The sequence below is a fragment of the Chiloscyllium punctatum genome, chromosome 34 (assembly GCF_047496795.1).
Source record: "Chiloscyllium punctatum isolate Juve2018m chromosome 34, sChiPun1.3, whole genome shotgun sequence".
Classification (NCBI taxonomy): Eukaryota; Metazoa; Chordata; class Chondrichthyes; order Orectolobiformes; family Hemiscylliidae; genus Chiloscyllium; species Chiloscyllium punctatum.
Window position 1 is genome coordinate 2,731,527 of NC_092772.1, and position 143,749 is coordinate 2,875,275.

The window sequence follows — 143,749 nt, forward strand, 5'->3', positions numbered from 1 at the left end:
TACTTGCAAATAGAAATTATTTGCAACACTGTGAAAGTGGGGGGCTAGCCAAGTAGCTATTTTAAAAAGGTGGCACAGTTGTGATGGGTTGAATAGGGGCCTCTGATTTCAAAAGCAAAATGTGATCCAAGTGGTTTCCTCCTACAATCCAAAGAAGTGCAGGTTCGGTGAATTGATCATGCTAATTTGCTCATAGTGTCCAGCGATGCACAGCTTCCGTGCATTAATCAGGGGTAAATGTTGAGGAATAGGTTTGATTGGAATACGCTTCGGAGGGTTGGTGCGGATTTGTTGGGCTGAAGGGCCTGTTTCCACAACATAGGGATTCAATGCTCTGAGTAATTTTGGGGATCTAACAGAATCCTGGTATGCAGAGGGTTCTCTGTTAGTTAAAATAGTATTGTACACTCAGCTTATGTTACCTTCTGAAGCAATTTGAGGTTGACTGCTCTCTATAATTTCTCAGAACAGATGCTCTGGAACCAATCAGGGATATTCTGATAATGTGATTGATTAATGAGCTCAAAATAAGCGACCCTTTTGGTAAGATTCAATGCAGCGTGATAGAATTTAGTTTTAGGGTGAGGAATTTGCTTCTTCAACTAGTATCCAAATTTAAAGGCAGTCACAAGGGTATAAAGTAGCAGTTAGCTAAACTGGAATGGGACTACAGTTAGAATGTTAAAGCAGAAGAATATATTCAGTTATTTTATAATTCTCAACAATATCTATAGACTTGTAAAAGAAATGCAGGATGAACAGTGGTGCATAGGTGAGGGAATTATGAGGTACATCAAATTGAAAGAAAAGATGCACAAAACTGCAAAGATGATGGTAGACCAGAAGGTTTAAAAATTTCAAACTATCGAAGGATGAACAAAACAATTTGTCCCTTGTCAGAGAGACTGTTATAACATCTTTGCTCCCATTAATACCTTGCTTATTTCCCATCTTTAGGATGGTAGCAGTATCTTCTGGATGAGTAAGATAATTGGGCAAATTAACCCACGAGTTACTCAGCCTAAAACAAGGAAGGGTTTAAAGGGATATGGGCCAAATGAGACTAGATTAATTTAGAATATCTGGTCAGCAAGGATAAATTGGACCAAAGGGCCTGTCTCCAATTTGTACATCTGAGTCTAACTGGCTATCTGTTTTTTGAGAATCATCATTTTCTTTTATTGTTGGTTGATGCTCCATACCCTTGCTTGGTGAAACCCTTTTTCTCTCCCATGTTGTTGCACATGCTATAATAAAGGTTGTTTAGCTCGGTTGGCTGGATTGCTGGTTTGCAATGCTGTGATGCCAACAGCGCAGGCTCAATTCCTGCATCGGCTGAGGCTCCATCTTTTCAAACTTGTCCCTCACCTGAGGTGCGGTGACCCTCAGGTTAAACCACCACTTTTTCTGTCATGACAGAGCAGCCCTACTGCCTTCCAGGGCTATGGTGACTTTACTTTTACTCAGTTACAAGTGATTAGAAATTTTATACTCTTTATTGTTTGGTGTATTTCCTTTTGGTGACTTTTGTTATGAAACCCAGCGACAGGAAAGGAAAATGTCTGATCATGAAAAGTGTGGATAAAGTAGACTTGCAGGGAGGAGAAAATAAGGACCGCACATGCTGGAGATCAGAGTCAAGAATGGAGTGCTGGAAAACACAGCAGGTCAGGCAGCATCTGAAGAGCAGGAGAATTGACGTTTCGGGTATAAGCCCTTCATCAGGAATGATGTTTGTGGGTCGGGGCTGAGAGATAAATGGGAAGGGGTGAAGTCTGGGGGAAGGTAGCTGGGAAAGCAATAGGTTGATGAAAGTAAGGGAGAAGGTGATCAGTCAGAGTGGGGAGTGAGGGACGGGTCCTGAGGGCGGTGTCGAGTTCCTACAGCAGGAAGTGCAAAACCCGTGTCCACACCACTCCCCGCACCTCCGTCCAAGGCCCCAATAGATCCTTCCACATCCATCAGAAATTTACCTGCACCTCTATCAATGTCATCTATTGCATCCGTTGCATCCGATGTGGTCTCCTCAACATCAGATAGACGGGACGCCTTCTTGCGAATCATTTCAGAGAAGGTCTCTGGGACACCCGCACCCAACCCCACTGCCCCGTGGCTGAACACTTCAACACTCCCATCTAATCCATCAAAGACATGCACGTCCTGCACCTCATCCACCTCCAAACCGAGGTCTGGAAGAGGAACGCCTCATATTCTGCCTTGGGACCCTGAAACCACACGGGATAAATGTGGATTTCCACAGCTTCCTCATTTCACCTTACCCCACATTATCCCAGTCCCAAGCCTCCAACTTGGCACTGCCCTCCAGACCGGTCCATAACTCCCCCTCTGACTTATCACCTTCTCCCCAACTTTCCTCCACCTATCGCTTTCCCAGCTACTGTACTCCAACCCCAGCCCCTCCCATTTATCGCTCAGCCCCTCGACCCACAAGCCTCATTGCTGATGAAGGGCTTAGGCACAAAACATCGAATCTCCTGCTCCTCAGATGCTGCCTGACCTGCTGTGCTTTTCCAGTATTATACTCATGGCACTTGCCTTCACAGCTAAATGCTACGAGTTAACTGTCAGTTTCATAGATAATTGTGGAATTGATTTTGTTAATTGAGAAATTTGGGCTACTCCACCAATGATAACAGCCCTTAAGGTGAACAGTTCTTACAGGAAAAATAGCACTTAAAGGTCACGATGCAAAATGGGACAAATGTTTGAGCCAATTTAAGAACTTGAGACCGGGCATCAATGAGGCACCGTGGGCCATCATCAGCAGCAGAATTGTACTCCTCAATTGGTAATCTCATGGTTTGTCATATCACACATTCAACCATTAGCATCAAACCAGGAGACCAGCCCGGGTTCAATGGAGAGTGCAGGAGGGCATCCCTGAAGCAGCATCAGGTGGACCTAAAAGTGAAGTGCCAACCTGGTGAAGCTATCAAACGGGACTACTTGTGGACCAAACAACATAAACAGCAAGTGATAGGCAGAGCTAAGCGATCCCACAACCAGTGAATGAGATCTACATTCTGTAGTCCTGTCACATCCAGTCGTAAATGATGGTGGAAAATCTTTTATTTAAAAAAACGCTTGCTGCAGGAGAACACTCTCATGTATCCCTATCATCAGTAATGGAAGAGCCCAACACATTAGTGCAAAAATTCAGGCTGAACCAATTGCAGAAATCTTCAGTCAGGCGTGGATGATCCATTTTGGCATTCTCCAGCGGTCCCCAACATTGTAAATACAAGTCTTTAATTAATTTGATTCATTCCACACGATACCAAGGAACGGTTAGAAGCACTGGATACTGCAAAGATTATGGGCCTGACAATATTCTTGCACCAACCCGACAATACAGAAAATTGCTCAGATATGTCGTGTACACAAAGCAGAACCGATCCAACCTGGCTATTTCCTGCCCTATTAAAGTGATGGAAATGGTCATCAACAATTCTAACAAGCAGCATCTGCTCAGCAATAACCTGCTCAGTGATGCAGAGTTTGGGCTCTGCCAGGGCCACTCAGCTCTTGAGGTCATTACAGCCTTGGTTCAAACGCAGACAAAAGAGCTGAATTCCAGAGGGGAGGTGAGGTAACATGTCTTGTCTTCAGAGCCGCATTTGTGGCACCAAGGAGGCTGAGCAAAATTGGAATCATTGGTTATTGGGGGCAAATTCTCCTCTGGCGTCATACCTGGGAAGCAGGAAGCTGGGTGTGGTTGTAGTAGGTCAGTCATTTCAGCTCCAGGACATCTCTGCAGAAGTTCCTAAAGGGTACTGTCCTGGTTCCACTAATCTTCAGCCATTTCATCAATGACCTTCCCTCCATTATAAAGTCAGAAAGTGTACTCACTGCTGAACATCCCCAATGTTCAGCACTATTTGGAACTCTTCAGATACTGAAGCAAACTATGTTTAAATGCAGCAAGGGCTGACTAATACACAGGTTTGTGGCAAGAAATATTTGTACAACCCCAGTTAAAGACCATCTGCAATAAGAGACAATCTAACAACCATCCCTTGACATAAATGTCCATCACTGAATTTCCCTCTATTAAAACCCTGAGGGTTACCATTGACCAGAAACTCAACAGGACATACCACACCAACACAGAGTGGCTACAAGAGCAGGTCAGAGACTAGGAATACTGTGGCGAGCAACTCACCTCCAAACTCTGTTCACCATCTCCAAGACACACGCGAAAATGGCGATGGTACGCTCACCCCTTGGCTGGAATGGTGGGGTTCCAACAACACAAGAAGCTTGACACCATCCAGAGCATGCTAGCTGTTTGATTGGCATGACATCCACATGCACTCACTCCCTCCACCGCTAAAGCTCAGTAACAGCAGTATGTACGATCTAAAGATGCATTGCAGAGATTCACCAAAAATTCTTAGGCAGCAACTTATAAACCTACAACCACTTAGATCTCAAAGGACAAGGCCAGCAGATCCATAGCAGTTTTGCTCATCTGGTAATCCCATAACAGGAATTAGTTGCATTTAAGACAGTATATAATTAACTAATAATTGGCAAAATTCAGTGTTACTAATTCAAATAAAGTACCTTTAGATAACGAGTGGACCATTGTGATATTTCTGCAGCGTTGCCCCCTTGCTGAAATAACATGCATATGTCTGGAACCTGCCTTATCTAACCCTAAAACATCTGTTTTCAACTTGTATCTGGCACAATAAATGTTAACAGATGGTTTATGTGCAATGATACTATAAAATCTAGACTAGAAATCCTAAATATCAATTTCCAAAATATTCAGTGATGGATTTTGAATTGATTGTTTCACACCCCACTGCGAAAGAGTGTAATGGAGGGTTGAGACCACACCTATAATTCCTCACCTGAGAACTGGGAATTTATGATAGTCAAGTGATATTTGAAGATCTGTACTTAACATGGAAAGATAAAAATCCGAAGCCCTAAATCAAATTGGTTAACTTAAACTGAAAACACTCGAGGTGTATTACTATAAAACTTTCTCTTAAATTAGAGATTAATTTATGACATGAAGGGGCGGGGAAATCCATTGTGTCAAGTGGATCAGAAGGTTTCAGTTATGATTTTCCCCAGGACTTTACAGAATGTGGGGTGAGTCCCTACTTGAGGTCACAACATGATGTTTTGGTGTCATGAGCTCCAAGGTAGCAATGGTCAAACCCTTCACCACTCAGTCTGAGTTTTAACAATTTACAAGCCTTAAAATGGTGTCACAGTGGGAACAGGTTTGAAAAACTCTGACCTACTACATCTTTTAAATAATTGACATTGAGTTGTGTTGGAGTTTATATCAAATTCTTCATTGTTTTTAATCCTTTTAGACTTGAAAGTACTGTGGTATCCTTTAATTGCATGACCTCCCACTCGTTTCAGGCCCTGTTTTAGTTTTGTAAAATGAGAGTCATGTTTATGCAAACCTTACTATGTGAACTGAATGTCACAGTTCAAACATTGAAAGAGTGAAAGATGGCAATTCTCTGGTTGCTCAGTGAGCTGCAGTCTTACATCTGCCTTGTCAAGTCTCTGCAGCCAGATCAGCAAAGATCAGAATCTCTGGGACATTTCAGGAAAGTTCAGTAATACAGATGAAAGACTAAATGTTTCCCTCTTTGTCAAACATGCTGGTTGGTTGGAGATGAAGTACTCTGTCCTTATTCACCTGACTGATTAGTGTGTTTGTGAGGTTGGGTGTGAAATTGGATTGTAAATCACAGTGGTGTGAATTTGGAATATTGATGTAATTCACCCTCTTCCATTTTCTTTGCCTCATTCCAAAAGATTTGTCAACAGACAAACAGAATTTAACTTTGCTTGTGAGTGTATCATCGAGGAACGGTTCTTTATTCTGTATCCCAATGGTGCTGACATGCTCACCCTTTTTCAGAGGGTGGTTGGACCATTCGGAAGGTTGTGCTTGAGATTCTCCTCCTATCCAAGTCAGAAAGAGAAATGGAGCTGGTGTTGGCGTTACTGAGCTCTGTTGCTATTTGAAGTTAACGAATCTTAGCAGAAGGAGTTGTGTTGAGCCAGAAGGTGTCGGGAGGTTGGATATAAATTGTTGTGTGGAATACTTGGAATTTTTGTTTAACATGTGTCAGTTTAATAGTCCTTTCAGGTTTTAGATTTTTATTTAGAATTGAAATTACAGATATCAAATATAATTCAGGGCTTAGTGCTGCATTTAGTGGCATGTTGGACAAGCTCAAAAGCATTTTGGATGATTTTAGCAATGGCAGGAAATCTGTGTTGATTTCTAATTTGAATTTCATCTTGATTCAGAGCTATTTAATTTCCCCTTTTTTTATCTTTTCTTTTAAAACTGCATTCAAAATGAAGTTTATTACGTTAATGCTTTTCTGAAGCTCTTTGTAGATTCCCACAGAAAAGACAATTCCATCTCCCTCTTTTTTGCTTTGGGAGTAGTATTTTTGCAAGTTGACTGTTGGCATTTCTATATGTAACTGGGTTGTTAATCTACCATTTTCTTCCTCTTCAGAGAAAAAGACATGGCATTGATGGAAGGATAACTTAACTGGGATTGTAACTGGATGAGTGACACAAATACTCTGGCTGCACTCTGGACATTCTGCAATGAATAACTGTCCAAAGCCTGAGAGGCACTTTTTGGGAGTGTGATGGAACAGTCTCTATGTGCTTGGATGAATACTGCTCCAACAGCAAGGAAAAAGCTTAACATTGTCCTGAGCAAAGCAGCCCACTTGGTTGACACCCCACCCATTGACTTCTTTCTCAATGGCACACATTTGCAGCAGTGTGTACAATACATACGATGCACTACAACAACTAACCAAGGCTGTTTTGACAGCACCTTTTAAAGCCATGATCTGTGCCATCTGAAGACAATAGTAGCTACTGCTTCCTTACTAATGCTACCACCACCCAGTTCCCCTCCAAGCTCCGTAACGTTTTGAATTGGAATAACATCATCAAACATGTACCACATCCTGACTGCACTGTGGGTGTACCTTCAAGAGGGCAGCATACCACCACTTAAGGGCAATTGGGAATGAGCATCAAATGCTGGTTTCATTGGCAACCCTCTTATTCCATGAAACCATCTTCAATAAAAACAAGTCATGTAAATATATCCTGTGGTTACAGTGCAGCTGTGCATACAATCTGCAGACACTGTGCTATGAACCTCACCTGTTTTAATAGTATTCTTGTTAGAACGCTACATTTAACTGAAAATTTATTCATTAAATCAATCATGAGAGGGGAAACAGCTTTGTCATTTTGAAGCAATGTCATGGTATTTCATGATAATCCAGTTTAATTGAAGACCTCTTTGTCTTATACAGTGTGATGTGAAAGTTTCGATATAATGGCCTTGATTATATGGTAGGCTGTACTACATTTCTGAATAAAATTCACCCAGAATTACTGGAATTATTGAAAAATAATGCAGAATTTTAAGTATGAATTATGTTTGTTGTGTGAATGCTGTAATATTGGAAAACTAATAGAAACTAGCACCCTCTCCCAGGGTGAATTAAATACCAGTGGAACTTTGTAATGATTGTGTTTATATCAATCTTTAAAGAGGCTGTTTAAAAAAAAATGAGGATTTTCTTTTGTGATCCAGATAAGAAATTGACATGCTTTAGAAATATTTGACTTTTTTTCCTGTTTGAAACATAAATAGCAAGTGTTGTAGTAAGCCTGCTCTGTCAATCAATATGATCATGGCTGATCATCCAAATGCAGAATTTGTTCCCATTTTCACCTCATACCATTTGATCTCTTTAGCCCTAAGAACTATATCTAACCATTAAAAATCTTCAATGTTTTGTCCTGAAATACATTCTGTGGCAGACTATTTTGTTAGTTCCCCACTATCTGGATGAAGAAATGTCTCCTTCTCTCCCTTCTGAATACCCTAATCTTATATCCTTTAGACGATACCCACTGGTTCAGGCCTACCCCACCATGAAGGCCAACAGACCATTTGCCTTCACTGCCTGCTGCACCTACATGCTCACTCTCAGGGACTGGTGGACAAAGACACCTTTAGTTACACCTCCCCTTTTCCCATTATATTCAGATAATTTCCCTTTCTGTTTTTGCAACAAAAAAAATCACTCAACTTATCTAAATCACACTGAAACATCTCTGTATCATCCTCACAGTCCATCCTCCTCTCAGTTCACCCTTCCACCCAGCTTTGTGTCGTCCACGAATAGAAATAGTAATCGATCCCCCATCTAAATCATCCGTATATATTGTAAGTAACTGGGTTTGACCATTGATCTCTGTAGTGCCTCACTGGTTACTGGCTGACACTCAGAAAATTACCTGTTTGTTCCAGCTCTTTGTTTCCTGTCTGTCAACTAGCTCCCTGTCCATTGAAATACACTAACCCCAATCTCAAACTTGTTCTTTGGTCGGATCACCTGGTAGTTGCCTGTAGTGTTCCTGGTTGTGCAGTTGTCGGTACACTTCCTTGCAGTAATCTGTTCTATTCTGAATGACAATGGCTCCTCCTTTATCTGCTGGTTTGATGAACAATGCTGTGATTGGTTTTGAGAGCCTGGATGGCATTGCTTTGTGAACGGGTGATGTTTTGCTCGACATGGCAGGTACTCATGTGACTCAGCCAACGTTGTCTATCTTATACGTTGCAGGAAAGGATGCCCGGAGTCATGGTACATTGGGGAAACTGAGCAAAGGCTATGACAACGGATGAATGGGCACCACACAACAATCAACAGACAAGAGTGTTCCCTCCCAGTTGGGGAACACTTCAGTGGTCCAGGACATTCGACCTCGGACCTTCGGGTGACCATCCTCCAAGGCAGACTTCGGGACAGGCAGCAGCGAAAAATGGCTGAGCAGAGGCTGAAAGCTAAGTTCGGTACCCATAGGGAGGGCCTCAATTGGGACCTTGGGTTCATGTCACATTGTAGGTGACCACCATTGCACTATACACACACACAGATACACCTACACACACACACACTCTCACAAAGCACTCCTATTGACACATGCACACGGACACACATATACACAGACACGCACACACACTCCCACACTCACACATGCCCCCCCTCACAGACTTAAGACACTCTACACACACACACAAAACCCACAACCCAGACAGACACACACAGAGAGACAGACAAAGGCCCACATGAACACGTATTTTGTGGGATGAATTTGTCCTTGCAGGGTTACATTGTACTTTACTCAAAAACTGCAAGAATTCATGTAAACTCTGTTATCTCACTTTTTAGATTAGAATCAATCTAAACATCATGGCATAGACAGGGAACACAGGGGTGTAACACCTTCAACATATTGTCTACCTCTCACCATTGTTAACAGCTAACCTGAGAATGGAACTTTTTAAAAATGGTTTTGTGATTTACACAAGCAAGAAGTGAAACTATCGTGATATTCTAACAGATGAAAGGCTTAACAGACAATCAAATTTTCAATGTATAATTTCAGTTACATCACATTGTAAATTTTTACGATAAATTCTGTGTGTTTGGATTGAGCCCTCCACTACCACCTGATGAAGGAGTGACGCTCCGAAAGCTCGTGTGCTTCCAATTAAACTTGTTAGACTATAACCTGGTGTTGTGGGATTTGTAACTTTGTACACCCCAATCCAACACTGACATCTCCAAATCATTCCAAATTCTACTTTCCTTCTGCTTTGCCTGTATGTTATATTTAGCGAGAACAAGGTCATTGTCCAGAAAGATTAATACTGCCTGAGCTTTACAGTGCTTCCAGATATCGCGGAGCTGCAGTATTTTGTTTTGCACTCAGCCATTTATTGTTCTCACTTGTTTCTTTGTGAAAGTTCACAAAATTAACTTGGATGGATGAATTTAGGATTCCCTTTACCAATGTTGGGAGAAAGAAATGTCAGTGTTTCAAGTGCTGATAAAGTAAAATAAACTGATAATCAGTAGAAAGGGTTTAGAGGGATTTGGAACAAATGCTGGCAAATGGGACTAGATTAATTTAGGATATCTAGTCAGCATGGGCAAGTTGGACTGAAGGGTTTGATTGAGTGTTGTACAACTGTGACTTCATTCTCTCAATTATTCAAGCAGTTGAATACTTCGAGGAGGAAAAGGAGAATTTATGGAGAGAATACACCTGAAATGATGATTGAGGTATATCAAACTCACATTACTTCATTACCTTTTACTCTGGGTTCTTCAATGACCAAACCTGTTTTGTTATCTGAATAACTATGTATCATGTGATTTGTTTTGCACAAAATATTTCGTTAGGATCTAGTGAACTGTTAAGAAGTGTTCATTTTTAAAATTTAGGCAGCTTGATTGTTAAGCAAGAAAAGGTTGGCGTTTTAATCCCACTGATTCATTGTTCTATAAAAGATAACAAGCTTTTTATCTGTTCTGGGCACTGAATAAATGGAAGTCAATTCTGAAGGAAAAAATCCTCATCGGTAACGTTCCCACATATGTGGAGTAATTGCTTCTGGTCACTCTTCAGGCTCTAGAGGTGAGGAAATAATTGAGTTGGCCAAAGTTAGCAACATCATTTGGATGGACTGTACTCGTTGGGGAAACTTGCAGGATCTGTAGAAGAAACATGTGTTTCGGAGCATATGCAATAAACCTGAACATTGTTAGTTTTTCACAGAGCTTGGGACCTGATCGGAGCAGCAATGAAGCTAGTTTTTTTTTAAAATTTCCGAGCTTGCCAAATTATTGTTGGTAAATGTAGGTGACATTATCAAAGCACCTTTCATAGTCCCCAGCTAGACATTTGGTCCCAGTTTTGTCGGTCCATTCATTCCAATGGATAAGAGGTATTTTAAATGTGATCACTCCATTTAACTATTTGAATTAATCACTGAAGTATTCAAGTCCTCTTGGATTCTTAATTTCAAATTACTCAATGTGATTTTTTGTCCCCCCCTGAATTTGCCAAGCACTGGGCAGTTCTGGAATGTTCCAAATATTTACAATAGATGCATTCACACTGTTGAAGGCAATCTGGTCAATTTGAATACCATTCAGGTAGTTAACAACAATACATAAATAACTTTATGAATTGCTTACTGTACACCAACGCAAGCCAAGTATTAGTGAAACCACAGATTGTTTCCCAAGGACTCCCAAATCTAAACAGTGCATTCCAGGTATGCTCACTATCACTATCTGGGAGCAGTCTCCCAAAGTGCTCCCAGAATTTAGAAAGCACATACAGTGCCCTCTAAAGCTAAATCTGCTGTCACAGGCTTCACTCCTATTGCATACAATGACATTTATTGTCCAGTTCTTTAATGTGACAATTGATTTTACAAACAATTTATAAAATATTTTAAATCCTGAAGAAATGTGATGTCAAGTCTTCCTAAAAGTGAATGGAAAGTGTTTTGTTTGTTTGACCTTTGGCTCTATGTATCAGACCGAACTGAACCTTTAACAAGATGTGGGATGTTTCCCACACACTTTGTTTAAAAAAACAAAGATTATGCTCTGAGATTTAAGTGTTCAATCAGGTTTGATCAAAAAGCCTTCCCAAAATTGAGAGTTTGATTTCAGCCCCTTTAAAGAGACATGCTCTTGGCCTTCAATTTTGTGACATGTGATCATACTTTGATGAAGGTGGCTGTGTGAAACACTGCAGGATGTTGTGCTGAAGTGCCTCATTGGGTGGATGAGCTTTATTACTGGTGTAACTTGGCTAATTTTGAGATGGAATGTCACAGAGTTAAATCTTGTTTTTAAACTGAGGCGTGCTTGTGTAATGCAAGTGTGGAAACTATGCTCATGTTTGCAATGAACCTTTCACTTTTGGAGATTAGTATTTTTCCGATCTATTTTGTAAATAAAGTTCACTATAGAAAGCACAGAGCTGGAGAACCGCAGGTCCAGCAGCACCTCTGAGGGGAAAAACGTTGTAAGTTCCAAGTCCAGTGATCTTTTGTCCATTCAGACAAAGAGTCAGTGAACTTCAAATGTAACATTTTTTCTCTTCACAGATACCCTCAGAGCTGCTGAGTTTCTCCAGCACTTTGTTTCTGAGGTTCAGATCTCCAGCACCTGCAGTTTATTGTTTTGTAATCGATCCTATGATTTGACTTGGGGAGCAAGAGGCAGCAACTGTAATCAATTCGGATAAAACTCCCCAACCATGGAAAAAAAACACATATCTTTATACTTTGCAAAACATTACTGCAAATAAGAAATGCAATTAAGCTAAATGCAAAAAGGCATACCACCTGCCGTGTCTCAAACTTGCTACTCATCTTTGAGGACTAATCGGTCAGAATTGTGTTTGCTCGCTTCCTTAGAGATCACAGTCCACACATGTCCCAGTTCCAATTCCTGGGCCGGGCCCGGGTACCACATTGCAGTGGGGTGGGGAGATTTGTGTCAGCCTGAAGTTTTTGTTAAGAGCAACATTGCAGGTTGAAGTTGACGATTTTGACTATTATGGTATCATCAAACTTGGAGAAAATCCTTCCGAATGTATTGATCAACTGTACTGAGCTTGTTTACATGCAGTCCTGTTAGTAGTGCTGTAATATTCTAAGTTAAGAATCACACAACACCAGGTTATAGTCCAATAGGTTTAATTGGAAGCACACTAGCTTTCCGAGGGCCGCTCCTTCATCAGGTGATTGTGCAGTGCACAATTCAAAGGCACGGAATTTATAGCAAAAATTTACAGTGTGATGTAACTGAAATTCTCCATTGAAAAATACCTTGATTGTCTGTTGAGGCTTTCATCTGTTCGAATACCATGATAGTTTCACTTCTTTCATGTGTCAATCACCAAACCTGTTTTTAAAAGTTGCATTCCTGACACTGGCCCATCAAATCACTCATTGTATTAATCACTGCACAGTCTCAACAAAGGAATGAAACTGGATGGAGCACATTACATCTACTAATGCACTGGAAAATACAACAACACAGCCCTCTTGAACCTGCAACTTCCGCCTCACTGTGGGTCAACAACAGCAACAGAACTGTACTCCAGCCCAATCTGAAATCTCATAGCCTGGAATATCCCCCACTCAACCATTAACATCAAGCTGGGGATCAACCCTGGCTCAATGGAGAATGCAGGAGGGCATGCCAGGAGCAATTCCAGGCATACCTAAAAATGAGGTGCCAACCTGGTGAAGCTAACCAATGTGCCTGCCACACAGCGCAAGCAACACCAAATAGAACTATGTGATCCAACAATCAATAGATCAGATCTGAGCTCTGCCACACCTCGTCATGAACGGTGATGGACAATTAAACAACTCACTGGAGGCAGCATCACAATATCCCCACCCTTACTGATGGAGGAGCCTCACACATTCATGCAACAGATAAGACAACAGCATTTACAGCAATCTTCAGCCAGCAGTGCCAAGTGGATGAGCCTTCTCCATTGGTCCCTGACATCACAGATGTGAATCGAATTGGTTGAAAACTCATTTCAAATCAGATCAAGTCGTGTAAAGGCTATGGGCCCTGCCAACATTGTGGCAATAAGACTGATGGCTGTGCTCCAGAACTTGCTACACACCAAGATAATTACTGCTCCAGCACTGGCACCTTCCGACATTGTGGAACATTTCCCAGTGTTGTTCAACACAAAAACACAGGAAACATCCAACCCAGCCAATTCCCCTCCATCAGTCCACACTCGCTCCGCAGTGAAGTGTTGGAAGGTGTCATCAATAGTACTGTCAAGCACATACTCAGCTATAACCTGCTCAGTGACACCCAGACTGGGTTCTGCCAGGGCCAATCAGCTCCTGAGCTTGTTACAGACTTGATTCACAAACTGACAAACAGCTGAATCCTAGAGGTGAGGGTGACAGCCCAGTCCCACTCCAAGACCACTATTTCGCCTTCAGTGATATCACCGGACCTCACCACAGTCTCAGCTCATTTGCTGAAACTCTCATTCATTCCTTTTGTTAACTCTAGATTTCATTATCTAAACCCACTCCTGGCCAGGATCCAACAATCATCCTCCCTATAATCTCCAGAATATTGAAAACTCTACCGCCCAAGTGCTCACTTGTACCAGAACTTGCTGATCCATCAAAAGGCTCCCATTTATAAGCAACAGCAATTTACTTTCACACCCTTGGTTTAATTCCTGGCTGTAATCATTCCTATCTTCCTGCACCAGACACCCTTTCATATCTCAATAACTCATTTTAGTTTAGATTCCCAATGATGGGTTTATTTTTGAGTTCAGCTGTGTGACTGTTTCTATAGATTCCAAGGCAACATGGTCTGCAATTCCCACCCTCTAAGATCTGCTTTCTTCCTTTAAGGCATTCCTGAAAAAATGCTTATTTGGCAATGGTTTTGGTCACTGGACATAATATTCTCCATCTGTGGCCTTATGTCAAAAGTTCACAATATTTTTGTGAAATTAAAAACATGTACAGATATCTTCTACTCTTCACTATCGCTGAGTGAATAATCTGTAATGTCTCTTACCCAACCACATTGTGGGAGCACCTTCATCATACCAACTGCAGCAATACAAGGAAGTCAAACATCACCCTCTCCACAGGCAACAGGGCTTTGCCAATGATCACTGGTATCTGTGGAAGGAGATGATGTTTCAGGAAGTGCAATATGAATTATAGGGATTGAAAATGGTTCGGAATTTGACTGTCAGAAATGGAAGGAAAATCCATTCACTTATTGGAAAAAAGAATTCTTGATTGTCAAAAATATTGAGGAAAAAATAACCTGATAATGGAGCTGCATATGGTCAGGAGTTGGGCAGCAGTGGACAATGCATTTATGAAAAGGTCTGTGAACGTAATAGTAAAATACTAAACATGGCAAAGATAAACTCACGTGAGACTGAAGAAGCTAGATAACGAACAAGTGGATATCAAGGAGCCCAGAGGTGAATCAGAGCAGTGTTCACTTTTATGATCCCACAGTCAGAGATGTCTAACACAGAAACAGACTCTTCGGTCCATCCCATCTATGCCAACCAGATATTCTAATCTAATCTATTCCCATTTGCCAACACTTGGCAAACGTCCCTCTGAACCCTTCCTATTCAAATGCTTTTTAAGTGTAACAATTTTAGTTATCCTTTAGGCTCCTTTTGAATTTTCCCCTCTCACCCTAAGCCTATATCCTCTAGTTCTGGGCTCCACCACCCCAGGGTAAACACCTAGTCTATTTAGAAGAAAGTGAGGACTGCAGATGCTGGAGATCAGAGCTGAAAAATGTCTTGCTGGAAAAGCGCAGCAGGTCAGGCAGCATCCAAGGAGCAGGAGAATCGATATTTTGGGCATAAGCCCTTCTTCAGGAAACATCGATTCTCCTGCTCCTTGAAGGCTGCCTGATCTGCTACACTTCTCCAACAACACATTTTTCAGCCCTCATCCTAATCCAACACCAGCACCTGCAAGTCAAGAGTGAGGGAGGAGTGCAAAATATAAGAACCAAAGAACTAGGAACAGGAGAAGGCCATCCTGCCCTTTGAGCTTGCAATTCCATTCAATAAGATCATGGCTGATCATTTTGTGGATGCAGAACCATTTACCCATGTTCTCACCGTATCCCTTAATTAATTATTTCTTTTTAATAAAATCTACCTTAGCTTTAAAAACGTTTACTGAACTAGCATCAACTACTTCTCTGGGCAATGAATTCAATCGGGGTCAAGACGTTCCTTCTCAATTCAGTCCTAAATTTGCTGTCTCTAATCTTGACTGGATGTCCTCTTATCCTGGCTTCACCTGCCAGTGGATGCGGTCTCCTCTACATTGGGGAGACTGGACGTCTCCGAGCAGAGTGCTTTAGGGAACAACTCCGGGACACCCGCACCAATCAACCACACCACCCTGTGGCCCAACATTTCAACTTTTTCTCCCACTCTGCCGAGGACATGGAGGCCCTGGGCCTCCTTCACCGCCGCTCCCTCACCACCTGAAGCCTGGAGGAAGAACGCCTCTTCTTCCGCCTCGGAACACTTCAACCCCAGGGCATCAATGTGGACTTCAACAGTTTCCTCATTTCCCCTTCCTCCACCTCACCCCAGTTCCAAACTTCCAGCTCAGCACTGTCCCCATGACTTGTCCTACCTGCCTATCTTCTTTTCCACCTATCCACTCCACCCTTCCCCCCGACCTATCACCTTCATCCCCTCCCCACACACCTATTGTACTCTATGCTACTTTCTCCCCACCCCCATCGTCCTCTCACTTAGCTATCCATGCTTCAGGCAGTCTGCCTGTATTGCTGATGAAGGGCTTTTGCCTGAAACGTCGATTTTACTGCTCCTCGGATGCTGCCTGAACTGCTGTGCTCTTCCAGCACCACTAATCCAGAATCTGGTTTCCAGCATCTGCAGTCATTGTTTTTACCTCGTGGAAACATCCTCTTTACTTCTATTTTATCCATTCCACTCATTATTTTATAGGTTTCCGTTCTTCTGAATTCCAATGGATATAATCCCAATCGACTCAGTCTCTGTTAAGCCAACCCCCTCAACTCTGGAATCAACCTAGTTAACCTCCTCTGCACCCCCTCTCGTGCCAGTACATCCTTGAGCAAGTAAGATGGCAGAAACTGCATGCAGTAATCCAGGTGTGGCCTCACCAGCACCCAAATACTACTCAAACAAACCCTTTGCTTTTAAACACAATCCCTTCAGCAATGAAGGACAAAATTCCATTTGCTTTCTGAATTGATTGTTGTACCTGGTGACCAACCCTCATGTAGAATGCTCCTCAGGTACCTCTGCATAGCAAATGATGCAACTTTTTAAAATTCAAGTCATAATCTCTTCTTTAATGTTACTTCAACCAAACAGTATGACTTTACATTTATGCACATTATATTCCAAATGCCAGCCCATTGCCCACTCACCCAATGTATCTCTGTTCCTCTGCAAAGTTTCACAGTCCTCCACACACTTTGTTCTGTTATTCATCTTAGTGTCAGATGCAAACTTTGACACCCTACATGTGGTCCCCAACTCCAAATCATCTGTATCAATTGGATATAATTGCAGTCCCAACACTGATCCCTGAGACACACTACTAGTCACTGATTGTCAGCCAGAATAGTACTCATTTATCCCCACAGTTTGCTTCCTGTTAGTCAACCAATTTTCTATCCATGCTAATACCTTACATCTAACGCCATGCGCCCTTCTCTTATGTAACAGCCTCTTGCATAGCACCTTGTTGAAGGACTTTTGGAAATCCGGGTACACCGCATCCACTGGGTCCCCGTTGTCCACCGCATCCACTGGGTCCCCGTTGTCCACCTTGCTCGAAATGGCTTCATAGAATTCCAACCGATTTGTGAAGCATGACCTGCCCTTCATGAACCCATGCTGTGTCTGTACAATGGGACAATTTCTGTCGAGATTCCCTGCTATTTCTTCCTTGATAATAGACCCAAGCATCTTTCCCACTACAGAGAATAAGGTAACTGTTGGGTAATTCCCCATCTTTTTTCCACCTCCTTTTTAAAACAGTGGCGTCACTTTTGCTGCTTTACAATCTGCTGGGACTGCCACAGTTTCCAGTGAATTTTGGAAAATTACTGCCAGTGCATTTGCTATTTCTCCTGGCATCTCTTTTCGTACCCTGGGATGCATTCCATCAGGGTCAGAAGACTTTTCTGTCATTAACTCAATTACCTCCAACAGTCCAACACTAGCTGTTCCGTAATAATGATAGTTTCCAAATCCTCATCTACCTTTGTCTCTTTACTAAGTTTTGGCAAGAGATTAGTATTCTCCACTGTGATATCTCATAACTTAATGCTCCTTCTCATTTTCCAAAGGACCAACACTTACTTTAGCCACTCTTTTCTTGTTCAATATAAAATTTTGCTCTCTGTCTTTATAGTCTGTGCTCATTTATTTTTCTCATGTTCTATCTTACATTTCTTTGTAGCTCTTCTGTTGCTTTCTGTTGACCTTTAATAGTTTTCCCAGTTCTTGTTTCATACTGTTTTTGGCCACTTTGCATGCCTTCTCTTTCAATTTGATCGTTTTTCTTAGATACCCATCGCAGAGTATGCCTTTTCTTACAGTCCTTCCTTTTCACTGGAATATACCTTTGCTGAAAACTTCGTAAAGTGCCTTTGAAAATCTTCCACTGCTCATCAACTGTTCCATAAAATCTTTGTTTCCGATCTACTTTATCCAGGTTCTCCCTCATTCTATTGTAGTTCCCTGTGTTGAAGCAAAGGACCCATATATTAGATTTTATTTTCACACTCTCCATATGTATTCTAAATTCAACCATACAGTGATCACTTCTTCCAAGAGGATCCCTAACCCTGAAGTCATTAATTATTCCTGTCTCATTGCACAATCTGATCTTGGATAGATTGCTCCATTGTCAGTTCCATGTCGTACTGTTCAAGAAAACTATCATGGATACATTTAATAAACTCAAGGCTACCCAGACTGAGCTGGTTTGACCAATCTACATGTAGATTAAAATCACCCATGATAATCGCCGTACAATTTTTACTGGCATCAGTTATTTATTTGTTTATTGCCCATCCCAATGTGATGTTATTATTTGCTGGCCTGCACACTAACCTGTCAGTGACTTTCTTGTTAGAATTTTGAATGCATCATTCCTGTTTCTCCTAATGTACAGCAATATAAACAACTACTTGCATTGTATGGAACTTTCACAATGGCAAATCTTCTAAGGTGCTTCATGAATGATCAAAACATTGATTAAGGAGAATGATTTTAAAATACATCTTAAAAGGAGGATAGAGAAGGTTAGGGAGGCTACTCCACAGACTTCGGCCCGTGACAGCTCCAATTGTGGAGTGATGCAGGTGGGTTGGAAAGGGAACGTGCAAAGGGGAAATGGAGGAGCGCAGGCAGTGGATAAGGTCTTAAGGACAGAGAAGGTTCCAGACTGAGTCTGACTGTCATCGAGAGTATGGATGCCTCATGGAGTTTGAAGCACTGCAATGGGTCCATGCATATCATGTAAGTCGAGGAGAGTATAATGGTGGCTGAGAGAACTTTTGATGAGGACTCGTCTCCTGAGGTAGTGTGAGGTTAGAAACAGTGGAGGAGAGGTCACACTGCTTGGAGTTTTATTTTAAAGGCCTCCGCAGAATGCCAAGGAGGTGCAAGAGAGGATTAGCAAAATTATTCTGGATAAGAGTGAAAGTAACAGAGTGGTCATTATGGGGGACTTTAGCTTCCCCAAAATTGACTGGAAATGCTATAACTCTAATACATTGGATGAATCGGTTTTTATCCAATGTGTACAGGAGGGTTTCCTGACACAGTATGTTGAAGGGCCGACAAGAGGGGATGCCACATTGGATCTGGTTCTTGGTAATAAACCAGACTAGGTGTTTGATTTAGTTGGCGGTGACCACTTTGGAGAGAGTGATCAACATTCAGTTATGTTTAGTTTAGCGATGAAAAGGGATAGATACATGCCACAGGTCAAGAGTTATTGATGGGTTGGGGGCAATTAGAATGCGATTCAGCAAGAATTAGGATGCATAGAATGGGGTAGCAAAAGGCAGGGGGTGCAGAATATTGAAATGTGGAGCTGGTTTAAGGAACAGACATTGCGTGTCCTTGACAGATATGTTCCTGTCAGGCAGGAAGGAAGTGATATGGAAAGGGAATCGTGGTTTACTACAGAAATTGGATCTCTTGTTGAGAAGAAGAAGGCTTCTGTGTTGATGAGGCAAGATGGTACATATGAGGCGATGGAGTGTTACAGATCAGCTAGAAAGGATTTAATGAGAGAGTTAAGAAGAGCAAAGAGAGCACACAAGCAGTCTTTAGTGAATAGAATAAAGGAGAACCCTAAAGCTTTCTATAGATATGTGAGGATCAAAAGCATAGAGTAGGAATAGAGCCAGTCAAAGTCAGAAGTGGGAAGTTGAGTGTGGACCCTGTGGAGATCAGAGAGGTGCTAAACAAACATTTCTCATCGGTTTTCACTCAGGAAAAGGAGAATATTATAGAGGAGAAGAATGTGGTACGAGATATTAGACTAGAAATGATCGAGGTTAGTTACGAACAGGTGTTATCAATTCAAGGAGTGAAAGTAGACAAGTCCCCTGGGCTGGATGGGATTTATCCGAGGATTCTCTGGGAAGCTAGGGAGGAGATAGCAAAGTCTTTGGCTTTGATATTTGAGTCATCATTGTCTACAGGTTTGGTACCAGAGGACTGGAGGATTGCAAATGTTGTGCCCTTGATCAAGAAGGGCAGGGGAGATGACCCAGGTAATTATAAACCAGTGTACCTTACTTCTGTTGTTGGAAAGGTTTTGGAAAGGATTATAAGAGATAAGATTTATAATCATCTAGCGAACACCAATTTGATTTAGATAGTCAACATTGTTTCGTCAAGGGCAGGACATGTCTTACAAACCTCTGAGTTTTTTGAGAAGGCAGACAAGCATATAGATAAGGGTAGGGCAGTTGACGTGGTATACATGGACTTCAATAAAGCCTTTAATAAGTTTCCACATGGTAGGCTATTGGAGAAAATGCAGAGACATGGAATTGAGGGTGATTTAGCAGTTTGGATTAGAAACTGGCTTTTTGAAAGAAGACAGCGAATGGTGGTTGATGGAAAATATTCAACCTGGAGTCTGGTTACTAGTGGTGTGCCACAAGGACCTGTTTTGGGACCACGGCTGTTTGTCATTTTTATAAATTACTTAGACATAGGCATAGGTGGATTGATCAGTAAATTTGCAGACGACACTAAAGTCGGTGGAGTAGTGGACAGTGTGGAAGAATTTTACAGGTACTCATGCAGACTTGGATAAACTGCAGAATTGGGCTGAGAGGTGGCAAATGGACATCAATGCAGCTAAATGTGAGGTGATGCACTTTAGGAAGAATAACAGGATGGCAGAGTGCTGGGTCAATGGAAAGATTCTTGGTGGTGTGGGTGTGAAGAGGGATGTTGGAGTCCATGTCCATAGGTTCCTGAAAGTTGTCACTCAGGTGGATATTACTGTTAAGGCAGCATGCAGTGTATTAGGTTTCATTCGTTGAGAGATTGAGTTCCGGAGCCGCAATTTCATGCTGCAACTATACAAAATGTTGGTGCGACCATACTTGGAATATTGTGTGCAGTTCTGGTGCCCATAATTCGGGAAGGATGGGGAAGCATTGGAAAAGGTGCAGAAGAGATTTACCAGGATGTTGCCTGGTCTGGAGGGAAGGTCTTTTGAGGAAATGTTCAGAGACTTGAACCTGTTCTCAGGGGCAAGGCGGCGGCTAAGAGGGGATTTGCCAGAGACTTACAAGATGATCAGAGGATTAGATAGGTTCGACAGTGAAAGTCTTTTTCCGAGGATGATGACATCAGCGTGTTCGAGGGGGTATAACTACAAATTGAGGTGTGATGGATTTAAGACAGATGTCAGAGGCAGATTCTTCACTCAGTGGTTAGGGCGTGGAATGTGCTACCTGGTAATGTAGTTAACTCAGCCACATTAGAGAGGTTTAAACATTCCTTTAGATAAGCACATGGGTGATTTTGGGATAGTGTAGGGTGATGAGCTGAGAATAGTTCACAGGTCGGCGCAACATCAAGGGCCAAAGGGCCTGTTCTGCACTGTATTGTTCTGTGACGAAAGTGCTACAAGAGATTTCTACTATCTTAAACAGTGATGAATGTTGTATTGTGGGCTTACAAAACGTCACTGATCTCTACCAAACATGTACGAGGCAAAGCCAGGACAATAATAAGATGCTGCGACAGGAGGGGAACTGGTACCTCCATAAAAATCCCTACTCCTTCTCATCTATTTCACCTCCAAAACCGAGCGCGTTCCAGAAAAGCACCTCTGTCTCCCACCACGACACTTTTCCCCACAACCGTGGTATCTGGCTGTGCACTAGGAGTGCAACAGTCTGTACTAGGACCCACTGGGGTCCTGAAACACTTGGTAAAGGTGAAAATCTTCTGGGCTATGACAGCCCCACCACATTGCATGCATTTTCTATGTTTTTAACTCTGTTCCGGACTTCCCTTATTTTTCGGAATGAACCTGTTCAAAGTTTTTATTGCACACACCTGCACAAGCTATGAATTGAACTCAAGCCTCTCGATCCAAGATTTGGGATATTTTCACCGCATCACAAGAAATCGACTCGAACTTCCCTTGTCCCTCAGCCTGCTGAGTCACGCCTGAATCAACTCTGCAATTGGGAGGAATGGGCGGAAGTGGAGGACCGAGCAGCGGCCGGTCTGCCAACCAGAGTGAGTGAGGAGCGGGGCCAAAGCATTCTCCAGGAGTGAACGCTTCAGGATTGGTCAGAGAGCAAACTGTTTTGCAGGATTGATCGTTCCCACCACATAGTGGAGTATTAAACCTCTCTCACAAATCAATGTGAGATTTTAAGAAATAGTTGAGATGTAAATCTGATAACATACATATTTCCAAAGGATTTGCACAACTCGAGTAAGAAACTTCTTTTCAAACTCCCAGAACGATTACTAATTTACATACCTAGCCGGTATGGTCGAGTTGGACCAAACAATCTGTTCACATGCTAGAAATCTCTATGACTATACTCGACAAAGCAATTGTTAATGACTAATATTTTACCCATCAGTCTGTGCAGGTATGAATATTCTCTACAAACTCACCGATAATCTCAGACGCACGCGCAGTTTTGTTTCAATGCAGAGCATGCGCAGTGTCACATTGATCAGGACACAGAGAGAGCGCGACATGGAGCTGTTTTCTGCGGCAGCGGCTTCGATCGGCTCCAGAGAGCGGCGCTCTGAGCCGGTGTGTGGGAGCCTCGCCGGGAGAAAGGAGCGGAGAGAATTCACAAGTCCAGGATACAGGTTAAAAAAAACTCGGAAAAGACCTCCAGGCCCGGATAAGGAGGCGGCGGTCTCTGATCAGGGAAGGGGCCCAGGGTCACGGCCGCCATTTGTTTGAGGGAAGAGGGTGCGCGGGCCTCTGTGCCGCCATCTTGAGACGGTCAAGGTGCAGGGGGGCGGGGCTCTCGGGGTCTGTCGAACAATCAGAGGAAAGGGAAGCCCCATTGTTATTGATTAATTCCACGAACACAGCTTCACTGGGCGATCCTGCAGGAATATCCTCTCTCCGTCCTGCTGGGATGTTTCACCCCATCAGAACCAGCAGCTCTCCTCCTCTCTCAGCTCCCCTTCTGTCCTTCTTGCAGCATCTGTCCCCTGGAACATTGAGCTGCCTGTCCTGTCCCTCCCTCAGCTGTTGTTTCTGTAATACCTGTGATATCCCAGTCCCATCTTAGATTACTTCACTAAAGACAGGAATTCACCCGATGGATTTTTCTTAACATCAGCAATTGTTTAATACTCACTTACAGGTTTTTAGTTACATCGTTTTTGAAGCATTTACTTCACATTCTATCATTTGCAATGTTGGGATTTGAACCTGTGTCCAGAGAACACTTGCTGAGTTTCTGGATAAATTGTCACACAGTAATGACACTAGGCTATCACTTTGCCTGCTCACAGTTTGTATATCCCAGTGCAACACGAATCAAAACCCTTTCTTCCTGCACAAACAAATAAATTGTTTGACCCGGCACTCTGGTGATGTGACTCAGTACCTCTCCATGTGGTACCCCTCACTGTGTGGGTCTAATTGCTGCCTCTGTCAGCGTCTCTCACTTTTGAAGCTACTCCAGATCATGAGCCAACAGAATTCTCCACTCCAGAGAGATGAGGCAGCATAGGTCAGGAATGGAGACTGGGATTTTCCAGATCTCTGTGGGCTCAGTGCCATTCTACATGTGTAACCCTCACAGCATCAGCCTAATTTCCCATTCTGCCTATTTCTGTGTCTTCTACAGGTAATCAGGGAGATCCTGACTCAATAGACTTGCCAACTGCTGGTTGGGACAATGGTTGGTTAGCCAGAAAGACAAAGTCAGGGAGGTCGGGAGTCTTCAATAAATCCTGCTGCCAGGTAAGATCATTCCAGTGCACAGAGCAGACAGTAATAAGGGGGATCCAAACATCAGCTAACAAGACATGACAGAGAAAGTGCTGGAGGGGGAGCACAGTACAGATACACCCCAGGCTCAATCACCACGTCTGTTGCAAGTTTTGTTGTAATGAGACAGCATCGGGAGTTCCCAGTTATTAGTCCAGGCCTGTGCTTTCTTAGAGAGCATCAGAACAACTGAGGGGAAAGCAGGCCTCCCGCGAGAGGGTGGTAATGCTGCCTGGGATCTTTCTGTTCCCTATTCCTTCTCCAACACTATCTATGGCTTGTATTGAGGACCAGTGTCTTCAATCATTCTAACTCCTATAACAGTTCCTATCTCTGTCATCTCCTCCCCTTTCACCAATTATTTCACATATTTGAAACCTCCAGTCCAGATGACCATCCGTATCGCTGTAACGTGCTTCAGTCTCTACAACATGCCTTGTCTCAATAGTCTCCTCCTCCAATAACTGGAGACATCGGCTCTGTTTCTGTGCTGCATGACTCTTCGGCCGAGGTTTCCGAAATGGAATGAGTCGGGTTTGCCTGTGTTTAGCTCATATCCCTTCAAACCTTCTCCTCTCCATGTACCTGCCCGAGTGTCTTTTCCATCGTGTAATTGTACTTGTTTTTACCATTTCCTCTGGCAGTCCATTCCGTCTGTGGATAATGTTGCCCCTCAGCTCCCTCTTTAAATCCTTGCTCTCTCACCTCACGTTTATGCCTCTAGCTTTGGACTCACCTACCCTTGGCAATTCACCTTACTTAGACCCTACATGGTTTCATAAACCTTTATAAGAAATATTGACAACAATGTTACCAATATCTCCAACTCATGTACTCAATGCTCTGACCAATGAAGACAAGTGTGCCAATTGCTGCTTTCAACACCCTGTCGCCCTGTGATGCCAATCCAAGGAACAATGTAACTGCACCCCTTGGTCTCTCTCTTTTCTACAACACTGCCCAGGGCCCAACCATTAACTATGTTAGTCCTCTCTGGTTTGTCTGAACTGAATCCAACACCTGAATTAAACTCCATCTTTCATGCCTTGGCCCACTGGCCCAGTTGATTACCATCCCCTTCGATAACTATATTCCCTGCCCACTCTTCCACTAATCTTGGTATCCACAAACATAATAACAGGGACTCCTATATTTTCACTCAGATTGTTTATGTAAATGGTGCACAACAGTGGTCCCAGCACCAGTCCTTACAGCACACTGCTGGTCAGAGACCCCAGTCTGAACAACAACCCTCTCCCACCACCCTCTGTCTCCCACTGTCATCCCATTTTGTATCCAGTTGGGTAGCTCTCCCTGATCCCTTGTGATCTACCCTTACTAACCAATGGATCATGCTACACCCTGAACAAGGGTTTGCGGAAGCCAGAAACAACGTCTGTTGCTCTGCCTTCGTCTATCTTTTTGGTCACATCTTGAGCAAACTCCAGTCAAGATTGTGGGACATGTTTTCCCACGCACAAAGCCATGCTGGCTGTAATCAGGCCTTATCTTTCCAAATGCATGTAAGACCTACCTCTCAGAATGACCTCCAACAACTGACCCACCCTGATGTCTCACTCATCAGTCTGTAGTTCCCTGGCTTTCTCTTGCAGCCTTTCTGAATTAATGACACAACATTATAATCATAGTCAGAGTCATACTGCACTGTTTGGTTAACGCTAACCATACACTAAAACTGATCTTGTCCCACCTGCCTGTTCCTGGATCATATCCCTTCAAACCTTTCCTCTTCCTGTACTAATGCAAATGTCTTTTAAACATTGTAATTGTCCTCATGTTCACCCCTTCCTTGGGAAGTTCATTTCACACACAACCCACCCTCTTTAACAATGTGCCTCATGTCTTTTTTTATATGTCTCTCCTCTAAACTTAAAAATGTAGTGCCTTGTCTTGAAACTCCCCTGTCCATGGGAAAAGACAACTCCCATTAACTCTATCGATCCCCCTCATGATTTTATAAACTTCTGAGGTCATCTGTCAACATTCAGGTTTCAGTGAAAAATACCAACCTATTCAGCCTTTCTTTATACTGAAGCCTTTCGTACCCAGCCACATCCCAGTAAATCTCCTTCCAACCCTTTCCAGCTTAATAATATCCTACCTATAACTGGGCGACCAGAACTGGACACAGTATTCCAGAAGAGGACTCACCAATGGCCTGTATAATCTCAATGCGACTTCCCAACTCCGATATCCAAACGACTGAGCAATGAAAGCAAGTGAGGCAAGCACCTTTTTTTAAAACTATCCTGTCTCTCAATGTTACAAACTTTAAAGAATTATGTAGCTGAACCCTGAGGTCTCTCTGTTCTACAACACAACTGAAGGTCTTGCCATTAATTGTATAAGTCCTGCCCGTGTTTGTTGTACCAAATGCTTTACCTTGCATTTATTCAGGTTGAACTCAATCTACAGTTTTTCAGCCATTCATTCACACATTTCATCAGGATCCCTTTGTAATCTCAGAAAACCTTCTTCACTGTCCACAATGCCACCCTCCAGTCTAACAGCCTATCACACATAGCTCTCGATGGTACAAGTATCTCTGCTAGGGGCCCTACAATTTCTTCACCAGCTTCCCACAATGTCCTGAGATCCATTTGATCAGGTCCTGGGGATTGTTCTACCTTTGTGTTTTAAAACCTCCAGCACCTCCTTTTCTATAATGTGGACTCATTTCAAGACATTGAGTCATAGAGATGTACAGCACAGAAACAGGCCCTTCGGACCAACTCCTGCATGACGTTTCTAGTCACATTTGCCACAATTTTGCCAATATCCCTCTGAACCCTTTGCTATTCATACACCCATCCACATGCCTTTTAAATGTATTTCTATCAGCCTCCACTATTTGCTCTGGCAGCTTATTCCATCCACTCTGCTGGAGTCAGTTGTCCTTTAGACCCCTTTGAAAAGTTTCCCTTGCCTGGGGAAATGACCTTGTCTATTGACCCTGTCGATGCCCACCATGATTTTAAACACCTTTTATCAGTTAACTCCTTAGCCTCCCATGTTCAAGTGAACACAGCTCCAGCCTATTCAGGCTTTTCCCTGAAGCACAAACCCTCCAACCCTGGCACCATCTTTGGTCATTTCTTCTGAACCCTTTCATGTTCCACGATATCCTTCCGATGGCATTGAGACCAGAATTGCACACATTATTCCAATAGTGGTCTGGCCAAACACTGTTTAGTTCCCTGAGCGCCCCAGTCTTTATCCACAGTAAGTTCCAAAGTGAAATATTTGTTTTGGATCTTGTAGTTTCACACATCGTTGCCTTCATTGATCATTAAGGAGACCGGGTTTGTCCCGAGCTCTTCTTTTGCTCTTAATACACTTGTAGAGTCTCTTTGGATTCTCCTTAACATTCTCTGCCAAAGCGATCTCGTATCCCCTTTTTACATTCCTGATTTCCATCCTAAGTGTATTCCTACAGCCCCGATGCTCCTGAAGGGATTCCCTTGAGTCAGCCAGTTATATCTGACATGTGCCCCCTTTTTTTCTTGACCACAGCCTCGAAACTCAGCCAGTGTTTCCTAATTCAGTCAGCATTGAGCTCCACACTAACAGGAACACGCTGGCGCTGAACACTCCTTTTATCTCGGTTTTAAAATATTCCTACTTGCCAGACTTCCCTTTATCTGCAAATAGCCTCCCCAAATCTGCTTTAAAAATTCATGTCTAATACTATCTTGCTCCATTGAATAACTTTAACTTGTGGACCAGGCCTGTCCTTTTCCATCGCTATTTTCAATCTAATACAATTGTGGTAACTTTCCAAAGTGCTCCCCCACTAACACCTCAGTCCCGTTCCCTGCCTTGTTTCCCAAGGGGAGGTCAGGTTTAGTCCCATTCTCCAGTTGGGCCAATTACATAATGACTGGGAGTTTTCGGAACACACTTAACAAATACCTTCCATCCAAATGCTTAACTTAGTACCAATCCCAGTCCAGGTTTGGAACGGTTAAGATCCCCTATCATTCCAACCCTATTATTCTAAGAGATATCTGAAATCTCCTGACATATTTGCTCCTCCATCTCCCATTGCCTATCGCTGTAGTCCGACCGTAGAAAACTAATGACCAATTTTTATTTCTCAGTTCCACTAATATCGTTTAACTGGGCGATCCTACATGAATCCTCCCTCGAGGTACTGCTGGGATGTTTCCCCCCAATCAAACCCACCAGCTCTCCTCCTGTTTTCCCTCCTGTTCTATCCTTCCTGTAGCAGCTGTCTCTGGAATATTGAGCTGCTGCTCCTGTTGCTCCCTCAGCTGTGTTTCTGTAATATCTATGGTCTCCCAATCCCATGTTCCCATCCATGCTCTGGGTTCATCTGCCTTATCTGTTTGGCCTTTTGTATTGAAATAACTGCAGTTTAATCCACCAGTTTGCCCTAATTGTCTGCTATGTTCTTGCCTGCCTTGTCTACTTATATTCTTCTCTTGAACATTTGTACCAGCCTCAACTTTCTTTCTGGCCTTACGACTCTTTGGGGTCACACAGCCCTGCCAGACGAGTTTAAATCCTCTCGAGCAGCTCCAGCAACGTTCCCCACCAGGATGTGGGTCCCCCTCCTGCTCCCAGTTCAGGTGTATTCCCCACCCTGTCTACCGGTGCTGACACCTTTCAGACATCCAGCGACTTGCCAACAAAGTCCCTGTATTCCTCAGTACTCGAGGAGGACCTACCGTTCATGATGTATATCATTCATTTATTAGACTTCCCACAGTGCATTACCTCACAGTGATTAGAAGTAAACTCTGTCTCCCATTACTCTGCTCAGTTTATCATCTGATCGATATCAGACTGCAGCCTGAGTCCATCCCCCTCACTGTGGACAACACCCTCACCTTTCAGGTTATCTGCAAACCTACTAATGATTCCTTCTACTTTCACATCCGAGTGATTAATGTATGTAACAGCCAGCAATGGCTCCTGCACAGATCCCTGTGGTACACCCGCTGGGCAAAGGCTTTCAATCACAAAACCAACCCTCCACCAATTGTGGAGCCAATTTGCCAACTTACCTTAAATCCAATGGGATCTTCCCTTTTGGACTAGCCTTCCATGTGGGACCTTGACAAAGACCTTAATGAACTCCATATAAACCACATCATCTGCACTGCCCTCATCAATATCAGAGGACAGTCGTCGAGCAAATCCATACAGACAATCCCTAATGAAATTGCGGGGGTATCCGTTTTTGGCGAATACATTGTATAGGTGTTCTTCTTCCTCTTTTTGCAGTTCTGGTGTACTGCAGTGTGTTGTGGCCCTTTTGAACAGTGTCTTGATGCAACTTCTTTTGTGTGTGTTGGGGTGGTTTCTTTCATAGTTCAGGACTTGGTCTGTGTGTGTGGCTTTCCTGTATACCTTTGTGGTGAATTTTTCATTCGGTGTTCTCTGTACCATCACGTCTAGGAATGGAAGTTGGTTGTCCTTTTCTTTCTCTCTTGTGAATCGGATTCCTGTGAGTGTGGCGTTGATGATCCGGTGTGTGTTCTCTATTTCTGTGTTTTTAACGATTACAAAGGTGTCATCTACATATCTGACCCAGAGTTTGGGTTGAATTTGCAGTAAGACTGTTTGTTCTAACCTTTGCATTACTGCTTGTGCTATGAGTCCAGAGATGGGTGAGCCCATGGGTGTGCCGTTGATTTGTTTATATATTTGGTTGTTGAATGTGAAGTGTGTTGTGAGGCCCAGGTCCAGTAGTTTGAGTATGCCGTCTTTGTTGATAGGTTCACCGTCCTGTTGTCTGTTCTGTTTGTCCAGCAGGTTGGCTATTGTTTCTCTGGCTAGGGTTTTGTCGATAGAGGTGAACAGTGCCATGACATCGAATGAGACCATAGTTTCTTCCTTGTCTTTGTGTATATTTCTGATGATGTCCAAGAATTCCTGTGTTGACTGTACAGAGTGTCTGGATCCGCTGATCAGGTGTTTCAGTTTCGGCTGTAGTTCTTGAGCCAGTTTGTGTGATGGTGTCCCTGGTAGTGATACTATGGGTCTGAGTGGGATGGCTGGTTTGTGCACTTTGGGTAGTCCATAGAATCTGGGGGTGTTGTTGCTTTCAGTTTTCATTCTCTCTAGTTCAAACCTGGTTATCTGTCTGTTTTTTTTTTGTAGGTTTCTCAGTGTGTTGTTTTTCCTATTGGTGAGCGGTGGGGTGGGGTCAAACTTCACACAATTTCATCCATAGATGCCTCGGGGAAAGACAACGGAATGAAGACATGCCACGACCCAAAGGACTAGCCACACTACCATACATCAAGAACATTTCGGAACTGACAGCCAGACTACTGCGATCACTAGGACTCATAACAGCACACAAACCATCAGCCACTCTCAGACAACTCACCAGGAGGAAGGACCCGATACCCAACATGAGCAAAACCAACGTAGTGTACAAAATCCCATGCAAGGACTGCACAAAACACTACATAGGACAAACAGGAAGACAGCTAACGATCCGCATCCATGAACACCAACTAGCTACGAAACGACACGACCAGCTCTCCTTAGTAGCCACACATGCAGATGACAAGCAACATGAATTCGACTGGGACAACACTACTATTATAGGACAAGCCAAACAGAGAACATCCTGGGAATTCCTGGAGGCATGGCACTCATCCACAGATTCAATCAATAAGCACATTGACCTGGACCCAATATACGGTCCACTGCAGCGGACAGGTGGATATGACAACTGCAAGCGGCAGATACAAACCACTATAAATGCCGGAGGAAAGATCACAGAAGTGCTTCACAGGAGGCTCCCAAGCACTGAGGATGTCACCTAGACAGGGGACGAAACATCTGCAACACAAATTCCCAGCTCGGCGAACAGAACCACAATAATGAGCACTCGAGCTCCAGATCTTCTCCCAAACTTTGAAGCCCTTTAGACTCTACAAAGCTCCGTCATGAACAATCCACCATCTCTCTATTTCCTTTGCCTTCTTCAGTGTCTGAAAATCTCGCTGTATCTTCCAGTAACGTTCTTTAGTTACTGCAGGTCTGCCTAGCTCCCCCGATAACCTGTTTCATCCCCTACAGTTCCCTCAATCACTGTAACACCCTCTGCTCTGTCTAATCCTCCTCTTCCCCACTGTCTTCCAGGCACAACGGCGATCCTGTAAGAGAGCAGTGCGGAATGGGATGTTATAAATCTCAGCTGAGGCTTGATGCCTACCATTACCTGGGAGTCACAAGGGGAGAGAACCTGAGAGAGAGCAGCACAAAACGGGAGAATATAAATCAGCAGCGAGGGTCAAGGCCGACTGGGACTTGGAGTTGGATAAAAAGCAGAGCAGGAGGCTCGAAATCAGCACCGAGTCACAGAGGGAGGGACCGTGTGAGGGAGCAAATTGGAGCAGGAGTTTGAGGCTGACTCACACCTGGGAGAATATAAATCCGCACTGAGGATCGAGGCCTAGTTGTACCTGGGAGTCACAGAGACGGTGACCCTGTGAGGGAGCAGACTGGAGTGAGAGCTGGACGATGATATGTCCGAGGAGACACATCACTGTGTGTGCACGTGTCCCTCCATTGTTCTGTGTATATGTGTGTATATGCGTGTGTGTGTCCCCTTCCCATGCTGTGTGTGTGTAATTCTCCTCACTGTGTGTGTTTTGTACCTCCCTCGTTGTGTGTGTGCGTGTCCCTCCCTCACTTTGTGTGTGTGTGTGTATTGTGTGTGTGTGTATCCCCTCTCGCTTTCTGAGCACATGTCCCACCCTTGCTCTGTCTGCGTGTCTCAACCTCGCTGTGTGGGTGCGTGTCCCACCCTCGCTGTGTGTGTGTGTGTGTGTGTGTGTGTGTGCGCGCCCCTCTTGCAGTGTGTGATGGTGTCCTCCCCTCACTCTGTATGTGTGTGTATGCATATTACTCACTCACTGTGTGTCCCTCCCTCGCTGTGTGTGTGTGCATGTCCCTCCCTCGCTGTGTGTGCATGTCCCTCCCTCGCTGTGTGTGCATGTCCCTCCCTCGCTGTGTGTGCATGTCCCTCCCTCGCTGTGTGTGCAAGTCCCTCCCTCGCTGTGTGTGCAAGTCCCTCCCTCGCTGTGTGTGCAAGTCCCTCCCTCGCTGTGTGTGCAAGTCCCTCCCTCGCTGTGTGTGCAAGTCCCTCCCTCGCTGTGTGTGCATGTCAATCCCTCGCTGTGTGTGCATGTCCCTCCCTCGCTGTGTACGTGTGTCCCCCCGTCGCTGTGTGCGTGCGTGCGTGTCCCTCCCTCGCTGTGTGTGTGCGTGTCCCCCCCTCGCTGTGTGTGAGCGTGTCCCTCCCTCGCTGTGTGTGAGCGTGTCCCTCCCTCGCTGTGTGTGAGCGTGTCCCTCCCTCGCTGTGTGCGAGCGTGTCCCTCCCTCGCTGTGTGTGTGCGTGTCCCCCTCCCTCGCTGTGTGCGAGCGTGTCCCCCCCCCTCGCTGTGTGTGAGCGTGTCCCCCTCCCTCGCTGTGTGCGAGCGTGTCCCCCCCCCCTCGCTGTGTGTGAGCGTGTCCCTCCCTCGCTGTGTGTGAGCGTGTCCCTCCCTCGCTGTGTGTGAGCGTGTCCCTCCCTCGCTGTGTGTGAGCGTGTCCCTCCCTCGCTGTGTGTGAGCATGTCCCCCTCCCTCGCTGTGTGCGAGCGTGTCCACCCACCTCGCTGTGTGCGAGCGTGTCCCCCTCCCTCGCTGTGTGCGAGCGTGTCCCGCCCCCTCGCTGTGTGTGAGCGTGTCCCTCCCTCGCTGTGTGTGAGCGTGTCCCCCCCTCGCTGTGTGTGAGCGTGTCCCTCCTTCGCTGTGTGCGTGTGTCCCTCCCTCGCTGTGTGTGCGTGTGTCCCTCCCTCGCTGTGTGTGTGCGTGTGTCCCCCCCCTCACTGTGTGTGAGCGTGTCCCCCCCCTCACTGTGTGTGAGCGTGTCCCCCCCCTCACTGTGTGTGAGCGTGTGTCCCCCCTCACTGTGTGTGAGCGTGTCCCCCCCCTCACTGTGTGTGAGCGTGTCCCCCTCCCTCGCTGTGTGCGAGCGTGTCCCTCCCTCGCTGTGTGCGAGCGTGTCCCTCCCTCGCTGTGTGTGAGCGTGTCCCTCCCTCGCTGTGTGCGAGCGTGTCCCCCCCCCTCGCTGTGTGTGTGCGTGTCCCTCCCTCGCTGTGTGTGTGCGTGTCCCTCCCTCGCTGTGTGTGCGTGTGACCCTCCCTCGCTGTGTGTGAGCGTGTCCCTCCCTTACTGTGTGCGAGCGTGTCCCTCCCTCGCAGTGTGTGAGTGTGTCCCCCTCCCTCGCTGTGTGCGAGCGTGTCCTCCCCCCTCGCAGTGTGTGAGTGTGTCCCCCTCCCTCGCTGTGTGTGAGCGTGTCCCCCCCCTCGCTGTGTGTGAGCGTGTCCCCCCCCTCGCTGTGTGTGAGCGTGTCCCTCCCTCGCTGTGTGCGAGCGTGTCCCCCCCTCGCTGTGTGCGTGTGCCCCCCCTCGCTGTGTGTGAGCGTGTCCCCCCCCTCGCTGTGTGTGAGAGTGTCCCTCCCTCGCTGTGTGTGAGCGTGTCCCACCCTCGCTGTGTGTGAGCGTGTCCCTCCCTCGCTGTGTGAGCGTGTCCCCCTCCCTCGCTGTGTGCGAGCGTGTCCCCCTCCCTCGCTGTGTGTGAGCGTGTCCCTCCCTCGCTGTGTGCGAGCGTGTCCCCCCCTCGCTGTGTGCGTGTGTCCCCCCCTCGCTGTGTGCGAGCGTGTCCCCCCCTCGCTGTGTGCGAGCGTGTCCCCCCCTCGCTGTGTGCGAGCGTGACCCCCCCTCGCTGTGTGCGAGCGTGTCCCTCCCTCGCTGTGTGTGAGCGTGTCCCCCCCTCGCTGTGTGCGTGTGTCCCCCCCTCGCTGTGTGCGAGCGTGTCCCTCCCTCGCTGTGTGTGAGCGTGTCCCCCCCTCGCTGTGTGCGTGTGTGTCCCCTCGCTGTCTGTGAGCGTGTCCCTCCCTCGCTGTGTGTGAGTGTGTCCCTCCCTCGCTGTGTGTGAGCGTGTCCCCCCCCTCGCTGTGTGTGTGCGTGTCCCCCCCTCGCTGTGTGTGTGCGTGTCCCCCCCCTCGCTGTGTGTGTGCGTGTCCCCCCCCTCGCTGTGTGCGTGTGTCCCCCCCCCACGCTGTGTGTGAGCGTGTCCCTCCCTCGCTGTGTGTGAGCGTGTCCCTCCCTCGCTGTCTGTGAGCGTGTCCCTCCCTCGCTGTGTGTGTGCGTGTCCCCTCCCTCGCTGTGTGTGTGTGTGTCCCCCCCCTCGCTGTGTGCGTGTGTCCCTCCCTCGCTGTGTGCGTGTGTGTCCCTCCCTCGCTGTGTGCGTGCGTGTCCCTCCCTCGCTGTGTGTGCGCGTGTCCCTCCCTCGCTGTGTGCGTGTGTCCCTCCCTCGCTGTGTGCGTGTCCCCCCCTCGCTGTGTGTGAGCGTGTCCCCCCCCACGCTGTGTGTGCGTGTGTCCCTCCCTCGCTGTGTGTGAGCGTGTCCCCCCCTCGCTGTGTGTGCGCGTGTCCCTCCCTCGCTGTGTGTGAGCGTGTCCCCCCCCTCGCTGTGTGTGAGCGTGTCCCCCCCCTCACTGTGTGTGTGTGTGTCCCTCCCTCGCTGTGTGTGAGCGTGTCCCTCCCTCGCTGTGTGTGAGCGTGTCCCTCCCTCGCTGTGTGTGAGCGTGTCCCTCCCTCGCTGTGTGTGAGCGTGTCCCTCCCTCGCTGTGTGTGAGCGTGTCCCTCCCTCGCTGTGTGCGAGCGTGTCCCTCCCTCGCTGTGTGCGAGCGTGTCCCTCCCTCGCTGTGTGCGAGCGTGTCCCCCCCACTCGCTGTGTGTGAGCGTGTCCCCCCCCTCGCTGTGTCTGAGCGTGTCCCCCCCCCTCGCTGTGTGTGAGCGTGTCCCTCCCTCGCTGTGTCTGAGCGTGTCCCCCTCCCTCGCTGTGTGTGAGCGTGTCCCTCCCTCGCTGTGTGTGAGCGTGTCCCTCCCTCGCTGTGTGTGAGCGTGTCCCTCCCTCGCTGTGTGTGCGCGTGTCCCTCCCTCGCTGTGTGCGAGCGTGTCCCTCCCTCGCTGTGTGTGTGTCCCCCCCCTCGCTGTGTGCGTGCGTTTCCCTCCCTCGCTGTGCGCGCGTGTCCCTCCCTCGCTGTGTGTGCGCGTGTCCCTCCCTCGCTGTGTGCGTGCGTGTCCCTCCCTCGCTGTGTGTGTGCGTGTCCCTCCCTCGCTGTGTGTGCGTGTGACCCTCCCTCGCTGTGTGTGAGCGTGTCCCTCCCTTACTGTGTGCGAGCGTGTCCCTCCCTCGCAGTGTGTGAGTGTGTCCCTCCCTCGCTGTGTGCGAGCGTGTCCCTCCCTCGCTGTGTGTGTGTCCCCCCCCTCGCTGTGTGCGTGCGTTTCCCTCCCTCGCTGTGCGCGCGTGTCCCTCCCTCGCTGTGTGTGCGCGTGTCCCTCCCTCGCTGTGTGCTTGCGTGTCCCTCCCTCGCTGTGTGTGTGCGTGTCCCTCCCTCGCTGTGTGTGCGTGTGACCCTCCCTCGCTGTGTGTGAGCGTGTCCCTCCCTTACTGTGTGCGAGCGTGTCCCTCCCTCGCAGTGTGTGAGTGTGTCCCCCTCCCTCGCTGTGTGCGAGCGTGTCCCCCCCCTCGCAGTGTGTGAGTGTGTCCCCCTCCCTCGCTGTGTGTGAGCGTGTCCCCCCCCTCGCTGTGTGTGAGCGTGTCCCCCCCCCTCGCTGTGTGTGAGCGTGTCCCTCCCTCGCTGTGTGCGAGCGTGTCCCCCCCTCGCTGTGTGCGTGTGCCCCCCCTCGCTGTGTGTGAGCGTGTCCCCCCCCCTCGCTGTGTGTGAGAGTGTCCCTCCCTCGCTGTGTGTGAGCGTGTCCCACCCTCGCTGTGTGTGAGCGTGTCCCTCCCTCGAAGTGTGAGCGTGTCCCCCTCCCTCGCTGTGTGCGAGCGTGTCCCCCTCCCTCGCTGTGTGTGAGCGTGTCCCTCCCTCGCTGTGTGCGAGCGTGTCCCTCCCTCGCTGTGTGCGAGCGTGTCCCTCCCTCGCTGTGTGCGAGCGTGTCCCCCCCACTCGCTGTGTGTGAGCGTGTCCCCCCCCTCGCTGTGTCTGAGCGTGTGTCCCCCCCTCGCTGTGTGTGAGCGTGTCCCTCCCTCGCTGTGTCTGAGCGTGTCCCCCTCCCTCGCTGTGTGTGAGCGTGTCCCTCCCTCGCTGTGTGTGAGCGTGTCCCTCCCTCGCTGTGTGTGAGCGTGTCCCTCCCTCGCTGTGTGTGCGCGTGTCCCTCCCTCGCTGTGTGCGAGCGTGTCCCTCCCTCGCTGTGTGTGTGTTCCCCCCCTCGCTGTGTGCGTGCGTTTCCCTCCCTCGCTGTGCGCGCGTGTCCCTCCCTCGCTGTGTGTGCGCGTGTCCCTCCCTCGCTGTGTGCGTGCGTGTCCCTCCCTCGCTGTGTGCGTGCGTGTCCCTCCCTCGCTGTGTGTGCGCGTGTCCCTCCCTCGCTGTGTGTGAGCGTGTCCCCTCCCTCGCTGTGTGTGAGCGTGTCCCCTCCCTCGCTGTGTGCGTGTGCGTGTCCCTCCCTCGCTGTGCGCGTGTCCCTCCCTCGCTGTGTGTGCGCGAGTCCCTCCCTCGCTGTGTGTGCGCGTGTCCCTCCCTCGCTGTGTGTGCGCGTGTCCCTCCCTCGCTGTGTGTGCGCGTGTCCCTCCCTCGCTGTGTGTGCGTGTGTCCCTCCCTCGCTGTGTGTGCGCGTGTCCCTCCCTCGCTGTGTGTGCGCGTGTCCCTCCCTCGCTGTGTGTGCGCGTGTCCCTCCCTCGCTGTGTGTGCGCGTGTCCCTCCCTCGCTGTGTGTGGGCGTGTCCCTCCCTCGCTGTGTGTGCGCGTGTCCCTCCCTCGCTGTGTGTGCGCGTGTCCCTCCCTCACTGTGTGTGCGCGTGTCCCTGCCTCGCTGTGTGCGTGCGTGTCCCTCCCTCGCTGTGTGTGTGTCCCCCCCTCGCTGTGTGCGTGCGTTTCCCTCCCTCGCTGTGCGCGCGTGTCCCTCCCTCGCTGTGTGTGCGCGTGTCCCTCCCTCGCTGTGTGCTTGCGTGTCCCTCCCTCGCTGTGTGTGTGCGTGTCCCTCCCTCGCTGTGTGTGCGTGTGACCCTCCCTCGCTGTGTGTGAGCGTGTCCCTCCCTTACTGTGTGCGAGCGTGTCCCTCCCTCGCAGTGTGTGAGTGTGTCCCCCTCCCTCGCTGTGTGCGAGCGTGTCCCCCCCCTCGCAGTGTGTGAGTGTGTCCCCCTCCCTCGCTGTGTGTGAGCGTGTCCCCCCCCTCGCTGTGTGTGAGCGTGTCCCCCCCCTCGCTGTGTGTGAGCGTGTCCCTCCCTCGCTGTGTGCGAGCGTGTCCCACCCTCGCTGTGTGTGAGCGTGTCCCTCCCTCGAAGTGTGAGCGTGTCCCCCTCCCTCGCTGTGTGCGAGCGTGTCCCCCTCCCTCGCTGTGTGTGAGCGTGTCCCTCCCTCGCTGTGTGCGAGCGTGTCCCTCCCTCGCTGTGTGCGAGCGTGTCCCTCCCTCGCTGTGTGCGAGCGTGTCCCCCCCACTCGCTGTGTGTGAGCGTGTCCCCCCCCTCGCTGTGTCTGAGCGTGTGTCCCCCCCTCGCTGTGTGTGAGCGTGTCCCTCCCTCGCTGTGTCTGAGCGTGTCCCCCTCCCTCGCTGTGTGTGAGCGTGTCCCTCCCTCGCTGTGTGTGAGCGTGTCCCTCCCTCGCTGTGTGTGAGCGTGTCCCTCCCTCGCTGTGTGTGCGCGTGTCCCTCCCTCGCTGTGTGCGAGCGTGTCCCTCCCTCGCTGTGTGTGTGTCCCCCCCCTCGCTGTGTGCGTGCGTTTCCCTCCCTCGCTGTGCGCGCGTGTCCCTCCCTCGCTGTGTGTGCGCGTGTCCCTCCCTCGCTGTGTGCGTGCGTGTCCCTCCCTCGCTGTGTGCGTGCGTGTCCCTCCCTCGCTGTGTGTGCGCGTGTCCCTCCCTCGCTGTGTGTGAGCGTGTCCCCTCCCTCGCTGTGTGTGAGCGTGTCCCCTCCCTCGCTGTGTGCGTGTGCGTGTCCCTCCCTCGCTGTGCGCGTGTCCCTCCCTCGCTGTGTGTGCGCGTGTCCCTCCCTCGCTGTGTGTGCGCGTGTCCCTCCCTCGCTGTGTGTGCGCGTGTCCCTCCCTCGCTGTGTGTGCGCGTGTCCCTCCCTCGCTGTGTGTGCGCGTGTCCCTCCCTCGCTGTGTGTGCGCGTGTCCCTCCCTCGCTGTGTGTGCGCGTGTCCCTCCCTCGCTGTGTGTGCGCGTGTCCCTCCCTCGCTGTGTGTGCGCGTGTCCCTCCCTCGCTGTGTGTGGGCGTGTCCCTCCCTCGCTGTGTGTGCGCGTGTCCCTCCCTCGCTGTGTGTGCGCGTGTCCCTCCCTCACTGTGTGTGCGCGTGTCCCTGCCTCGCTGTGTGCGTGCGTGTCCCTCCCTTGCTGTGTGCGCGCGTGTCCCTCCCTCGCTGTGTGTGCGCGTGTCCCTCCTTCGCTGTGTGCGTGAGCGTGTCCCTCCTTCGCTGTGTGCGTGTGTGTCCCCCCTCGCTGTGTGCGTGTGTGTCCCCCCTCGCTGTGTGCGTGTGTGTCCCTCCCTCGCTGTGTGCGTGCGTGTCCCTCCCTCGCTGTGTGTGTGCGTGTACCACCCTCGCTGTGTGTGTGTGTGTCCCCCCTCGCTGTGTGTGTGAGCGTGTCCCTCCTTCGCTGTGTGCGTGTGTGTCCCTCCCTCGCTGTGTGCGCGCGTGTCCCTCCCTCGCTGTGTGTGGGCGTGTCCCTCCCTCGCTGTGTGTGCGCGTGTCCCTCCCTCGCTGTGTGTGCGCGTGTCCCTCCCTCGCTGTGTGTGCGCGTGTCCCTCCCTCGCTGTGTGCGTGAGCGTGTCCCTCCTTCGCTGTGTGCGTGTGTCCCCCCCCCTCGCTGTGTGCGTGTGTCCCCCCCCCTCGCTGATTGCGTGTGTCCCCCCACCTCGCTGTGTGCGTGTGTCCCCCCCCCTCGCTGTGTGTGAGCGTGTCCCCCCCTCGCTGTGTGCGAGCGTGTCCCTCCCTCGCTGTGTGCGTGTGTGTCCCCCCTCGCTGTGTGCGTGTGTGTCCCTCCCTCGCTGTGTGTGTGCGTGTCCCTCCCTCGCTGTGTGTGTGCGTGTCCCTCCCTCGCTGTGTGTGTGCGTGTACCACCCTCGCTGTGTGTGTGTGTGTCCCCCCTCGCTGTGTGTGTGAGCGTGTCCCTCCTTCGCTGTGTGCGTGTGTGTCCCTCCCTCGCTGTGTGCGTGCGTGTCCCCCCCCTCGCTGAGTGTGTGCGTGTCCCCCCCTCGCTGTGTGCGTGTGTCCCCCTCCCTCGCTGTGTGTGAGCGTGTCCCTCCCTCGCTGTGTGTGAGCCTGTCCCCCCCCTCGCTGTGTGTGAGCCTGTCCCCCCCCTCGCTGTGTGTGAGCGTGTCTCTCCCTCGCAGTGTGTGAGCGTGTCCCTCCCTCGCTGTGTGTGCGTGTCCCTCCCTCGCTGTGTGTGTGCGTGTCCCCCCCCTCGCTGTGTGCGTGTGTCCCCCCCCTCGCTGTGTGCGTGTGTCCACCCCCCTCGCTGTGTGCGTGTGTCCCACCCCCTCGCTGTGTGTGAGCGTGTCCCCCCCCTCGCTGTGTGCGAGCGTGTCCCTCCCTCGCTGTGTGCGAGCGTGTCCCTCCCTCGCTGTGTGCGAGCGTGTCCCTCCCTCGCAGTGTGCGAGCGTGTCCCTCCCTCGCTGTGTGCGAGCGTGTCCCTCCCTCGCTGTGTGCGTGTGTGTCCCTGCCTCGCTGTGTGCGTGTGTGTCCCTCCCTCGCTGTGTGCGTGCGTGTCCCTCCCTCGCTGTGTGCGCGTGTCCCTCCCTCGCTGTGTGCGAGCGTGTCCCTCCCTCGCTGTGTGCGTGTGTCACTCCCTCGCTGTGTGTGAGCGTGTCCCTCGTTCGCTGTGTGCGTGTCCCCCCTCGCTGTGTGCGTGTGTGTCCCTCCCTCGCTGTGTGCGTGTGTGTCCCTCCCTCGCTGTGTGTGAGCGTGTCCCTCCCTCGCTGTGTGTGCGCGTGTCCCTCCCTCGCTGTGTGTGCGCGTGTCCCTCCCTCGCTGTGTGTGCGCGTGTCCCTCCCTCGCTGTGTGCGAGCGTGTCCCTTTCTCGCTGTGTGTGTGTGCCCCCCCTCGCTGTGTGCGTGCGTGTCCCTCCCTCGCTGTGTGTGCGCGTGTCCCTCCCTCGCTGTGTGCGTGCGTGTCCCTCCCTCGCTGTGTGTGCGCGTGTCCCTCCCTCGCTGTGTGTGAGCGTGTCCCCTCCCTCGCTGTGTGTGAGCCTGTCCCCTCCCTCGCTGTGTGCGTGTGCGTGTCCCTCCCTCGCTGTGTGCGTGCGTGTCCCTCCCTCGCTGTGTGTGCGCGTGTCCCTCCCTCGCTGTGTGCGTGTGTCCCTCCCTCGCTGTGTGCGTGTCCCCCCCTCGCTGTGTGTGAGCGTGTCCCCCCCCACGCTGTGTGTGCGTGTGTCCCTCCCTCGCTGTGTGTGAGCGTGTCCCCCCCTCGCTGTGTGTGTGAGCGTGTCCCTCCCTCGCTGTGTGTGAGCGTGTCCCCCCCCTCGCTGTGTGTGAGCGTGTCCCCCCCCTCACTGTGTGTGTGTGTGTCCCTCCCTCGCTGTGTGTGAGCGTGTCCCTCCCTCGCTGTGTGTGAGCGTGTCCCTCCCTCGCTGTGTGTGAGCGTGTCCCTCCCTCGCTGTGTGTGAGCGTGTCCCTCCCTCGCTGTGTGTGAGCGTGTCCCTCCCTCGCTGTGTGCGAGCGTGTCCCCCCCACTCGCTGTGTGTGAGCGTGTCCCCCCCTCGCTGTGTCTGAGCGTGTCCCCCCCCCTCGCTGTGTGTGAGCGTGTCCCTCCCTCGCTGTGTCTGAGCGTGTCCCCCTCCCTCGCTGTGTGTGAGCGTGTCCCTCCCTCGCTGTGTGTGAGCGTGTCCCTCCCTCGCTGTGTGTGAGCGTGTCCCTCCCTCGCTGTGTGTGCGCGTGTCCCTCCCTCGCTGTGTGCGAGCGTGTCCCTCCCTCGCTGTGTGTGTGTCCCCCCCCTCGCTGTGTGCGTGCGTTTCCCTCCCTCGCTGTGCGCGCGTGTCCCTCCCTCGCTGTGTGTGCGCGTGTCCCTCCCTCGCTGTGTGCGTGCGTGTCCCTCCCTCGCTGTGTGCGTGCGTGTCCCTCCCTCGCTGTGTGTGCGCGTGTCCCTCCCTCGCTGTGTGTGAGCGTGTCCCCTCCCTCGCTGTGTGTGAGCGTGTCCCCTCCCTCGCTGTGTGCGTGTGCGTGTCCCTCCCTCGCTGTGCGCGTGTCCCTCCCTCGCTGTGTGTGCGCGTGTCCCTCCCTCGCTGTGTGTGCGCGTGTCCCTCCCTCGCTGTGTGTGCGCGTGTCCCTCCCTCGCTGTGTGTGCGCGTGTCCCTCCCTCGCTGTGTGTGCGCGTGTCCCTCCCTCGCTGTGTGTGCGCGTGTCCCTCCCTCGCTGTGTGTGCGCGTGTCCCTCCCTCGCTGTGTGTGCGCGTGTCCCTCCCTCGCTGTGTGTGCGCGTGTCCCTCCCTCGCTGTGTGTGGGCGTGTCCCTCCCTCGCTGTGTGTGCGCGTGTCCCTCCCTCGCTGTGTGTGCGCGTGTCCCTCCCTCGCTGTGTGTGCGCGTGTCCCTGCCTCGCTGTGTGCGTGTGTGTCCCTCCCTTGCTGTGTGCGCGCGTGTCCCTCCCTCGCTGTGTGTGCGCGTGTCCCTCCTTCGCTGTGTGCGTGAGCGTGTCCCTCCTTCGCTGTGTGCGTGTGTGTCCCCCCTCGCTGTGTGCGTGTGTGTCCCCCCTCGCTGTGTGCGTGTGTGTCCCTCCCTCGCTGTGTGCGTGCGTGTCCCTCCCTCGCTGTGTGTGTGCGTGTACCACCCTCGCTGTGTGTGTGTGTGTCCCCCCTCGCTGTGTGTGTGAGCGTGTCCCTCCTTCGCTGTGTGTGTGCGTGTACCACCCTCGCTGTGTGTGTGTGTGTCCCCCCTCGCTGTGTGTGCGCGTGTCCCTCCCTCGCTGTGTGTGTGCGTGTACCACCCTCGCTGTGTGTGTGTGTGTCCCCCCTCGCTGTGTGTGTGAGCGTGTCCCTCCTTCGCTGTGTGCGTGTGTGTCCCTCCCTCGCTGTGTGCGCGCGTGTCCCTCCCTCGCTGTGTGTGGGCGTGTCCCTCCCTCGCTGTGTGTGCGCGTGTCCCTCCCTCGCTGTGTGTGCGCGTGTCCCTCCCTCGCTGTGTGTGCGCGTGTCCCTCCCTCGCTGTGTGCGTGAGCGTGTCCCTCCTTCGCTGTGTGCGTGTGTCCCCCCCCCTCGCTGTGTGCGTGTGTCCCCCCCCCTCGCTGTGTGCGTGTGTCCCCCCCCCTCGCTGTGTGTGAGCGTGTCCCCCCCTCGCTGTGTGCGAGCGTGTCCCTCCCTCGCTGTGTGCGTGTGTGTCCCCCCTCGCTGTGTGCGTGTGTGTCCCTCCCTCGCTGTGTGTGTGCGTGTCCCTCCCTCGCTGTGTGTGTGCGTGTACCACCCTCGCTGTGTGTGTGTGTGTCCCCCCTCGCTGTGTGTGTGAGCGTGTCCCTCCTTCGCTGTGTGCGTGTGTGTCCCTCCCTCGCTGTGTGCGTGCGTGTCCCTCCCTCGCTGTGTGTGTGCGTGTCCCCCCCCTCGCTGAGTGTGTGCGTGTCCCCCCCCTCGCTGTGTGCGTGTGTCCCCCCCCCTCGCTGTGTGTGAGCGTGTCCCTCCCTCGCTGTGTGTGAGCCTGTCCCCCCCCTCGCTGTGTGTGAGCCTGTCCCCCCCCTCGCTGTGTGTGAGCGTGTCTCTCCCTCGCAGTGTGTGAGCGTGTCCCTCCCTCGCTGTGTGTGCGTGTCCATCCCTCGCTGTGTGTGTGCGTGTCCCCCCCCTCGCTGTGTGCGTGTGTCCCCCCCCCTCGCTGTGTGCGTGTGTCCACCCCCCTCGCTGTGTGCGTGTGTCCCACCCCCTCGCTGTGTGTGAGCGTGTCCCCCCCCTCGCTGTGTGCGAGCGTGTCCCTCCCTCGCTGTGTGCGAGCGTGTCCCTCCCTCGCTGTGTGCGAGCGTGTCCCTCCCTCGCTGTGTGCGAGCGTGTCCCTCCCTCGCTGTGTGCGAGCGTGTCCCTCCCTCGCTGTGTGCGTGTGTGTCCCTCCCTCGCTGTGTGCGTGTGTGTCCCTCCCTCGCTGTGTGCGTGCGTGTCCCTCCCTCGCTGTGTGCGCGTGTCCCTCCCTCGCTGTGTGCGAGCGTGTCCCTCCCTCGCTGTGTGCGTGTGTCACTCCCTCGCTGTGTGTGAGCGTGTCCCTCGTTCGCTGTGTGCGTGTCCCCCCTCGCTGTGTGCGTGTGTGTCCCTCCCTCACTGTGTGCGTGTGTGTCCCTCCCTCGCTGTGTGTGAGCGTGTCCCTCCCTCGCTGTGTGTGCGCGTGTCCCTCCCTCGCTGTGTGTGCGCGTGTCCCTCCCTCGCTGTGTGTGCGCGTGTCCCTCCCTCGCTGTGTGCGAGCGTGTCCCTTTCTCGCTGTGTGTGTGTGCCCCCCCTCGCTGTGTGCGTGCGTGTCCCTCCCTCGCTGTGTGTGCGCGTGTCCCTCCCTCGCTGTGTGCGTGCGTGTCCCTCCCTCGCTGTGTGTGCGCGTGTCCCTCCCTCGCTGTGTGTGAGCGTGTCCCCTCCCTCGCTGTGTGTGAGCCTGTCCCCTCCCTCGCTGTGTGCGTGTGCGTGTCCCTCCCTCGCTGTGTGCGTGTGCGTGTCCCTCCCTCGCTGTTTGTGCGCGTTTCCCTCCCTCGCTGTGTGCGTGCGTGTTCCTCCCTCGCTGTGTGTGCGCGTGTCCCTCCCTCGCTGTGTGCGTGCGTGTCCCTCCCTCGCTGTGTGCGTGAGCGTGTCCCCCCCTTGCTGTGTGTGCGCGTGTCCCTCCCTCGCTGTGTGCGTGAGCGTGTCCCTCCTTCGCTGTGTGCGTGTGTGTCCCCCCTGGCTGTGTGCGTGTGTGTCCCTCCCTCGCTGTGTGCGTGCGTGTCCCTCCCTCGCTGTGTGTGTGCGTGTAGCACCCTCGCTGTGTGTGTGTGTGTGTCCCCTCGCTGTGTGTGTGAGCGTGTCCCTCCTTCGCTGTGTGCGTGTGTGCCCCTCCTTCGCTGTGTGCGTGCGTGTGTCCCCCCTCGCTGTGTGCGTGCGTGTGTCCCCCCACGCTGTGTGCGTGTGTGTCCCTCCCTCGCTGTGTGCGTGCGTGTCCCTCCCTCGCTGTGTGCGTGCGTGTCCCTCCCTCGCTGTGTGCGTGCGTGTGTCCCTCCCTCGCTGTGTGCGTGCGTGTGTCCCCCCTCGCTGTGTGCGTGTGTGTCCCTCCCTCGCTGTGTGTGAGCGTGTCCCCTCCCTCGCTGTGTGTGAGCGTGTCCCCTCCCTCGCTGTGTGCGTGTGCGTGTCCCTCCCTCGCTGTGCGCGTGTCCCTCCCTCGCTGTGTGTGCACGTGTCCCTCCCTCGCTGTGTGCGTGCGTGTCCCTCCCTCGCTGTGTGCGTGCGTGTGTCCCTCCCTCGCTGTGTGCGTGTGTGTCCCCCCTCGCAGTGTGTGTGAGCGTGTCCCTCCTTCGCTGTGTGCGTGTGTGTCCCCCCTCGCTGTGTGCGTGTGTGTCCCCCCTCGCTGTGTGCGTGCGTGTCCCTCCCTCGCTGTGTGTGTGCGTGTCCCTCCTTCGCTGTGTGCGTGTGTGTCCCTCCCTCGCTGTGTGCGTGCGTGTCCCTCCCTCGCTGTGTGTGTGCGTGTCCCCCTCCTCGCTGTGTGTGCGCGTGTCCCCCCCCTCGCTGTGTGCGTGTGTCTCCCCCCCTCGCTGTGTGTGAGCGTGTCCCTCCCTCGCTGTGTGTGAGCGTGTCCCCCCCCTCGCTGTGTGTGAGCGTGTCTCTCCCTCGCTGTGTGTGAGCGTGTCCCTACCTCGCTGTGTGTGCGTGTCCCTCCCTCGCTGTGTGTGTGCGTGTCACCCCCCTTGCTGTGTGCGTGTGTCCCCCCCCCTCGCTGTGTGCGTGTGTCCCCCCCCCTCGCTGTGTGCGTGTGTCCCCCCCCCTCGCTGTGTGTGAGCGTGTCCCCCCCTCGCTGTGTGCGTGTGTGTCCCCCCCTCGCTGTGTGCGTGTGTGTCCCCCCTCGCTGTGTGTGAGTGTGTCCCTCCCTCGCTGTGTGTGAGCGTGTCCCTCCCTCGCTGTGTGTGAGCGTGTCCCTCCCTCGCTGTGTGTGCGCGTGTCCCTCCCTCGCTGTGTGTGAGCGTGTCCATCCCTCGCTGTGTGTGAGCGTGTCCCCCCCCTCGCTGTGTGCGTGTGTGTCCATCCTCGCTGTGTGTGCGTGTCCCTCCCTCGCTGTGTGCGCGCGTCCCTCCCTCGCTGTGTGCGAGCGTGTCCCCCCCTCGCTGTGTGTGAGCGTGTCCCTCCCTCACTGTGTGTGTGCGTGTCCCTCCTTTGCTGTGGGTGAGCGTGTCCCTCCCTCACTGTGTGTGTGCATGTCACTCCCTCGCTGTGTGTGAGCGTGTCCCTCCCTCGCTGTGTGTGCGTGTATCCCCCCTCGCTGTGTGCGCGTGTCCCTCCCTCGCTGTGTGTGAGCGTGTCCCTCCCTCGCTGTGTGTGAGCGTGTCCCTCCCTCGCTGTGTGTGAGCGTGTCCCCCCCTCGCTGTGTGTGTGTGTCCCTCCCTCGCTGTGTGTGAGCGTGTCCCTCCCTCGCTGTGTGTGAGCGTGTCCCTCCCTCGCTGTGTGTGAGCGTGTCCCCACCCTCGCTGTGTGCGAGCGTGTCCCCCCCTCGCTGTGTGCGAGCGTGTCCCTCCCTCGCTGTGTGTGAGCGTGTCCCTCCCTCGCAGTTTGCGAGTGTGTCCCTCCCTCGCTGTGTGTGAGCGTGTCCCTCCCTCGCTGTGTGTGCGTTTGTCCCTCCCTCGCTGTGTGCGAGCGTGTCCCTCCCTCGCTGTGTGTGAGCGTGTCCCTCCCTCACTGTGTGTGTGCGTGTTTCCCTCCCTCGCTGTGTGTGTGCGTGTCCCCCCCCTCGCTGTGTGTGAGCGTGTCCCTCCCTCACTGTGTGTGTGCGTGTTTCCCTCCCTCGCTGTGTGTGTGCGTGTCCCCCCGCTCGCTGTGTGTGAGCGTGTCCCCCACCTCGCTGTGTGTGAGCGTGTCCCTCCCTCGCTGTGTGCGAGCGTGTCCCTCCCTCGCTGTGTGTGTGAGCGTGTCCCTCCCTCGCTGTGTGTGCGTGTCCCCCCCACGCTGTGTGTGAGCGTGTCCCTCCCTCGCTGTGTGTGAGCGTGTCCCTCCCTCGCTGTGTGTGAGCGTGTCCCCCCCCTCGCTGTGTGTGCATGTCCCCCCCTCGCTGTGTGTGAGCGTGTCCCTCCCTCGCTGTGTGTGAGCGTGTCCCTCCCTCGCTGTGTGTGAGCGTGTCCCCCTCCCTCGCTGTGTGCGAGCGTGTCCCCCCCCTCGCTGTGTGTGAGCGTGTCCACCCCTCGCTGTGTGCGAGCGTGTTTCTCCCTCGCTGTGTGTGAGCGTGTCCCTCCCTCGCTGTGTGCGAGTGTGTCCCTCCCTCGCTGTGTGTGAGCGTGTCCCTCCCTCGCTGTGTGCGAGTGTGTCCCTCCCTCGCTGTGTGTGAGCGTGTCCCTCCCTCGCTGTGTGCGAGTGTGTCCCTCCCTCGCTGTGTGCGAGTGTGTCCCTCCCTCGCTGTGTGTGAGCGTGTCCCTCCCTCGCTGTGTGCGAGCGTGTCCCTCTCTCGCTGTGTGTGAGCGTGTCCCTCCCTCACTGTGTGTGTGCGTGTTTCCCTCCCTCGCTGTGTGTGTGCGTGTCCCCCCCCTCGCTGTGTGTGAGCGTGTCCCCCTCCCTCGCTGTGTGCGAGCGTGTCCCCCCCCTCGCTGTGTGTGAGCGTGTCCCTCCCTCGCTGTGTGCGAGCGTGTCTCTCCCTCGCTGTGTGTGTGAGCGTGTCCCTCCCTCGCTGTGTGTGCATGTCCCCCCCTCGCTGTGTGTGAGCGTGTCCCCCCCCTTGCTGTGTGTGAGCGTGTCCCTCCCTCGCTGTGTGTGAGCGTGTCCCTCCCTCGCTGTGTGTGAGCGTGTCCCCCACCTCGCTGTGTGTGAGCGTGTCCCTCCCTCGCTGTGTGCGAGCGTGTCCACCCCTCGCTGTGTGCGCGTGTCCCTCCCTCGCTGTGTGTGTGTCCCTCCCTCGCTGTGTGTGAGCGTGTCCCTCCCTCGCTGTGTGTGAGCGTGTCCCCCTCCCTCGCTGTGTGCGAGCGTGTCCCCCCCCTCGCTGTGTGTGAGCGTGTCCCTCCCTCGCTGTGTGCGAGTGTGTCCCTCCCTCGCTGTGTGTGAGCGTGTCCCTCCCTCGCTGTGTGTGCGTGTGTCCCTCCTTCGCTGTGTGTGTGCGTGTCCCTCCCTCGCTGTGTGTGTGCGTGTCCCTCCCTCGCTGTGTGCGAGCGTGTCCCTCCCTCGCTGTGTGTGAGCGTGTCCCTCCCTCACTGTGTGTGTGCGTGTTTCCCTCCCTCGCTGTGTGTATGCGTGTCCCCCCCCTCGCTGTGTGTGAGCGTGTCCCCCTCCCTCGCTGTGTGCGAGCGTGTCCCCCCCCTTGCTGTGTGTGAGCGTGTCCCCCACCTCGCTGTGTGTGAGCGTGTCCCCCACCTCGCTGTGTGTGAGCGTGTCCCTCCCTCGCTGTGTGCGAGCGTGTCCCTCCCTCGCTGTGTGTGTGAGCGTGTCCCTCCCTCGCTGTGTGTGCGTGTCCCCCCCTCGCTGTGTGTGAGCGTGTCCCCCTCCCTCGCTGTGTGTGAGCGTGTCCCCCCCTCACTGTGTGTGAGCGTGTCCCTCCCTCGCTGTGTGCGAGCGTGTCCCCCCCCTCGCTGTGTGTGTGCGTGTTCCCCCCTCACTGTGTGTGAGCGTGTCCCTCCATCGCTGTGTGTGTGCACGTGTATCCCCCTCGCTGTGTGTGAGCGTGTCCCTCCCTCGCTGTGTGTGAGCGTGTCCCCCCCTCGCTGTGTGTGAGCGTGTCCCCCCCTCGCTGTGTGCGAGCGTGTCCCCCCCTCGCTGTGTGCGTGTGTGTCCCCCCTCGCTGTGTGTGAGCGTGTCCCCCCCTCGCTGTGTGTGAGCGTGTCCCTCCCTCGCTGTGTGTGAGCGTGTCCCCCCCTCGCTGTGTGTGAGCGTGTCCCCCCCTCGCTGTGTGCGAGCGTGTCCCCCCCTCGCTGTGTGCGTGTGTGTCCCCCCTCGCTGTGTGTGAGTGTGTCCCTCCCTCGCTGTGTGTGAGCGTGTCCCTCCCTCGCTGTGTGTGAGCGTGTCCCTCCCTCGCTGTGTGTGAGTGTGTCCCTCCCTCGCTGTGTGTGCGCGTGTCCCTCCCTCGCTGTGTGTGAGCGTGTCCCCCCCCCGCTGTGTGCGTGTGTGTCCATCCTCGCTGTGTGTGAGTGTGTCCCTCCCTCGCTGTGTGCGAGCGTGTCCCTCCCTCGCTGTGTGTGAGCGTGTCCCCACCCTCGCTGTGTGCGAGCGTGTGCCTCCCTCGCTGTGTGCGGGTGTGTCCCTCCCTCGCTGTGTGTGAGTGTGTCCCCCCCCTCACTGTGTGTGTGCGTGTCCCTCCCTCGCTGTGTGTGTGCGTGTCCCTCCCTCGCTGTGTGTGAGCGTGTCCCTCCTTCGCTGTGTGCGTGTGTGTCCCTCCTTCGCTGTGTGCGTGCGTGTCCCTCCCTCGCTGTGTGCGTGCGTGTGTCCCTCCCTCGCTGTGTGCGTGAGCGTGTCCCTCCTTCGCTGTGTGCGTGTGTGTCCCCCCTCGCTGTGTGCATGTGTGTCCCTCCCTCGCTGTGTGCGTGCGTGTGTCCCTCCTTCGCTGTGTGCGTGTGTGTCCCCCCTCACGGTGTGCGTGTGTGTCCCTCCCTCGCTGTGTGCGTGCGTGTGTCCCTCCCTCGCTGTGTGCGTGCGTGTGTCCCTCCCTCGCTGTGTGTGTGAGCGTGTCCCTCCTTCGCTGTGTGCGTGTGTGTCCCTCCCTCGCTGTGTGCGTGTGTGTCCCTCCCTCGCTGTGTGCGTGTGTGTCCCTCCCTCGCTGTGTGTTAGCGTGTCCGTCCTTCGCTGTCTGCGAGCGTGTCCCCCCCCTTGCTGTGTGTGAGCGTGTCCCCCACCTCGCTGTGTGTGAGCGTGTCCCTCCCTCGCTGTGTTAGTGTGTCCCCCCTCGCTCTGTGCGTGAGTCCCCCCCCCGCTGTGGGCGTGAGTCCCCCCCCCGCTCTGGGCGTGAGTCCCCCCCCTCGCTGTAGTGTGTGAGTCCCGCCTCGCTGTGTGCGTGAGTCCCCCCCCCGCTGTGTGCGTGAGTCCCCCCCCTCGATGTGTGCGTGAGTCCCCCCCTCGCTGTGTGCGTGAGTCCCCCCTCGCTGTGTGCGTGAGTCCCACCTTTCGCTGTGTGCGTGAGTCCCCCCCCTCGCTGTGTGTGCGTGAGTCCCCCCCTCGCTGTGTGCGTGAGTCCCCCCCTCGCTGTGTGCGTGAGTCCCCCCGTCGCTGTGTGCGTGAGTCCCACCTTTCGCTGTGTGCGTGAGTCCCCCCCCTCGCTGTGTGTGCGTGAGTCCCCCCCTCGCTGTGTGCGTGTGTCCCCCCCTCGCTGTGTGCGTGTGTCCCCCCCTCGCTGTGTGCGTGTGTCCCCCCTCGCTGTGTTCGTGTGTCCCCCCCTCGCTGTGTGCGTGTGTCCCCCCCTCGCTGTGTTCGTGTGTCCCCCCCTCGCTGTGTTCGTGTGTCCCCCCCTCGCTGTGTGCGTGTGTCCCCCCCTCGCTGTGTGCGTGAGCGTGTCCCTCCTTCGCTGTGTGTGCGTGAGACCCCACCTCGCTGTGTGCATGAGCGTGTCCCTCCTTCGCTGTGTGCGTGAGACCCCACTCGCTGTGTGCTTGCGTCCCCCCCTCGCTGTGTGCGTGAGTCCCCCCCTCGCTGTGTGCGTGAGTCCCCCCCTCGCTGTGTTTGTGAGACCCCCCCCTCGCTGTGTGCGTGAGTCCCCTCCCCGCTGTGTGCGTGAGCCCCCCCCTCGCTGTGTGCGTGAGTCCCTCTCGCTGTGTGCGTGAGCCCCCCCTCGCTGTGTGCGTGACTCCCCCCCCCTTGCTGTGTGCGTGAGCGTGTCCCTCCTTCGCTGTGTGTGCGTGTGTCCCCCCCTCGCTGTGTGCGTGAGTCCCCCACCTCGCTGTGTGCGTGAGCGTGTCCCTCCTTCGCTGTGTGTGCGTGAGTCCCCCCCTCGCTGTGTGCGTGAGTCCCCTCCCTCGCTGTGTGCGTGAGTCCCCCCCCCCGCTGTGTGCGTGTGTGTCCCCCTCGCTGTCTGCGTGTATCCCCCCCTCGCTGTGTGCGTGAGCGTGTCCCTCCTTCGCTGTGTGTGCGTGAGTCCCCCCCCCGCTGTGTGCGTGAGTCCCCCCCCGCTGTGTGCGTGAGTCCCCCCCCCGCTGTGTGCGTGAGTCCACCGCCCGCTGTGTGCGTGAGTCCACCCCTCGCTGTGTGCGTGAGTCCCCCCCCCGCTGTGTGCGTGAGTCCACCCCTCGCTGTGTGCGGGAGTCCACCCCTCGCTGTGTGCGTGAGTCCACCCCTCGCTGTGTGCGTGAGTCCACCCCCCTCGCTGTGTGCGTGAGTGCCCCCCCCTCGCTGTAGTGCGTGAGTCCGCCCTCGCTGTGTGCGTGAGTCCCCCCCCTCGCTGTGTGCGTGAGCCGCCCCCTCGCTGTGGGCATGAGCGTGTCCCTCCTTTGCTGTGTGCGTGTGAGACCCCCCTCGCTGTGTGCGTGATTCCCCCCCCCTCGCTGTGTGTGTGTTTGTCCCCCTCGCTGTGTGCGTGAGCCGCCCCCTCGCTGTGGGCATGAGCGTGTCCCTCCTTCGCTGTGTGTGTGTGAGCCCCCCTCGCTGTGTGCGTGTGACCCCCCTCGCTGTGTGCGTGCATGTGTCCCCCCCTCGCTGTGTGCGTGCATGTGTCCCCCCCTCGCTGTGTGCGTGTGTCCCCCTCCTCGCTGTAGTGCGTGAGTCCCCCCCCTCGCTGTGTGCGTGAGCCGCCCCCTCGCTGTGGGCATGAGCGTGTCCCTCCTTCGCTGTGTGCGTGTGAGACCCCCCTCGCTGTGTGCGTGATTCCCCCCCCCCCCTCGCTGTGTGTGTGTGTGTCCCCCTCGCTGTGTGCGTGAGCCGCCCCCTCGCTGTGGGCATGAGCGTGTCCCTCCTTCGCTGTGTGTGTGTGAGCCCCCCTCGCTGTGTGCGTGTGACCCCCCTCGCTGTGTGCGTGCATGTGTCCCCCCCTCGCTGTGTGCGTGTGTCCCCCTCCTCGCTGTGTGCGTGTGTGTCCCCCTCGCTGTGTGCATGAGCGTGTCCCTCCTTCGCTGTGTGTGCGTGAGTCCCCCCCCGCTGTGTGCGTGAGTCCCCCCCCGTTGTGTGCGTGAGTCCCCCCCTCGCTATGTGCGTGAGTCCCCCCCCCGCTGTGTGCGTGAGTCCACCCCTCGCTGTGTGCGTGAGTCCACCCCTCGCTGTGTGCGTGAGTCCCCCCTCGCTGTATGCGTGAGTCCCCCCCTCGCTGTGTGCGTGAGTCCCCCCCTCGCTGTGTGCGTGAGTCCCCCCTCGCTGTGTGCGTGAGTCCCACCTTTCGCTGTGTGCGTGAGTCCCCCCCCTCGCTGTGTGTTAGTGAGTCCCCCCCTCGCTGTGTGCGTGAGTCCCCCCCTCGCTGTGTGCGTGAGTCCCCCCCTCGCTGTGTGCGTGAGTCCCACCTTTCGCTGTGTGCGTGAGTCCCCCCCCTCGCTGTGTGTTAGTGAGTCCCCCCTCGCTGTGTGCGTGAGTCCCCCCCTCGCTGTGTGCGTGAGTCCCCCCCTCGCTGTGTGCGTGAGTCCCCCCCTCGCTGTGTGCGTGCGTGTCCACCCCTCGCTGTGTGCGTGCGTGTGTCCCCCCCCGCTGTGTGCGTGCATGTGTCCCCCCCCGCTGTGTGCGTGCGTGTGTCCCCCCCTCGCTGTGTGCGTGTGTCCCCCCCTCGCTGTGTGCGTGTGTCCCCCCCTCGCTGTGTGCGTGTGTCCCCCCTCGCTGTGTGCGTGTGTCCCCCCCTCACTGTGTGCGTGTGTCCCCCGCTCGCTGTGTTCGTGTCTCCCCCCCTCGCTGTGTGCGTGTGTCCCCCCCTTGCTGTGTGCGTGAGCGTGTCCCTCCTTCGCTGTGTGTGCGTGAGACCCCACCTCGCTGTGTGCATGAGCGTGTCCCTCCTTCGCTGTGTGCGTGAGACCCCCCTCGCTGTGTGCGTGCGTCCCCCCCTCGCTGTGTGCGTGAGTCCCCCCCTCGCTGTGTTTGTGAGACCCCCCCTCGCTGTGTGCGTGAGTCCCCTCCCCGCTGTGTGCGTGAGCCCCCCCCTCGCTGTGTGCGTGAGCCCCCCCTCGCTGTGTGCGTGAGCCCCCCCTTGCTGTGTGCGTGAGCGTGTCCCTCCTTCGCTGTGTGTGCGTGTGTCCCCCCCTCGCTGTGTGCGTGAGTCCCCCACCTCGCTGTGTGCGTGAGCGTGTCCCTCCTTCGCTGTGTGTGCGTGAGTCCCCCCCTCGCTGTGTGCGTGAGTCCCCCCCCCGCTGTGTGCGTGTGTGTCCCCCTCGCTGTCTCCGTGTATCCCCCCCTCGCTGTGTGCGTGAGCGTGTCCCTCCTTCGCTGTGTGTGCGTGAGTCCCCCCCCCGCTGTGTGTGTGAGTCCCCCCCCCCGCTGTGTGCGTGAGTCCCCCCCCCGCTGTGTGCATGAGTCCACCCCCTCGCTGTGTGCGTGAGACCACCCCTCGCTGTGTGCGTGAGTCCCCCCCCGCTGTGTGCGTGAGTCCACCCCTCGCTGTGTGCGTGAGTCCACCCCTCGCTGTGTGCGTGAGTCCACCCCCCTCGCTGTGTGCGTGAGTCCCCCCCCTCGCTGTAGTGCGTGAGTCCCCCCTCGCTGTGTGCGTGAGTCCCCCCCCTCGCTGTGTGCGTGAGCCGCCCCCTCGCTGTGGGCATGAGCGTGTCCCTCCTTCGCTGTGTGCGTGTGAGACCCCCCTCGCTGTGTGCGTGAGTCCCCCCCCCCTCGCTGTGTGCGTGTGTCCCCCCCTCGCTGTGTGCGTGAGCCGCCCCCTCGCTGTGGGCATGAGCGTGTCCCTCCTTCGCTGTGTGTGTGTGAGCCCCCCCTCGCTGTGTGCGTGTGTCCACCCCACGCTGAGTGCATGTGTCCCCCCCTCGCTGTGTGCGTGCATGTGTCCCCCCCTCGCTGTGTGCGTGTGTCCCCCTCCTCGCTGTGTGCGTGTGTGTCCCCCTCGCTGTGTGCATGAGCGTGTCCCTCCTTCGCTGTGTGTGCGTGAGTCCCCCCCCGCTGTGTGCGTGAGTCCCCCCCGCTGTGTGCGTGAGTCCCCCCCTCGCTGTGTGCGTGAGTCCCCCCTCGCTGTGTGCGAGTCCCACCTTTCGCTGTGTGCGTGAGTCCCCCCCTCGCTGTGTGCGTGAGTCTCCCCCCCCGCTGTGTGCGTGAGTCCACCCCTCGCTGTGTGCGTGAGTCCACCCCTCGCTGTGTGCGTGAGTCCACCCCCCTCGCTGTGTGCGTGAGTCCCCCCCATCGCTGTAGTGCGTGAGACCCCCTCACTGTGTGCGTGAGTCCCCCCCTCGCTGTGTGCGTGAGCCGCCCCCTCGCTGTGGGCATGAGCGTGTCCCTCCTTCGCTGTGTGCGTGTGAGACCCCCCTCGCTGTGTGCGTGAGTCCCCCCCGCTGTGTGCGTGAGTCCCCCCCCCTCGCTGTGTGCCTGTGTCCCCACTCGCTGTGTGCGTGAGTCCCCCCCTCGCTGTGTGCGTGAGTCCACCCCCTGCTGTGTGCATGTGTCCCCCCCTCGCTGTGTGCGTGAGCCGCCCCCTCGCTGTGGGCATGAGCGTGTCCCTCCTTCGCTGTGTGTGTGTGAGCCCCCCCTCGCTGTGTGCGTGTGTCCACCTCCTGCTGTGTGCATGTGTCCCCCCCTCGCTGTGTGCGTGCATGTGTCCCCCCCTCGCTGTGTGTGTGTGTCCCCCCCCTCGCTGTGTGCGTGAGTCCCCCCCCTCACTGTGTTTGTGTGTCCCCCCCCTCGCTTGGTGTGGGTGTCACCCCCCTCGCTGTGTGCGTGTGTCCCCCCTCACTGTGTGTGTGCGTGTGTCCCCCCTCGCTGTGTGCGTGAGCGTGTCCCTCCTTCGCTGTGTGTGCGTGAGTCCCCCCCTCGCTGTGTGCGTGAGTCCCCTCCCTCGCTGTGTGCGTGAGTCCCCCCCCCGCTGTGTGCGTGAGTCCACCCCTCGCTGTGTGCGTGAGTCCACCCCTCGCTGTGTGCGTGAGTCCACCCCCCTCGCTGTGTGCGTGAGTCTCCCCCTCGCTGTAGTGCGTGAGTCCCCCCCCTCGCTGTGTGCGTGAGCCGCCCCCTCGCTGTGGGCATGAGCGTGTCCCTCCTTCGCTGTGTGCGTGTGAGACCCCCCTCGCTGTGTGCGTGAGTCCCCCCCCCTCGCTGTGTGCGTGTGTTCCCCCCTCGCTGTGTGCGTGAGCCGCCCCCTCGCTGTGGGCATGAGCGTGTCCCTCCTTTGCTGTGTGTGCGTGAGCTCCCCCTCGCTGTGTGCGTGTGTCCACCCCCTGCTGTGTGCATGTGTCCCCCCCTCGCTGTGTGCGTGTGTCCCCCCCTGGCTGTGTGCGTGTGTCCCCCCCTGGCTGTGTGCGTGTGTCCCCCCCTCGCTGTGTGCATGTGTCCCCCCTCGCTGTGTGCGTGTGTCCCCCCCTCGCTGTGTGCGTGTGTGTCCCCCTCGCTGTGTGCATGTGTCCCCCCTCGCTGTGTGCGTGTGTGTACCCCTTCGCTGTGTGTGAGCATGTCCCTCCCTCCTTCTGTGTGTGCCTGTCACTCCCTCGCTGTGTGTGAGCGTGTCCCTCCCTCCTTCTGTGTGTGCCTGTCACTCCCTCGCTGTGTGTGAGCGTGTCCCCCCCTCGTTGTGTGTGAGCGTGTCCCTCCCTCGCTGTGTGCGTGTGTGTCCCTCCCTCGCTGTGTGCGTGTGTGTCCCTCCCTCGCTGTGTGTGTTCGTGTGTCCCCCCCCTCGCTGTGTGCGTGTGTCCCCCCCTCGCTGTGTGCGTGTGTCCCCCCCTCGCTGTGTGCGTGTGTACCCCCTCGCTGTGTGCGTGTGTCCCCCCTCGCTGTGTGCGTGTGTACCCCCTCGCTGTGTGTGCGCGTGTCCCTCCCTCGCTGTGTGTGTGCGTGTCCCTCCCTCGCTGTGTGTGTGCGTGTCCCTCCCTCGCTGTGTGTGTGCGTGTCCCTCCCTCGCTGTGTGTGCGCGTGTCCCTCCCTCGCTGTGTGTGTGCATGTCCCTCCCTCGCTGTGTGAAAGCGTGTCCCCCATCGCTGTGTGCGTGTGTCCCTCTCTCGCTGTGTGTGTGTGTGTCCCCCTCGCTGTGTGTGAGCGTGTCCCTCCCTCGCTGTGTGTGCGTGTCCCCCCCTCGCTGTGTGTGTGCGTGTCCCTCCCTCGCTATGTGTGAGCGTGTCCCTCCCTCGCTGTGTTTGTGTGTCCCCCACCTCGCTGTGTGCGTGTGTCCCCCCCTCGCTCAGTGCGTGTATCCCCCCTCGCTGTGTGCGTGTGTCCCCCCCCTCGCTGTGTGTGAGCGTGTCCCTCCCTCGCTGTGTGTGAGCGTGTCCCTCCCTCGCTGTGTGCGCGTGTCCCCCCCTCGCTGTGTGTGCGCGTGTCCCCCCCTCGCTGTGTGTGCGAGTGTCCCCCACCTCACTGTGTGCGTGTGTGTCCCCCTCACTATGTGCGTGTGTCCCCCCCTCGCTGTGTGTGAGCGTGTCCCTCCTTCGCTGTGTGCGTGTCCCCACCTTCGCTGTGTGCGTGTGTCCGCCCCGTGCTCTGTGCGTGTGTCCCCCCCCTCGCTGTGTGCGTGTGTCCCCCCCTCGCTGTGTGTGCGTGTGTCCCTCCCTCACTGTGTGTGCGTGTGTCCCTCCCTCACTGTGTGTGCGTGTGTGTCCCCCTCGCTGTGTGCGTGTGTCCCCCCCTCGCTGTGTGCGTGTGTGTCCCCCTCGCTGTGTGTGAGCGTGTCCCCCCCTCGCTGTGTGTGAGCGTGTCCCTCCCTCGCTGTCTGTGAGCATGTCCCCCCCTCGCTGTGTGTGAGCGTGTAACTCCTTCGCTGTGTGTGAGCGTGTCCCCCCCTCGCTGTCTGTGAGCGTGTCCCTCCCTCGCTGTGTGTGTGCGTGTCCACCCCTTCGCTGTGTGTGAGCGTGTCCCTCCCTCGCTGTGTGTGAGCGTGTCCCTCCTTCGCTGTGTGCGTGTGTCTTCCCCTCGCTGTCTGTGAGCGTGTCCCTCCTTCGCTGTGTTCGTGTCCCCCTCCCTCGCTGTGTGTGAGCATGTCCCTCCCTCGCTGTGTGTGTGCACGTGTCCCCCCCTCGCTGTGTGCATGTGACCCTCCCTTGCTGTGTGTGAGCATGTCCCTCCCTCGCTGTGTGTGTGCACGTGTATCCCCCTCGCTGTGTGCATGTGACCCTCCCTCGCTGTGTGTGCGTGTGTCCCCCTCGCTGTGTGTGTGTGTCCCTCCCTCGCTGTGTGTGTGCGTGTATCCCCCCCTCGCTGTGTGTGTGACCCTCCCTCGCTGTCTGTGAGCGTGTCCCTCCTTCGCTGTCTGTGAGCATGTCCCTCCTTCGCTGTGTGTGTGTCCCCCCCCCTCGCTGTGTGTGTGTGTGTGTGTCCCCATCCCTCGCTGTGTGAGCGTGTCCCCCCCTCGCTGTGTGTGCCTGTGTCCCCCCCCTCGCTGTGTGCGTGTGTCCCCCCCTCGCTGTGTGCGTGTGTGTCCCCCTCGCTGTGTGCGTGTGTCCCCCCCTCGCTGTGTGCGTGTGTGTCCCCCTCGCTGTGTGTGAGCGTGTCCCCCCCTCGCTGTGTGTGAGCGTGTCCCTCCCTCGCTGTCTGTGAGCATGTCCCCCCCTCGCTGTGTGTGAGCGTGTAACTCCTTCGCTGTGTGTGAGCGTGTCCCCCCCTCGCTGTCTGTGAGCGTGTCCCTCCCTCGCTGTGTGTGTGCGTGTCCACCCCTTCGCTGTGTGCGTGTCCCACCTCGCTGTGTGTGAGCATGTCCCTCCCTCGCTGTGTGTGAGCGTGTCCCTCCTTCGCTGTGTGCGTGTGTCCCCCCCTCGCTGTCTGTGAGCGTGTCCCTCCTTCGCTGTGTGTTTGCGTGTCCCCCACCTCGCTGTGTGTGAGCGCATGTATTCCCCCTCGCTCTGTGTGTGTGTCCCTCCCTCGCTGTGTGTGTGCGTGTATCACCCCCTCGCTGTGTGTGTGTCCCCCTCCCTCACTGTGTGTGTGTGTGTGAGTGTGTGTATCCCTCCCTCGCTGTGTGTGTGCGCGTGTATCTCCTCTCGCTGTGTGCGTGTGTCCCTCCCTCGCTGTGTGTGTGCGTGGCCCTCCCTTGCTGTGTGTGCATATGTCTCCCCATCGTTGGGTGTGCGCATGTCCCTCTCTTGCTCTGTGTGTGTGTTTGTGCTTGTGTGTATCCCTCCCTCATTGTGTGTGCATGTCCCTTCCAGGCTGTGTGTTCGTGTCCCTCTCTCGCTGTGTGTCTGTAATTTTGTGCTTGTGCATGTGCGTGTCCCTCCCTCGCTGTGTGTGTGTCCCCCTCTTGCTGTGAGTATGTGTATCGCTCTTGCAGTGTATGTGTATTGCTCTTGCAGTGTATGTGAGTGTCCCTCCCTCGCTGTGTGTGTGTGTGTGTGTGTGTGTGTGTGTGTGTGTGAGTATGTGTGTCCCTCCCTGGCTGTGTGTCTGCGTGTATCCCCTTAACTGTGTGTGTGTGTGCGTGTCCCTCCCTTGCTGTGTGTGTGTGTCCCTCCCTTGCTCTTTGTGTATATCCCCCTCCCTGTGTGTGCCATCTCCCCTTGCTGTGTGAGTGCATGACCCCCTTGCTGTGTGTGTTTGTGTATGTTGCTCCCTCGCTGTGTGTGTGCATGTTCCTACCACGCTGTGTGTGTGCACGTCCTTCCCTCGCTGTGTATGAGCGTGCCCCTCCTCACTGTGTGTGTGCTAGTCCCTCCTTGCTGTGTGTGTGTGTGTACATCTCCCTCGCTCTGTGTGTGTGTATATGGTCCCACCCTTGCTGTGTATATGTGTGTCCCTCCCTCGCTCTGTGTGTGTGCGTGTCCCTCGCTGTGTATGTGTTAGTCCCCCCGTTTGTGTGTGAGTGCATGTCCCCCCTTGCTGTGTTTGCGTGTCTCTCCCACTCTGTGTGTGCATGTCCTTCTCTCCCTTGCTCTGTGTGTGTGTGCGCATGTCCCCCTTTTGGTGTGAATGTGTGTCCCTCTTGATGTGTATGTGCGTGTCACTCCCTCACTGTATGTCTGTGTGTCCCTCCCTGTGTGTCCCTCCCTCGCTGTGTGTCTGCGTGTATCCCCTTAACTGTTTGTATGTGTGCGTGTCCCTCTTGCTGTGCGTGTGTGTGTGTGTGGCCCTCCCTCGCTGTGTGTGCATGTGTCGCCCCCTCGTTATGTGTATGTGTGTGTGTCTCTCCCTCGCTGTCTGTGTGTGCGTCCCTCCCTTGCCGTGTATTTGTGTGTCCCTCTCTAGCTGTGTGCCTGTGTTTGTGTGCTTGCGCATGCGCGTGTCCCTCCCTCGCTGTGTGTGCTTGTCCCCCTCTTGCTGTGAGTATGTTTGTCCCTCTTGCAGTGTATGTGTGTGTCCCTCCCTCGCTGTGTTTGTGTGTGTGTGTGCACGCGCATGTCACTCCCTCACTGTGGGTCTGTGTGTCCCTCTCATGCTGTGTGAGTGTGTGTGTGTCTCCATCCATCCCTCTGTGTGTGTGTGTGTGTGTGTGTATGTCCCTCCCTCGCTGTGTATGTGCATGTCCTTCCCTCGCTGTGGGCGCATGTCCCTCTCTCACTGTGTGTGCACGTGTCACTCCCTTGCTTTGCGTGTGTGTCCCTACCTTGTGTGTGTGTGTGTCCCTCACTGTATGTGCGCATCTCCCCTCGCTGTGTGAGTGCATGTCCCCCCCCTTGCTGTGTGTGCTTGTGTCCCTCCTTCGCTGTGCCTGTGCATGTCCTCTCTCTCTCTGTGTGTGTGCTTGTCCCTCCCTTGCTGTGTGCTTGTCCTTCCCTCGCTGTGTGTGAGTGTCCCTCCTTTGCTGTGTGTGCGCGCATCCCTCCTTCGCTGCGTGTCTCAGCAAGTCCCTCGCTCAGTGTGTGTGTGTGTGTCCCTCCCTCGCTGTTTGTGTGTACGTGTCACATCCTCACTGTATGTGCTTGTGTGTCCCCCCTTCACTGCGTGTCCCTCACTCACTGTTTGAGTGTGTGTCACTCTATCGCATTGTGTGTATGTTTATCTCTCTCCCTGTGTGTGTGTGTGTATCCCTCCTTCGCTCTGTGTGTGTGTTTACGTGGGTGTCCCTCTGTGTGTGTGCGTGTGTGTAATTGTGTCTCCCTCCCACGCTGTGAGTGTGCGGGTCCGTCCCTCCCTCGCTGTGTGTGTGTGTGTGTGTGTGTGTGTGCGTGTCCCCCTCACTGTATCTGTGTGTGTACATCCGTCCCTCCCTCACTGTGCGTGTGTGTGTGTGTGTGTGCGTGGTCCCACCCTCTCTGTCTGTGTGTGTGTGTCCCTCTCTCGCTGTGTATGTGTGAGTTTCCCCTACTTGCTCTGTGCGTGTGTGCGCGTGGCCCTCCCTCGCTGCGTGTGCATGTGTCTCCACCTCACTGTGTGTGTGCGTATCCCTCTCTTGCTGTGTGTGTGTGTGTGTGTGTGTGTGTGTGTGTGTGTGTCCCTCCCTCGCTGTGTGTGCATGTGTGTGTGTGTGTCCCTCTCTCGCTGTGTGTGCCTGTGTTTGTGTGCTTCCTCATGCACGTGTTGCTCCCTCGCTGTCTGTGTATGTGTGTCCCTCCCTCGCTCTGTGTGTGTGTGTGTGTGTGCTCCTCTTGCTTTGTGTGTGTGCACGTGGCCCTTCCTCGCTGTCTGTGCATGTGTCGCACCCTTGCTGAATGTGTGCGTGTGTGTGTGTCCCTCCCTCACTGAGTATGTGTGAGTTCCCCCCTTGCTCTCTGTGTGTGTGTCCCTCTTGCTGTGCGTGTGTGTGCGTGGCCCTCCCTCGCTGTGTGTGTATGCATGTGTGACACTCCCTCGCTCTGTGTGTGTGTGTGTGCGTGGCCCTCCCTCGCTGTGTGTGTGTGCATGTGTGACACTCCCTCGCTCTGTGTGTGTGTGTGTGTGAGAGACACTCCCTCGCTGTGTGTGTATGTGTGTGTGGTCTCACCCTCGCTGTCTCTGTGTGCGCGTGTCCCTCTCTCGCTGTGTGTCTGTGTTTATGTGCTTGGGCATGTGCGTGTTCTTCCCTCACTGTGTGTACGTGTCCCCCTCTTGGTGTGAGTATGTGTGTCCCTCTTGCAGTATATGTGAGTGTCCTTCCCTCGCGGTGTGTCTTGTGTGTGTGTGTGTGTGTGTGTATGTGTGTGTGTGTGTATGCATGTGTGTCCCTCCCTCACTGTTTATGTGTCAGTTTCCTGCACTGTGTGTGTATGTGTGTTACTCTTGCTGTGCATGTGTGTACGTGGCCCTCCCTCACTGTGTGTGCATGTGTCTCCCCCTCGCTGTTTGTGTGTGTGTCCCTCTCTTGCTCTGTGTGTGTGTGTTTGCATGTGTCCATGTCCCTCCCTGGCTGTGTGTGTGCATGTCCCCCTCTAGCTGTGTGTCTGTGTTTGTGTGCTTGAGCATGTGCGTGTCCATCCCTCGCTGTGTGTGCGTGTCCCCTCTTGCTTTTACAGTGTATGTGACTGTCCTTCCCTCGCTGTGTGTGTGTGTGTGTATGCGTGTCACTCCCTTGCTGTGTGTCTGTGTGTATGTGTGCGTGTCCCTCCCTTGCTTTGTGCGTGTGCATGTGCGTGTGTGTGTGTGTGTGTGTGTGCACCTCTTGCTGTGTGTGCGCATGTCACTCCCTCGCTCTGACTGTGTGTCCGTCCCTTGTGTGTGTGTTTGTCCCTCCTTCACTGTGTGTGTGCGTCTCTCACTCGCTCTGTGTTTGTGTGTGTGTATATGCATGCCCCTCCTTCGCTTTGTGTGTGTGTGTCCCCGTCCCTCGCAGTGTGTGTGTGTCCCTCCCTCTCTGTGTGTATGCGTGTATCCCCCTCACTGTGTGTATGTGCGTGTCCCTCCCTCGCTGTGTGTGTGTGTGTGTGTGTGTGTGTGTGTGTGTGTGTGTGTGTGTGTGTGTGCGCGTGTGTCCCTCCCTTGCTTTGCGTGTGTGTGCCCCCTCTCAATTTGTGTGCACATGCCCTCCCCCTCGCAGTGTGTGTGCTTGTCCCTCCTTCTCTGTGTGTCCCTCCCTCACTAGGTGTGTGCATGTGTGTCCCTCCCTCTGTGTGTGTGTGTGTGGTGTGTGTGTGTGCGCGCACCCCTCTTGCTGTGCGTGTGTGTGTGTGTGGCCCTCCCTCACTGTGTATGTGTGAGTTCCCCCCTTGCTCTGTGTGTGTGTGTCCCTCTTGCTGTGCGTGTGTGCGCGTGTCCCTCTCTCACTGTGTGTGTCTGTGTTTGTGTGCTTCCTCATGCGCATGTTGCTCCCTCACTGTGTGTGCGTGTCCCTCCCACGCTGTTTGTGTGTGTGTGTGTCCCTCCCTCGCTCTGTGTGTGCATGTGTGACACTCCCTTGCTCTGTGTGTCTGTGTGTGACACTCCCTCGCTCTATGTATGTGTGTGTGTATGTGTTTGTTGGCACTCACCCTCGCTGTCTCTGTGTGTGCGTGTCCCTCCCTTGCTGCGTGTGTGTGCGTGTTCTTCCCTCACTGTGTATGTGTGAGTTACCCCCTTGTCCTGTGTGTGTGTGTCCCCCTCTTGCTGCGCATGTGTGTGTGTGTGTGTGTGTGTGTGTGTGTGTGTGGCCTTCCCTCGCTGTGTATGTGTGAGTTACCCCCTTGCCCTGTGTGTGTGTGTGTGTGTGTCCCTCTTGCTGTGTGTGTGTGTGTGTGTGTGTGTGTGTGTGGCCTTCCCTCGCTGTATACGTGTGAGTTACCCCCTTGCCCTGTGTGTGTGTGTGTGTGTCCCTCTTGCTGCGTGTGTGTGTGTGTGTGTGTGTGTGTGTGTGTGTCCTTCCCTCGCTGTGTATGTGTGAGTTACCCCCTTGCCCTGTGTGTGTGTGTGTGAGTTACCCCCTTGCCCTGTGTGTGTGTGTGTGTGTGTGTGTGTCCCTCTTGCTGTGTGTGTGTGTGTGTGTCCTTCCCTCGCTGTGTATGTGTGAGTTACCCCCTTGCTCTGTGTGTGTGTGTGTGTGTCCCTCTTGCTGTGTGTGTGTGTGTATGTGTGCGTGTCCCTCCCTTGCTTTGTGCGTGTGTATGCGCCTCTTGCTGTGTGTGCGTGTGTCACTCCCTCGCTGAGTGTGTGTCCGTCTCTTGTGTGTGTGTTTGTCCCTTCCTCGCTGTGTGTGCGCATCTCTCCCTTGCTCTGTGTTTGTGTGTGTATGTGTGTGTGTATGTGTGCGTGTCCCTCCTTCGCTTTATGTGTGTGTGTCCCCGTCCCTCTCTGTGTGTATGTGCGTATCCCTCCCTCGCTGTGTGTGTGTCCCTCCCTCGCCGTGTGTCTGTCTGTATTCCCCTCACTGTGTGTGTGTTTGCGTGTCCCTCCCTCGCTTTGCGTGTGTGTGCCCCCTCTCAATTTGTGTGCACATGCCCTCTCCCTCGCGGTATGTGTTTGTCCCTCCCTCGCTGAGTGTGTGCGTGTCCCTCCTTCGCTGCGTTTCCCTCCCTCGCTGTGTGTGCGTGTCGCTCCCTCGCTGCGTGTGTGCGTGTCGCTCCCTCGCTGTGTGTGTGCGTGTCCCTCCTTCGCTGCGTTTCCCTCCCTCGCTGAGTGTGTGCGTGTCCCTCCCTCGCTGAGTGTGTGCGTGTCGCTCCCTCACTGCGTGTGTGCGTGTCCCTCCCTCGCTGAGTGTGTGCGTGTTGCTCCCTCACTGCGTGTCTCAGTGTGTCCCTCCCTCGCTGAGTGTGTGCGTGTCGCTCCCTCACTGCGTGTTTCAGTGTGTCCCTCCCTCGCTGTGTGTGCATGTCCTTCCCTCACTGTGTCCATGTGTGTCTCCCTTTGCTGCGTGTCTGTGCGTGTCCCTCCCTCGCTGTGTGTGTGCTTGTCTCTGCCTCGTGTGTGGGTATCCCTTTCTTGCTGTGTGTGTGCGTGTCCCTCCCTTGCTGTGTGTGTGCATGTCCCTCCCTCGCTGTGTGTCTGCAGATAACCCACTCTCTGTGTAGTGCGCGTATACCTCCCTCACTGTGCGTATGCGTGTCCCTCCCTCGCTATGTGTGTGTATATTTGTCCCTCCCTCGCAGTGTGCGTGTGTGTTAGTGTGTCCTTCCTTCGCTGTGTGTCTGCGGGTAACCCCCTCTCTGTTTGCGTTTGCATATCACTCCCTCGCTGTGCGTGTGTGTGTCCCCGTCCCTTGTGTGCGTGGGTGCATATCCTTCCCTTGTTCTGTGTGTGTTTGTGTGTTTGTATGTGTGCGTGTCCCTCCTTCGCTTTGCGTGTGTGTGTGTGTATCCGTCCCCAGAGTGGGTGACCAGCTTGCCATGTCTGTGTGTGTCCTCTCTCGCTGTGTGTGTGTGCCCCCTCTCAATTTCTGTGCACATGTCCTCCCCCTCGGCATGTGTGTGCTTGTCCCTCCTTCGTGGTGTGTGTGTGTCCGCTCCCTCACTGTGTGTCTGCGTGTATTCCCCTCACCATAAGTGTGTGTGTTTGTCCTTTCCTCGCTGTGTGTGCGCGTCTCTCCCTTGCTGTGTGTTTGTGTGTGTGTGTATGTGTGCGTGTCCCTCCTTCGCTTTACATGTGTGTGTCCCCGTCCCTCACTGTGTGTGTGTGTCCCTCCCTCGCCGTGTGTCTGTCTGTATTCCCCTCACTGTGTGTGTGTTTGCGTGTCCCTCCCTCGCTTTGCGTGTGTGTGCCCCCCCTCAATTTGTGTGCACATGCCCTGCCCCTCACCGTGTGTGTGTTTGTCCCTCCTTCACTGTGTGTCCCTCCCTCGCTGTGTGTGTGCGTGTCTCTCCCTCGCTGTGTGGGTGCGTGTCTCTTCCTCGTGTGTGCGTATCCCTTTCTTGCTGTGTGTGTGAGTGTCCCTTCCTCGGTGTCTGTGCGTGTCCTTCCCTCGTGGTGTCTGTGTGTGTGTGCAGATGCACGTCCCCACCTTCGCCGCGTGTGTACGTGTCCCTCCCTCGCCGCGTGTGTGCGTGTCCCACCCTCGCCGCGTGTGTGCGTGTCCCACCCTCGATTTGCGTGTGTGCGTGTCCCACCCTCGATTTGCGTGTGTGCGTGTCCCAACCTCGATTTGCGTGTGTGCGTGTCCCACCCTCGATTTGCGTGTGTATGTCCGTCCCTCGCTGTGTGTCTGCGTGTATCCCCCTCGCAAACACACACAGTGTGTCACTCCCTTGCTGTGTGTGTGTGTGTGTGTGTGTGTGTGTGTGTGTCCAAAATTTGCACCATCAGTGAATTGGCCATCATAAGTTGACTGTGGTATTCAGGAATGTGTGGTTTAAGTAAGTTCACCACGAGAAATGCAGGGTTTAATGTATAGGTAGAGGGGTGGGTCTGGGTAGGATGCTCTTCAGAGTTTTGGAATGGACTGGTTGGGCCGAATGGCCTGGTTGCACACGATGGCGATTCTATTCAGGTTATTGTTCAGCCCTACCAACCATCCCCGTCTCTTACACCTTGCCTCATCCCCAATATTCTCCTTAACACAGTAATCTCCTCCAGACTCTAAAACACTCTTTGCCTATATAACCTTCTCCAGTCCTTTCAAAGATCGATATGTCTGTCACCTCTTCCTGCTTTTCGAACCCTCCCTATACCTATTCCCATTTGGTAGAGGCCTCCCAATCATTGTTCCCTCTTGAAACTCCCATAAACATTTGTATCTCTGAAAACTCATGTGGACTATCTCAACAACGTGCTGAGACCTGCTCTATTTCAGTGAAGTAATTAAGTCTTGGCAGCACTCACTGTTATAATCTCCCTCCAGCCTTACAGCACTGAGGATCTGTAGAAGCTCTTTTCAACCCGAGAGCCATCTCTGTGTCTGTGATCTCCTCCACTCCCCATAATACATTCTCTCTGAGCTCCTCTGTAATCCACTAAACACTCCCTAACACTGTCTGTATCAGTGTAACCTTCTCCAAAAACACAACCTTCTCTATCCGTGTAAATCCCTACACCGGTCCCTATCCCTCTCAGCTCCGTCTAACAATACAACCCTCCATGTCTGTGTATTCACCTTCAGTCCCTACTCACCTCCCTATCTGTGTAACCTTCTCCATGCATTTTTGCTTCAGTCTCTACAACTGTCCCTGTCAGTGTAACCTCTTCCAGACCCGAAAACTCTCCTCTTTTTGACTTACTCAGACCCCACAACCCTCACTATCTATAACCTACTCCTGTCTGAGAAACCTACCTCTGCAAACTGCTCCAACTCTTCAACTCTCCATAAGCTCCTGCAGCTCTTACATCCCTCCCTATCTACCAAATCTCTTCCATTCCCTAAACACCAACAGTCTGTGGAGACCCGACCACCATCCCGATCAGTGTAATCCTCTCAGGTCTCTGCAGTAATCCTGATCTGTCGAACTCACTCCATGCCTGTGCCTCTCCCAATCCAGTCCCTACAAACCCCACTATCTATTTAACACCCTCCTGTCACTATCACCCCCATGTCAATGTAAGCTCCTCCTGTGTCTCCATCATCTACCCATCTCCATAACCTTGTCCAGCTCTTACACCACTATCTGTTTAAATGTCACCTTCCTCTGCAACTTCCTTCTGTTTGTGCTATGCTCCCTTATCTGTGAAACTGTTTCTGACCATAATTGTTATCCCAGTCTCTGAAAAGAAATCCAGATTCCACAGCCTCCATAACCCCCAGAACCTAATCCTTCCTATGTCTATAAACATCTTCAGTCATGACTACCCTGCATATCTCTGTTTGTTCTTCCAGTCGATACAAACATCTTTATCTCTGTAATCTGCTCAGCTCCCTAAAACAGTCCCTGTCTGTGATCCAGCCCTGGTCTACAAACATCCTTATCCCTGTAAACTTCTCTATCCCTCCCAACATTCCCATCTCCATGAACCCCTGTCAGCCCTACAGCGCTCCACATTTCTGTAACCTCCTGTGGGTCTATGGTCCTCCTTCCCTGTGAAATCACCACCAGTCCCCACATCCCTCCCAATCTGGGTCCTCTGCTCCAGATCAGACCATTGCTGTCTCTGTAAACACCTCCCCTCCTGACAACTCTTCCCATTTGTGTAACCTCGTTCAGACCCCATACTCTCCAGCTTCCTGAATCCTCTTCCTGCCATTGCAACCAAAACCACATGTTTATGGAACAACCACCAGTGCTTACACCCTCCCCAACTCAGTAACCACTTACAGTCCTAACAAAACACCTAAACTGTGAAACCTCTAATTTCCCTACAATCCTCCCTCCCTCCCTCCCTCCTGAAATGCCTTCATCACCATGAAACCTCACAATTACTGAAGCCTCCTTTTGGCATTGCAACCCTCCTCATGTCTGCAAAATCCTCCTGTCCTGATATCCCTCCCTATCTCTGTAACTCCCTCCACCATCCAGTGCCCTTCTGGAGAACGTGGCAGAGGATGGAAGATTTGTAAAGTCCGAGCCATGTTACGGAGGTAGAATTCTGGGAATTACAGATTTGGTCGAATGTCTGTGGTGTGCAGATTATTGGCGAGGATTCTAAAGACCGGATTTATGACGACTTGGAAAACCATAGTTAAATTAGCCACAGTCAGTATGGGTTTGTGAGGGGTCAGGTCATGCCTCACAAACCTTATTGAATTCTTTGAGGATATGACAGAATATGTTGATGGCTCATTCAAAAAAGAAGGAAAATTGGGATACAGGGAAATCTGTCTGTCTGGATACAGGATTGGATGGCCCAGAGAAGACAGAGGGTGGCAGCAGATGGACAGTATTGAGCCTGGAGCTCAGTGACCAGTGGGGTTCTGTAACAATCAGCTCCAGGAGTCTGCTCTCTGTGATTTTTGTAAATGACTTGGATGTGGATGTTGGAGAGTGGGTTAGTAAGTTTGCCAATAACATGAAGATTGGTGGAGTGGTGGGGAATGTGGAAGGCTGTTGTCGGTTGCAATGGGACATTGACAGGACGCAGAGCTGGGCTGGAAGTGGCAGATGGAGTCCAATCCGGAAAAGTGTGAAGTGATTCATTCTGGAAGGTCGAACCTGAATATAGAATACAGGGTGAAAGGCAGAATACTTGGCAGTGTGGAGGAACAGAGATCATGGGGTCCGTGTCCATAGATCCCTCAAAATCGCCACGCACGTTGGTAGGGTTGTTAAAAAGGCATATGTTGTGTTGGCTCCCCTTAGAAGGGGATTGACTGTAAGAGCCGTGAGGTTTTACCGCATCTTTATAGCGTCCTGGTGAGACCACACTTGGAATACTGTGTTCAGTTCCTGTTTACAGGAAGGATGTGCAAGTTTTAGAGAGTGTACACAGGAGATTTACCAAGATGCTGCCTGCAATGGAGGGCATTTCTTGTGGAGAAAGGTTGAGGGAGCTAAGGCTTTTTTCATTGGAGTGAAGAAGGAGGTGGGGCGACTTTGTGGAGGTGAAAAAGATGATGAGAGGCACAGAGAGAGTGAATAGTCAGAGACGTTTCCTCCTATCGCATAAATGGCTATTACAAGGCGGCATAATTTTAAGGTCAATGGAGGATGGATAAGAGGATAGAAAATGGTAGGTGGTTGGATGGACTGCCAATGGTGGGAGTAAAATTAGACACATCTGGGACATTTAATAGACTCTTGGACAGACACATGGATAATAGTAAAATGAAGGGTATGTAGTTATTTTGAGCTTACAGTTGGAGAAAAGGTTGGCATGAAATCATGGCCGAAGGGTCTTGGGCTGAACTGTTCTGTGTTCTGTGTTCTGTCTGGTAAACTGAGTAATAAGCTCAGATCAGTGTAAAAAAGGATATGGCATTCAGGAGGAGGTAGTGAACTGGATACAAAATTTGCTTGATGGTAGGAGACAGAGAGTGGTGGGAGACATGTTGTTTTTCTGACTGGAGGCATGTGACCAGCGGTGGAGTGGGTCCTGTGTTGTTTGTCATTTGGATAAATGGTTTGGATGGAAATATTGGTTTCCTGGTAAGTAATTGTTTTGGGTGACACTGAAATTGGTGGGAAAGTGGACAGTGAAGAAGGTTATCTGTGATACAACAGGATGAACAGTCCTGCTGGGATAGTGGACTGAAGAATAGCAGATGGAGTTTAATTAGATAAAGGTGAGGTGTTCCATTTTGGTGAAACAATCCAGGGTGGGACTTGTACAGTTAATGTTCGGGCCTGGGTGGTGTTTTCAGTCAGAGACCCAGGGATGCAGGTACACAGTTCTTTGAATGTGGTGTCCCAGGTAGACAGGCTGGTGAAGCAGGTGTTTGGGATGGTTACCTTCATTGGGGAGAGCATTAAGAGTAAGAGTTGGGATGTCATGTTGTATCTGTAAAAGACATTGGTGGGGCCACCATTAAAACATTGTTTATCAGGAGGAAGAACTCATCTAGTTCACTAACCACCTTTAGGGAAGGACATCAAATATTCTAACCTGGTCTGGCCGACATGTGACTCCAGACCCACAGCAATATGGCTGACTCTGAGCTACCCTCTCAGTAATTAGCAGAGGGGTCAAATACCGTTGTTCCAGGCAGTGACACCCACATCCCATGAATGAATATATAAAAATACCTATGTCTCTCCCTACCTCTGCAAATCCCTCCAGCTGCAGCAATCCGTCCTGGCTTTGTCACACCCTGACCACTCTCTGTAACACTCTCACCACCTCCAGCACCTTCACCTCTCCCTGTTCCTATTGTGTCAATGAACCCTGACCATGGCTCCCCTTCCCACAGCCCCCCTCCTGCGAGCAGACCCATTGTAATCCATTAACATTTACTCCGAAAACACTCTCTCACTTCAGGATTTTAAGTCCTTTTTGGTGATCTTCTCAGCCTCATAATCTAGTATGTTACCTTTTGAACCTGAGTGAGGGATCAGTGGGAATTTCTTGCTGAGGTTTTTACTGTTTCAATGGAATGTCGTTTTGTTGAGTATTTTACACTGTTCCTTCAAATGTTTTCCACTGTTCATTTACAGGCACATATTTCAGTCTGTTTAGCCTGTTTACCTTGGTCAGTTCTCCTCTCAACTTCATGTCATTGGCTATTTTTGTTTCTAGTTGTAGCTTGTCCTTTCTGTGATTCACTTTAAAACTTTGTTTATTTAAAGTGCACTTTATCACAATTTCCCGAAGGATCTCTGCAGGTGACATTACTCATTCACTAAGTTTCATTACACGGTCGCTCTGCGATTGTTATGTCCCTTAACAGTTGCACAATGTGTTTTTCAAAGAAACACTGAAAAAAAATTAACCGAACTCCTCTTCCAATATCAATGCTGTCCGTGTGATTGTCCCAGATTATACAAATATTGAAGTTTTACAAAGTTATCACAATACCTTTGTTAAAAAATTCCAATGAGTTCCTGTTTAATGCAGTGACGAGCCATTAAATGCTGTTCGGTGGCTAAAACTGTTCTGCTGCTTGTGTCCTTGGCAAGTAGTAGCCAGAATTTACATTCAGACTGACTCTACTTCATGATCTGAGGCTAATTGATTTCTCTGTAAAGCCTTTGTTATCCATTATTGTTAGCGTTGCCCATTTTGCCTGAGTTTGCACAAGATTACGAACCACTGAATATTTTTGTTTACCCTGTATCCATGTCTCCCTGGTGTCTAATTCTCTTTTATCTCTGTGTCACAAATCCATCGACCTTATTACAGCAACGTTGTCCGTTCAAAACAAAAACAGAATATTCTCTCTTCCACAATTTTCTGTCACAAACCTATTTGCTGATGTACAATTTTAATTAACCTCTGTCCCATCCTGTTCCTTTCTGCTAGTGTTCAGCCACATTCCCAGGCTATTCCATTGCTTTACCTTTTCCCTTTGGATTTGAAAGCTCCTTTCACCTGCATTCTCTCTGTCAGTTTAATTCCCTGTCCATAAACCTACCGACATGATTGGCCAGGACACTGGTCCCAGCACGGTTCCAGAGGGACCATCCGAATAGTTTCTTTTAAATCAGGTATGGGATGTGGGTGTCTCTGTCTGACCAGCCTTTCTTGCCCAGCCCTCGTTGACCTTGAGCTGAGTGACTTGCTCGGCCATTTCAGAGGGTAATTGAGAGGCAAACCCTTTGCTGTGGGGATGTTGTGCAGACCACGTGAGGATGGGCAGATGTCCTTCTCTAAAGGACAAGTGTTTGGATTTGTTGTACATCAGTAATGGTTTCATACTTATTTGTGGATTGTTAATTATTATTTTTAAAATTATTGATTTCAAATGTCTCCTTTTCAGATGGCGGGATTCAATCCTGCCTCCCCTGAACATTAGCTGAGGTTTTGGATACATTCTCTCGCAATAATACCACTAGGCCATTACTTCACCTGCTCCAGTTAATGATCCCTGAGCACTGATACCAGGGCATCATGAAACTAAACCCATTCTTACAACATGACTGTGTGATCCTGACATTTTCCAGCAATCTGGGACTATCACTTAATATCGCTCCATTTTCCATATCTCTGTGGGACTCAGTGCCATTCTCGATGTGTAACCCTCACTGCATCTGTTTAATTTCCCATTCTGTCTATTTCTCTGTCTCCTGTAGGTACTCAGGAAAGTCCTGACTCAATAGCCTTCCCAGCTGCTGGGTGGATCGTCCATCACCTCATTGAATGCAGTTGGTCTGCCAGAGAGAGACAAAGGGAAAGGAGATCTGGAGCCTTCAATAAATCCTGTAGTGAGGTAAGGTCACCCACAGTGCACAGAGCAAAGAGCAATGAGAGGGATCCAACCATCTGTTAACACAACATGACATAGATACAGTGCTGGAGGGGAGTACAGTACACACACACACACACCCCAGGCTCAATCACCATCCCAATGTAAGTTCTGTTATATTAAAACTCACGACTCTACAACAGTGTATCTATGGCATGTCTTGTGGTCCAGTGTCTTCAATAATTTTAAATTCCTATAACAGATCCTATCGCTGTAACCTCCTCCCTTCCCGATAGTCCCTCCACATATTTTAAATGTACTTCATTCCAGACTACCATCCCTATGCCTGTAACTTGGTTCAGTGTCTACAACATGCCTTATCTCGTTTGCCTTCTCCTCCAATAATGTAAACACAAGGACTGCAGATGCTGGAAACCAGAGTCTAGATTAGAGTGGTGCTGGAAAAGCATGGCAGGTCAGGCAGCATCCGAGGAGCAGGAAAATGACGTTTCGGGCAAAAGCCCTTCATCAGGAACAGAGGCTGGGAGCCTGCAGAGTTGGGAGGTAAATGAGAGGGGGGTGGGGATAGGGAGAAAGTAGCATAGAGTATAATAGGTGAATGGGGTGGGGAAGAAGGTGATAGGTCAGAGAGGAGGATGGGGGAAGGTAGCAAAGAGTACAATGGGTGAATGGGGGTGGGGATGGGGGTGATTGGTCAGAGACGAGGGTGGAGTGGATAGGTGGGAAGGGAGATAGGCAGGTAGGACAGGTCATGGGGGGCTGAGCTGGAAGGCTGGAGGTGGGGAAATGAGGAAACTGGTGAAGTCCACATTGATGCCCTGGGGTTGAAGTGCTCCGAGGCGGAAGGTGAGACGTTCTTCCTCCAGGCGTCAGGTGGTGATGAAGCAGCGGTGGAGGAAGCCCAGGGCCTGCATGTCCTCGGCAGAGTGGGAGGGGGCGTTGAAATGTTGGGCCACAGGGCAGTGGGGTTGATTGGTGCGGGTGTACCAGAGATATTCCCTAAAGTGCTCTGCTAGGACGTGTCCAGTTTCCCCAATGTAGAGGAGACCGCATAGGGAGCAACGGATACAATAAATGATATTGGTGGATGTGCAGGTAAAACTTTGGATGTGGAAGGCTCCTTTGCGGCCTTGGATGGTGGTGAGGGGAGAGGTGTGGGCGCAGGTTTTGCAATTTCTGCAGTGGCAGGGGAAGGTGCCAGGAAGGGAGGGTGGGATTTTGGGAGGGGTGGACCTGACCAGGTAGTCACTCAGGGAACGGTCTTTGCGGAAGGCAGAAAGGGGTGGGGAGGGAAATGTATCCCTGGTGGTAGGGTCTGTTTGGAGGTGGCGGAAATGTCGGCGGATGATTTGGTTTATGCGAAGGTTGGTAGGGTGGAAGGTGAGCACCAGGAGCGTTCTGTCCTTGTTATGGTTGGAGGGGTGGGGTCTGAGGGCGGAGGTGTGGGATATGGACGAGATACGTTGGAGGGCATCTTTAACCACGTGGGAAGGGAAATTCCGATCTCTAAAGAAGGAGGCTATCTGGTGTGTTCTGTGGTGGAACTGGCACTCCTGGGAACAGGTACGGCGGAGGTGGAGGAATTGGGAATACGGGTTGGCAAATTTGCAGGCGGTAGTCTCGGAAGAGGTGCAATCGAGGTAGCTGTGGGAGTCGGAAGGTTCATTAAAAAATGTCAGTGTCAAATCGGTTGTCATTAATGGGGATGGAGAAGTCCAGGAAGGGGAGGGAGGTATCAGAGATGGTCCAGGTAAATTTAAGGTCAGGGTGGAAAGTGTTGGTGAAGTTGATGAATTGCTCAAACTCCTCAAGGGAGCACGATGTGGCGCCAATGCAGTCATCACTGTAGTGGAGGAAGACGTGGGGAGTGGTGCCATTGTAACAACGGAAGATGGACTGTTCTGCGTAGCTAACAAAGAGACAGGCAGAGCTGGGGCCCATACGGGTGCCCATGGCTACCCCTTTGGTCTGGAGGAAGTGGGAGGATTTGAAGAAAAAATTGTTAAGTGTGAGGACAAGTTCAGCCAAACGAATGAGAGTATTGGTGGAAGGGTACTGTTGTGGACATCGGGAGATGAAGAAACGGAGGGCTTGGAGCTCCTGGTCATGGAGGATGGAGGTGTAGAGGGATTGGATATCCATGGTGAAGATGAGGCGTTGGGGGCCAGGGAAACAGAAGTCTTGGAGGGGGTGGAGGGTATGGGTGTTGTCTCGAACGAATGTGGGTAATTCCTGGACTGGGGGATAGGACAATGTCGAGGTAGGCAGACATGAGTTCGGTGGGGTAGGAGCATGCTGAGACAATGGGTCGGTCAGGATGGTCAGGCTTGTGGATCTTGGGAAGGAGGTAGAACCGGGCAGTGGGGGATCCCGGACAATGAGATAGGAAGCTGTGGGTGGGAGATCTCCTCCTGAGGTGATGAGGTTCTGTCTGCTCTGGGAGATGATGGTTTGGTGATGGGAGGTGGGTCATGGTCGAGGGGGTGATAGGAGGAGGTGTCTTCGAGTTGGCATCATGGCTTCAGCAGTGTAGAGGTCAGCGCACCAGACTACCACTGCACACCCTCTATCTGCTGGTTTGATGATGCGGTCGGGAGTGGAGCAGAGGGAATGGAGGGCTGCACGTTGTAAGGGTGAGAGGTTGGAGTGGGGGAGGGGGGAGATAGATTGAGGCGGTTAATGTGTCAGCGGCAGTTGCAAATGAAGAAATCGAATGCAGGTAATAGGCCAGCACGGGGTGTCCAGGTGGATGGAGTATGTTGGAGGTGGGCAAAAGGGTCCTTGGAAGGTGGGTGGGAGTCTTCATTGTAAAAGTAAGCTCTGAGGCGGAGGCGGTGGAAGAAGTGTTCGATGTCACGGCGTGTATTGAATTAATTGACGTGTGGACGGAGGGGGATAAAGGTGAAGACTTTGCTGAGGACTGATCATTCGTCCTCAGTGAGGGGGGGTCAGGGGGAATGGTGAAAACTCGGCAGGGCTGGGAGCTGGGACCAAGCGTAGGTGTGGAGCTGGGGGAGGCGACGGAGCCTGTTACTGGAGAGGGTGTGGTGTTAGGGGGAATAGGGATGGAGTCATGAGCAGGGGTGGGGTTCCCCTCAGGGTTCTGGGGGCAGGGATTGTGACAGTGAGACCTGGGGGGGTTGTCAGCAGAATGCAAGTGCGCGGCGTTGGTGGGGGCGGAAGTGGTGGCAAACACGGCAGTGGGGCGGGGGGCATGGAAGTCACTGAGTGTGTGACATTCGCGATGATGTGAGGGGCGGAAGTGATATCATTTGTGGTGTGTGAGGAATTGTGAGGGGCAGAAATGGCATTTACTTTATGTTAACCAATAATTTCCTGTCACAAATCTCTTTGACAATGTCGTATTTTAATTAAACTCAGTCCCTTACTGTTTCTTTCTGTTGGTCTTCATCCACATCTCCATCGTGTTCCAATATTTCAACCTTTCTCTTTGGACTTGGGAATTTCCATTCACGTCAGACCTGTCCCCCTTCACATCTGTGTCCATTTATAGCACACTGCATAATCCTGATACCTGGGGAGCCTATCTCAATAAAATAGCTCAGTCTTCCCTGAGTACTTGTAACAGTGCTCACTGGTCAGAACCACTTCTGATGTTACCATTGTGTGATCCTCACACTGCTGATATCACTCAGTCTCTCTGCATGTGATATCCCTTACTTTTGGGTCTAATTGCTACCTCTGTCAGCGTCTCCCGCTCTTGCAGCTCCTCCAGATCCTGAGCCACTCCAGAGGGACGCAGCAGAACAGGCCAGGAATGGACATTAGGAATTTCCAGATCTCTGTGGGATTCAATGCCAATCTCCATGTGTAACATTCATGCATCAGTGTAATTTTCCATTCTGTCTATTTCTCTGCCTCCTGTAGGTATTCCTGATGTCCCTGATTCAGCAGAATTCCCAATTCCTGTCTCGTACATCACCACATTGAAGACGGTTGGTCAGCCAGCGAGATGGAGAGGGAGATCTGGAGCCTTCAGTAAATTCTGCAGCCGGTAAGATCACTCACAGTAAACAGCACAGGGAGGAGTAAGTGGATTTTAATTCAGACCCTGAGGGCATGATGTAGGAACAATGCTGGGCAAGAAACATGAGAAAATTCTCAGGCTTCATTATCACCATCTTGTCTGTAAATTCATCTGTTCCACAGAACCCTCCCTATGTCTGTCAGTTTCTCCATTGTCTGTTTCATCGATACCACTTCCCCTATCTCTATCAGCCCCTACAATACTGCCTATCCCTGTAAGCTCCTCCTACCACTACAACTCTCCAAGTTTCTGCCTTTGTCATTAATCCCGGGTTCTGTCACATCTCTCCTTAACTGAAGAAAAACAACTCTTCAGTTCCTTAAGCCACCCTGGTCAGTGTAGTCCTTTCCAGATCTGAGAAACGTCCCTGTCTTTGTGACTTTTTTGAACTCCTACTACCTTCATGATCTCTGTAACCTTCCCGTCACGACAACAAAAAAGCCCTGTACCTTAGTAACCTCCTGCAGCTGTAAGACTCCTCCTTGTCTCTGGGCACAGTGCAGAGTGACCCTGCTTCTCTCATAAATTAGTTTCTGCATTTCTAATGATGATTATGAACTCTTCCTGTTTCTGAAATGCAGTCAGTCTCTGTAAACTCTGCTGGTCCCAAATGATGTAATTTCCTACGATAACTACAAACCTTTATGCCTTTAACCTCCTCCAGATGCAATCACACAGTTTATCTCTATAACCTCCATGAGTGTTGGAGTCATAGAAATGTACAGCACGGAAACAGACCCTTCGGTTCAACCTGTCAATGCCGACCAGATATCCCAACCCAATCTAGTCCCACAGGCCAGCACCCGGCCCATATCCCTCCAAACCCTTCCCATTCCTATACCCATCCAAATGCCTTTTAAATGTTGCAGTTGTATCAGCCTCCACCACATCCTTTGGCAGCTCGTTCCATACACGTACCACCCTCTGCTTGAAAAAGCTGCCCCTTAGGTCTCTTTGATATCTTTCCCCTCTCACCCTAAACCTATGCCCTCTAGTTGTGGACTCCCCAACCCCAGGGAAAAGACTTTGTCTGTTTATCCTATCCATGTCCCTCATAATTTTGAAACCTCTGTAAGATCACCCCTGAGCCTCCGATGCCACAGCCCCAGCCTGTTCAGCCTCTCTCTGTAGCTCAAATCCTCCAACCCTGGCAACATTCTTGTAAATCTTTTCTAAACCCTTTCAAGTTTCACAACATTTTTCTGATAGGAAGGAGACCAGAATTGTACAAAATATTCCAACAGTGGCCTAACCAATGTGCTGTACAGCCACAACATGACCTCCCAACTCCTGGACTCAATACTCTGACCAATAAAGGAAAGCATACCAAACGCCGCCTTCACTCTTATCTATCTGCGATTCCACTTTCAAGGAGCTATGAATCTGCACTCCAAGGTCTCTTTGTTCAACAACACTCCCTAGGACCTTACCATTACGTGTATAAGTCCTGCTAAGATTTGCTTTTCGAAAATGCAGCACCTCGCATTTATCTGAATTAAACTCCATCTGCCAGTTAGCCCATTGTCCCGTCTGGTCCAGATCCTGTTGTAACCCTCTTCGCTGTCCACTACACCTCCAATTTTGGTGTCATCTGCAAACTGTAGCTCTTATGCTCTCATCCAAATGATTTATGTAAATGATAAAAAGTAGAGGGCCCAGCACTGATCCTTGTGACACTCCACTGGTCACAGGTCTCCAGTCTGAAAAACAATCCTCCACCACCACTCTCTGTCTTTTATTTTTGAGCCAGTTCTGTATCCAAACGGCTAGTTTTCACTGTATTCCATGAGATCTAACCTTGCTAATCAGTCTCCCATGGGGAACCTTGTTGAATGCCTTACTGAAGTCCATATAGATCACATCTATCACTCTGCCCTCATCAATCTTCTTTGCTACTTCTTCAAAAAATCACTCGAGTGTGTGGGACATGATTTCCCACGTACAAAGCCATGTTGACTATCCCTAATCAGTCCTTGCCTTTCCAAATTCATGTACATCCTGTCCCTCAGGGTTCCCTCCAACAACCTGCCCACCACTGAGTTCAGGCTCATCGGTCTATAGTTCCCTGGCTTGTCTTTACCACCCTTCTTAAACAGTTGCATCACGTTTGCCAACCTCCAGTCTTCCAGCACCTCACCTGTGATTATTGATGGTACAAATATCTCAGCAAGAGGCCCAGCAATCACTTCTCCAGCTTCCCACAGATTTCTCGGGTACACCTGATCAGGTCCTGGGGGGTTATCCACCTTTAACCGTTCCAAGACATCCAGCACTTCTTCCTCTGTATCTGAACATTTTGCAAGATGTCACCATCGATTTCCCTACAGTCTATATCTTCCATATCCTTTTCCACAGTAAATACTGATGCAAAATATTAATTTAGTATCTCTCCCATTTTCTGTGGCTCCACACAAAGGCCGCCTTGCTGATCTTTCAGGGGCCCTATTCTCTCCCTAATTACCCTTTGTCCTTAATATATTTGTAAAAACCCTGTGCATTCTCCTTAATTCTATATGCCAGAGCTGTCTCATGTCCCCTTTTTGCCCTCCTGATTTCCCTCTTTAGTATACTCCAACTTCCTTTATACTCTAAGGACTCACTCGATCTATCCTGTCTATACCCGACATGTGCTTTCTTCTTTTTCTGAACTAAACCCTCAATTTCTTTAGTCATCCAGAATTCGCTATACCTACCAGCCTTCCCTTTCACCCTGACAGGAATATACTTTCTCTGGATTCTTGTTATCTCATTACTGAAAGCTTCCCATTTTCCACCCATCCCTTTACCTGCGAACATCTGCCTCCAATCAGCTTCCAAAAGTTCTTGCCTAATACCGTCAAAATGGGCCTTTTTCCAATTTAGAACTTCAACTTTTAGATCTGGTCTATCCTTTTCCATCACTATTTTAAAATGAATAGAATTATGGTCGCTGGTCCCAAAGTGACCCCCCACTGACACCTCACTCACCTGCCCTGCCTTATTTCCTTAGTTTAGGTCAAGTTTTGCACCTTCTCTAGTTGGTACACCCACATACTGAATCAGAAAATTGTCTTGTACACACTTAACAAATTCCTCTCCATGTAAACCTTTACACTATGGCAGTCCCAGTCAATGTTTGGAAAGTTAAAATCCCCTACCATATCTACCCTATTATTCTTACAGATAACTGAGATCTCCTTACAAGTTTGTTTGGCAATTTCCCTTTGACTATTGAGGGGTCTGTAATACAATCCCAATAAGGTGATCATCCCTTTCTTATTTCTCAGTTCCACCAAATAACTTCCCTGGATGTATTTCTGGGAATATCCTCCCTTAGCACAGCTATAATGCTATCCGTTATCAAAAATGCCACTCTCCCTCCTCTCTTGCCTCCCTTTCTATCCTTCCTGTTGCATTTGTATCCTGGAACATTAAGCTGCGAGTCCTGCCCATCCCTGAGCCATGTTTCTGTAATTGCTATGAGATCCCAGTCCCATGTTCCTAACCATGTCCTGAGTTAATCTGCCTTCCCTGTTAGGCCCCTTGCATTGAAATAAATGCAGTTTAATTTATTAATCCTACCTTGTCCCTACCTGTCCTGACTGATTGACTCACTTCTGTTCTCAGCTGTACCCGTCTCAGATCGAGCTTCCAAAATCTTCCCTGTGATTGTTATCACGTCCCATCCCTGCATTCCTCCAAATCTGTGTAAAGTCCTCCCCTTCCTAAAACCCACCCTGTTTCTGTCACCTGTCCCAGCTTCCACAACCCTCCCTATCTCTGTAAGACACCCCCCCCCACCCCACCCCCATCCCAGTTACTACAGCCCGCTGTATCACTAAATGCCAGTAGTCACTATAATATCAGAGTAAGGTGTGAAAGAAGGAATATTGTACTGGGTTAAATGATCAGTCGTGATCATATAGAATGGTAGGACCGACTCTGTGGTCAAATGGCCGATACCTGCTCTTCTTTCCTGTGCTTCTCTATAAACTTACTATCTATATAACCTCCTTCAGTCCCCACAGCCCTCCCTCTCTCCATAAACTCCTTCAGTCCCCACGACTCTTCCTATCTATGTAACCTGAATTATTCCCCACAAACCTCCCTAACTCCATAACCTCCAAAAGGCCCCACGACCCTCCCTATCTCCATAATCTCATCCTGACCCAACGACCCTCCCGTTCAGAGTAACCTCCTTCAATCCCCATGATCCTCCTGATCTGTGCAACCTCCTTCAGACCCAACAGCCCTGCAGATCTCTTTGGCCTCTTTCAGGCCCCACAGCACTCCCTATCTCCATAATGTCCTTCAGTCACCACTGCACTCTCTGTGTCCATAATCTCATACAGTCCCCACATCACTCCCTATCTCCATAATGTCCTTCAGTCCCCACGACCCTCCTTATTCCCAAAACATCTATTACCTGTTGAAACTGTAAGCTACCTTTGTCAGATTGATAAACACGAACTCCCATAACCCTTTCTGCTGCCAGTCTGAAACCAAACAGTGTTCGCCTGACAGTAGGTCAGGAGCTGAAATATGTTTGGAAGGATATGTCAATGAACAATAACTGGACCCTTAGAAACACTTTTAATAAAAAGAGTATGTGTTTTTGAGCCTGTTGGATTTTATTTTTATTGGTGTGAATATAAATGGCAGAATAGATACGGATGTAGGAGTGGTTGGACTGAGGATACGATTTATTTGAATTTTCAGAAAACTTTACACAAGTTTCAATAAGGGCTAAAGAGTAATTTGGTAGAGAATAGGGCACCTTAACTGTCAGGGGGTGGGTGAGATATTAGACAAAATAGTGTTGTCAGAATTTACTGTGGAGAAAGACATGGAAGCTCAGGAAGTTGGGGAAATAAATAGTGATGTCTTGGAAAGAGTCCTCAACAGAGGAAAAAAAAGTGCTGGAATCTGAAAACAAATAAAGGTAGATCAATCCTCAGTCGCTTATTAGGTCGATCCTAGAATATTGTGGGAATCTGGGGAAGAGATAGTGTCCCTAACATATATTTATTTTATCAATACACACAATGAGCGACCGGAAGACTGGAGGGTGGCTAATGCTGTTCCATCACTTAAGGTCTGCAGGGAGCAGCCAGGAAATCACAGCCCAGTGAGCCAGTGCTAGGTAAGTTGTTGGAGGAGATTCTGAGAGAAAGGAGCTACATATATTTGAAAAGGCAAGGGCTGATTAGAGATAGTCAGCATGGCTTTGTGAGTGGGAAACCATGTTTCACAAATCGGATTGACTCTTCGAGGAGTTGGCCAAGAGATAGATGAAGGCAGAGCAGTCAGCGTTGTCTACATGAACTTCAGCAAAGCATTTGACAAGGTTCCAAGGGATGTAGAACATCTAGTCAAGAGGAAGAAGGAAGCTAACTTACGTTTGAGGAACCAAGGATCAGAAGCAGGGCTCTAGAGAGTTACAAGGGGCAGCACGGTGGCTCAGTGGTTAGCACTGCTGCCTCACAGCACCAGGGACGTGATTTAAATTCCAGCCCCAGGCGACTGTTTGTGTGGAGTTTGCACATTCTCTCCATGTCTGCATGAGTTTCCGACAGGTGCTCCGGTTTCCCCCCACAGCCCAAAGATGTGCAGGTTAGGTGAATCAGCCATGTGTTGTTCAAGAAAGGGAATAGAGATAATCCTGGGAATCACAGACCTGTCAGTCTTCTGTCTGTGATGTGCAGATTATTGGAGAGGACTCTGAGATACAGGATTTATGATTCCTTGGAAAACTATACTTTTAATAGAGAAAGTCATCATGACTTTGTAAAGGACAGGTCATGCCTCACAAATCTTGTTGAATCCTTTGAGAATGTGACAAAACACATTTATGGTTCATTTAGAAAGTACAGAGCATGGGATACAGGGAAACCTGCCTGTCTGGATACAGAATTGCTGTCCCATAGAAGACCGAGGGTGATGACAGATTGAAATCATTCAGCCTGGAGCTCAGTGACCAGTGGTTTTCTGCAGGGAGAGGTCAAAAACTCTCTGCTCTTTGTGATTTTATGAATGACTTGAATTTGTGAGTAGAAGAGTGGGTAAGTAAGTTTGCCAATGACACGAAGGTTGGTGGAGTGGTGAATAGTGTGGATGTCTGCTTGAGGTTGCAATGGGACATTGACAGGATGTAGAGCTGGCCTGAGAAGTGGCAGATGAAGTCAAATCTGGAAAAGTGTGAAGTGATGCATTTTGGAAGGTGAGACTTGAATGCAGAATACAGGGGTAAAGGCAGAATACTGAATAGTGTGGAGGAACAGATGGATCTTGGATTTCATGACCAGAGAGCCATCAAATTTGCCAATAGTGTTGTTAAGAAAGAATATGTTGTATTGGCTTTCATTAGCTGGGGAATTGAGTTTTAAAGCCATGAGGTTATGCTGCAGCTCTATACAGCCCTGTTTAGATCCCAATTAGAATATTGTGTTCAGTTTTGATCCCTTCATTACAGGAAGGATGTGGAAGCTTTAGAGAGGGTAACAAGGAGATTTACCAGGATGCTACCTGGACTGGAGGGCATGTCTTACGAAGAAAGGTTGAGGGAGCTAAGGCTTTTCTCATTGGAGTGAAGAAGAGTGTGGTGTGTTTTGGTAGGGGTGAACAAGATGGTGTGAGGCAAAGGTAGAGTGAACAGTGAGAGACCTCTTTATCCCATGGCATACATGGTACAGGGGAGGATAATTGTAAGGTGATTGGAGGATGGGTAAGGGGAGATTTCAGATGTAGGTGCTTTACACACAGAGTGGTGGGTGGGTGGAACGGGACACTTTAACAGACTCTTGGATAGGCACATGGATGATAGCAAAATGAAGGGTATGTAAGTTAATTTGATCTTACAGTCGGGTAAAAGATGGGCATGGCATCATGGCCGAAAGGTCTTGTGCTGTACTGTTCTGTGTTCTATGTTCTCTATGGTAAACTGGGTAAGAAGGTCAGATCAATGTAAAAGGATATGGCATTCAGGAGGAGCTAGTCAACTGGATACAAAATTAGGCTTGATGATCGGAGACAGAGGGTGAAGGGAGACATATTGTTTTTCTGACAGGAGACATGTGACCAGCGGTGAAGTGGGTCCACTGTTGTTTGTCATTTGGATAAATGGTTTGGATGGGAATATTGGTTTTGTGGTAAGTTTTTTTGAGTGACACTGAAATTGCTGGTAAAGTGGACAGTGAAGAAGGTTATCTATGATACAACAGGATGAACAGTCCTGCTGGGATAGTGGGCTGAAGAATAGCAGATGGAGTTTAATTAGATAAATGTGAGGTGTTCCATTTTGGTGAAACAAACCAGGGTTGGACTTGTACAGTTAATGTTCAGGCCCTGTGTAGTGTTGTCAGTCAGATACCCAGGGATGGAGGTAGACAGTTCTTTGAATGTGGTGCCACAGGTAAACAGGTCGGTGAAGCAGGCGTTTGGGATGGTTACCTTCTTTGGGCAAAGAATTGAGAGTAGAAGTTGGGATGTCATGTTGTGGCTGTACAGGACATTGGTGAGGCCACCATAAAAGCATTGTTGACCAGTAGGAAGTACTCATCTGGTTCACTTACATCCTTTAGAGAAGAACATCTGACATTCTAACCTGGTCTGGCCTGCACGTGACATCAGACCCACAGCAATATGGCTGACTCTGTGCTATACTCTGGGTAATTAGCAGTGGGGCAAAGAATATTGGTCCAATCAGTGACGTCCTTATCCCATGAATGAAGAAATAAAAATACATATATCCCTCCCTACCTCTGCAAACCCCTCCAGCTGCAGCAATCCGTACTGGCTTTGTAATACCGTTCAGACCCTGACCACTCTCTGTAACACTCTCACCACCTCCAGCACCTTCAGCTCTCCCAGTTACTTTTGTGACATAAAACCTTGACAATTATTCCCTCTTCCATCTGACCTCCTCCTGTGAGCAGACCCTTTGCAATCCCTTTAAAACTTACTCCTAAAACATTCTCTCACTTCAGGATTTTAAGTACTTTTTGGTGATCCTCCAAGCCCGATAATCTAATATGATCCTTTTCACTTGAGTGAGGGATCGATGGGGATTTCTTGCTGAGGATTTGTCTGTTTCAATAGAATGACCTTTTGTTGAGTGTTTTACACTGTTCCTTCAAATGTTTTCCACTGTTCATTTACAGGCACATATTTCAGTCTGTTTCGCCTATTTCCCTTGGTCAATTCGCATCTCAAACTCATGTAATTGGCTGTTTTTGTTTCTCATTGTAGCTTGTCCTTTCTGTGATTCACTTTAAACCTTTATATTTCTTTAAACTGCACTTTATCACAATTTCGCAGGGGATCTCTCCAGGTGACATTACTCATTCACGAAGTTTCATCACACAATGGTCGCTCTGAGATAGTTATGTCCCTAGCCAGTTGCACAGTTTGTTATTCAAAGAAACACTGAAAACTAATTCTCTGAACTCCTCTTCCAATATCACTCTTGCCAGTGTGACTGTCCCACATTATGTGAATATTGATTTTTCCCAAAATTATCACAATGTCTTTGTTAAAAAAAATCCAATGAGTTCCTGTGTAATGCAGTGATGCCTGTTTGGTGGCTAAAACTGTTCTGCTGCTTGTGTCCTTGGCAAGTAGTAGCCAGAATTTACATTCAGACTGATTCTACTTCATGATCTGAGACCAAATGCTTTCTCTGTGATGCCTTTTTTACCCATTATTGTTTTTGTTACCCATTTTGCCTGAGTTTCCGCAAGGTTGTGATCCATTGAATATTTATGTCCACCTTTTGTTCACCCTGTAACCACGTCTCTCTGGTGTCTAAACCTCTTTTATCTCAGTGTCACAAATCCATCTACCTTATTGATAAGACTACATCCATTCCAAAAAAAACCACAATTTAATCTTTCCCACAATTTCCTGTCACAAACCTATTCCCTGATGTACAGTTTTAGTTAATCGCTGTCCCATCCTGTCCCTTTCTGATTGTCTTCAGCCACATCCCCATACTGTTCCGATGCTTCACCTTTTCTCTTTGGATTTGGAAAGCTCCTTTCACCTGGACCCTGTCCCAGCATCCTCTCTGTCAGTTTAAAGCCCTGTCCATAAACCTACCGACATGATTGGCCAGGACACTGGTCCCATCACGGTTTCAGTGGGACCATCCTATTGGATTTTTTTATAAATCAGGTAGGGGATGTGAGTGTCTCTGGCTGACCAGCCTTTATTGCCCAGCCCTAGCTGCCCATGACCTGAGTAACGTGCTCGGCCATTTCAGAGGGCAATTGAGAGGCAAACACTTTGCTGTGGGTCTGTCGTGCAGACCACATGGGGATCATCAAATCTCGTTGTTGAAAGGACGAGTGGGCGGCACGGTGGCTCAGTGATTAGCACTCCTGCCTCACAGCACCAGGGTCCCAGGTTTGATTCCAGCCGTGGGTGACTGTGTGGAGTTTGCACATTCTCCACGTGTCAACGTGAATTGCCTCTGGATGCTCCGGTTTTCTCCCACAGTCCAAAGACGCGCAGGTCAGGCGAATTGGCCATGCTACATTGCCCATAATGTTAGGTGTATTAGGTCGAAGGAGATGGGTCTGAGTGGGCTACTCTTGGGTCGAAAGGCCTGTTTCCACACTGTATGGGATCTAATCTAAGGGATTGGGACTTTTGTACATCAGCAATGGTTTCATATTTGTTTATGGATTGTTAATTGCTATTTTTAAAATTATTGATTTTAAATTCCACCATATCTTATGATGGGATTCAAACCTGCCTCCCCTGAGCATTAGCTGAGGTTTTGGACAAATGCCCTAACAATAGTGTTACTCGACCATCACTTCACCTGCTCACTGGTTGCTCATCCCTGAGCACCGACACATGAAGCTAAACCCATTCTTCCAACATGATTGCGTGATCCAGAAGTCTTCCAGCACTCTGCTGATATCACTCAGTCTCTCTCCATGTGGTATCCCTCCCTGTGTGGGTCTAATTGCTGCCTCTGTCAGCGTCTCTCACTCTTGCAGCTACTCCAGATCCTGAGCTAACAGAATTCTCCACTCCAGAGAGATGCAACAGCACAGGCCAGGGATGGAGACTGGGATTTTCCAGATATCTGTGGGGCTCATTTCCATTCTCCTTGTGTAACCTTCACTGCATCAGTCTGATTTCCCATTCTGTCTATTTCTCTGTCTCCTGTAGGTACTCAAGAAGTTGCTGACTCAATAGACTTCCCAACTGCTGTGTGTCTCATCCATCACCTCATTGAAGATGGTTGGTCAGCGAGAGAGACAAAGGGAAGGGAGATCTGGAGCCTTCAATAAATCCTGCAGTGAGGTAAGATCACTCACAGTGCACAGAGCAGGGAGCAATAAGAGAGCTCCAAACATCGCTAAAAAGACATGACATAGATACAGTGCTGGATGGGGAGCAAAGCATAGACACACCCCATGCTCAATCACCACGTCTACTTTAATTTATGTTGCACGGGGACAGCTTCGGGAGTTCAGAGTTATCAATCCAGGCCTGCGCTGTCTTAGTGAGCATCAGGACAACAGAGGTTAAAGCCGACTTCTGACGAGAGGTTGGGAATGCTGTCTGGGATCTTTCTGTTCTGTGTTCTCCCTCCAACACTGTACTAAGACTCATTACTCTGCAACACTGTATCTGTGGCATGGCTTGTGCACCAGTGTCTTCAGTCATTTTTAACTCCTACAATAGTCCCTGCCCCTGTAACCTGCTCCATTCCCGATAGTCCCTCCACATATTTGAGACACACTGCATTCCAGATTACCATCCCCATCACTGTAACTTGCGTCAGTGTCTACAACATGCCTTATTTTGGTACACTAATCCTCTTTAACTGGATACAGAGTGATACAGCACGGAAACAGAACCTGTGGTCCAACTCCTCAATGCTGCCCATGTTTCCTAAACTGAATGAGTCTCATTTGCCTGCATTTGGCCCTTATCTCTTCAAACCTTCTCCTCTCCATGTAACTGCCCAAATGTCTTTTCCATGCTGTAATTGTTCTTGTTTCTCCCATGTGCCTGAGGCAGTCTGTTCTGTCTATGCACCATCCTCTGTGGATAATGATCACCCACAGCTCCCTCTTTAAATCCTTTCTCTCTCTCACCTCCTGTTTATACCCTCTAGTTTTGGACTCACCTACCCTTGGTTATTCACCATTCTTAGGGTCACCCCGTGGCCTCCTCTGCCCAAGGGAAATATTTAGGACAATGTTACAAATATCTCCAACGTATGTAACAAAGTGCTGGCCAATGTCTGCAAATGTGCCAAATGTCACTTTCCCCATCCTGTCCACCTGTGATGCCACTTCCGAGGAACAATGTAACTTGCACCCCCTGGTCTTTCTCTCTCTCTCTGTTCAACAACCCTGGCCAGAGCCCTTCCAATAACTGTGTTAGTCCTCCCTAGTTTGTCTTAACAAAATCCAACAGCTGAATTAAACTCCATCTTTCATTCCTTGGTCCACTGGCCCAGTTGGTCAGTATCCCCTTTGATAACCGTATTTACTGCCCACTACACCATTCATTTGATCATCAACAAACTTTCACACAATCACTCCTATATTTTCACCCAAATCGTTTATGTAGATGATGCACATCAGTGGACCCAGCCCTGATCCTTTCTTCAATAATGGAATCAAACCATATTCTTGTCATAGAGCCATACAGCATGGAAACTGACCCTTCAGTTGATACCCACCATCATCTAAAACTAAACTCTTCCCAGATGCCTGTTGCTGGCCCATATCACTCCAACCCTTCCCTATTCACCTGTTTATCCAAATATATTTTAAACGTTGTAATTGTACCCACATCACCCCCTTTCTCAGGACGTTCATTCCACGCTCAAACCACCCTCTGTGTAGCAAATTGCCCCATATCTTTTTTTTGAACATCTCTCCCCTCTAACCTTAAAAATGTGGCCCCTCCTCTTGAGACTCCCCCATCCTGAGGAAAAGGCAACTACCATTAAATTGATCTATATACCTCTTTTTTTTTTCATAAACCTTTATAGCGTCATGTCTCAACCTCCAGGCTCCAGTGAAAAAAGACTCAGCCTATCCAGCCATTTTTCAGAACTCAAGCCTTCCATACCCAGCAATATCCTGGGAAATCTCTTCTGAACACCCTGCAGCTTAATAATATCCTCCCTGTTAACTGGGCGACCAGAACTGGACAGAGTATTACAGAACAGGCCTCACAAATGTCTGTGCAATCTCCACATGACGTCCCAAATCCTCCACTCAATGGACTGAGCAATAGTCAGGCATGCCAAGCACTGTCTTATCCCTCCTGTGATGCAACCTTCAAGAATTATGTACCTGAACCCGGAGGTCCCTCTGCTCTAAAACACTAACTGAGGCCCTAACATTAATTGTATAAGCTCTACCCTTGTTTGTTTTACAAAATGCATTTCCTCATATTTATTCAGATTGAATTCCATCTCTAGTTTTTCAGCCCATTCACTCACTTCATCAAGATCCCTTTGTAATCTCAGAAAACCTCCTTCACTGTCCATGATGCCACCCTCCAGCCTGCCAGCCCATCACACATGGCTGTCAGTAGTACACATACCTTTGCTCGGGGCTCCACAATTTCTTCCCTAGCATCCCACAGTGTCCTGTGATACACTTAATTAGGTTCTGGGACTTGCCATACCTTTGTGTTTTAAAACCTCCAGCACTACCTCTTCTATAACATGCACTCTTTTCAAGTCATAGAGATCTACAGCATAGAAACAGATCCTTCGGTCCCCAACTCGTCCAGGCTTACCAGAAGATCTAAATAAATCCATTCCCTTTTCCAGCATTTGGCCCATATACGTCTACACCCTCACAATTCAGATGCCCATCCAGATACCTTTTAAATGTTGTAATTGTATCAGTCTCCATTACTTTCTCTCTCAGCTCATTCCATACACACATCACCATGTGTGTGAAGAAGCTGTCCCTTCAGTCCGTCTGTAAACCATTCACCTCTAAACTTAAACTTATGCCCTCTAGTTTTGGACTCCCCACCTTCTGGGAAAAGGCCTTGAATGCTTACCCTATCCATGCTGCTCATGTTTATATAAACCTCTGTAAGGTCATCCCTCAGTCTCCGATTCTCCAGTGACAGTAACCCCAGCTTATTCAGCAACAACCCGGGCAATATCTTGTTAATCTTTTCTGAGCCCTTTCAAGTTTGACAACATCCTTCCTGTAGCAGAGAGACTGGAATTGCAGAGAACTCCAATTGTGGTCTAACGTATTGCTCTTGTTCCCTGAGTTCCCCAGTATTTCTCCACAGTAAGTTCTGGAGTGAAAAAAATGTTTAGGATCTTAGCAAATATCCTGCAGTTCCAAACATCGATGGCCTCATTGATCTTTAATGGACACTATTTTGTCCTGAGTTACTTATGCACTCTTAATATCCTGATACAATCACTTTTGGATTCCCCTTTCCTTCTCTGCTGAGGCTATTTCATTTAGCCTTTCTCCATTCCTGTTTTCCACCCAAAGTGTATTCCTACAGCCCCTGTATATCCTCAGGGATTCCCTTGATCCAGCTGGCTGTACCTGACATGTGCCCCCTTTTCCTTGACCAGACCCTCAATAGACAGCCAGTGTTTCCGAATGCTGTCAGCATTGACCTGCACACAAACAGGAACATGCTGGCGCTGATCGATCAGTTTATCTCACTTTTAAAATATTCTCACTTGTCAAGCTTCCCTTTCCCTGTAAATAATTCCCTTCCCCAATCACATTTTGTAAGTTCCTGGCTCATACGATCAAGATTGGTCAGGCTCCATTTTATAACTTGCACTTGTGGACCAGGCCTGTCCTTTTCCAAAGCTGTTTTCAAACTACTAGAACTGTGGTCACTTTGGCAAAATGCTTTCCCACTCACATCTCAGTCCCTTTCCCTACCTCAATTCCCAAGGGGAGGTGAGGTTTTGCCCCTTTCTCTTTTCAGGCTATTTACATATTGCTTGGGAGTTTTCTGGAACGCAATTGCCAAATTTCTCCCTTGCAAGCACTGAACACTGGCAGTCCCAGTCTAGGTTTGGAAAGTTTAAAAACCCTACTATAACAGCCCTATTATTATGGTTGATATTTAAAAGATGTCCCGACATATTTGTTCCTCAGTCTGCCACAGATTATTCAGGGTCAGCAGTCCGATCGTATCAAAGTGATGACCCATTCTTATTTCTCAGTTCCACTAACATAGCTTCACTGGGCGATCCCACAGGAATATCCTCTCTAAGGCTTGCTGTGATGATTCATGCAATCAAAACCCACCACCACACGTCCTCTCTTGCCTCCCCTTCCTGTAGCATCTCTACCTTGAAACAATGAACTGCCAGTCCTGCCCCTCCCTCAGCTGTATTTCTGTAATAACTATAATATCCCAGTCCCATTTTCCAATCCACGCCTTGAGTTCATCTTCCTTACCTGTCTGGCCCCTTGCATTGAAATAAATGCAGTTTAATCATCAGTTTTCCCCATTCCCTGCTATGTTCTTGCCTGCCTTGTCTGCTGAAATTGCTGTCTTTAACTCGTGTACCAGCCTCAATCTTCTTTCTGACCTTACGTTTATTTAAGGTCCAACACCCTGCCAGACTAGGTTATATCCTTTCAAGCAGCTCTAGCAATTCACCCCACCAGGATGTGGGTCCCTCTCCCGCTCCCAGTTGAGGTGCCTTTCCCACCCTGCCTCCCTGTGCTGACACCTTCAGGGATCTATGGACTTGTCCACCAAGGTCCCTGTATTCCTCAGTACTCCACAACGACCTACAGTTTATAATGTCTGTCCTTCTCTTATCGTACCTCCCACAGAGTATTACCTCACTTCAATCAGAACTAAACTCTGCTTAGATTATCATCCGATCGACATCGGACAGCAGACAGAGACCATCCTCCTCACTGTGAACAACACCCTCACCTTTCATGTCATCTGCAAACTGACTAATGATACCTTCTGCTTTCACATCCGAGTTATTAATGTTCAATGGTTCCTGCACAGATCTCTGTGGTACACCCGGTGGTGAAAGTATTCTATCCACCAATTTTGCATCCAATTTGCCAACTTGCCTTGGAACCCAGTCCTTTTGGACCAGCCTTCCATGTTGGATCTTGTTTAAACCACATCATCTGCACTGCCCTCATCAATATACGTAAGCACCACTTCAAAAAAAAACTGAACTGAATTCCTCAGACAGTATCTTCCTCTGCCAAATCCATGATGACTAAAACGAGTTGATCCTTACCTTTCCATGTGTTGATTCATCCTCACAATTGTTTCCAATAATTTCCCTCCCCCTGCTGTCAGACTATCTGCTCTGTAATTACCTGGCCTATCCCAGCTGCCCTTCTTGAACAAATGAACCACATTAGTGATCCTCCAGTCATTCAGCACTTCACCTGTGGCCAGCAAAGTATTAAATATATCCACCAGGGCCCCAACAATCTCTGGGTAATTAGCATGGGGTCAAAGAATCCTTGTGCAGGCAGTGACACCCACATCCCATGAATGAATAAATAAAAATACATATGTCCCTCCCTACCTCTGCAAACCCCTCCAGCTGCAGCAATCCGTACTGGCTTTGTAACACCGTTCAGGCCCTGACCACTCTCTGTAACACTCTCCCCACCTCCAGCACCTTCACCTCTCCATGTTCGCATCGTGTCAATAAACCCTGACAACGATTCCCCTTCCCATTGCCCTCCTCCTGCGAGCAGAGCCATTGCAATCCCTTTAAAACTTACTCTAAAACTCTCTCTCACTTCAGGATTTTAAGTACTTTGTGGTGATCTTCTCAGCCTCATAATCTAATATGATCCATTTTGTCCTGAGTGAGGGACCGGTGGGGATTTCTTGCTGAGTTTTTGTCTGTTTCAGTGGAATGTCCTTTTGTTGAGTATTTTTCACTGTTCCTTCAAATATTTTCCACTGTTCATTTACAGACACATATTTCAGTCTGTTTAGCCTGTTTATCTTGGTCAGTTCTCCTCTCCAACTCATGTAATTGGCTATTTTTGTTTCTAGTTGTAGCTTGTTTTTTTCTGTGTTTCACTTTAAAACTTTACATTTCTTTAAACTGCACTTTATCACAATTTCCCAGAGGATCTCTCCAGGTGACATAACTCATTCACGAAGTTTTATCACACAACAGTCTCTCTAAGACAGTTACGTCCCTTGCCAGTTGCACAATGTGTTATTCTAAGAAACACTGAAAAAAATTCTCTGAATTCCCCTTCCAATATCACTGTTGTCAGTGTGATTGTCCCAGACTTTGCGAATATTGACGTTTCACTAAATGTTCACCGTGCCTGTATTAAACATTCCAATGAATTCCTCTTTATTGCAGTGACGAGCCATGAAATGCTGTTCGGTGGGTGGTCTAAAACTGTTCTGCTGCTTGTGTCCTTGGCAAGTAGTAGCCAGAATTTACAGTCAGACTGACTCTACTTCATGATCTGAGACCAAATGCTTTCTCTGTAATGCCTTTGTTATCCATTATTGTTAGTGTCGTCCATTTTGCCTGAATTTGCACAAGGTTGTGAACCATTGAATATTTACGTTCCACCTTTTGTTCGCCCTGTAACCACATCTCTCTGGTGTCTGAATCCCTTTTACCTCTGTGTCACAAATCCATCTACCTTGTTGCAGAGACTTTGTCCATTAATAAAAAACATAATTTACTCGTTCCCACAATGTCCTGTCACAAATGGATTTGCTGATCTACAGTTTTAGTTAAACTCTGTCCCATCCAGTTCCTTTCTGTTGTCTTCGGTCACATTCCCATGCTGCTCTGATGCTTCACCTTTTCTCTTTGGATTTGGAAAGCTCCTTTCACCTGAAGCCTGTCCCTGCATCCTCTCTGTCAGTTTAAAGCCCTGTCCATAAACCTACCAACGTGATTGGCCAGGACATTGTTCCACTGGAACTGTGCTGGGACCAATCTGAATGGATCTTATTTAAAAATCAGGTATGGGATGTGGGTGTCTCTGGCTGACTAGTCTTCATTGCCCATCCCTTGCTGCCCTTGAGCTAAGCAGCTGGCTCGCCCATTTCACAGGGTCATTGAGAGGCAAACACTTTGCTGTGGGTATGTCGTGCAGACCACATGAGAGTGAACTGTTGTCTTTCTCTGAAGGTCAAGTGTTTGGATTTTTATCAATACTTATTTATGGATTGTTAATTCCAATTTTTAAAACATATATTTATTTTAAATTCCACATGGTTAGAAGTTAGAAAGAAGAAGGGGGTGGTCACTTTGTTGGGACTGTTTTGTAGACTGTTGTAGACCCAACAAATACCAGAGGAGCAGATGTGTAGAGAGATTGCAGATAACTATAGGAATAATAGAGGAGTGCAGGCTGGAGATTTTAATAATCCCTGTATTGACTGGGCCACCTCGAGTATAAAAATAACTGGACGGAGGGCAATTTTTCAAATGTGTCCAAGAAAGGTTCCTCAATCAATATGCAGCGGGCCCTACTCTACTCAGGCAGGTGCAACACTGGACCTCCCCTCAGAAAACGAGGTCGGGCAGGTGGCTGAAGTGTCATTCAGGGAGCACTTTGGGTCCAGTGCCCACAACTGTCTTCGTTTTAACATAGTTATGGAAAAAGATCAGCAGGTCCACAGATTGAAGAGGAAAACTGGAACAGGGCCAGGTTTGGGTCCATTCTGCAGGATCTGGCCAGCGTCAATGCCGTGAATTTAAAATTGCACAATGCCCAGTTATAATCCAACTCGCTTTGGAAGCGCTGGCGATCACTGTAACAGATGAAAGGCTTAAACTAAATTTGTTTGATATTGTATTCCATGACACTGCCATCCTGTTGCTATAAATTCTGTACCTTAGGATTGTGCTCCACAAACACCTGATGAAGAAGCAGGTGCTCTGAAAGCTAGTGCTTTCAAATAAACCGGTTGGACTAGAACCGAGTGTCGGGTGATTTTTAACTTAGTACACCCCCAGTCCGACACCGGCACCTCCATATTATGATTCTAATCGACTGGGCGAGCCTGTTTGAAGGAAAAGGAACAACTGGCAAATGGGAGGCTTTTCAAAGTGTGATCTCAAGAATGAAGGACCCATATGCCCCATTGGGATAAAGGGAAAAGCTGGCAGGGTTAGGGATCCTTAGCTGATGAGGGATAAGAAGGCTCTGGTCTTGAAATGAAGGCTGCATGCATTGGGTTGAAGATTTCCATATCTACATATTCTTAAAGACACGATCAATCTGTGGAGACCCTACAATCCTCTCAGTCCCTGTTACACTCCCAATCTGCAGAAGTCATTCCAATGCCTGTGACTCTTTCAATACAGTTCCTACAAGACCCTCTATCAATGTGATAGCTTTTCATTGCCAGCACCCACCCTGTCAATGTAAGCTCCTCCAGTGTCTCCATCCATCTAGTCCAATCTCTGCAGTGCTCTGTATAATCAGCCTCACTGTGCCTGGAACCTGGCTTCAATTCCAGCCGTGGCCGACTGTCTGTGTGGACTTTGCATGTTCTCGCTCCGACTGTGTGGGTTTCTTCCGGGTGCTCGTGTTTCCTGCCACAGTCCAACATTTGCACGATACGTGATTGGCCATCATAAATTGCCTGTAGTATTCAGGCAAGTGTGGTTTAGGTGAGTTCACCATGAGGAATGCAGGGTTTATTGGACAGGGAGAGGGATGGGTCTGGTTAGATTGCTCTTTAGAGGGTTGGTGTGGACTTGTTGGGCCGAATGGCCTGTTTCCACACTGGAGATTCTATTCAGGTTATTGTCCAGTCCTGTCAACCATCCCTGTCTCTTGAACCTTGCCTCATCCCCAATACTCCCCATATATGTGTAATCTCCAACACACTCCTTGGCGATGTAAACTTCTCTAGTCTTTACAAAGATCGATATGACTGTCACCGCTTCCTGCTTTTAGAACCCTCTCTATAACTGTTGCCATTCATTACATCACTCCCAATCACTGTTCCATCCTGAAACCCCCAAAAACATTTATAACTCTGTAAATTCATCTGGACTATCTATACTTCCTTTTGACAATCCCGTTCTGAGACTTTCTCTATATCAAAAAAAGTCATTAAATGTAGGTAACCCTTATTATTGCAACCTCCCTCCAGCCTTACAGCACTGAGGATCTATAGAACCTTTTTCCAAACAGACAGCCATCTCTGTGTCTGTAATCTCCTCCACTCCCCATAATACATTCTCTCTGAGCTCCTTTGTAGTCCATTAAACAATCTTTAACACTGTCTGTGTCAGTGTAACCTTCATCAAAAACACAACCTTCTCTATCTGTGTAAATCCCTACACCAGTCCCTATCCCTCTCAGCTCCGTCTAACAATACAACCCTCCATGTCTGTGTATTCACCTTCAGTCCCTCCTCACCTCCCTATCTGTGTAACCTTCTCCATGCATTTTTGCTTCAGTCTCTTCAACTGTCCCTGTCGGTGTAATATTTTCCAATGCCGAAAACTCCCCTCTCTTTAACTTTCTCAGGCCACACATCCCTCACTATCTGTGACCTACTCCTGTCGGAGAACCCTCCCTCTGTGAACTGCACCAAATCTTCAACTCTCCATAAGCTCCTGCAGCTCTCACAGTCCTCCTTGTGGACGGAACCTCTTCCAGTCCCTAAAACACCATCAGTCTGTGGAGACCCTACCACCATCCCTATCTGTGTTATCCTCTCAGGTCCCTGCAACACTCCCGATCTGTAGATCCCACTCCAATGCCTGTGCCTCTCCCGATCGTGATCCTACAAGACTCATTTACAATGTAACATCCTCCCGTCACTATCACCCACCCTGTCAATGTAAGCTCCTCCTGTATCTCCAAACATTTACTCATCTCCATAACCTTCTCCAGCTCTTACCCCCATCTGTGTAAACGTCACTCTCCACTTTAACCCTCCCTACCGCAGGAACTTCCTCCTGTTTGTGCTATGCTCCCTTATCTGTGAAACTGTCTCCAACCAAACTTGCTACCCAATCTCTCAAAAAATAATCCAGATTCCACAGCCTCCATGTCTAAATAACCCCCAGAACCCATGCCTTCCTATATCTATAAACATCTTCAGTCACGATGACCCTCCATATCTCTGTTTGTTCCGCCAGGTGATACAAACCTCTTTATCTCTGTAATCTGCTCAGCTCCCTAAAACAGTCCCTGTCTGTGTAATCCAGCCCTGGCCTACAAACATCCTTATCCCTGTAAACTTCTCTATCCCTCCCAATATTCCCAACTCCATGAACCCCTGTCAGCCCTACAGCGCTCCACATTTCTGTAACCTCCTGTGGGTCTATGGTCCTCCTTCCCTGTGAAATCACCACCAGTCCCCACATCCCTCCCAATCTGGGTCCTCTGCTCCAGATCAGACCATTGCTTTCTCTGTAAACACCTTCTCTCCTGACAACTCTTCCCATTTGTGTAACCTCGTTCAGACCCCATACTCTCAAGCTTCCTGCATTGCAACCAAAACCACATGTTTATGTAATATCCACTATTGCTTAAACCTCCCCGACTCAGTAACCACTTGCAGTCTGAACAAAGCACCTAAACTGTGAAACCTCTCATTTCCCTACAATCCCACCTCCCTCCTCAAATGCCTTCATCACCATGAATCCTCACAATGACTGAAGCCTCCTTTTGGCATTGCAACCCTCCTAATGTCTGCAAAGTCCTCCTGTCCTGATATCCCTCCCTGACTCTGTAATCCCCACCACCCTCCAGTGCCCTTCGGGGGAACATGGCAGAGGAGAGAAGATTTGTAGCGTCTGGACCATATTACGGAGGTAGAATTCTGGAAATTACAGATTTGGTCTAATGTCTGTGGTGTGCAGATTATTGGCGAGGACTCTAAAGAAAGGATTTATGACTACTTGGAAAGCCATAGTTAAATTAGAGACAGCATGGGTTTGTGAGGGGCAGGTCATGCCTCACAAACCTTATTGAATTCTTTGAGGATATGACAGAATATTTTGATGGCTCATTCAGAAAAGAAGGAAAATTGGGATACAGGGAAATCTGTCTGTCTGGATACAGGATTGGATGGCCCAGAGAAGACAGAGGGTGGCAGCAGATGGACAGTATTGAGCCTGGAGCTCAGTGACCAGTGGGGTTCTGTAACAATCAGCTCTGGGACTCTGCTCTCTGTGATTTTTGTAAATGAATTGGATGTGGATGTTGGAGAGTGGGTTAGTAAGTTTGCCAATAACATGAAGGTTGGTGGAGTGGTGGGGAATGTGGAGGGCTGTTGTAGGTTGCAATGGGACATTGACAGGACACAGAGCTGGGCTGGAAGTGACAGATGGAGTCCAATCCGGAAAAGTGTGAAGTGATTTATTCTGGAAGGTCGAACCAGAATATAGAATACAGGGTGAAAGGCAAAATACTTGGCATTGTGGAGAAACAGAGAGATCATGGCGTCCATGTCCATAGATCCCTCAAAGTTGTCACGCACATTGATAGGGTTGATTAAAAAGGCATATGTTGTGTTGGCTTTTCTTAGCAAGGGGATCGATTTCAAGAGTCGTGAGGTTTTACTGCATCTTTCTAGCGACCTGGTGAGACCACACTTGGAATATTGTGTTCAGTTCTCAGCCCATCTTTACAGGAAGGATGTGCAAGTTTTAGAGAGCGTACACAGGAGATTTACTGGGATGCTGCCTGGAATGGAGGGCAGTTCTTATGAAAAAAAATTGAGGGAGCTAAGGCTGTTCTCATTGGAGTGAAGAAGGGGGTGGGGTGACTTGGTAGAGGTGAACAAGATGATGAGAGGCACAGAGAGAGTGAATAGTCAGAGACTTTTTCTCCTATGGCATAAATGGCTGTTACATGGCGGCATAATTTTAAGGTCATTGGAGGATGGATAAAAGGATAGAGATGGCAGGTGGTCGGATGGACTGCCAATGGTGGTAGTAAAATTAGACACATTCGGGACATCTAATAGACTCTTGGACAGACATTTGGATAGAGTAATATGAAGGGTATGTAGGCTAGTTTGATTTTACAGTCGGATAAAATGTTAGCAGAGCAGCATGGCCGAAGGGTCTTGGGCTGAACTGTTCTGTGTTCTATGTTCTGTCTGGTAAACTGGGTAAAAAGCTCAGATCAATGTAAAAGGATATGGCATTCAGGAGGAGCTAGTGAACTGGATACAAAAATTTGCTTGATGGTTGTAGACAGAGGGTGATGGGAGACATGTTGTTTTTCTGACTGGAGACATGTGACCAGCGGTGGAGTGGGTCCCCTGTTGTTTGTCATTTGGATAAATGGTTTGGATGGGAGTATTGGTTTCCTGGTAAGTCATTGTTTTGGGTGACACTGAAATTGGTGGTAAAGTGGTCAGTGGAGAAGGTTATCTATGATACAACAGGATGAACAGTACTGCTGGGATAGTGGGCTGAAGAATAGCAGATGGAGTTTAATTAGATAAAGGTGAGGTGTTCCATTTTGGTGGAATAAACCAGGGTGGTACCTGTATAGTTAATGTTCGGGCCCTGGGGAGTGTTGTCTGTCAGAGACCCAGGGATGCAGGTACACAGTTCTTTGAATGTGGTGTCCCAGGTAGACAGGCTGGTGAAGCAGGCGTTTGGGATGGTTACCTTCACTGGGGAGAGCATTAAGAGTAAGAGTTGGGATGTCATGTTGTATCTGTAAAAGACATTGGTGGGGCCACCATTAAAACATTGTTGATCAGGAGGAAGAACTCATCTGGTTCACTAACCTCCTTTCGGGAAGGACATCAAATATTCTAACCTGGTCTGGCCGACATGTGACTCCAGACCCACAGCAATATGGCTGACTCTGAGCTACCCTCTGGGTAATTAGCAGTTGGGTCAAAGAATGTTAGTCCAGGTAGTGACAACCACATCGTATGACTGAATAAATAAAAATACATATGTCCCTTCCTACCTCTGCAAACACTTCCAGCTACAGCAATCTGTACTGGCTTTGTAACACCGTTCAGACCCTGACCACTCTCTGTAACACTCTCACCACCTCCAGCACCTTCACCTCTCCCTGTTCCTATCGTGTCAATAAACCCTGACCATGGTTCCCCTTCCCACTGCCCTCCTCCTGCTAGTATACCCTTTGCAATCTATTTAAAATTTACTCCTAAAACACTCTCTCACTTCAGGATTTTACGTACTTTTTGGTGATCCTCTCAGCCTCATCATCTAGTATGATCCCTTTTGTCCTGAGTGAGGGCCCAGTGGGGATTTCTTGCTGAGGTTTATACTGTTTCAATGGAATGTCCTTCTGTTGAGTGTTTTACACTGTTCCTTCAAATGTTTTCTGCTGTCCATTTACAGACACATGTCTCAGTCTGTTTAGCCTGTTTACCTTGGTCAGTTCTCCTCTCACACACATGTAATTGGCTTTTTTGTTTCTAGTTGCAGCTTGTCCTCTGTGAATCCCTTTAAAACTTTATATTTCTTTAAACTGCACTTTATCACAATTTCCCGAAGGATCTCTGCAGGTGACATGACTCATTCACTAAGTTTCATTACAAGGTCGCTCTGTGATAGTTATGTCCCTTAACAGTTGCACAATTCGTTTTTCAAAGAAACACTGAAAGAACATATAACCGAAGTCCTATTCCAAAAACAATGTTGAACGTGTGTTGTCCCAGATTATACGAATATTGACGTTTTCCAAAATTATCACAATGCCTTTGTTAAAAAATTCCAACGAGTCCCTGTGTAATGCAATGATGACCAATAGTATACTGTTCAGTGGCTAAAACTGTTCTGCTGCTTGTGTCCTTGGCAAGTAGTAATTTACATTCAGACTGACTCTACTTCATGATCTGCAGCCAAATGCTTTCTCTGTAATGCCTTTGGTATCCATTATTTTTAGTGTTACCCAATTTTTCCTGAGTTTCCGCAAGATTGTGAACCATTGAAAATTTTTGTTCACCCTGTATCCATGTCTCCCTGGTGTCTAAATCTTTTATCTCTGTGTCACAAATCCATCTACCTTATTACAGTGACGTTGTCCATTTAAAAAAAAATAACTTACTCTTTCCCACAGTTTTCTGTCACAAATCTTTTCGCTGATGTACAATTTTAGTTAAACTCTGTCCCATCCTGTTCCTTTCTGCTTGTCTTCAGCCACATCCCTTTGCTGTTCCATTGCTTCACCATTTCTCTTTGGATTTGGAAAGTTCCTTTCACCTGAACCCTGTCCCAGCATCCTCTCTGTAAGTTTAAAGCCCTGTCCATAAACCTACTGACATGATTGGCCAGGACCCTGGTCCCAGCACGGTTCCAGTGGGACCATCCTAATGGATTATTTATTAAATCAGGTATGAGATGTGGGTGTCTCTGGCTGACCAGCCTTTCTTGCCCAGTCCTAGCTGCCCTTGAACTGAGTAACTTGCTTGGCCTTTGAAGAGGGTAATTGGGAGGCAAATACTTTGCTGTGGCCAAGTCGTGCAGTAAACGTGAGGGTGGACAGATGTCCTTTTCTGAATGACATAGCCTGGGATACATTTCCCTGGGCACTGGGGATTTCTCCACCTTTATGCCTGTGAAAACATTTAATACCTCCTCCTTATTGATCTTAACATATTCTGGAACCTCAGCATCCCAACTGAAATCCCCGGCGACAGTGTCTTTCACCTGTGTGAACACAGATGGGAAGTATTCATTGAAGACCTCACCTGCTTCCTCTGTCTCCATGCACAGATTGTCCCTTTGGTTTCTCACAGGCCTCCCTCTTTCGTTGGGAATCCTCTGACTCTCACGATGCTGATAAAATACTTATGGCTTTTCCGCAATCGTATCTGCCAAATATATTTCATGACCATTGTTTGTCCCTCATTTTCCACAATCCCCTTGCACTCTCTATACTTGTGAAGGGCTTCACCTGATTTTATTGCACTGTATTTCCTTTATCAAACTCACGACATCACTTGATCAGTATTCCCTGGACTTGCTGCCTTTATAATTCACTCTTCAAGGAGCACACTGGCCCTGCGTTCTCAATGCATCACTTTAAAATACTCCACTTTCCTAACATGGACCCAACTGCAGGGAGTTCCTCCCAGTCTATGTTAGCCAGATCCTCTGTAATGATTGTGATACTGATAGGAGGCACAGTTGTGAGGGGGACAGACAGGAGACTGTGTGGATCCAGAAGAGACCCCAGGATGGTGTGCTGCCTCCCAGGTACCAGGGTCAAGGATGTCTCTGAGTCATTATTGAACATTATGAAGTGGGAGGGTGAACATCCAGAGGTCATTGTGCACATCGGTCCACATGACAGAGGTAGACAAAGGGATGGGGTCCTGTGAAATGAGTACAGGGAGTCAGGTGAGAAGTTAAAAAAGCAGGATATTGACCTTAATGATCTCCTGATTACTCCCAGTGCCAAGTGCCAATGAGGATAGAAATAGAAAGGTAGGCCGGATGGGTGTGTGGCTGAGGAGCTGGTATAGTGGGCAGGGTTTTCAGTTCTTGGGTCATTGGGATCTCTTCTGGGGTAGAGGGGACCGGTACAAAGGGGATGGTTTGCATTTGAAGCAAAGGGGCACAAGTATCCCAGGGAGGAGATTAGCTCGTGTTACCCAGGAGGATTTAAACTAGTTTGAGACTCTGAGTGAGAGAGGGACCATCGAAAACTCAGGGGAAATACATCAGCCATCAAGAGCAAGTTACCTATTCAGGATATCCAGGGGCACAGTTGAGGGAGGGAAAGATATCTGGTTTAAAGGGCATTTATTTCAACACACGAGGCCTGACTGGTAAGGCAGACGAGCTCAGAGCATGGATTAGCTCTGGGGACTGGGATATTATAGCCATAATAGAAACATGGCTGAGAGAAGGGCAGGACTGGCAGCTCAGTGTTCCAGGATAAAGAAACTACAGGCGTGACAGAAGGGCAAGTAAGTGAGGAGGGGGAGATGTCCTTTTGATTCGGAAGGACATGATACCTGTGTATCGAGACAATTCTGTTAAGCAGTCATCAAATGAGGCCATAAATTTAAAAGTTAGAAACAAAGAGCAGGCGGTCAGTCTGCTGGGATCGTGTTCTAGACCCTCAAATAACCAGCAGGTACGAGAGGAGCAAATGTGTAGTGAGTTTGCAGGCACCTATGAAAATAATAGAGTAGTATTGGATGGAGATTTTAACTTCCCCTGGATTGGCTGGGTCACCCAGAGTGTAAAAGGCCCACACTGGGTGGAATTTGTAAAATGTGACCAAGAAAGTTTCCTCAATCAAGACGTAGAGGGCGCTATGCTACTCAGGGGGGTGCAACACTGGACCTCTCCTCAGAAAATGGTGGGCGGCACGGTGGCACAGTGGTTAGCACTGCTGCCTCACAGCGCCAGATGACCCAGGTTCAATTCCCACCTCAGGCGACTGACTGTGTGGAGTTTGCACATTCTCCCTGTGTCTGCGTGGGTTTCCTCTGGGTGCTCCAGTTTCCTCCCACAGTCCAAAGATGTGCAGGTCAGGTGAATTGGCCATGCTAAATTGCCCTTAGTGTTCGGTGTAGGGGAATGGGTCTGAGTGGGTTGCTCTTCGGAGGGTCGGTGTGGACTTGTTGGGCCGAAGGGCCTGTTTCCACACTGTAAGTAATCTAATCTAAAATGAGGTCAGGCAATTGAGTGAAGCGTCAGTCGGAGAGCACATTGCGTCCAGTCACCACAACTGTCTTTGTTTTAACATCGTTGTGGAAAAAGATCAGACAGGTTGACAGATTTAGGTCTTAAACTGGAACTGGGCCAATATTGGGGCCATTGAGCAGCGGTTGATTGGGTGAAGGTAAAACTCACACAACACTAGGGTATAGTCCAGATGGTTTACAGTGGAACCTCGATTATCTGAACGAGATGGGCGGGCACTATTTCGTTCAGATAATTGATTATTCGGTTAATCGATTCAATACCTTTCCTCTGGGGCTCGGAGTTTTCAGTCCAGTCTGCTCCCTGTTCAGGTGACTAGGCAGCAGCAAGCCATGAACGAGCCCCCACACCCTGCCAAACCCCAAAAACACACCCCGCTCACCTCCAAACCCATCCAACACCGCCCCCATCCGCCTCTCAACGTCACCCCCCCAAACCCGTCCCAACAGCGAATTCTGCCCCCAAAACCGTCTGACACCACTCTCCACCTGCCGCCTGCCCCCAACTCCCAGACACATCCTACATCACCCTTAGCCCATCCCCAAACCCGTTCAACACCGCCCCCTCCCGCCCACCACACGCATCGTCAATCCATGTCCACACCCATGCCCCATAAGTGTTACCCAGGTAAGCGGATAGTGAAGAAGGTGTTTGGTATGCTTGCCTTTATTGGTCAGAGCATTGATTATAGGAGTTTGGAGGTCATGTTGCAGCTGTAGAGCTCACTGGTTCGGGCACTTTTGGAATATTTCAAGCAGTTCTGGTCTTATTCCTATTGGAAGGATGTTGTGAAACTTGAAAGTGTTTAGAAAAGTTTTACAAGGATGTTGCCAGGATTGGAGGATTTGTGCTATTGGGAGAGGCTGAAACGTCTGAGACTGTTTTCCCTGGAGCGTCAGAGGCTAAGGGGTGACATTCTTGAGGTTTATAAAATCATGAGGGGCATGGATAGGATAAACAGGCAAGGTCTTTTCCCTGGGGTAGTGGAGACCAGAAATGGAGGGCGTAGGTTTAGGGTGAGCGATGAAAGATTTAAAAGGGACCTAAGGGGCAACCTTTTCACGCAGAGTGTGGTTATGTATGGAATGTACTGCCAGAGGAAGTGGTGGAGTCTGGTACAATTGCAGCATTCAAAAAGCATCTGGATTGGTATATGAATAAAACCGGTTTATTGGGATATGGGCCAAGTGCTGGCAGATGGGACGAGATTAGGAAAGGACATCTGGTCGGCGTGGCCGAGTTGGACCGAAGGGTCCGTTTATGTGCTGTACGTCTCTAGGTCTCTCTGGCTCTAAATGTGTTCCACTGTTCATTTACAGCCTGACATTTCAGTCTGTTCCCCCTGTTTACCTTGGTCAGTTCTCTCTCAAACTCATATAATGGGCTTTGTTAGTGATGCTCGGGTGTGCTTTATGGTCACTTTAAAATGTCATAATCTCTTTGAATTCTGGTATAATTTCTTGGAGGATCTCGATGTGATATTACTCATTCACTCAGCTTCATCACCCAACGGTCGATCTGAGATAATTACATCCCTAGCTATTTGCAGAATGTGTTATTCAAAGAAACATTGACAAAATCATTCAAGGAGGATCTCGGATAATATCAGTCTTGCCAATGTGTCTGTCCCAGATTATACAAAGATTGAAGTCTCCAAAAAGTATCACACCACCTTTGCTACAATTTGTAATGAATTCCTGTTTAATGCAGGGATGAGCAAAGAAATACTGCAAGGCAGCATAAAAACTGTTCTCCTGCTTGTGTTTTTGACACATAGCAATCAGAATTTGTATTCGGGCTGATTCAGCTGCATAATCTGAGGCCAAATGCTTTCTCTGTAATGCCTTTGTTATCCATTAGTGTCAGGGTTCCCATCTTGCTTTTCCATTCTGCCTGAGATCCTGTCAGGTTGTTTACTGTTGAATATTTATGTTCCACCTTTTGTTCACCCTGTAATCACGTCTGTCTTGTGACTAAGTCTCATTTATCTCTGTGTCCCAAGTCTATTACTTTATTGTGGTTACTTTGTCCATTCCAAATCAAAACAACATTATAATTTCCTCTTCCCCACAATGTCCTGTCACAAACCGATTCATTAATGTACAGTTTTAGTTAAACTCTGTCCCTTCCTGTTCTTTTTTAGATTAGATTAGATTAGATTACTTACAGTGTGGAAACAGGCCCTTCGGCCCAACAAGTCCACACCGCCCCGCCGAAGCGTAACCCACCCATACCCCTACATCTACATCTACATCTACCCCTTACCTAACACTACGGGCAATTTAGCATGGCCAATTCACCTGACCTGCACATCTTTGGACTGTGGGAGGAAACCGGAGCACCCGGAGGAAACCCACGCAGACACGGGGAGAACGTGCAAACTCCACACAGTCAGTCGCCTGAGGCGGGAATTGAACCCGGGTCTCTGGCGCTGTGAGGCAGCAGTGCTAACCACTGCATGTGGTTTTCTGCATGTCTTCAGCCACATTCCCATGCTTTTCCGAGGCTTCACATTTTCTCTTTGGATTTGGAAAGCTCCTTTCACCTGAACCCTGTCCCTGCACCCTCCATGTCAGTTTAAAGCCCTGTCCATAAACCTACCAACATGATTGACCAGGACACTGCTCCCAGCAGTGTTGATTTTAAATCACTCATGGGATGTTGCTGTCTCTGGCTGGCCAGCATCGCATGCCCACCCTGACCAGCCTTAGAGCTGAGTGGCTTCCCAGATCATTACAGTGGGCATTTGAGCGTCAATCCCATTGCGCTGGGTCTGGATTCATATGTAGGCCAGACAGGCAGCCTAGAACAGATTTGCTTACTGAAACGTTATTATTAAGTGGTTAGATGGGTATCCCTGACTCTGGCATTAAATTAGGAAAGGATATCTGGTCGGCGTTAAATTCTGGATGAACAGTCTAGTGAGAGTAAAGGAGGTCATTGCCTGGTCTACTGATAGCTCCCTCATCCCTGAGTACTGCTCCCAGAGCACCTTCTTCCAGACCGTGGTTTGATCCTGATACCTTCCTGCACTCTGGTGATATCACACAGTCTCTCTCCATGTGGTATCTGTCACTGTGAGGGTCTAATTGATCCCGGTAACTGCACCTTTTGCAGCTACTCCAGATCCTGAGCCAACAGAATTCTCCACTCCAGGGAGATGAGGCAACTCAGACCAGGGATGGAGACTGGGGTTTTCCAAATCTCTGTGGGACTCAGTGCCATTCTCCAAGTGTAACCCTCACTACATCAGTCGAATTTCCCATTCTGTCTGTTTCTCTGTCTCCTGTAGATACTCAGGATGCTCTTGACTCAACAGAGTTCCCAATTCCTGTCTCGTCCATCACCACATTGAAGACAGTTGGTCAGCCAGAGAGATGGAGAGTGAGATCTGGAGCCTTCAGTAAATCCTGCAGCGAGGTAAGATCACTCACAGTGAACAGAGCAGAGTGTATTTAAGGGATCAAACTTTGGTCCAGAAGATATGACATCGATACAGTGTTGAAGCATGAACACAGAGTATGATGGTCTCAGGCTCAAACCCCACCTCTTGTTAATTTTCATCTCTGCTGTATTGAGTGCTCCTATGTCAATACAGTAAGTTGACAGTTATCAATCCAGGCCTGTGCTGTCTTAGTGAGGATCAGTTCAACAGAGGGGAGAGCAGGTCTCCCTCAAAGAGATGGTATTGAAACATGGGATCTTTCTGTTCTATATTCCCTCCTCACGCTGTCTCTTGACATGCGATAGAGTCATACAGCAAGGAAACATGCCTTTCGGTCTAACTTGTTTGTGCCAATGTCTTGTAATTCCCAGAAATTTTCCTATTTCTGTTACCTCCACCCCTCCCAAATTCCCGCTGTATATTTGAAACCTACTCCGATGCTGACGACTCTCCCTTTATGTAAATTGCTCCAATGTCTATAACATGCCCAATCTGTATAATCTCAGCCTGCACTCAGTACAATAATTCCCATTTCTGTAGTTTTGCACGATACTTACAGTGCACCCATCTCTGTAAAATCCTCCAGCCTGGAGCAAAATACCCACCTGTGTACCTTCCTCAAGCCCCAAGAAAACATGATATCACTGTAACCTTCTGCAGTTCCGATCACACTCCTGCCTCCTGGCCTATAGTACCACACGACCACAGTAAACTTCTCCCAACCCTACCCACCTCCTTATTGATATGAGCACCTCCAGAACCTTTTCAAGCCACAGCAGCACTCCACATCTCTGTTTGCTCGTCCACTCCCTACAGTCCTCCCAGCACCTCAAACACTCTCCCTTTCTGTAACTCTGCAATTTTGGCAGCACGGTGGCTCAGTGGTGAGCGATGGTGCCTCACAGTGCCAGGGACCCAGGTTCGATTCCAGCGTTAGGTGACTGTCTGTCTGTGTGGAGTTTGATCCTTCTCCCTGTGTCTGCGTGGGTTTCCTCCAGATGTTCCAGTTTCCTCCCACAGTCCAAAGATGTGCAGGACAGGTGAATCGGCCATGCTAAATTTCCCATAGTGTTAGTTGCATTGTCGGAGAGAAGTGGGTCTGGGTGGATTACTCTTTGGAGAGTTGGCGTGGACTTGTTGGGCCGAAGTACCTGTTCTCATGCTGTAGGGAACCTAATCTAAATTCTCCCTTTGCGTTCCATATTACTGTACCTAAATATATCCCTCTATCCATAATCAGCCCCAACCCCTTCAAACCTCCGAGTCTCTGTGAACTCCCACAGCTCCAACATCCCTCCTTAACTGTGTAAACTTTTCCATTCCTGAAACACTCTGAAAATGTGGACATCCTACAAACCTCCCTATTTGCGTAATCCTCTCAGGACCCTGTAAAATCCCCGATCTGTGGAACCAGCTCCAATTCTTGTGACTCTCCTGACCAGTTTCTACAAGACTTCCTATCTATGAAACATTCTCCCGTCGCTATCACCCGCCCTGTCAATGTAAGCTCCTCCGGTCTCCCCACCAATCTAATCATCTCCATAATCTTCTCCAGCTCTTAGACCCCTATCTGTGTAAACGTTACACTCCCCTACAACCATCCCTAAAGCTGAAACCTCCTCCAGTGTCTGCAATACTCCCTATCTGTGTTTGTGTCTCCAGGATCTATTGCTGTTCCTGTCTCTGTAAGCTCTGACAGATTGTACAGCTTGCCGGTCCATATTCTTTCCAGAACCTCAGCATCTGATATCAACAAAAGTCTTCATTCACTACAGCCTTCCATATCTCTGTTCTTTCCTCAATTCTATACAACTCTCTTAATCTCTGTAAGTAACACAATTCCATAAAATACCCCCTGCCTGTGTAAACTGACCCAATCCGACAATGAGAAGCCTCACTGTCCTTTTGATCACCTGTAGTCCCTTCAGATCTCCCTGTATCTTCCCTGACTCCGTTGAATACAGCCCATCTCATGTTATAACTCCTCTAACTCATATGTTCCTCCCCATCTCTGTGATATTCTTCAGTTACTGCAATTCTCATTCTTTATCTCCAGAGTTTCCAATCCCCCTGATCGATGTAAGGTTATTGATCCCTTACAGCATGTTTAACACCTGTAGCAGCCGTCAACTCCTCAACGCACCCTGTCCCTGAAACCTCCTCAAATATTACAGCTCACTGTCTTTGTAGTATCTTCCAGTATCTGCAACCCAGTTGATTTCTGTAACCTCCTCCAGAACAGCACTCCACATCTCTGTGTAACTGATGGGAATGCTGTAAACCTGCCTTCACAGTCCTCAGCAACTCTCTGAACTTATGCAGCCCGACAACCCTCAGTATCTCTGGCTTCTCCAATCCCTACACTTCTCCCTGGCTGTGTGAACTGATCCAGCCCCTTCAACCCTCCCTATCTCACTCACTCCTGCAGCTCCAACTCTTGTCCATGTCAGTATAATTCCCAGCACCAACAATCCTCCCAGTCTCTATAAACTCCTGCAGCTCCAACTACCACCCCTACCTGTGTACTCTCCAGTCCCTCCAATCCTCCCTTTCTCTCTAAACTCCTGTAGCTCCAATACCACCCCATCTGTCTTCTCTCCAGTGCCTATAATACTCCCTTTCTCTAAAAACTTCTGTAGCTCCAACTACTACTGTGTAATCTCTAGTCCCTATATTCCTCCCGGTCTTTGTAAATCCTTCAAAACTGATAATCCTGTAACTCTACGTGACATCTTTCAGCCCGACCACCATCTGATCTCTGACCACCGAACTCTGTAACATCCTCCAGTCTCTACAGCCCAGCTTTTCTCTCTTAGCTTGTCTGGTAACTGTATTCCCCTTCATCTCCGGTTACAGATTCTTGCTCAGTGAAACAATGTCTCAGTACCGAATCTGTCAGAACACAAAAATCTTTGGTGTATCAATAAATTTGCCTCATTTTCTAAATTTTAACGATGGCAAGTTCAACCTCTCCACCTCTTCTCATCAATATCCCTCCATTTTGAAGACCAGCCTGGTGAACCTTCTCTGGGCTGCCTCCAATGCAAGGACATTTTCCCTCCAGATAGGGGACCAAACCTGTTCACAGTATTCTCAGTGCGGGCTGACTGGAGTCCTCTATATTTAGTACAAGCCTTCCCTATTTTTTATTCTCCATTCTCTTTGAAATCAATGCCAGCATTCCATTTACATTCTCTATGTCCTGCTCGCCCTGTATGCAACCTTTCTGAGATTTATACACCAGGATTCCCACGTTGTACCATAGCGTAGCTTTCTGCAGTCGATCTGAAACCAAGAGCTGACAGCAATAATCACAAAAGTGCTGGGATGTATGTTAAACGAGATGCCAGAAATACTAACTGCACACTTAGAAACCTATGGAATAAGCGCAGTCCATAAGACCATCATATATAGGGGTAGAATTAGACCATTTAATCCATCAGGTCTATTCCACTATTCCATTGTGTATGAATTGTTTCTCAACCCCACTCTCCCACTCCCTGTAACCCTTGATCTCCTTATTCATCCAGAACCTGCTTATCTCTGAGTAAGATACACTGAATCACTTAACATCCACAGCCCCATGAGGCAGTGAGTTCCACAGATCCATCACCCTCTGGCTGAATAAATTCCTCCACATCTCTGTTCTAAAGGGCCGTCCCTTCACTCTGAAGCTGTGCCCTTGGCCCCTAGTCTCTCCTGCTCATGGAAACATCTTGTCCCCGTCCACTCCATCCAGGCCCCTCAGTATTCTGTAAGTTTGAATGAGATTCTGCCGCCGCCTCTGAAACTTCATCAAGTGCAGACCCAGAGACTTCACCTGCTCCTCATATGACACGAATTCCATCCCTGAGATCTTTCTTGGAAACCCATTTCTCGTACCCCTTCACATCCTCTGTCCAGACTCTTAATGAATAACGTGTAGAGTGTAGTCCCAACACTGACCCCTGCGGAGCTCCCCCCATCACCAGTTCCCATTGTGAAAAAGACCCCTTTCTTCACACTCTCTGCCTTGTGCCAATCAGACAAATCCTCTATCCATGCTCAGCATGTTGTTCTGAAACGGAAATTTCATTTCACACCCACTGCTGGATTTATTTTTCTGTCTGGCTGTAAACAACAGAGTTTCCCCATTACCTTCCCATCTGTAATTCCCTGGGGAAGGTGGTGGGGAGCTGCCTTCCTGACCCATTGCAGTCCTTTGGGTGTAGGGCCAGACACAGTGCTGGGAGGATGGAGCGTGTCTTGGAGGGCACCTTGGAAATGCTGGTGTTCCCGTGCACCCGGAGCTCCTGCCCTTCCAGGGTATAGTGGTTCCGGGTTTGTGAAGTGCTTTTGAAAGACCCTTCCTGAGTGACCTCAGTGCTACTTGTAGATCTTTTATTCCTTCATTCATTGGTGAACATGAGCTTTGTTGGCTGAGCCAGCATTTATTGTTGAGTTTGAGTTGTCCCTGAGAAGGTGGTGGTGAGCTGCCTTCCTGAGCCACTGCTGTTGTTATCTGTGTACCCTCCAGCAGGCGCTACCACACTCCTCATGTCTGTAACTGCATCGAGAGAATGCAGCTCTCCCTTTCATATCTGACATCCTCCCTGCCATATAAATCTGACAGTTCCTCACAATATCTCACCTCCTCCTTTCCCATCTGTGCTAGAGATCACTGAAATTTCTTTATTCTTGTTTAAACTTCTGATCACCCAAAATCTCTCCCTTTTTAAATTTGTAACTCCTTCAGTTTCTGTTACTCTCCATATAACTGCAATCAATGATAGAACAGGTTCCCTTCCTTAAATCTCGATAATTACAATGGTTGGATGTGTTAAATTGGCACTTTTCTTCCTCCTTCTCCATCTCAGGACTTCCAGCCCCTACAATCCCACTATTTGGAATGCTCCCATTCTCTGCACCTCCTCGTGTTCTGAGGGTCCTTGAAAACCACCAGTGCCCTAAAGGTTTATATTTCCCCCAGTTACTGCAAGTCTTCTCACTCTGTCACATCCAAGTCTGTCACATCCATGTCTCCATCCAAGTTTCCAGGACCAAACAACACTTGCTGGATGTCAATTTCCTTTTATTGAAGTCTACACATCACCGTAACCAGTTCAGAAAAAGCCCTTTAGACTCTACATAGCTCTGTCATGAACAAGCCACAAGGTCTCTGTTTCCTTTGCCTTCTTCAGTGTCTGAAACTCTCACTGTATCTTCCAGTAAACGTCTTTAGTTACTACAGGTCTTCCTAGCTCCCCAGATAACCCGTTCCATCCCATATAGCTCGCTCAATCACTGTAACACCCTCTGCTCTGTCTAATTTTCCTCTTTTCCACTGTTTTCCAGGCACAACGGTGATTCTGTAAGGCAGCAGTGCAGAATGGGATGTTATAAATCTCAGCTGAGGCTTGAGGCCTACCATTACCTGGGAGTCCCAAGGACAGAGAACCTGAGAGAGATCAGCACAGAGCGGGTGAATATAAATCAGCAGCGAGGATCGAGGCCGACTGGGACTTGAAGTTGGAGAAGCAGCAGAGCAGGAGGCTCGAAATCAGCACTGAGTCACAGAGGGAGTGACCGTGTGATGGAGCAACTTGGAGCAGAAGCATGAGGATCACTCACACCTGGGAGTTACAGAGGCAGCAAAGTGGGAGGATAGAAATCAGCACTGAAGATCATGGCCTTATCGTGCCTGGGAGTCACAGAGACAGTGACCCTGTGAGGGAATGGAATGGAGGGGGAGCTGGAGGATTACACGTATCTGGGAGTCAGAAAGACGGTGACCCTGTGAGGAAATAGAGTGGAGTTGGACCTGGAGGAGGACATGTACCTGGAAGTCATAGAGACAGTGACCCTGTGCGGGAGCAGAGTGGAGTGGGAGCTGGAGGATTATACGTACCTGGGAGTCACAGAGACGGTGACCCTGTGAGGGAGCAGAGTGGAGTGGGAGCTGGAGGATTATACGTACCTGGGAGTCACAGAGACGGTGACCCTGTGAGGGAGCAGAGTGGAGTGGGATCTGGAGGATTATACGTACCTGGGAGTCACAGAGACGGTGACCCTGTGAGGGAGCAGAGTGGAGTGGGAGCTGGAGGATTATACGTACCTGGGAGTCAGAGAGATAACTTTCTGCTGCTGGGACCTGCCTGCACCGAGTTTCAAAGAAATGCAAGAGCCATCACAGAAAAGGCTGTAAAGTCACTGGCTGATAAATACACTGTTATTAGTGACTGTCAGTTAATTGTTGTAAGTCAGAAATAAGAGGGACAAGTGACATTGTGAGCCAATATAGTAAATTACCCTCAGTAAGCCACAGTTGAATAAGGGACTTCACCCTATTGCTATTTCCCGAATGTTAACTTCATTCTAAGTAATTAATTAAGTTTTTCCAGACATGTTGTATTTTAAGACATGGTAAGACATACTTGTCAGATGGAAAATGTGTTCTGCTACATTGGGAAGTCATAGCCCCCTGCTCGTGTCCTAGATGGACACTGGGTCAGGGAGCTCAGACAGTGACTAGAGACTCTATGGGAGACCTGTGATGCTGAGAGTTAGGTGGATAGCACACACGCAGAGCAGATCACCCTGCAGACATGACGGTCTGGAAAAAGGAAGGGTCTGGGGAACTAATCAATCGGAGAGAAACAGTCAGGGAATACAAGAATATCCTAGTGTCTCCCTCCCAATTCAGTTTCCCAGTTTGGAAGCTGATGAAGGTATAGACTGCTCAAGGGAGGAAGTCAGAGCCATGTCTATGACCCCACAAGCAACATGACTTTACAGGAGGGGAGGGAGAAGGAAGGAGGAGCAATCGTCACAGGGGAGACAGGAAAGTGAAGAAGGTGTGAGCGTCTCTGTAATTCCAGGATAGTGGGGTTAAGAATGTCACGGTGGCTGGAGGATATTCGTCTGGGGGACAGTGAGCAGTCAAAGGTCATGTCCGTGTTGGTTGGAATGACCTGGGTAGGAAGGGTGATGTGGTCTGGGAGTCAGAATTTTGGGAGCTCGGTGGATGGTTAGTAAGCTGGTCTGAAAATGCAGCAATCCCTGGAATACTCCCATTTCCATGTCCAAGTTTTAGGTAGATGAGAGTGTGATTGTAACGATGGTGCAGCAGGACGGGCTTCAGATTCCAGGGACATTGAGACTGGTTCTGGGGAAGGCAGCAACTGTACAAGCTGGAAAGGCTAACGTGACGGAGCTGGGACTGATTTTCTTACGGGGTGTTTGGGAGGGATTGAACATAACTTGATGTGTGGTTAGGATACAAAATGGAATAGTAGAGGAGGCTAACATGATTCTCAAAATAATGGGCAATGCAGTTGGTATTAATTTACAACAACACGTTTATCAGTGGAAGATGGAGTAAGAAAGAAAGCCTTAATCTGAGGTACTCTACATAGACATGAGTACTCGGAGTGTGGGGAGTTCTAGATGCATTTTGGTGTGTGGAAATCTGATGGACTGATCACCGAGAGCTGGCTCAAGGAATGGCAGGACTGTGTGTTTAAATATTGCCGAGTAAAAAGGATTCCAAACTGATAGAAGACAAGGGAAAGGATGAAGGTAGAAGTATTGGTTTAGATTAGCATTAGTTAAGGAGTCCAAGAGAAAGAGGATCCGTCAAAGGACAGAATGAATTTGGCTGTAGCTACAAAACAAGTATACAATTACACTTTCAGGTACAGTCTGTCAGCCAGCAACCAAAGAAATGATGGAGAATAAATATGCAGGATCATTTGAGAGCAATGACAATACTACAGGTTAGTTATACTGAGAAACCTAATGTTTGCAGATACAGACAGAGATACTGGTGGTGAAGGTTCACGAGGGTCACGTGTTCCTGGATTACATGGAGGAGAGCTGACAGCAGGAGTATGTATCCAACCCAAGAGAGCATGTACTATTGGATCTGGTCCTTGGGAAAGAGGTGGGGCAAGTGGATCCAGTGTCAGTAGGGGATGGTTTTGGGGCGCAGCGATCATTTTATTGTAAAGTTCAGGATGATGGTAGAGAATGATATGCAATAATTGAGAGTGAGAAACAATTAGTTGACTGACAGCAGCCTTCAATGGGGCAAGAATGAAGCTGGGAACTTTTCAACAAGGCCAGTGAAATGATTGCGTTAAATAGTGTGAACCAGGTCAGATTGAGCTGGGAATATGGAGATGGGGCTGAAGTGTGACCACGACAGACCTGGAGAATCAAAGATTTTCCCCATTTCTACAGGAAGGATAAACAGGCCAACACAGTGAAGTAGCATTGTGTATAAAGGATGGGATCAGTATTATTGTGATGCTAATCAATTCACACACTGCTTCTCCCTGCCCTCACCCCTCATCCCTGCGTATTAATCCTATCATATATTGGTAACATTTGAAAACTTCAGAAAATAGCACACTATAGAGGAGATGACTCTGTCTACTGTCTGCATTGGACAAGATGTAACGTTGTTTTTTAAAGCCCTAGTTCTCTCTCCCTGGAAAGTGTAGGGCTTCAGGTGCCGATCCCGGCACTTTTTAAAAATGGTTTGAAAGTTTCTGCCTCTACTCCACTTCCAAGCGTGACTCCCAGATCCCAACCCTAAACTGCGTGAAATATCTTTCCTCATCACTTCTCTAATATTTCAACCAATTACATTAAATATTTGCCACTGGTAACTGAGGTCTCCAATTGGAACAAGATATTCTCTCCCTTTCTACCCAGGCTCCTGGCAATATGTGCACCCCAATCAAATCTCCTCTCAGTATCCTCCCTTCCAATCTTTCCCCAAAACTACACTTCCACTGTCACAGGGTGAAGAATCTCCTCTGTACTCTCTCCAGGCTAATTCCATCCTTCCATGTGATGGAGTGACCAGAACTGCACACAGTCCACAAGCCGCGACTGAACTCATTCTTTATACAGTTCCAGCATAAGCTTCCTGCTCTGAAACTCTGCCCTTTGGCTGACACAGGAAATGATGCCATTTGCGACATTAACAAGATTATTGATGTTTCCAGCTACCTTCATTTACCTGCCCACACTGACCATATTCTCATTTATTGTCCATTCCTCCCTGTTGTTGATGTCTCCAAAGGCCTTGCCTTGCACTTCTCTGGGTTGTTTGCTCCATTCACCTGGACCCCATAGTTTCTGTTTTTAAACAGTCTGCCAGTCTGTCAAATCCGAGTAATTCACATGCAGTTACAAGTTACTGCCTCAAACCGACAGTCAGATTAATTACACGCGATCTTCCTTGAACAAATCCTGACTGATTGTCCTGGAGTCTCTGGGACATCCTCGGTGACCGTTCATCACCGTCTCAGAATTCCAGCCTCGACCTATTCAGTCATTCCCGTGCTTCACATTAAACAAAGTTGCAGTATAAGCTGTTCTCCAGGCCTCCGGCACCATCCCTGCATCTAGTGAGGATTGGAGATTTTTCCTCGGCTCCTTTGAACAGTCTGGAACATTGTATTATCCTGTTTTAAGGATTTGAATCTCCTGTATAATTCTCCACTCCAAGTTTGTTGCTCCCAATAGTTCATCCCTATTTTGATTCAGACAGACAGACAGAGGCCGAACCCATCTTATGATTTGTCATTTTATTCAGGTTTCATGGAGGGTTACTCTCCACAAGGTGAATTGCATTTTCTCATGATACCATCTCCAATCTGTCTCATTAACTACTCTCCCTGCCCGCGTGGTCTTCCTCTCATCTGACATTAACATGATGATTTTCCCCTTTGTCATAACAACTGCCCTCTGCCTGGATATCCCAGAATGCACCGGCCTCCCTGTTTATGAGCCATCTTTAAAAAGTCATTTTACTCTTGGATTGTGAATCTAAATCTGGCCTGGACATGGCAGAGGGGTTAAAACTGGGGCCCCACTTTGTGCCCCAGCCCCTGGTCCTGGTGTATGACATGGTGCATGAGAGGGACATTATCTTCCTCCAGGGCTGACAGGGGAAGCTATGACACCAGACCCTTCCAGCTTGGTCCGAGGCTGACCCCTGGGTCAGTGTGGTGCTAGCCTTCTGGGTGAATGCCCAGCAGTGTAGGAGGGAGGTCAGTGATCTTCTCCATACCACCAGGTAAGTGGCACCATCTGCACTTTAGTGACCTCTCCCTCACTCTATCTCTGTTACTGCACCCACCTCGCAACAAGGCTCATGTTCTCTCAGTGAAGGCAGCACCTTCTCTCAGTCTCTATGTAATCTCTTCTCTGCCCAACTCTGCCTGGTGTCTATGCTGCCCACTCACTCACGCAGCACACCTCGAAACCTTTCCCCCAGCTGTCCGTCCCTTGTGTGTGTGTTTGTCCCTCCCTCGCTGTGTGTGCGCGTCTCTCCCTTGCTCTGTGTTTTGTGTGTGTGTGCGCACGTGCGCGCGCGTGTCCCTCCTTCGCTTTGCGTGTGTGTCCCCGTCCCTCGCAGTGTGTGTGTCCCTCCCTCACCGTGTGTCTGTGTGTATCCCCCCTCACTGTGTGTGAGCGTGTCGCTCCCTCGCTGTGTGTGTGTGCGTGTGTGTGTCTCCTACGCTGTGTGCGTCCATGCTCCCTCCCTCGCTGCGTGTTTCAGCGTGTCCCTCCCTCACTCTGTGTGTGTCCCTCCCTCACTGAGTGTATCCCTCGCTCTCTGTGTATGTGTGCGTGCATGTCCTTCCCTCGCTGTGTCTGTGTGTGTGTGTGTGTGTCTCCTTCTTGAAAATTCTCACATTGCGGAAGGAACCATCCCACACTAGGGCACAAAGAGCGAAGAGAGATATGGGGCAGCCTAACATTCATCTCCTCACCCCCTCACAGGGGAAGGACCCTGACCCTAACAACCACGAGAGGCTGACTGACCGTGTCCAAACTCCCAGACTGGGATCTGAGACTCCCCCTGACTCACTGTGCTGGGCACCGTGACTGACCGTGTCCAAGCTCCTGGACTGGGATATGAGACTCCCCCTGACTCACTGTGCTGGGCACCGTGACTGACTGTGTCCAAGCTCCCGGGCTGGGGTCTGAGACTCCCCCTGACTCACTGTGCTGGGCACCGTGACTGACTGTGGACAATGATATCAAGCTTCCTGGGCTTGTGTCTCTGCTAAACACCAAGACAATACAGCAGACAGTTGAGCCTGGTATCTCTAGCTGAGGGGAAACTCTGCTAAAGACAGAGTAAGGCAAGGCTATAATTCTGTGAGCGTTTAAGTCAGGTCAAAGTGAGTGTGTACAAACACGGAGTGAGCAGCCCAGAGAGACAGTCCATGAGCTGGGTGTGTGTCCCTGAGCACAGGGTCCTTGCAGCAGCATTGCATTGAGAGCTGTCAGTGCACCCTGAGCTGCAGCATTGAAGTACAGAAGCGTACTGTCAGTGGGTCAGAGATGTGCTGGGATGGCATGGTGAGGCTGGCATGTGACATGTGCCAGCATTGGTGGGTGTGGAGTACATGCAGCATCTGTCTGTGCAGTGTCCCCTGAGACGTTGGTGTCCAAGATAGAAGGCTGCAGGAGCGAGGGGCAAGATGGAGTCACCAGGGACCAGCTCTGACATTCATGTCAAATTCTCAATATTGAGTTTGCCCACAGTGGGGATGGATATGAAGCTGCAAGTCGATGAGGGGAGGGATCCACAATAATATGGCTGTTGGTAATCAGTAATCATTCAGTGAGCATCTTGCCACTCCCGCGCTCAAATCTTGTCTTAAAGAACAGTATGGTACAGTAAAAGGTCCTTCAGCCCAGCAAGCCCACACTGACACATGATGCCCTTCTAAAGTTAAAACAAAAGTTTTTACTCAGATACTTTCTATGTCATTCTATTCCCTACTTACTCATACTTGTGCCAAGATCCCTCTGAAACCTTGCTGTATTGGCTCCTTCCCCTCTATCAGTGCATTCCAGGCACTTTCACATTCTGTCTGGAACAGCAAAAAAACCTTACCTATCACATCCCCTGAACTTTCCCCCTTTTACCTAAAACCTACGGTCCTGAGTAATTGATATTTCTACTCTGGGAAAAAGCCTCTAGCTGTCCTTCTATCTATGCCTCTGATAATTTTGTAAATATTTATCTGGTAGCCCCATAGCCAATGATGGCCATGTGCAAACAAACCATGTTTGTTCAATTTCTCCTTCTGGCTAATACCCTCCAAACCAGACAACATCCTGGTAAGGCTTTTCCGTAACCTCTCTGACACTCCCACATCGTGTGGCAACCAGTACTGTACACGATATTCTAAATGTACCTCGAACTAAGTTTCTCTACAGCTGCAACATGACCTGTTAATTTTCATACTGCATGCTCCGATGCCTGTCTGCAAGTTTGCCGTCAGTCTTCTTGATCACCCTATCTACCCGTGTTACCACTTTCAGGGAACTGTGGAGCTGTACACCGAGATCCCTTCGGATGTTGATGCGGCCAGTAGTTTTTCTATCCACTGTATACTGCTCTCCTGCATTAGACCTTCCAAAATGAATCATGTCACAACTGTCCAGATAAAGTTACATCTGTGTTTTCTCTGTCCAAGTCAGCAGCTGACCTATATCCTGCTGTATTCTCTGGCAATCATCCTCACAATCTGCAACTCCGCCAATCTATTTACAGATCTCCAGTCACAGAAACACTGTTCCACCACTACTTTGTCTTCTATGGCCAAACAGGTCTCTATCCATCTTCCTAACTGACCGCTGATCCCACTTCTCTTCACCTTCTGTATGGGCCTGCCATAAGAAACCATATCAAAGGCCTTGCCAAGGTCCAGACGGCCAGCTTCCATCCCGCACCCTCATCAATCAATTTTGTCACTTCCTCAAAACATTCAATCAAGTTTGTGAGACATGATCCTCCCCACGCAACTGTGTTGCCTGTTGCTAGTAAGTCCATACTAGAGTACTGTTGGAGCTGCACTCATTCAGACAAGTGATTATTCAATCATATTCCTGACATGAACCGTGGAGAATAGATTAGATTCCTTACAGAGTGGCAACAGGCCCTTCGGCCTAACCAGTCCACATCACTGCTCCGAAGAGTAACCCACCCACAACCGTTTCCCTCTGAATAAGATACTTAACAATTGAGTATGGCCAATTCACTTGGATCCTGCACATCTTTGGATTGTGGGAGGAAACCCATGCAGACACGGGGTGAATGGGCAAACTCCACACAGTTATCTCCCAAGGCCGCAATTGAACCCAGGACCTTAGCGCTGTGAGTAGCAGTACTAAACACTGAGCCACCACGCCGCTCTTGATTGCGCTTGTAAAGTGGAAAGTATGTTGGGCCGAGCCGGTTACTGTACAGTGGGAGGGATGTCGGGGTGCGATGGTTACTGTACAGTGGGAGGTATGACGGGGTGTGATGGTTACTGTACAGTGGGAGGTATGTCGGGGTGTGATGGTTACTGTACAGTGGGAGGTATGACGGGGTGTGATGGTTACTGTGCAGTGGGAGGTATGTCGGGGTGTGATGGTTACTGTACAGTGGGAGGTATGTCGGGGTGTGATGATTACTGTACAGTGGGAGGTATGACGGGGTGTGATGGTTACTGTGCAGTGGGAGGTATGTCGGGGTATGATGGTTACTGTACAGTGGGAGGGATGTCGGGGTGTGATGGTTACTGTACAGTGGGAGGTATGTCGGGGTGTGATGGTTACTGTACAGTGGGAGGTATGTCGGACCGTGATGGTTACTGTACAGTGGGAGGGATGTCGGGGTGTGATGGTTACTGTGTAGTGGGAGGTATGTCGGGGTGTGATGGTTACTATACAGTGGGAGGTATGTCGGGGTGTGATGGTTACTGTACAGTGGGAGGTATGTCGGGGTGTGATGGTTACTGTACAGTGGGAGGTATGTCGGGGTGTGATGGTTACTGTACAGTGGGAGGTATGTCGGGGTGTGATGGTTACTGTACAGTGTGAGGTATGTCGGGGTGTGATGGTTACTGTACAGTGGGAGGTATGTCGGGGTGTGATGGTTACTGTACAGTGGGGGGTATGACGGGGTGTGATGGTTACTGTACAGTGGGAGGTATGTCGGACCGTGATGGTTACTGTACAGTGGGAGGGATGTCGGGGTGTGATGGTTACTGTACAGTGGGAGGTATGTCGGGGTGTGATGGTTACTGTACAGTGGGAGGTATGTCGGGGTGTGATGGTTACTGTACAGTGGGAGGTATGTCGGGGTGTGATGGTTACTGTACAGTGGGAGGTATGTCAGGCCGGGATGGTTACTGTACAGAGGGAGGTATGTCGGACCGTGATGGTTACTATACAGTGTGAGGTATGTCGGGGTCTGATGGTTACTGTACAGTGGGAGGTATGTCGGGGTGTGATGGTTACTGTACAGTGGGAGGTATGTCGGGCCGTGATGGTTACTATACAGTGGGAGGTATGTCGGGGTGTGATGGTTACTGTACAGTGGGAGGTATATCGGGGTGTGATGGTTACTGTACAGTGGGAGGTATGTCGGACCGTGATGGTTACTGTACAGTGGGAGGTATGTCGGACCGTGATGGTTACTGTACAGTGGGAGGGATGACTGGGTGTGATGGTTACTGTGCAGTGGGAGGTATGTCGGGGTGTGATGGTTACTGTACAGTGGGAGGTATGTCGGGGTGTGATGGTTACTGTACAGTGGGAGGTATGTCGGACCGTGATGGTTACTGTACAGTGGGAGGTATGTCGGACCGTGATGGTTACTGTACAGTGGGAGGTATGACGGGGTGTGATGGTTACTGTACAGTGGGAGGTATGTCGGGGTGTGATGGTTACTGTACAGTGGGAGGTATGTCGGGGTGTGATGGTTACTGTACAGTGGGAGGTATGTCGGGGTGTGATGGTTACTGTACAGTGGGAGGTATGTCGGGGTGTGATGGTTACTGTAAAGTGGGAGGTATGTCAGGCCGTGATTATTACTGTACAGTGGGAGGTATGTCGGGATGTGATGGTTACTGTACAGTGGGAGGTATGTCGGGGTGTGATGGTTACTGTAAAGTGGGAGGTATGTCAGGCCGTGATTATTACTGTACAGTGGGAGGTATGTCGGGATGTGATGGTTACTGTACAGTGGGAGGTATGTCGGGGTGTGATGGTTACTGTACAGTGGGAGGTATGTCGGGATGTGATGGTTACTGTACAGTGGGAGGTATGTCGGGGTGTGATGGTTACTGTAAAGTGGGAGGTATGTCGGGGTGTGATGGTTACTGTACAGAGGGAGGTATGTCGGGGTGTGATGGTTACTGTACAGTGGGAGGTATATCGGACCGTGATGGTTACTATACAGTGTGAGGTATGTCGGGGTGTGATGGTTACTGTACAGTGTGAGGTATGTCGGGGTGTGGTGGTTACTGTACAGTGGGAGGTATGTCGGGGTGTGGTGGTTACTGTACAGTGGGAGGTATGTCGGGGTGTGATGGTTACTATACAGTGGGAGGTATGTCGGGATGTGATGGTTACTGTACAGTGGGAGGTATGTCAGGGTGTGATGGTTACTGTACAGTGGGAGGTATGTCGGGGTGTGATGGTTACTGTACTTTGGGAGGTATGTCGGGGTGTGATGGTTACTGTACAGTGGGAGGTATGTCGGGGTGTGATGGTTACTGTACTTTGGGAGGTATGTCGGGGTGTGATGGTTACTGTATAGAGGGAGGTATGTCGGGCCGTGATGGTTACTATACAGTGGGAGGTATGTCGGGGTGTGATGGTTACTGTACAGTGGGAGGTATGTCGGGGTGTGATGGTTACTATACAGTGGGAGGTATGTCGGGGTGTGATGGTTACTGTACTTTGGGAGGTATGTCGGGGTGTGATGGTTACTGTATAGAGGGAGGTATGTCGGGCCGTGATGGTTACTATACAGTGGGAGGTATGTCGTGGTGTGATGGTTACTGTACAGTGGGAGGTATGTCGGGGTGTGATGGTTACTGCACAGTGGGAAGTTTGTCGGGCCGTGATGGTTACTGTACAGTGGGAGGTATGTCGGGGTGTGATGGTTACTATACAGTGGGAGGTATGTCGGGGTGTGATGGTTACTATACAGTGGGAGGTATGTCGGGGTGTGATGCTTACTGTACAGTGGGAAGTTTGTCGGGCCGTGATGGTTACTGTACAGTGGGAAGTTTGTCGGGCTGTGATGGTTATTGTACAGTGGGCGTTATGTTGGGCTGTGAGGTTGCAGACTGTATGAGTTGTACAGAGTATGATTCTGATCCTGACTGTGGCCCACTCACCTCATGGATTCATCATCATTAGTTTCTCAATCTGTTTAAAGCCCAGGGGGCTACATATCATGGTGAGGGGAGTCTGTAAAATGTGAAGGTAGCCCCTGTTCCCCATAAGGACTGTGCAGTGACCATTCTTACCGATATATGAAATGGAGAGGTGTATCTGCAGCAGGCAATTCGGTGATGATGTGGTCAATTATATGTTTCCCTTTTATTGATTCCCCCATAACCTGCCGCAGAGCAGTCCAGCAGCCACAGGGTGCAGCATCAATGCTGGGCACGATACTGACTATATACCACGGAGCTGCCCCCCACTGCCTGGCTCTGTCCTGTCAGTGTGACATACCTTAACAGAGAGGGTGGTGATGTTGCCTAGTATTAGTCCTATTCACAGACTCCTGCTTTACAGATAATATCTGTCTATTGCTGATTAGTCTGTGGGATATATGCAACAGGTCACTTTTACATTTTGTATAATGAAGAGTTAATATCACTTTGTTTCTTTCATCTTTTAAACTAAACCAATCATCATTTTTTTTAGTTGATAACCATTGCAGTGAACAATAATTTAATTACCAGAGCACACAGCTAACTATTACACAGTTCAGTGACTGTAGTAAACAGCCGATTCATGTTCAGATCAGTGAACACACCATCTCGCAGGCAGCAAAGCTGTTGGAAATGACTTTGAGGAAAAGCCTGAATTCAGACATAGTGTTACTGGCCCTCACCATGACCTCCAAAACACTGACCATCTCCAAAATCTGTCCAGTTAGTTTCCAAACTGGAGCTGGGCAGTTACTGACATAATCCCTCACAATAGACAAGTTAGTGACATACCTGAACAACGGAGAGATGTGAGTGGGGAAAACTGGTCAATGGACTAGCACATGGCACTGATCCAGACACAGTTCTGTAACATTTGTAACAATGACCTGTAAACAGCCATGTCCTGCAAGTATATCTCTTCTGGTATGGCACCTAAACTCTAATTTTGCACCTTGGACCTGATCCTGAATGAAGGTGTTATAAAGGTGATGGGCTCCTGCAACACATGGCATCTTACATTGAATCCCTCATAAACCACATCCAGTGTATGTTAGCCCCACAATGTCAGTATCTAAACAGAATTGTGCAGCTCCATTGATGGTCAGCATCATCCCAGCCCAATGATCTTGTGTGTGAATTGAGTTTGAAACCTCTGTGTAAATGATTGCAGCATTGTTCTAACCGTTAACAGCAAAACGTCTTTATTGAAGTTTCGATAGCCTTTCATAACACCAATTTATAGATTGTCCAATAAGCACAAAATTCCTTGTACTTAATAATAATTTGGTCTTGGGTGTGGGAATGAGATTTATCATTTCAATGCTCCTTACTGAGTTGTGCACTGTTTTCAACATAATGTTGTTATGAAAGTGAACGGAATAAATGGGTAGATTTTAGATTAGATTACATTTCCACAATGTAATGTAATGTAATCTAAAATCCACTCATTTATTCCGTTCACTTTTATAACAACATTATGTTGAAAACAGTGCACAACTCACAGTAGGGAGCATTGAAATGATAAATCTCACTCCCACACCCAAGACCAAATTATTATTAAGTACAAGGACTTTGAAGATATACAATTATTTTCTCTTGTATTAATATTTTGAACTAATAGTCGACCCTCTTGCTCCTCAGATGCTGCCTGAATGGCTGTGCTTTTTTCAGAACCACATTTTTTGACTCTGATCTCCAGCATCTGCAGTCCTCACTTTCCCCTGCTAATATTCACTCATAATCATTTTCGTGGCAACAATATCACTGTGGGATTAAACATGTCAGTCAGATATAAGTATGTTTTCATGCCTCTGTCTGTCTCAGAGCTCAGTAATGTGTGATATGAATGTCAGTGTCTGTGTGATGCTCGGTCTGTAGGCCATACCTCTGACAGACGTCCGATTGTTTCAAACAGCATATTCCTTCAGCTGTTTACATCAAACAGGTTACTGCCTGGATCCAACCAGCCAGAGCTCACAAAACCCAAAGTACAGTGTCCAGAATTGGGCAGGACTGGACAATATTTTTCATGCTAATTTATTCATGGAATATGATAAGGCCAGTATTTATTGGCTGTCCCTTGTTGCCCTTGAGAAGGTGGGGGTGAGCTGTCACATTGACCGGTTCCGCAGCCCATGTGCTGTAGGTAGACTTACAATACCATTAGGGAGGAAGTTGAAACAGTGACACTAAAAGAACGGCAACATGCTTCCCAATCAGCTCGGTAAATGGCTTGGGTTGGAACGCGAACATGGTAGTCCGACGTATCTGCTTCCCTTGTCCTTCTTGATGGTCGGGGGTTCAGAGGTACGTTGTAAGGAGCCTTGGCAAATTTCTGCAGAGCACCGTGTAGATGGCAGACATTACTGCTTCTGAGTGTCAGTGGATGAGGGGTGAAGCTGCACTCACACTGGCAAATGGAGGTATTTTATCACACACACATTCAACATGAGTCTTTTTGATGGGAGACAGGCTTTCCGAAATTTTAAGGTGAGTCATTCCTGTAGGATTTCTTGCCCCTGACTTATTCTTGTAGCCAATGAATTAATATGTGTCAAAGTTTGGCATTGGAAAAGCACAACAGGTCATTCAGCACCTGAGGTACAGGAGAGTCAACGTTTTAGCATAAGCCCTTCACAGGACTGGGTAATGAAATTATATGGTCTGTCCAGTTCTGGTTAACGGTAATCCCCGGGATATTGCTAGGTGGGTGTTCAGTAATGGTGGTGGCATTGAACATTAAATGATATGGTGCATTTTTCTATTGTCAGAGGTAATCGTTGTCTGGCATGTGTGTAATGGAAATGGTACTTGTCACTGTTAAGCACACACCTGCAGAGTTCCAGGATTTGTTGCATTTGGACAAGGACTGCTCCAGTATCTGAGTAAATCAGGAATGGTGTTGAACATTGTCCAATCTTTGGAAAACATCCCCAGTTATGACTTTACTTGAGTAGGGGGTGGTCATTTATGAAGCAGCTGAAAATTATTGGGCCGAGGGCAGAGAGAACTCTTACAGCTCACTGATGCTGTCCCTCTCTCTGAGCTAGGAAGCTGGCTTCTATTTCCACCTGCGCCAAAGGTGTCTAACAACATATCTGAACAGAATAATCTTACAGTATCTTCCCCAAGGAGCTGAGCGAGGACTTGGTTAGCTCAATCAGTTGGACGGCTAGTTTATAATGCAGATTAATGCCAACAGTGTGGGTTCAGTTCCTACACTGAATGAGGTGCCTGAAAAGGGCTGTCTTACACAGCCTCTCCCTTGCTTGAGACATGATGACTGTTCAGTTAAACTGCTGCTGGTCGCACCTATCTAACAAGAGAACAATCTGATCGTCCTGTTGGTGTATGGTGCCCTGCTTGGTCTACAGGTTTACTCGGAAACCCCTCCCCAGGGGACCTGTGGCGGAGCTGAGATGGCTGCTCCCCACCAACCCCAGCCACCTTCCTCTGTACCAGGTATAACTTCAGCCAGTGCAGACGATTCCTATTTGCTCCAATTTTGCTGTTAATCCTGGATATGACACTTGGTCAAATGCAGTTATGATGATGTTAAGTGCAGTCACTGTCACCTCAACTCGAGAATTCAACTGTGTTCTCTTGTTGTACATAGTTAAACCAAGGCTTCAATGTGCCCAAGGGATGAGAGCCCAAACTGAGCTTCAGCGAGTAGGTTGGTGTTGAGGCAGTGGTGCTTGATCCCACTGTAGATGACATCTTCCATCACTTTATTAATGTTGGGAACTAGAGCAATGGGGCAGTCATTGATTGTCTGATGTTTTGTCTGTGTGTGTACAGGACACACCCTGATAGTTTCCCACATTGTCAGGTAGGTGCCAGTGCTGTATCCCAGCAGGAAAAGCTTGAATGGAACGTTCTCCGGGCCCACAGCCTTCGCATTCCCCATCCCTCCAGCCGTTTGGAGTTACCACACACAGTGAATAGACTCAGCTGATGACTGCCATCTGGAGAAGACTAACATAGATCATCCCATCGACACTTTGGTCTGAACATTTTTGTGAATGTTTCAGCCTTATCTTTTCTATTGTTGTACTGGGCCCTTTCATCGTTGAGGAGGGTGATATTTGTGGATCCTACTCTTTCAGTGAGTTGTTTGATTGACCACACAATTCACCCTGATTGCATGCGTCAGGATTACAGAAATTAGGTATGATTTGTTGGTTAGATCTGTCTGTTACTGGCTGTTTATGCTATTTGGTAAGTAAGTGGTCCTGTTTGGTAACGTCACTACATTGTGAGGTATACCTGGTGCTGCTCTTGACCGGTCTCCCTGTGTTCCTCATTGAACAAGGGTTTAACCCCTGGCCTGATGGTCAGGGTAAAGTGGAGCATCTGCCAGGCAGTGACAGAGAAAATTGTGCTAGAGTACAATTCTGCTGCTGTTGGTAATGACCAGAATCACCTCACACAGGCCAGTGCTGTGTTCTAGGTTTCTTTGAAATCTTTAACATTTCGCATGGTGATAGTATTCCTCACATGTGCACTCATGCATGTGTGTACACACACGCACACACACTATTGACAATGTAAAAGTGGGACTTTCTCTGTAGAAATACTGTATGCCCTGTCACCATTCCCAATATGGTCCTCGATCAATGTGTCTGCAGCTGGTAGTTTGGTATGGATGAGGTCAAGTATGTTTCTGCCTGTCAGTCGGTTCCTCCCGATTCGGTGCAGCCCGAGTCCAGCAGCTATGTCCTTTTGGACCCAACCATCTCGATCAGCAATGCTGCTGCTGAGCCCCTCTTGGTGGTGGGGTTTGAAATGGCCCACCCAGTATACATTCCCCAGCTCATTCACTCTGTCAGTGCGTCTTCCAAGTGTTGTTCAATGTCGAGGGACACTGATCCACCAGCTCAGGCAGGGGAGTCATCAGGAGGTTTCCATTTCAGTGTTTGATCTGATACCATGAGGTTTCGTTATGTCACATTGTTGCGTGAGGAGTCTGTTGAATGCCTCTCCCACATCTCGCCCTAGTCCCCAGACATTAGGAAGGAGGGATTTCCAGTGTCTGCAGTGCTTTTAACTTTTGTCACTATCAATCGAATGGCCACTTCTGTACTGTATGACACTCTCTCTATGACTCTTGTGATTGGTCAGTCCAGGTCTCACTCCTTCAGTTCCTCCAAGTGCCTTGTCTATTCCACAGATTTCTACAATATTTTCTCTATTAAGACATTGCATTATTCCGTTTTTAAACTAACTACGTGTATCTCTGTATCTTTCCCTGTCATCTCCTCCAGCCGCTAGATCCATTTGTATCTCTGTCAACCTCCGTATCTCCAAATTCTTTATCTCATACTCCAGCCCCACCTCTCACCGTAAATTCCGTCAGCCCCTGCACCACTCCCTATCTCTCTAATATCCAGCTGCTACACCTCTCCCCATATCCTGTGAATGAATCATAAAATATCTCAATAACATGTTCTAGCATGCACAGGCTACGCTATCTCTCGACCACCTCCAGCCTTGCTTTCGCACCTCTGTAACATCTCCAGCCTTGCTTTCCTCTCTCTGTAACATCTCCAGGTTTGCTTATCTTAGTTTAATCGGCATACATAGTTACAGTACATTTGTTCCACTCCTCCTGATCATTGATACAGATTGTCAAGAGCTGTGGACCTAGCACTCGTCACTGGTGACGTTCTGTCAAACTGACTAAGGCTGATTTATCCAGAGTTTCTGCTTCCTGTTTGATCACCAGTCCTCTCCCATTTATGTGTAACACATTCAAAGGGCTGAATAAGAACGAGGAGCATCAGTTCGGCAATCCAACCCCTCAGGCCTGTTCCGACATTGAATACAATCTTAGCTGATGTCATTGTGGCCTCAGTTCCACGTTCCTGTCCGATCTCCATATTCCTTCACTTACTCAATATCCCAGCACCTACTGCACTCTGGGGCAGTGAATTACACTGATTCCCAACCCTGTGACAGAAGTATGTTCTCCCCACCCCTGTTTCACTTCTCCCCCACCTCATCCTAAAGCTGTGGTTTTAGGATCGTTCGAGATTGTCCCACATGAGGAAATATCCACTTCACATCTACATTGTCAATCACCTTTAACATCGTCCAGACCTCTGACATCTCCTCTCATTTTTCTATACTGCAGGCAGTGTTGGCATTAACTGCTCAATCTCTCTTCAGAGGACAATCTCCTCATCTCTGGAGTCAATCGAGTAAACCACTTCTGAACTGCCTCCATGGCAAATACATCCCTCCTACAGTCAGGACACCAAGCCTGCAAACAGTACTCAGTTGCGATCTCACATCTCCCTCCCTTTATAATCCCGTGTTTTAGAAATAAGTGCCAAAACTGCACTTGCCTTTCTCATTATCTGATGTACCTACATCGGAGTATTCTGTAGTATGGACGCGGGCAGCCAGATCCCTCTGTACCTAATCATTCTGAAGTCTCTCTCCATTTGGATAATAATTTGCCTTTCTGCTACATTGATCTAAACGGATACACTCATACTTTTCATTGTTCAGTTTCTTCTGTCAAATGTTGCCCAAACCTATCCATATACATTTTCTAATTTCTTGCATCTTCATTGCAATTTCTCACCTGAGTTATTGTCATCTGTTAATTTGGTTATAACATGCTCTATCCTCTCAACTACTTAAGACTATAGATTTTAAATAGTTGGGGCCTGGGGACCAAGACATATGGTTTCCTAAAAGTTGAATTTTGCCAAACAGAAAATGACTCATATTTTGTCCATCTCACTGCATTTCGTTGCTTCAACAAGCCTGTATCCAAGCTGAAAAATTACTTTTAATCGTAAACGAAATAATTCTGCAGACTAATCATTTTTGCAGAGCTATTCAATGCCTTCTGGAAGTCCAAATATATCATCTCTAGGACCACAATCATCCAAATCATGTTGATTCTGATGGATTGTGGTTTGACTTTTCAAATTTCTTGTCATTAATTCCTGAATAAACGACTTTAACAATCTTTCTTAAATTTCAACAGTTTTCTCACGACTATATATTCCATCGTGATGGCGATCATTCTAAATTGTTACCTCTCTATAATCTCTTTGTTTGCTCCAATCCTGTATAATTGGCAGATGGCGTGAAATGCCCTGCTCTGATTGCTCTGTAAGAGATCGGAGTCGCTGAATGGACTCATTCTCTTCCTTGTGCACAAAATCGGTGTGCTGATGTCTTTCTGGTGTTCTACATCACCATCTCGAGGGTCTGCTTGTTGATGCGTAAGACCTGTAAGGGCTTATACAATCTTACTGTTGCTGTGTCACAGTTTGAGGGGCTGAAACAAATCTTCTCATATTCCTCCATCACAGACTGGAGATACTGAACGGTCTCTCCTGCATCCCTGATATAGGACTGAGGGAATGATTGGCCTTCTTCTGTTCCCATACACCAGACACGTGAGGTAAACTTCTCCCTCCTTTCCCATAAGAAATCTTATAGTTTGCATCCTTCTCCAATTCCCGTGCAACAGGCTCGAAGGGACTGAATATCCTCCTGGTATCCCAGTGCACCAATCTCCAGCCCCTCTTCCAGTTCCTATGTTACAGACTTGAGGAGGCTGAGTAGATTGATCCTATTGCTGCATAACAGGGTACTGGTGCTGCATGCCTACTCTGGGCCCAGTGTTATCGACTCGAGGAGATGACTGGCCTCCTCCCGTAACTGTATATCAGACTCCAGGGGCTGAATAAACTCTTCCTGTTCTGGTGTAACAGGGTCAATGCCTTTCGAGAGACTACCTCCTAACAGATGACAGAAGGTGCTGAACGAGAGAGTGCCCGTACTCTGAAGCACTCTCGTCTCCATGTCTGACTTACAGAGACGGACCATTAATATAGTCTTTTTTCTGTATAAAGTCCTGAAGCTGAAAGTAGCAAAAGAGGTCCCTCCCAGGTACCTCATATTCCTGCCTCAGCTGCTCAAAATTCATCATGACCTCCCCGTCAAATAATTCTCCCAAACAGGAAACTCATCTGGACTCCGAGAGCCTCAAACCAGATTCCATAAATCCCGGCTGGAATCCTACCAATCCTACAATGGGAGTGAAAGCCGAAGTTTTTGTTTTGTTAAGTGCCCTCAACTTGTTCCATCATTCTCCATGCTTTCACTGTGTTAAGGACAATCGGTTTTTGCAATTCTCCATAACAGTCCTCATCTTGTCCATGAACAACAGATTAATGAGGGGACAATTAGCCTAGAAAGCCTCGATATCGTGCCAAATTGACCATGGGTCCTGACAAGCCCAATCAGCCATGTCGGAAAGCAAGGAACTTGGTTGGTATTTCTTAAACTATGGAAAATCGACACGCCCACATTCACTGTGGAAGCTGCAATTTGTCCAGCTTAAGAGGAGGCCATCTGTGACGCAAGATGAAAGATCAAAGCCAACTGTTAATCCTCCGTAGCGCCTGCCTGGGCAGCGTCAAAGGGAGCATTGGCATGAGGCATCATAACCAAGGAAGGACATTCATTTTAACCAGATCTAACTCATACAGGATATTGGAAGATTCTGTCTTATATTCTCTAGCAACTGCGCGAAGTTAGCTTTATATAATTAATCGAAGGCTTGGATAATAAAAATAACATAAACCTCCTTGTGACCAATATGGACTGACAGAAATTAGATGCTTTATTTAGAAATTGCTCTGGACTGTAAGCCCTTTTGTCTGGGCGCCATACCCTATGAGCACGATACTGATACTGGTGGTTAGCCCAGAGTATTTATTTCCAATAATATCACAGAATTTACTGACAGCTCAACAGAACCCATTAGGGCAATAAATTGGTTCCATGCAGAAAGCAGAGTTTTTTAAAAATAGACTGTGCTAAGAGCAGCAGGAAATGATGCCCACCTCCCCCCCCCCACCCCCCACCCCCCCCCCCCCCGCTCCTGCTAGACTGTGAGAGAGACTGGGCCAGAGAATCACAGTGAGGGGGATCACTGACAGAGGGGAATCAGCATCTCAGCTGTGGGTGGAATAATGATTGATAAAGTTTGCACACCACTTACCTAGTTTTGTAATCCACATTTCAGTTTATATAACACAGTATCAGGAGTGCATTTTATCAACCTTATCTCTGTACTTTGCATTTATTGGTATGTGCAGAATATCATTTAGTTTGTGGATTTTATATCGTATGAGTGCATTTCATTAATATTGTCTCTGGTAATTCCTCATTGTAAATGTATCCTGGAATCTGTTCCTCGTGTGAGTTATAAAGTGAAACGTTCCAATACTGGTGACTGGAGAACATCACTGCTCCTCCACCCCGTCTAAGCCTCCATGCCACACAGTCCTCTCCATCTTCAGTCTTTCCCCAATGTCATAATCACAACGTAATTGAAGTCCATGAAATGACACTTTATCACAGTTCGTTAACATGGAAACCATCAACAACATGACCCAAACCTGCCCTGTCTCATTCTGGAATAACAATCTGAATTGTGTTTGTCACGTACAATTCTCTGTTAACATATCCATGCCATTTGTTTATTATAACCGATATTTTCTTAGACGCATTTTGCCACCAGATCATGGACGAAAGATGTTCTCTCAATGTTTTACAGATATTGCAATGACTGGTCTGTAGTTACAGGATTTATTTCTCTATTTATGAGCAAAGAAGCATGTTTATGTTCCGTTAAATCTCTGGCATTACTTCCATATCCAAGACAAACTGAATGATTACACACAATCAATCTGCCATCTTCAACAGTGCTCCCTTCAGTCACACTCACATATCATACCCAGAATGCATAAACGTTCAAAGTTATTTTGAACTTTAATAAAACAGTATTGAAGTCTAATCGGTTAACTGGAGCTATTTGTTCAGCGATTGTGATTATGTCAGTCTCCATGGATCCTAAGCATCCCTAGAGAGTTTCTCTCTAATATCAATAAGGGAATGTGTTCAGTGTTTTATCCCATTGTATGAGCTGGAGCATCATCCACAACAGTAACAGTGATCAGCAGCTCCAGAGAGAGGTGGAGGAGAGATCAGATTGTTAGAACATTAGACTGGAATGTTCTTACAATGGACAGGAGTTTATCCAATGGTCTTTACTGGCTTTCCAAGCCTTGGATATCATTAGCATATCGGATTGAAGATGTACTGCTGGTTATTCAAGGTGGTTACTATCCTATTCTTGCTATAGTTGGTGTTCCTGGTAAGTCACTCAGTCTGTCGATTAAACTGAATTGATGCTGATGACATGTAGATTTTGGAAAGGTGCAAGTCAACTTTTTCAGTTCCAACCAAAGGTTTCATTCCTTAGAAATAATAACTAGCAAATTATTATTTACAAATTACTCTCCAATATGCAGGGATGAATCACACTGTTCTCAACCATCTTGATTCATTTTCTCCTGCAAAGTTTACATCTCTATATCCTTCCCACATGCCAATCCTGTCCAGAACAAACATTAAGACGCCCCAGTCTTCTCCTCAGCCTCACTGCAACTCCTGAATAAATCATTGTTTGCGCCTTTGTTAATTCTGGATACATGTTTCAAATCCCTTCTTACCACTTGTCCGTTGCTAAATAATTGAACTTGAGATTTTTAACTTGTTCTCTGTACAGAATCTGAAAGATGGGAAGATGGTGTATGGTGGTCACGTCATTGGCTCGTAATCTAGATCCACGGAATAATAATCTGTTGATATCGACTTGCCTGATGCCCATTAGAGAAGGCAGTGGGCATACTTCCCTGGTCAGGTCTCAGTTTAACTGCAAATTTACAGCAGTTTGTTTTACTATTTACTGTCCTGTGGAACAGCTGAACCAGCCACTCAGTTCAAGATCGGTATAACATGCTGGCCTTACCAGGGCTGCATACATCCCGTGAGGGAAGAACAAAAGTGAAGGCAGCTCCCTTCCTTTGCCTATTTCCCATAATCCGACAGCTGATTTCCATTCAAGTAGGTGACTATTCCCTGTTTTAGGTGCATTCTTTGTGATGGGGTCTCGCCCCGAGAGTGATGTCTGTCTCGATAGGCACCTCTGGTGCTGGCTTTATTGATGCTGACCTACAGATATAAGGATGTTTTACATTCCATATCAGTGGCAATGGATTGTAATTGAATGGTTTCCTTTGTCACATGAAGGAAATGGAGCCAGCGAGGTGAGGTAAATGAATTATTGCGATCAAACCTGAGAGTGTAGTTGAGGCAGTATTTGAGGCACTGTAGACAGATTTTCTCTCCTTTATAAGGAGTGATCTCCTAACCACAGAGAGAGTGAAGAGGAGTTCCACCAGATTAATCCCTGGGACAATGGCATCATGAGGAGTGAGTAAAGTTTGATCTGGAGTGCCCTCAGAAAATAAGAGGTGATTGCATTGAACACTGAGCGGGAGGGCAATCACTAATTATATTCTAAACAGACAATGAGAAGGTGTTAAATTCCATGTCTGCTCTTTCACTCAGAATGCATGATTCTGGATTGTTTAAGTGCCTCTGAGGACGTTACGCCCACCCACCTCAACCTCCACTCCCCACGGTGATTGAGAGAGACAGAGAGGTCCAGGTTTTGAATAAACTCTCACCACATTAATACAGTGCAGTTGGTGTGTGATCCTGCACTGAATGTCATATTATCCACCACCCCGACAGCAGCCACAATACCTTCATTCTAAAACAGTTATGTATTCCCACCAGCTTCTGACATTCATGAAGAACATGAATCCATCTTCTCAGCGATGCAAGTGTCTCCTTAAGGTTTAGAATATTAGTCTATAAGACACAGGAGCAGACACTAGGCTAGTTAGCCTGTCGAGTTTGCCCATCATTCAATCATCGCTGATAGGTTTCCCAAATCCATTCTCCAGCCTTCTCCTCGTAATTCATCATCCCTGAACAATCAAGAACCTATCTAAATCCGTCTCAAATGTACTTAATGACCTGACCCCCACTGCCTTCTGTGGCAATACCTTTTAAAGATTCGACATTCTCTGGGTAAAGACATTTCTCCTTATCACTCTTCTAAATGGTGTTCCCTTTCATCTAAGTCTCTGCTCTCGAGCTCTTGTCCAATGGAAACATCTTACCAACATCAACTCTGTTCAGTTATTTCAGTACACTGTGCTTCCATTTCATTCCCTCTCATCCTTCTAAACTTTACCGAGGATAGACCCAGAGCCCACAAACATTACTCATAAGATAACCTTTTCATTCCTATGACCATTCTCGTGAAAACATTCTGCTCAAGCTCCAGGGCCACTACGTCCGTCCTGAGATATGGGCCTCAAATTTTCGCACAATACTCCAAATGTGGTCTGTCCAGAGACGTGTACAACCTGTTTTATATTCAATTCCTCTCATAATAAATGCCAATTGGCCTCCTGACTACTGCCTCAACCTGCAAGCTTACCTTGAGAGAACCCTGCACTAGAACGCCCAAGTCCCTTTGCACTTCAGATTTCTGAATTTTCTCCTCATTTAAAAATAATAGACCATGCCTCTATTCTTCATGCCAAAGTACATGACCACACACTTTCCAACATTGGAATGCATCTGCTAATCTCCTTCTTCAGCCTCTCCGCCTCCTCAATACGACCAGTCCATCTGCCTATCCACGTATCGTCTGCAAACTTAGCCAGAATACACTCAGTTCCATCATCTAGATTGTTATCGTAACAAATAAAAAGTTACGATTCCAACACGGAGACTTGTAGAACACCACTTGTCACCGACTGCCATCCTGAGAAGGACTATTTTGTCCCCACTCTCTGCTTTCTGCCAGACAGACAAGCTTCCATTTATGCCGCTACCTTACCTCTAACACCACGGACCCTTATCACACTCAGTCATCTCCTTTGTGACACCTTGTCATAGGCCTTCTTGAAATCCAGGTGGATAACAGCAATTGGCTGTGTTTGGTAAAGCATGCTCATTTCCTCTTCAAATAATTCCAACAGATTTGTGAGGCATGACCTTCCCTTGATGAAGTGATTTTGACCTATTTTACCAAACACTTCCAAGTATTCAGAAATCTCATTGTTCACAACGTATTCCAGCATCTTACCCACGACCGAATTTAAGCGATTAACTGTGGATATTTTTGTCTTTTTCCTCATTCCCTTGTTACAATGGAGTGTCACGTTCGTGGGTTTCCGACGTTCTGGGATCGTTTCTTCCTGTAATGGTTCCTGAAAGATCACCACTATCCCTACACACCCTCTTCAGCTATCTTCCTTATATCTCTGGGATGTAGTCCACCCGGTCCAGGATAGTTAACCACCTCCAGGCCATTCAGTTTTTTCTAGCACGCTCTCCATGGTGGTGGCCAGCATACTCAGCTCTGGCCCCTCATTATCTTGAATGTTAAGGTATTACTCGTATCTTCCACCGTGAACTAACTTTTCAGTTCCTCGTCCTTTTCTTGTTCACCACTACTACCTCTCCAGTATCATTTTCCAGCAGTCCAATGTCCACTTTTGCCTCTCTTTTGTACTTTATATATTGAAAGAAGCTCTTACAGACTTCCTTTATATTAGTGGCTACCTTACCTCCATATTTAATAATCTCCATCCTTATCATATTTCTTTTGCTGTCTGTTTTGTCTTCATAAGCTTCCCAATCCTCTGGTTTCCACTGCCCCTCGCCACATTATATGCGTTCTCATTTATTCTATGCTGTCCCTGATTTCCCTAGTCAGCTATGGTTGCCTCATCCTCCCTCGATCCAAGGAGGACGGGTTGGACCTGAACTGGCAACAATCTCTGATATGTGGATCATTGGGATTCGCGGGTTAGTAGGATACACACAAGAAAGAAGGGATGGGCCTGAACTGGCAGCAATCTCCAATATGTGGATCATTGGGATTCGCGGGTCAGCAGGACCTACACAAGAAGTACGGAATTGACCTATACTGCTGCAATCTCCTGGCAGGCAGGTTTGCTATTGTCACTCAGGAGGATTTAAACTAGTGTGGCACTGGGGAGTGGGAACCAGAGCAGTAGGTCCACAATGCAGTGACTGAGAAGGAATTGGAGAAAAACCAGTGCATCTAAGACCAACAAAAAAGACGCAGAGGGCACTGAACACAATGGGACTGGCAACCTCAAGTGTTATTTTAGTTTAATGTGAGGACACTGGCTTGTAGGAATCTGGAGATTGAATGAGTACATATAACTCCAATGTAAATATTACAGAGATTTCATGAGAGAGGGACAAGAGAGCAATCAATCCAGTGAGTCCAGAAATAGTTGTTGAATATGCAGTGAGTGGCTGGAGACAGTTGTTTGAAGTGAAATAATTATCCAGCACTCTATCGAAATCGGACCATGTGTAATGCAATGTACTGATTGAAGTGACAAAGGACGAAACTGGAATTGTCTGTCTACAGTGTTTTCTGCTTTACTGATAGTCTTTTGTAATCTCCGGTCACGTGAAAATAGCAGCAGAAAATCCTTCAGGGAATCTCAAACCAAATATCAAGTCAGTGTGTGATGTGTTTGGCTGAAGTGTATTTATTTCAATGCAAGTATTGTTATGGGTATACAGATGAATTTAGAGCCTGAATGGGACTACGATGGGATTACGATGTTGCAAACATTATCGGGACTTGGTTGAGAAAGAGACGGGACTGGCTGCTCAACTTTCCAGGGTTTTGTTGTTTTAGATGAGATAGAGGGGTATCTAAAAGAGGCGGAGGAGTTGCATTACTAATCAGGGAGGTTGTTACATCTGCACTTAGGACGTATTAGAGGGCTCTTCTACTGAGGCAACATGAAAAGAGCTCAAGATATGATGGATGCATGTGTTAGGATTGTACTGTAGTCCCTCCAACAGCCACCGAGAGATTGAGGAACAAACATGTCGGCCGATTATTGAAACGGATATTAAAAACAGAGTTACCATAATGAGTGACTTTAATATCCCCAATATTGACTGAGAATCCCTTAGACGGGATAGAATTTCTTAAGTGCATCCAAGAAAGTTACTTACGGCGGTATGGGGCTTGTCCAACCACAGGAGGGGCCGTACTGGAACTTGTATTATAAAATGAGTCTGTCCAGGTGACTGACCATTCAGTAGAAGATCATTTTGGAAACAGGGTTCACAATGCCCTCAGGTTTGACATAGCCACGATCGTGGAATAAGTCAGGACCTTGTGGAATTTAATAACTTGGTGGAAGGCAAATCCGCATCAGGAAGAAGCGAGGGGCTGCTAATTGGGAGTAGCTGCTATCAGACAAATCCACATTTTGCATGGTGGAACTGTTTATTAAATCCTGATTTCACTATCGTCTGTTGAATGTCCTCCCAACTGCTCGAATGTCAATCTATTTTGTTTGAACAGATATTTACAGGACACTGCACGTCAGAAAACAGGAAGAGACAATGGATGATTGTGTACTGTGTCCTTCGCAGGACCAACTTGTTTCTACAGGCACTTAAAGTCTTTATTGTGGGTCAGAGACCTTCAGAATTAATATGGCACAGATGGAGGCAATTTAGCCTATCCTACATTCACAACCTCTCCAACTGCACTATCCAAAAGCAGAGAGAGTTAATGGTGATACAGAAAGAGAGAGAGAGACAGAGAGAGAGAGAGAATGAAACAGAAAGAAAGAATGTGAAGGGAGGTCAACACCGTGGATAGGAAGCATGGACTGCGTGAGAGAAACGGGTGTTAGAAGAGAGCGAAGCTGGGTAGATCCGGAGACACCATGAGGAAAATAGACAGAATATGGAAATTTTATTTCGATATTCCCCTGGACTGAAAGTCTTTGTCTGGTGCCATACACTGTGAGCACTGTGCTGATATTGGCTGTCATTCCAGATCATTTATCTCCAATAACATCACAGAGCTAGGTTGCTGACAATTAAACGGAATCCAATTGACCAATTGATTGGATCCAGGGAGAAGGTGGATTAACTTCAATAGGCCGGGCGAACAGCAGCAGGAACTGATAATCCCCCGAAATACAGTGTGTGGGACTGGACCAGAGAATCTCAGTGAAGGGGAACACTGACAAAGGGGAAATCAATATCTCAGCTGTGTGCCGAATAATGATTGATAAAGTTTGCACAGCACTTCCATGGTTTTGGAATTCACATTTCAATTTATATAGCTCAAGGTCATGAGTGTATTTTAACTTTCATATCTGTTTGTAATTTCCATATTTAGGAATGTATGGCAAGTCATTTTGACCCTGCATTTTGTATTGCATAAACATATTGCATTACTGGGGAAGAAAGGACCTGTCTGATGGTCTGGTCTTCATCTGAACAATTCTGGGACCAGAGTCCTAACAAATCACATAACTAGGGCTTCGGTCAGATCTTTCAGCAAATGTTTTAGGTTTGGGTGAGGTTTCAGTTAAAGGGGAAATTAGAAAATTCGAATTCAAAGAGGAGGAAGAGTGCAGAACGCAGGATAGTTTATTAAAATCTCCAGCACAGGCACAAATAGGACAGAGTGTATTGAAAGTGTAAACAATCAAACTTCAAGCACACTGGACAGACAAATGAAATTGAGAGGAGGCACGGTTAATACAGGACTGAGAGTGTTATAGCTGAACATATGCCGCATATGAAATATGGTAAATGAGCTTGTAGCGCAGATCGAAATTGGCAGAGACGTGCTGAAAGGTGATCAGGATTGACAATATTCAAGGGTATGCATCCTACGAAAAGATAGGTTGGTGGGGGGAGTAAGAATGAAAATAAATCAATCGTTAGAATCCTGGTCTCCTTGCTATCGGAAGAATGTTATGAAACTTGAAAGTATTTAGAAAATATTTACAAGGATTGGACTATTTGAGCTACATGGAGATGTTGAATAGGCTGGGGAGAGATTGTGGCTGATTCCTATTAAATTTAATTTAGTCAACTTTTCTTGATCACATTCTGAGTCAACTCCTGCCTTGATATCAGGGTCTGTCACTCTTACATGAGCTGCTGTTTTGAACATACAAATGGGTTATTGTGTATGTTTGGGGCGTGTAACATTCTCACAGAGGACAGTGAATGTCAGAAATTATCTGGTCAAGAGAGTTCGGGGAGCTATATCGCTGAAAGTATTTACAGATGAGGTAGGTGGGTTTTTTCTACCTGCCATGGAATTGAGGGATGTGAAAAATTGGGAAATAAAGCAGAGTTGATAACAACAGTTGACCATCCATAATCTTATACAATGGCACGGCAGGCCTGACCATCCGAATTACCATCCGATCCTGTTCCTTATGCTCTCATATTCTGTAATTAGGAAGTTAATGGTTGTACTTTTCCTGAACATTGGATGTTACAGTTACAGAGAGCAAAGTATTTTATGAGTCATTTCAGGGTCAGGTATGGGGACTGTATTCACAGTGAATCTGGATCTGCACCATGACCAACAAATGAAGCACAAGTTGCAGAGAGGAGACACTCTATTAATAGACCAGAGGCGTCTTTTGAGCCCAGCCTGGGTTTTGAATTAACATTTTTCAACCCATGCCAAACTTTGTGTGACAATTGTGAGGGACAGAAGGAGATCCTGTATTACTGTGGACCAGGTATTTCGAGCAATTGGCCTCTGTCTAATCCTGTGAGGGACTGAATGGAATATAGGAACATCGGACTGAGGAGCAGGAGTGGGCCATTAGGCACTTTGTCTTTGCTCTGCCACGCACTAAGATCGTAGCTGATCTGATTGTGGTCTCAGCAGTACTTCTTCTGCACGTGCACCATTTTCCTACATTCACTTGTCTATCAAATATTTAACAGACACAACTTTGAATAAATGTAAACATCCAGGCACCACAAAGTTCTGGGGAAGGGAACTCCCACTTGAACAGCCATTTTAGAATTTGTCATTCGTGGTCCAATCAATATTGTAGGGTCAGTGTTTCATTTTGCTGTCACACTGCTCCACTTATTACAACAAATTTCAAAGTTTAGTGATATGGCTAATGATATAAATGTCAGCCTGGCTCATCTAGAATAATGTGAAACACACACACACACAGATCTTAAGACAAACAGAAGAATGAAAGCTTTCCAGAGTTTCATAACAGTTGAACTCATAACAAATGGATAGATGACAGACTGTCCCAAATGTTACTCGGTCCTCTGAAGTCATTAGTTTAGATTCCTTACAGTGTGGAAACAGGCCCTTCAGCTCAACAAGTCCACACCGACCCTCCCAAGATTAAATGATCCAGTCCCATTTCCCTCTGGCAAATGCACCGAACACTATGGGCAAGTTAGCATGGCTAATTCACCTGACCTGCACATTCTTGGACCAGTGGGAATAAACCGGAGCACCCGGAGGAAATCCACACAGACACGGGGAGAATACGCAAACTCCACACAGACAGTCGCCCGAGGCTGCAATCAAACCTAGGACCCTGGTGCTGGGAGGTAGTGGTGCTGACCACTGAGCCGCTGTGCCACCCATTCTGCTCAGGCAAGCTACTTGTGATGTGACTTCTCCCCAGAATAGTTGGATTTAGCTGAATTCCCTTTGCTTCAGATGGTAGAGAGATTCCAATGAACCTCTCATCAGGAATATTCCACGACTCATCAGGTAGAGGTGAGTCAGAGATTTACTGTTGCCAGTTGGAACAAAAAAAGATAGAGAGATCCGTCGGCTGCTGCTTCTCAGGCAGGGAACATTGTTCTCCCTCTCTGTGTTGAAACATGCAATCATGTCAACTGAACACCAAACTGGGCCATGTGTGCTCGTCGTGAACATTCTCTGGAATGGATCATAAATGCATCATTGCTGTTGTTATACACAGTGCCTTTCATTAGCAAAAGAGAAAATTCCTGCTTTATAATTTGATGATTTGCTGGTATGCATATGCTTAATTTTTAAAAATCGGCTGATGTTTTCATAATATCTGTGCTAAAATCAATGCATTTTATTCTTAAAATTTATTCCATAGTTTTTGTCTCCCTGAGAAGAGAAAATGTGCATCCCACTGATTTTTCTCAAAATCGTGTATGCTTCTAAAGGATTTCTCATCTAAGACCAAAATTGATAGTGTTTCAAAACAAAAGGCCCTCATTCCAGAAAAGTGTGAACAAAACATTGTTCATAAGCTTCAAGAACGTTTTTTAGGTTAAGGGATCAAAACTGCACATAATGTGCCAGATGTGGTCTTAGCAACACCCTGCACAGACGTAGACGCGAAAAATGTGATGCTGGAAAACCACAACAGGTCAGGCACACCCAACGAACAGGAGACTCGATGTTTCGGTCATATTCCTGATGAAAGACTTATACCCGTGACGCCAATTTTCCTGCTCCTCAGACGCTGCCTGATTGGCTGTTCTTTTCCAGCCTCACACTGTTCGACTCTGATCTCCAGCATCTGCACTCCTCACTTTTACCGGTACAGATGCAGTAAAACATTACTGATTAAACCTGGTACTCTTTGCCAGAAACACAATCATTCCACTTAGCTTCCAAATCACTTACAGCAAGTGCAGACTAACTACATCTGATTCGTGTAGCAGGATCATGCATACCGTCTGTGTCTCAGAGTTCTGCAGTCTCTCTCCACTTAAATTGTTTACCATTGTTTTATCCTTCCATCCAAAATAGACAACTCACATTATGCTATATCTAGTGAAGGTTTGCTCACGAATCTCCCTTTGCCTATATCACATTGATCACACACGACCTCCATTTGATGACATACTGGATGACCAGCTTGGTGTTTAAGCTAATTGGGCTTTGATATATTCAGACCCTTCCTCCAGATCTTTGGTCCAGGTACTGATTGTTGATGATCCCATATTGATCTCTGAGGCACTCCACCAGTTACAGCTTTGTAATGTGAATATAAGCATTTATCGCTACTCTCTATTTCCTGTTAGCAACAGCTTCCTGTGTAACAGTTCAGATGTTTACATGACGTCCTGTGCAGTAAAATGTACTCAATGAGCTAAAATGATTCGTTCTATTTTCCTCTGTAACTTGTTAAATAGGCAGAATACACTCCTCCAGTCTCATGGTAACGATAATGACTGGCTAAATGAGATGGCCCCCTATCTTTGTCACAGTTTGGAGGGGTGGATGGAGGGCACAATACATCGGGTAGTGGCAGCAGTATATCCCTGTAACAGCATCAAGGGTGGATTGAGGGAACAACACATTGGGTAGGGCCAGCAATGTATTTCTGTAAGCGCATCGAAGGGTGGATTGAGGAACAACACATGGGGTAGGGGAAGTAGTTGTCCATTCGGCGCCACCAGTCAGAATACTCCTGACTGATCCGATTGTGATTGACCATCCATCTCCTGTCTGTTCCCAAAAATTTTGGCTCTCCTGTCCAGCAAAGATCAGTCGAGGTCAGCCTTGAATATCTTCAAAAACCGAATTTTCCCTGCTCCCTGAGGATGAGGATCCTACCGATAGTACACCACTAAAATTAAAGGGGCGACCTTATTTCAGTGTGGAACCTGTTATTTTAAACTGTGTTAACCTAACATGAAATCGCCACGTTTTTTGAAACACAAGGACATAATAATTAGGCATAGACATAAACCATTCAGCCCTCTAAACCTGTCCAATAGGACCATTGACCCTTTTCAATCAAATATGTATTAAACTCATTCCCTGTTCCTGTCCCAGGAAGAGAATAACTGATAGCATGACACCGCACGAGCATTAAAAATGCAGAATTAGGACATTCGGCCCATCGACTCTGAATGCCAGAGAGATTAGAGATTTCTTAACATCATTCTCCTGACTACTCTCCGTAACTCTTGACATGCTTATTCATCAAAAACCTATCTATCTCTGTCTTATAAGCACTAGTGTCTGTGTCTCTGTGAGTCTGTAAGTGCACCTGTGTGTGTTTGTTCATGTATCTGTGTGTTTGTGTATTTATGTGCTGACATCGGTTCATCTGTGTATTAACCTGTGAGTTTTACTTGTGCTTGTGTCTATTTGTGTGCAACTGTCTATGTCTCCGTATGCCACTACACGTATGCGGTTCTATCTCCGTGTATGCACGGTGAGTGACAATATATTAACGTATTTACATATGTCTCTGAATATTTTTGTGTCTGGATCGCTCTGCAATGAGTTGTTTGTTGTTTTGGGAGGGAGAAAATTGTGAGAACAGACAGAATGGTTAAAGTGCGAATTGCCCTTCACTGAACATTGTTTTTTTACTCAGTTGGAGGGACATGGATGTCGAGGAATCTCCATACGACACGTTCCGGTCCTCTCTGGCTGATACCAGGGTCCTCCCCACATGGTTGGGGAGGGGTGGAGGCGGATCAGATATCGGGTGCTCCACCATCTGTCTTGGCCCTTTCTCTCCTATTACAGTCCTTTTCTGCGGGAATGGGAGAAATGGTGGGAGGGAGTGGTGGTGGGAGTGTGTGTCCCTGTGTTAATGCCGGTGTAGGTGGAGGGGCAGGGGGAATAGTGTGGTGTCCGGAGGGAGTCAGCCCACAGTGTTGTATCCATGCAGTGTTATTAGTTGTTGTGGTTCTGTTCGTCGAGCTGGGAATTTTTCTTGCAGACGTTTCGTCCCCTGTCTAGATGACATGCTCAGTGCTTGGGAGCCTCCTGTGAAGCGCTTCTGTGCTATTTTCTCCGGCATTTATAGTGGCCTGTCTCTGCCGCTTCCGGTTGTCAGTTCCAGCTGTCTGCTGTAGTGGCCGGTATATTGGTCCAGGTCGATGTGTTTGTTGATAGAGTCTGTGGATGAGTGCCATGCCTCTAGGAATTCCCTGGCTGTTATCTGTTTGGCTTGTCTTATAATAGTAGTGATGTCCCAGTCGAATTCATATTGCTTGACGTCTGTGTGTGTAGCTACTAAGGATAGCTGGTCGTGTCGTTTAGTGGCTAGTTGGTGTTCACAGCCAGGGAACAGCCAGGGAATTCCTAGAGGCATGGCACTCATCCACAGACTCTATCAACAAACACATCGACCTGGACCCAATACACCGGCCATTACAGTGGACAGCTCGAACTGACAACCGGAAGCGGCAGAGACAGGCCACTATAAATGCCGGAGAAAACTGCACAGAAGCGCTTCACAGGAGGCTCCCAAGCACGGAGGATGTCACCTAGACAGGGGACGAAACGTTTACAAGTCAAATTCCCAGCTCGGCGAACAGAACCACCACAACGAGCACCCAAGCTACAAATCTTCTCGCAAACTTTGAACAGTGTTATTAGTGTTGGGAGTATAGTGGAGGGAGAGAGTGCGCGGGGTTGGGGGGGGGGGGGTGGGGGGGAGGGGGGATGGTAGGTGCTGAATTCAATAGTGAGAGTGGTAGTGCCTGAGCCTTATTTAGAGATATAATATGAGCCTTGTTAGGGGGTAGGTGCTATAACAGGTCGTGAGTGTGAGGGCGCAGAGAGAGTACGGTTAAAGTTAACCTGGCAGAGTGGGGAGGATATTGATGCTTGTCCTGTGACGCTGGTCATTTCTTCAGACCATGTCAGCGTTGAGGTGACCCTCCCAGAATGGCTTGTTCACGTCTATCACTAATCACGCCACAGACCCTGTCCCTCAGCTTCCACAGAATCAGTTTGGGTAGATCTTACAAATAGGAAGGAGAAGCAAGTGTTAGTGTATTAGTGTATTATTTGCTCTCGGGCAAATTCTGTGCATGATATGCTCTGTAAATTAGAGATGCAAATATTGTATTATTGCATGATCTCAAATTGCATCTAAACAGCGTTAACTAAGTGACTGCCAAAGTTGTGAAAAGTAAATTCCATTAGCGTATAACAGGTTGGTTGAAGAGTATGTTGTG

The 143,749-nt window shown here is 49.3% G+C and overlaps 1 long non-coding RNA gene across 1 annotated transcript; it reads left to right on the top strand.

Annotated features, from left to right (window-relative positions):
* The first annotated feature begins 22,754 nt into the window (after nt 1-22,754).
* Nucleotides 22,755-74,670, top strand: LOC140458983 (uncharacterized). Its single transcript, XR_011953792.1, has 4 exons — nt 22,755-22,869; nt 23,868-23,983; nt 70,525-70,661; nt 74,547-74,670. It is a non-coding gene; the product is annotated as an uncharacterized lncRNA (long non-coding RNA).
* The last annotated feature ends 69,079 nt before the right edge of the window (nt 74,671-143,749 follow it).